The following is a 128,530-nucleotide window of genomic DNA, read 5'->3' on the forward strand; positions in this document are numbered from 1 at the left end:
CAAGATAAGACGCTAGTTCTGCAATTGGCAGAAACACAATCAGGGACTGAAGATTCGGCGATGGCACCAAAGAAACCAAGGGGAGAGATGAGTGGGATCAGCCAGTTCCTCTGCTTGGGACTTACAGGGACGGTGGTAACATGAAGTGTATGGTTTTTATTTGGTCAAAATATCTGTAATGTTATTTTCCTTCTTTAAAAAAATGCGTTGAGCATTTGATCTTGTTTGTTTGTTTGTTCAAAAGATAACAAATTCAAAGATACAGCCATCTCCAGAAACACACTGCGAATTTAAATTAAGCACTCGAATTTGTGACTTATCCTACCTGAACTTCGCTTTTACAACCCACCCCTCCAGGAGGAAAACCGGCCCCACGGCAATTCGGACCCGCTCCTGGGGAGGCACCCGCTCCTGCGAGCGGCAGGAAACGGCCGGAGGTGGCGAGCGGGGCAGAGCAGCCGGTGTCCGAGCGCGCAGCGGAGAGCGGAACCGCGGGACGCCCGCTCGCACCTCGCAGGCCCGGGGCAGCCGGTGCCGCAGCGCTCCGGCCCGGCCGGAGCGGACACCTCACACGGCGCGGAGAGCCCGGCGCTGCTGCTGCTCCGGCTGCTCGCTGCGGAGCGGGGAGCGCCGGTCGGGGGCCGCACTTCCCCGCCTGCAGCTCGGAGAAGCCCGCGGCTCCGGGCTCTCCCGCAGCCGCCGGGCACGGGACGGCCGCAGCGAACCCGCCCGCCCGCGCGGCTGAGCCTGAGCAGCGCCGCGAGGCGCGGCCGGGCCCGACAACCAGCACCCACCAACTTCTTTCCTCGCCCACGGCGCCTGCGCGCGGCCGGCGACGGCGGCACGTGAGCGTGTTGTGGGCACGTGACCTCGCCGCACGGCCCGGCCCCGCCTCCCCCCGGCGCGGCCCCGCCCCCCCGCCGTGCGCGAGCGCGGGACGCGGCGCGGCCTGTGCTGGGCTGGGCCGGGCTGCCCGCCGGTGCCGCCGCCTCCCCGCCGCCCCGCCCCTCGCCGCCGCCTCGCCGGCCATGAGGCCCAGCCGGCGCCCCAGCGCGGCCCCGCGTCGCGGCTGCTGAGCCTCCGCCCTCCCCGCTACCACCATCGCCTTCTCCGCCATCCCCGCCCGGGCGGGGACCCCCCCTGCGCTCCCCTCCCTCCTCACAGCCGCCGCCATGTTGGGCCGGGAGCCGCAGCGGGGCCGCCACTGAGCCCCGGAGCCCGCGAGGCGGAGGAGGAGGCGGAGAAGGAGGCGGAGGAGGAGCCCGGGGCCTGGCCGCCCCGCACAGCCCAGCCGGCCGGCCGCCCAGCCGCAGCCATGGCGGAGCAGACCTACTCCTGGTGAGCCGCGGGCAGGGGCCGGCGCTGCGGGCCGCGCCGGGGGGCGGCTCCGGTGAGGGCCGGGCCGGGCCGGCCGCGGGGGGTGTTCCGGCCCGGCCTCTTTCCGGCCGGCCCGGGGGCCAGCGGGTCCCGAGCGGGAGGGGGGCGCGGGTGCCGGGGGTGTGCGGGCGGGCGGCGCCGCGGCCCTGGCCGCCGTGGGGGCTGGGGCAGAAAGGAGCCGGCGGCCGAGGGGCCGCGGCCGGAGGTGTGAGCGCGGCTGGGGGGGAGGGATTGGGAGAGAGGGACGTCGTGTAGCGAGGGGACGCGGTGGCCGGGCGGTGAGGATCCCCCCGCTGGCAGCCGGGCGGAGGGCATCTCTGTGGGCAGCGCTGTGGCTGCTCATCCTCCGCCCGGTGGCTCCTCGGGGAGGGGGCTCTGCCCGGCCACGGCCGGCGCTCGGCGGGGCTGGTCCGGAGCGGGGACAGCACCTGCGCCCGCCTTCGTGGGGCTGCGGGGATCCCTCTGCCCGGAGCAGGCTGGTGTCAGGGTAGGCTGCTCGGTCAGTGGCATGTGTGTGTGTTTTCACCTGGTGACAATGGGCTTGTTCTGTGTGCAGGAAATAGAATGAGGAGGAAGAGACCAGTTCCTGTGGGAAGACATGAAGTGTGGCAAATGAAAGTAGAGGGCATTTGTTTCTGTGTCCTGACACTGTCTCGGGCCTAGCTGGCAGTGGATTACAGGGACAGGGCTTGGTTTCTTCATATAATTCTGTGTTTTTTGTGTGTTATCGTGGATCACAATGAAAATATCACAGATAATTTACCTGTGCATCAGCTCTATTGACCTGGCTGCTGCAGCAATTTGTGATACTCTTAGTGCATTTTAAAATCCGTTCCAGTGTTACTAACCACAGTTGTTCCTTACATTTTTTGAAGAAAGTCACGATATCCATGTTAAAAATGAGTTAAATCTCAGCTTTTGACCTTGGCGTGTGCTGAATGTGAAGAAGAGATTGAATATACAAAGAATGATCCTATTCTGAATGGTTCTGGAAATCTTTCCCATTGTTTTTTCAGAACTTGGAACCCAGTGGGGATTTCTGTTCTGCCACAGGTTGAGGCTCTGGCAGCCCCTTCTCCCAGCTTCTGTCACTTCTCTGTCAAGAACCAATACACCTAACGGTCGTTTGCTTTTTAGATGTTCTTATTTTGTTTCACGACCTCAGTTCAGGCAGTGATTTGCTCTGCTTTAAAACAACAGCGAAAAGACAACTTCTTTGATTTAAAGTTATTGCAGTAAGTGAATGTTGGTACAGATTTAGACAGTTAAAAGTAGTTCAGTTAAATGTGTCTGGTGACCTGTTGTCTCAGTGTGTTTTAATTACAGGATGAAATTATAAATTCATAAACTACTCCAGGATTTGTCAGCTTTTTAAAAAATACTAAATGGAAAAAATGTGAACTGTACATTATTTTGATCTTTACCTCCCTTGCTTTTTTGAATGCCTGTCTTTACCACAGTGTTCTAAAGAGGCCGGGAGGAGGATTAAAGCTGCTTTAGGTTGCGTATTTTAGGGGAATGAAATTGAGATTTAAGTTGTTCCTTGTTACTTCCTTGATGGATCCCAAGAATGGTAGTTCTTTTGTGCAATATTGAGGTTGTAACAGAACAAAGATTTGAGACATCTCACAACACTGTAATTTTGTGTCTGTATTCACTAATGTGTCCTCATGTTGTTGAGGTTTCTGTCACCTCGCATTTTGACCCGTGGTCAGCGTTGTCTGGAAGCTCCAGAAAGAGCAATATCCAGTTTCAGACTAAGAAGCTCTGTTCTAGAACTTGTGCACTCTTCTCCGTGAGTGCATGTTTAATTACTTACACTTCTAGCAACAATCTTGTGTTTGTTTATTTTTAATTATGGTAATGCAGCTCAACATGAAATTGGCTAGTGCTTTAGTACTTTTAGGAAAAATGCGCATGTTGTCAGCTGAGGAAACCTGTGCTTGTGTACGGAAGAGCTGTACAGAGCCGTGTCCAGCACTGGGTGCAGCTGCACATTTGGGAGCTGGCAGGTCGCGTCCTGTCCGCTTGCTGGACATGGTCCTGGTACCGTGTTGCAGAGGCTGCGTTCTCAAAACGAGCGCTGTCGCGGTTGAGACGGACAAACGACAGAGCGCTCTCCGTGCTCCTCCGTGTGTGTCCAGCTGCTGTGCGGACACCTTGTTTGACGTCTGAAAATACAGTATTTGACATTAAGAAAAATCCTTTCACGTACTTACCTTTCTATAGATGTAAATTGGTTCCTGGCCACAGGAGCGTGTCCCTTTTGTCCAGGAGTGTAAGGCTTGATTATGTGTATTTTTGTGCATAACTATCAACATGTATTGTAGAATGTAGCTTCATAAGATATGATAAAGGTTTCTTTTGCATTTGATTTTTCTTAATTGTCTCAGATGTGCTAGAAATACCATGAAAAAATACACCTGCAAGCTGTGATTCCTGGACATCAGCATTGTCGAACACTTGCTCAAAATGGGGCTTTTTTCAGTGATTGATGTCTCTCTAAATGATGTTTTGAAGAGATGAGAACTAATACTCATTTTGCTATATTTATTGTTTTGTAACTGTAACTCTGAGATTTTAAGATGGGTTTATGTTTTCCTTTTAATTACCAAATGAAATTGATTGCAATTACTTTCTTTCATCAAGACACTATGAGAAGGTACTTATGCTTTTTCTCCCTCCCTTTCATAGATACATCAGTTGTCTTTTTGTCACTATTCTTGTGAGTTATATCTTGTGACAACCTCTCCTCTTTTCCTTCAGTAATGCCCACACCTATAACCATCTGTACTTTTATTTAGCTCTTTTTTAATGTCTTAAATAGTCTTGCTGACCCATTATTTCAGATACAGGTGTGTTATCCCTGAAAGGAAGATCTACTGAGAATTTTGCTGGTAAAACTGGATACTGTTATCCTGGAAAAACTAATTTTAATGTGAAATGTGGGATAAGTGCCAGATGGAAATGCTCTTTCAAAGGATATGCTGCTTTTTAAAGTTTTTGAATACAATGCTTGTCAGTAGTAAATAAATTTTCTTTGTCAAGTACCTGCCATAACAGAAGGAAGTTATGAGAAGTATGTAGTATTCTGCTGTTACTCAAATCTGCAAGCCACGGAAGAAAGTGACGACTGCATCGCAGCGTTGCTCGTGATTTTCTAAATTAAATGAGAGCTGAAATGAATTTTGTGCGAGTGGAATGGATTGGGAGAGGAAAGAGGTGGTGGGATACCCATTTTCCCTTTCCTGTTGGTGCTGCAGCAAGGAAATGGGACTGGGGAGTGACAAGAGCTCCTGCTACAACAGAGCAGGGAATAAATATGGGAAGAACTGTTTGCCCATCACCAGTGTATATGTGTGTGAGTAAGAGGTTAGTAAATACCAAGTGTTTTATCTTTAGACACCAAGATCTTGGGAGTATTACAGCAGATGAATATGGGAGCAGCAGGACCTACATCATGACCGTGAAATACTTGGTCTTTCCTTAATTTCTAGCACCTTGTGGTGAGATTTTTGCGCCGAATCCTATTTAGAGGGCACAGCAGCGTGCATATGTTGTTTATCTTCAGTTAGTAGGTGTCTAGTGTTTTTCAAGGCCTGATGTAACACCCCCTCCCTTTTTACTGTTGCCCAGTCTGGCAATAGAGATTGCTTTGTTCTTTATTTTTTCCCTTTGAATGCACAAAAGATTTTCACAGCTTCCTTCGAAGAGAAGAGAGAAGGAGAAGGAGACTTCTACACCAAAACCAAATATATTTTTAATTATTCCTTTCCCAGAGCATTGTATGAGAGTAACATGGATTGCAATGCATGCGTGTCCTGTCAGGGTGATGATTAGTAGACAGACTGGGAGGGTGAACTAAGAATAAGAAAAGAAGCTGCTATATTGAGTCACTAATCCTACAAACAACTGAACTCCCTCTAAAATGTTTTAATCAGTGGAATGATTCTTGTATTAGCCATCAAATGTTTGATGAGTGAAACGGTGATATATTTAGAAACTTCTCTACGTAATGCAAAGGGTGTGTGGAAATCAAGTCTAACAATGTGTCAGAGCGATCAATAAAGCCCCTGGTCCTGGGAGCATTCAAAGTGGTTGGTGTTAGGAGTCTTTCTAGATTCAGAGTGTTTAAGCATGTAACGTGCTCCTGCCGTGAATCAAAAGACAGTCTTTCCCAGCAGACAGAGGTCGTGCTCTGAAGCCTTGGTTGGCTGGATTGGATGTGTTTGTGGGAGGGCAGTGGGTGAGAGAAGCTGCAGCTTGTTGACAGAACTTGTCAAGTACTAGTAAAATAATTTTTTTGCCTTCAAGTTCTTTTACTTGCTTTGCTCAGTTTAGATTGAGAGACCTTAACTGACTAATTTAGGTGTTTCGAGGACGGGAGGCAGTTTACAACAGAAAAAAAAAACCCAAGTAATTCTCACGAATTTTCAAAGTATTGCACTTTTTCAGTGAAAGATTGCAAAGTGTGTAGGTGAAATCCTGTTGTCTGTACTGTCTAAAATCTTTTGTGAAATCCTGGCATACAAACACGGAGTTTGGCCTTTAATCTTAACATTTTTGAGGAACTGAAATTACCAGCCACATTCCATTTTAACACTTGTTAGAAGCCTCCTGAGGACAAGAATGTCATTGTATGAGTGTGCATGTGTATCTGTCATCGGAAAAGTGACTTACGCTTCAGTAAATTTGAGAATATCAGTTTATAGTAAATATGTTTGTCTTTCAGTACCAGTCTCACTCCCCTTTGTTATCCTCCCTGTAGCTTTTGCTATCAGACTGTATGTCATGTAGGCAGGGACTGGCTGCAGCACTGGCCTGAAAGACAAATAAGGCAAAGAGCATGGGGTTAGTTGAAGTTTACGGTTGCTTGAATGTACGTATATTTAATGACTGATTAGGAAAGGGGAAAAAAAAAATCCTGCTTGAATGCAAAGGCTGTATTCGTTAATATCTTAATAATTCATTAAGAAAAATTTGAAGTGAAGAACATAAACCAGTGTTTTCTTCGTGCTGGTGTGCACAACCTGTTTTCATTAAGGTTTCTGTCCGTTCTGCCTTCAGCCTTTTAGGATATTGTGGCGGCAGCAGCTGCCGATTCCTTGCTTTGTACCCAGTGATCAGAGAACTCAGGATACAGGAGATCGGTTCCATCCCCCAGAATTTCTGACCTTGCATCTCTCACCTTCCAGGGCAGCGCTCTCATCGCCAAACCATGTGCTGTTCAGAGGCTGAGCTTTGTGTGTCCTTTTAATCTGTGTGGTTTCCTATGGAATACTGTAAATATTCGCTGGGCCAGGGAGCAGGCATGCCTTTTTGTGCTAATGATTAAAATACTAATTTGGGATTGGCGTGGACCCGGGTTCCACTTCCTGCTGTGATAAAAACGTTGTTTGGAAGCCCAAAGGGGCCGTAGTCTCTGGGAGCAGCTCAGCCTGCTTTTCTAGAGATGAAAGTTCAGATTCCTGCTAACAGAAGACGGGGGTCGTAGGTGAGCGAGCTGTCAGGTATGTGGATCTGCCATTATCACTGCTTTTTCTTGTGTTTTGTGTCAGGTTTGATGGGCCTGAGAGCATCTTTCTTCTATTGAAGGGTGTGATCTAATAAAGTCATTGCTTATTTTGTGCACTTTGGGATTCTGGTATGAATTAAGCAACCTGATGCGGGTGGAATTTGAGGAATTGTGTCGAGACCATCAGACAGGCCAAATGAATTGGGGATCGTAAAATCCTCTGAAATGAGATGTGTTTTGGTGCATGCCACAGTTTTAAATACTGGATTCAGGTGCTGAAATCTATTGTCACTGAAACGATGCCAAAAAAGTGTGTACTTAGGAGATATTCCTACAATAAGTACTTTGAAATATGTGTCGTGCTTTTTAAAATACAGCAATTCTGATTTCCTAAAATTTGGAGGAAAAGCAGAATGGATTCTGTTGTGTGCGGCGGTTGTTGTTTGGTTTTTTTTTAGTATCTCAGGTATGTTATTTCATTAGTTGGGTTATGTGATGTATGAACATCTCAGTCATAAGCACCACCATCTTTGTTGTCCTTTGATATTTTATGATGACTCAAAGCGTCATAATATACTCTAAAAGCAAATAATTGACACAAGCCATTTAGTCAGTCTAATTTAATTCTGGTGACGTCTGAGTAAGTTTCCAGGAAAAACCAAGGGTGAAACTGGTAGAAAAAAATCATCGTACACATTTCCTTTTTGGTGCCACATTGCTTTAGTGTACCTGATGAAGATTAAAATTTGAAACCGTTTAGCCAGTTACGTGGGTTGAGGTGAAGCACCAGCTACTGTGCTGGCTGAACTGGATCCAGGCAACCAAACTGACTTTGAAAGGTGATGATTTAGTAAGATTAATGGAGCATATGCGGCATTGCAACACTTCCCGATCCCCTTTCTCCCTCTTTAATTCTTGCAAGGATGTTGATGATCCTTTCTCCTACGTGTTTTCCAAGTGGTGTCTGTGCTTGAAATGCAGACTCAGCTCTCACCGTACGTCAGCTGTGGCTTTGTCCCCTAGAACCATCATGATGACATTATCCTGGAACTGATGAATTGTGTAGCTGTTGCGCTGTCGTCTTCATTATTAGATTCGGATGAGTATTTCTTTTTAGGGCCAGGTCTAAGCCTCAGGTCCCAAATTCCCTTGAATAGTCCCCCTATCTGCCTGTCACATTAGGTGACATGGTATAGATGGGGTGTCAGACAGTTGGAAGGTTCTGCTGACCTTCTGAAAAGATAACTGATAACTAATCTATTAAACCAGAACATTTTTTAAACATCCTATGATAACTATTCAGACCAATAAATATATTAAATGTGACAATCCTTATGCTTTGCTTATGTGCAGACAGGGTTAAAGGGTGGAGTGACTTTTTTTCAGGATGTTAGAACATAAATTCTTAAAAATCATCACAGCTGGTGTCCTGAAGTAGAAGAGAGTGCACTATCATTCTCTATTTCACAATCTTGGGCTTAAGGTGCCTCCCTTATTACTGAAGTTGCCCACATAGGATTTGGAGCGATATAATTACACCTTACAGTTTCTATGTGGTGGCATTTTCCCTAACCAGTGGCATCTGAAAGGAAAATGATGCCGTTTGACTCTCATTTCTGCGTTCCTTCTTCCTTCTGAAAGCAGTATTTTCTGCTGTTGTTGGGTTGGGATATTCTTCCTTTAGTTCCTGTAGCTGGCTCATAGGCTTTTGACCCAAGAAGGTGTTTTCCCGTGCAGCTTGGGTATGTCGCTGGAGATTGGGAAATGATTCTCTTCCATTTTTAGGCCTCGGCTGCGTTTGTGCGGGCGGCTCCGCAGCAGAGGTGCTGTGGGGAGACCTGGGGGTTCCACCCTCTGTTCACACAATCTCCAACTTTAAGCATGAGTTGGCAAGCTTACCTGCAGGAATAGGCTCAAATCTAGATTATTCTTCAGTCCAGCTGCTAAAAGGAGAAGAATGTGCTGTGCAGTGTGAAGTTTTAATGCCGAGCCCCCTCCAGTCATCTGGTGTTACCAATCAGTTCTACTCGGTCACTGCTTTTCTGCTCTCTGCTTTCTGTCTCAAAGGCCCAAATTTACTTCTTCGTTCCCGTGGACTCTGTTTTTGGACAGACATATCTTTAAAAAGTTCTTTTGTTCATCTATCAACTAGCCAGAAGAGAACTTCTGCTAAATTTGCCATGATACATAATTTTTAATAACTTTAAAAGTTCGTCAGAAGTTTAGAGAGAACAATAGAAATGTTAGGAGTTGCTGGTGTTCCACCGAATCACGGAAGTTTGGGAATTCTTTGCTTACACTATTTTCTTATGTCAGTAGTACCGCAAATAGCAACTTCATGCTAGAAAAACAAAAGTGCTGTGTGAGGGGGTGCATGGGGCAGCCCCGTTTCAGGTGGTACAAAAAAATCAAGTGGTAGATTGGGTGCACTTGTCCGCAGCAGTGATGCGCAGGGGGGTTCTCTACACGGGTTAAGCCTGTAGCACATGTACATCCTCAGGATTTATTTTGCTTTCAGTAGTTACTTGGATTAATAAATTCAGTTTACTTGAGCTAGCGTAGCTTGGGCAAGAGCGAGCGTTACAAAATGCTGAGCTCTGCGGCAGCGCGGTTAGCGGGACAGAGGTGAACACGGCGGCTGGGTCACGACTGCTCTGCTGCGCTGTTAGTTCTGGTGTGCAGACACCACTTAGCAGTCTGCCATCCCTCCTTCTAGCTAGCTCCAGTGTAAAACTTGATCTAAATTTATGTGGAAACTTTTGAGGTGGGTAGAAATGCAACAATGCATTCTGAATAATCATTATAATTAGGATCAACCAGCTGTTGGTACAGATACATTGGATGTATGAGACCAGAGCTGAATGGTATATTGTTATACAAAGGACTATTTTTACGAGTATAAATTTACCACATTCAAGGCTACAGTTGTGATTTATCTCACTATCATTGGTGTCAGACCCATTTGCCAAGATAAAATAGGTGTAGCATGACTTTGACTTATTTAGTCAATGGGAACCCCATTTCCCAGGTGACTGTTAGCTAAAGGTGAGGTTGGGGAAACAGCAGGAGGCAAACAGAGCTGGATTATATGGATTTCTATAGCGTGTGGTGCAGACTAGCGAGGTACGGCTGTGTCTTGCTTTCTAGGTTTGATGACGCAAGGTCATGCTGGTCCCTCTTAGAAGTCCAGATTGGTCTGTTTGCTGGAGGAAAGATGATGTGCTCTGTGAACTCTTCTTGAGGTGCCTCATCCTAAACCTCCACTTGAATAGCGGCTCTGAGAAGTTATCACAAAAGGGCTAAAAGCTCTCGTGGGGAGTGTTATGATCTCTGCAGGGTTTTGAAGATGAAGAATAGAATCTAATTAAGCTTTATGTTGAAAATAGTTTCAAGAGCTTTTTTTTTTTCTCTCAGAAAAGGAAACTTTAAAGCTAAATAGTGAAGAGCTGGACTTTTTTTTTCCTGCTAACTTGACTACTTCTAAAGCAGATGCAGCTGTAAGCAGTTACAGATGGTACAGAACAGAAAGAACCTCTTTATCATATTTAAGTGCCTTACAAGAACCCCAATGTTAGTTTTCCAGTTAGTTGTCTTTCTCTTTATTATTTTATGTTTTTGCAGATGGAAAATAAAAAAGAACTACCTTAAAGGTAAATCAAAAGATGAAAGAAATCTGCCATAAAACAGAAGTATTTCTCTGCAGGGTGCTGTACTGGAAGAAGTTTCATAAGATTCCTGAAGCACCCTCTCTAAAGAATGTTCCTACTTTTTGTTGTTGTCACAAATGAAGATTTTTAGATATTTGGGCTGGAATTTGTTGAAAAAAAGTCTCAGTCTGTTCTTCTGCTGCATGTTTTTTGCACCTGGAACTGAAGCTGCTGCCTTAAGCCTGACACTCAGCGTATCAGTGTCCCCTGGCCTCTTGCACTCAGGGGTCAGGCCCTGTCCCTCTGTCACAGCACAACTTCTCCCATGTATGTGGTGTGCTTGCCTCTACAGTGGCCACATTTGTTGCTGTCAAGACCTTTTTTCTTGGTTTTGAGTTAGTTTCTTTCTTAAGTGGAGACAGCAAAAACAGGATGTCTGCTTTGATAGGCTGTGTTTTTGCATTTTCATGCCAGCCATATCCCTTCTATTCACTTTGTGCATTTGCTTCAGAATCTCACCAGCCATCATCTGACAACATTATTTTGTCTTGCTAGAGGCTCAGATGATGCAAGCTGCTTAACTCTGGTGAGACAGACTGGCTACTCGCTGGATTTGATTCATACAGGAATGTGCTTTCAGCATTGTCACTCAAGATTCATGGTTTGGTTGGTGCTAAAGCTGTTAACTCATTCTTCTATGCAATTTTTATGAAAATAGTGTTTAATTCTGTCCAGGCATGTTCTGATGAAGTAAATATCATAATCCTGTACTGTGTGGGTAAGTCAACTCATCAGTAGCACTCAGAGCTGCTCTTTCTGTTTGACAAGGTCATATGGATGAATTTGGGTTTGGCTTTTGGCTTGTTGTTGGTAAGGCCTGATTGTTAAATGCTTTGATTAAACTGTTAGTCATTAGTTTTATTTTTTTATCTGACTTATGAATACATTGCAAAAAAGACTTTGGATTTCCAAGCACATAATCAATAACATACTGGCCTAAATGTCAAAGGTATGAGGTGTGGTTTGGTTTTGTTTTTTAAGTCAACGGTAGAGTCAATAAAGATGAGATAACGTCCTCTTTCCTCATTTTAGTGATAAAAACAAACAACCTTTTTCTGATTGGAGAGTCTACTACATTTTGATATCTTAAAACAGAGAGAGAATCAAGATACTCTGCATATTTGGAATTTAAGTATGGGAATTGGTGTGGAAGTTAAATCTAGAAATGAGAAAAAATATGTTTTGCACTGGGGTGGATGTGTTTTGTTTGGGATGCAATGCAGCATTCGGATCAGTATCCTCCAAATCTGAGAGGACTCAGTGTGTTTGTACATTAGGTGTTTGAGTGTTCTTCCATGGGTTTGTCCAGCTGCATTTTTGAATCTATGTAAACTACAAAGTGATGATACTTAGTTGTTGGAAAAGACAGAGATCCTGAGATCTCTAATAGGGTATGTTCCCGAGACCTGTTCTAGGATTTAATTTAATTCTTCCCAGTAGTGCCCGCATATGAACGTTAAGCTTTTCTGTAGTGCCTGTTACCAAAACGCCTGTATCTCACAGATAAACCAGTTGGATGGTTCTGGTGCAAGGCTTCTTGCACTTTCTCAGTCTCTGAACCACTGTAAAGCTTCAACTGGTGCATTTTCTTTATGAGGAGGCAGTGACTTACCAAAGAGAGGCGGTTTGCAGCCTGTTCTGCCATCACGGTTCTGCTCTGCTGGATCAGCTCTACCATTTACAGAAGGAAACCTTGTGAATGTGAATAAACACCTCTTTTACTACTCCAGATAGTTGGAACAGGGTTAGCAGCAGAATATCTGCGCTGCTGGATCTTAATGTGTTGACAAAGTCCAGAGCTGGGCACAGATTTATAGTGATCTGGGACCCTTTACTGTCCTGGGGTGAAACTTTGATGACAGCCTTGGGATGCCTGTGCAAAGCGAGGAGGAGGGCTAGAGTGAGAGCCCGATGCTGAAGGATGGAGCTGGTCACGAGGAAAATAAGTTAAACAGGTGTGTGCACAGAATGCTTTTAGGTAATACTTAGAGAGCAAGTTAGACCGCTCGAGGTGGACTCTCCAGTATAATGTACGTGTTGAGTGAAGCTGTACACGTAGCAGAGAACCAACTTCGTCTTCTGTTTTTGGCTTCTGAATGAGATCAAATATAGCATTGAATAGTAGTATTGCTTTGCGTGCTTGTTAGGAAACCTGCGTATTCTTGTCTGTGTTGCTGCAGATGGAAATACTGCTCTTAATCTGAACTTTTTAATTTTAGTTACCTGACTGTGCCTCCCAGGAGTCAAATTACAGATTTGGTAAGATTTATTGTCTTAAATATTTACGTATTCTCTTTGCTCAGTGTGTTATTTCCTGTCCAAGCAAAGCCGCCAAAACAATTACATATGTATCTTACAGCACTTTACCAGGTGAAATCTGTCATGAGGTTTCCAAGGCCAGACAGCTCTGGTCTCTGGGGCTGCCTGGTTCGCTCTTGGTGCAGCGAACGGGGGGCGCAGAACCCGCGCTGGCTGGGCCCGCAGGACGGTCTGGGCACAGCAGCGTGTGTGGGGCTCTGCCCTTGGCGCTGCCTTTTCTCTTGCAGAATACTGGAAGCTAACGGATGGACAGACATTTCCCTGCATATCCTGAGAGCCCTTTCTTTCTGCCACATAATTAATCTGCTTTCTTCTGTCAGTGCCGTTTTTTAACTGCTTGCTGGCACCATGACAACCATAATATTATGCATATGGTTGAATGATGATAAAAATGGCAGGGATGGTGTACGACTGGCTCAGTTGCATGTTAGATGAACTTAGCCCTGGATCTTCAGAAGATGTTGAATACTGGAGTAGTAGCACTCTAAGAGGAGGAAGATGGAGTTGTTAGTTTTATAGAGTATTTATCTTGAACAACCTATTGGGAAGAAAGCCGTGTCTGGGCTTGGATGGCTGACAGTGTCTGGGACGAGGCTGAATTGTGATACTAAAAGACAGGCTGTGTTTTCTTATGTTAGAGACTCAATTGTCTGGAACCTTGTTCAAACAAATTATTGCTTCAGTTCTGGAAAACACTTATATAGTTTCCTTTCATTATGGTGAAGTGTGAAAATTTGTTATCCCTTGTGACTAATAGTAGCCTTGAATTTACTGTTTATAGTTTAACTGTTGGAAGTTTTTTGTAATGGAATTTTTCCATGCTATTAGGAAGCTTGCTGTTGAACATCCTGTATCTTGGTACTGCATAGGAAATGGATAGCTTTGGATGAATAGAGTTCCAGATCTCCACCGTAATTTATTAATAGGATCTATATGACTAATTTGGAAAGGCTGCAGTGCCACAGTCTTTCAAAATTTAGACCTGTTTGTTGAAGTAAGATAACAGAATCTCCTGACCCCTCTGGACACTGAATAATGGTCTCAATCATCGGAGGAGTTTCAGCTTATCCTCCGTTTCACTGGCTTATTAATTCTTTTGCTGGCAATTTGTGCAAGAGAGAGGAACAAAGGAAATAATTTAAAAGTAGTTGTAGGAATGATGTGACTTCATGGTTTTTAGAAAGTACTGTGTGTTGTCAGGGGAGCGATGTTCCATATTTTTTCTGTGCAAGCTATTCAACACTGGAAAATTAAGCAAGTATTTAGATTTTTTAAGGTTGTGGACACCTCCGCTAAATGCCCAATTAATAGAACTTCATAGCACTTTTATTTTGGAAACAAAATTTGCTTTGTAACTACCAGTGTCTTGGTTATGTCAAGATGTTTTTAGAGATCAATGCTAAGTTGACATTTCTTGATGATGGGGGGTCCTCAGTTAAATTTTTAGCATGTTTGTAACTAAGCTTTTTAAAAAAAAAAAAAATTAATTCTCGTGTTACTAAAGAAACCCCCCTGTTTCTGTTACGTGGCTGAATGGTAATAAAAATCCTGCACAACTCTCTAAAACCATTTGCAATTTTCATAACAAAACTCATTTTTCTAAATCCTTTTGTTACGGTTTAGATGCACCAGAGAGGTACCAGAACCTGCTTTTCTTTGTGCCGTTAGGCAGGTGACCAACCATTCTGGAGTCGGGTCTCTTTCTTCCCAAGAAGCAAGATCCCATCGATGTGAGGTGGGGTGTGTGGGGTTCAAACCCAGTTGGATTCCCGTGGCCGTGTGGTGAGTGCTGCGGTTCCCCAGTTCCTTGGAAGGTGTTGCTCTGGTTTCGATCAGCTACAAAACCTCCTTGCTGCCCAGCCCAGCTGTGCTTTCCCTGCTGGAATGGTAAAACAACTCTCTTCAGTGGAAGATGTGAAGAGAGCAGCTGAGAAATCGTCTACATAACTGTGTTGGTCGGATGTAGGATCCGTGTTGTTGTTTTTGTGACGTTAAGAGAGAATTGGAAGTCTGTGATCTCAGCAGAATTTGATGGCAAGATAATCAGTTACCTGCTTTGCTTATGAAGAAGCAGTTATGTTCTGTAAGCGTAATTTTCACACTAACACATGTTGCATCTCTCTAGTGTAAATGGCAGTTCTGAGCTGGTGGGTGCTCCTGAGCCTGGGTCCTTGGTTCAGGCTGGGATGTGGCCATTAGTCTGACATTTTGTCTAAATAGCAGCTTTGCATTGCATGTGCTCAAGTTGAAAATATTTCGGTTATATCACTTCTTGGACTCGTTACTGTGAAGTACTTGTCTCTTAGAAAACACAAGGGGTGTTACAGATCATTAGTATTAGCAAAAAAAAAAAAAATACAGTGTTGGCTGCTAAAGGACTGTCCTCAAAAAGAAATTCTGTGTAACTAGTCATTACACTTGTCTGTATGGACAGTTAGCTCTGGGCAATTCTGTGATGCTTTTGCTGGCTTATTTGTTTATTCTGACACTTCAGATTGCTTGTTTTGTTTGCTAATTAGAAATATTTCTGCTGTTTCAGAACATCCTCTGTTCTAAGATGCCAGAAACTTGAGCTGTGTTTTGTAGTGTCACTCGACTATTCCAAATGATTGACTCTGGAAGCACTAATTTTAAGTTTAAATTAAATAACCTATATATGCAAACTTTAGGAAGAGCTTCTGTACTTTGGGGCATTCGCTTGGAGTGTGTTTTTTGGGGGTCTGTTGGTTTCGTGTGTTTCTCCTAGCTCCCCGTGAGGAGGATCGCAGCATTCATACAGCTGGCTGTGTTTTGTAAAGGAATTTTTTACTTGCGCAGTAGTCTGAGCTTGGACACAGTAGAGATGCTTGTATTTTTGTTTGACTTCTGCTAATTATGTCTCAGGTGGCGTGTCTGTAGCCAGTGCTTTGTGTTTGAACTTTCAGGGAGATAATCATTCTGTGCTTTGATTATTTCCATATTACCATGGCAAATAATTAATGCTGCTAATTAAAACACTGTTAGAATAGCACACAAAGATGGGCAGGGAGAGCATACTGCCTACTTGTGCTCTCAATCTATCTGTCTTGTAAATGTATTGAGCAGCTATTGCTAAGGTAGCTCAGAATTTACAAATGAAAACACGTAACCTTCTGGTGTATCTACATAAGGGAGAAGGGAAGAGCCACATACTTGGAAGAGCTTTGCTTTGTCTGGTGTATATGGAGGGATGGGGTTAAGAGATACATTGTGCCCTGAATGAGATTTTGTTCCACTAGAGAGAAACACATTCCAAGAGACCCCTCTGTTTAGTACGGAAGCTGTGAACCTGGGAAGGCTGTGGGTTCCCTGAATAACTGATGACTGGCAGTTTCGTGCTTAGAGTTTCTCACCTGGGTCTTGGAAAGCAAAAGGAACCGCCTTTGTAATTGTGAAATGAACGCGCAGCCATTGCAGAGTCTGGGAGGTAGGTAATAAGTCCAGAAGGCTATTTTAGTGTTGGTTGGAGTTCAAACAGGAATTAGGAGGCGTTCGACATCTGGGAAGTATCAACACTGAAGAACACTGGTGGTATGATCTTCATTGTCCACGTCTAATTGTGGAGGCTCCAAAACTAATGATAATTCCGGGGTACGCTGTGAGTGCATATCGCAAGCCAGATTGCTACTTCAGCCTCTTCCTCCTGTTGGAAGTAACAGGAATTCAATTCCATCTTGTCTGAATTGTGGTGGATAATTTGTATACTCTTTCCTGTCTTGAGAAAAATTTATTACTAATTCTTGTTTAATACAAAAAAAGATGAAAATTATCAATATCGCTGATGACATTAGGGTGAAAGATATCTCCATTGTGGTAGTTCATGCTGCACCGTGTCTGCACCTGGTAGTGCTGCCCACAGCGCTACTGCAGGACAACATGAGCTGCCTAGTGTTAAAAGAAAGTGCTTTTCTAGTCTTTCTTAGTAATAAAAGATACTGTTTTCCTTTGCCAAGGACCTGTGTGATTAGATACTTATCTTCCTCCATTCCCAGGGAGCGGACATTGTGGTTCATAGTTTCTGTTTTGTGAAACAAGATTTCATATAGATGATTATGTCTCTGGAATCTATGTCATTCTCCCCCTAAAAGGAACTGATAAGCAAATTATCTTTCAAAAACATGAGAGAAGCCTAGAGCAAAGTCTTTGTCATCACATTCCTGCTCAAATCCAGCATTTGCCTTCCAACGAGTTCCTAATATTTAGTAATGTCTGTGGTTTCCCACGGGTTTTCTTAGGTGGACATAATAAGTGGGAGCTGTTGAAAGAGAAAAGAATGAAGACTGGCTACACCATAAGCTAAATTGGGTGAAAACTATTTTGGGTTGTGTATGTGTTTTGTATGTAGTACTAGTGTCAAACCACGTGTTTTGTACTTTCACAGTAAGCTATTCATCAGAGAAAGAAAATACAAACTACAAAACAAAATGTATATAGATTGAATTCTTACTCATATACACTTCAGAAATGATGGGGTGATTATTCACATTGTCTTAATTTTAAACTCTGAATTTAGGACTGCATAAATACCTGAACTGAATGGAGAGACCAGGGGACAATGCAAACCCTTTGGCTTGTAAATGAGGCGCTTCAGATGCCCGAGGTAGGAAGACTCGAATAACCTCTGTATCCATTTGCTACAACAGCTTTGACCAAACAGCTCAAACAAATTTGTAGAGAGCACAACAGTGTAAAAAGAAAAGGAAACGTTCCCATTCATCTACTGAGGTGTCAGCGAGTCCTAATTGCTGCCTGAAAACTTTGCTCTAACTTGCACAGATGCAATCTCCTGTGTATCACACATACATGTGAGCCCTTGCTGTAAGACATGTGCTCTGTGTGTGCTTAGTATTTTTAGAACTAGTTCATTGTTGAAAATGTGCTTTCCAAGAGTTGTGCTGTTACAGTAATTTCTGGAGAGATTAGAGGAAAATACTTGGACAGGCCAGTGTTAAATCCTGAATAAGGAAAGTTCTCTTCATTATTTCATCCAGAAATCATATCTGTCACTTTTTGTCACTTTCTCACATTAAGATGTTGCCCAAAATTGTTCCTTTTACATAATTATTTGCTTTTTCTTGCACTTCAGATACCTTGATTACAACTCTCTTAAAATACAGGAGATGAAACAGACAGGAAAAATGTCTTAAACTTTGTGCTGGTTTGATTTTAAACCGCTTAATCCTACGCTTTGCTTCCTGTGAAGTGTTAGAAAAGCTTATGCCTTGTCACCAGCCGCTGCTCGTTTCCAGAGGAGCCTAAAGGGAAGGTCTTTAGCGTGTGTCTGTGTGTCCCTGCTGCTTTCCAGACGTGGTGACACGGGACCCGGCTCTGGTTTGCGCTGCATGGGGCAGCTCCCCCAGCCAGGCTCTGGTCCTGCAGCAGCATCGTTCCAGCCCTCGTTTGCTGGGCTTGCAGAAGTCTGGTCTGGCTGATCTGGGATCTCTGGTGTAAATCTCAAGGAGTCACTTGGGTCTTCACTGCTGGAATCTGTGAAGAAGAATATTCAATAGTGATAAATTCCAGAGCTTCTTCCTGTTTCTCATCCAGAGACTTTGGACATTTTCACACACCAGCAGCTCTGCAAAAGTGACAGTTAAATGGCTGTATACTGGTACTTGTGTGCAGACTGAAATCATGCTTGCCAGAGTGTCATGTAGCTTGGGATGAATTTGAGCAGAGATGATTTTTATTATGTTTTTATCTTACTAATATAACGCATAGTGCATGAGTTTGTCCCAGGTAGATGTTACTTATAAATGTCAAGTATTAAAATGACATTTTGAACGTCCAGAAGCAGTAGCACATTTCTTCTTCTGTATTCTGTGCCTTTGTTTTTATAAACTTTTGGAATTCGTGCCTGTGAATGGCATGTATTTAATTTACTTCTCTGTCTCTGTAGTATTCAGTTTGCAGCTTTATGCATGGGTGATGAAGGCTAATCACTTATGCATTGCTTAAGATAATTTTATCTCTTTATATTTCAAAAAGAAAAGATACAGTTGCTCATGCATACAATCTTAACTTAAAAAGTCCCCCAAACACCAAGCAGTAAAAGTGTTTTAAAAACAACTTCAAATTTATGGTAGCTATTATACATCTTTACTGTGCTTTACTTTGTATGCAAAAGTAGTTTTCAAATAAAATATTAAGGATGATTAAGCAGTATTTTTAAATTACCAATTTTACTTTATCACTCTGTACGTTAAAATCTGTATAATGCTGTGAAAGTGAAATAGCATTTAAATATTATTATGACCTCAAAATAGCATATAGTTTTTAGTTACAGGAATCAAAACAGTGAGAAACTGAATGTGAATTATGTCTAAATTTAGCAGGTGGCTTATGTATAATACTTAAACTAACAATCAACAGAAAATGCTATTTGAGTCACCTTTGTCATCTTGCTACATTTTTCAGAGTTTAACTTTCGTTGGGGTTGAGTTTTATGTTCCTCTAGTTCTGATGCGGGTGCTTTTGCCTGGAGACGCTCTGGGATTAAAAGAGCCTTCCAAGGGTCAGCGCTGTTATTTTTAGAGACGTTCAACATCTGGATGTTCACTACAAAACCTTTTCTAGGAATGCATTTTGTTCCTGAGCAAGAAATATCAGCAGAAATATAAAAGCAGTGCAACAGCGTGTGTTCTCTGGCTGCCCAGGGGACTCGGGTATTTTCAGACTGGTCTGCTGCTTAAAGTAACTCTGGGATTACAGAGGTATTGGGAGGATTTACCTCTGTAGTATTTTTGTAGTTGGCTTTGAGACATGGGAATCCAGAGCAGGGATGAAACCGAGAAGTGCCAAATCAGAAAGGACAGAATGGTTCTGGGGGACACAAGAAATAAATTTGTAATGTGTCTAAGACTCCAGGTGTTTGTATTCTGGCTGGAAAAAGTAGATGTTTGATTGAGATAGGTATAAAAATGTTACAGGTACAATGTAGGATTTGGGGAACAAAACTTAGGTTGTACCTAATGGTTTTAAGGCATTCTATATACATTGTATGTGTATGGGGAAGAACCTCAATTAGGTTCTGAAAGTGAAACAAATTAAATATGTTAACTGAAATAACTTTGTAGAAAGTTGGACTTGTGTTCTGTATGAGCCATCTTACACCTTCAATTGTACGGAACACTGCTTTAAAAATGTGCCCTGGCTGCCTAGCTTGAAACATGAATGGCTAGAATAAGTGTCTTACTCAAATATGCTGATGTGTTTTGAAATTCCAAATTTCAGCAATATTGCTGGCTAAAAAATGGCCTTTTCACCTGAAGGGTATTTTTCCCCCTGAGCAGTTTCCAGGTGCTGCTTTGAGAACTGTGACCTTCCCTTTTCATTTTCTAAATACATTTTGAGTATCTTTACCTCGGTGTTTGTTTTTCTCAAGCAGAAAAACTTGAGATTTTCCAGGTTTATTTAGTTATTATACCAGTTTTCTGACATTATTGATATGATTGTAAATATATTTGTGCTGAGAGGCAATTTTTTCAACTAACTGATAACGTAGGTGGTTCATGAACCCCTTGAGGATTTCAAAACCTCTTGTGTTTAGGTATTGAAGAGCTGATGTGTCTCCAGCTCTATGTGAGTTGCTGTAGTAAGGGATTGCTCCTCTCCAGAAACACTGTTGGATTTTATTTGTTTACATGATGACACCGTGAGACTCTTGCTGAGTTCAAAAGACTGTTTAGTTTATTTGAAATGCTTAGGTCCGGTCACTCGCTTCAATTTGTATTTTGTCATTTACTGCATATATTGCATGAAAATGTGAATTGAAACAGGTGTGGAAGGATCAGCATTCAGGCTTCCAGCATGTGAAGGTTCCTGGAATGCCGGGTTCTCTGCCGCAGCCCCGGCAGCAGCTCTGCAAAGCGCGCGGCTTCGTTTGGCAGTGGCTCCCGGGTGCCAGGCGGCTGTTAACTCTGAGCCTGCTGCCACATGGATGTCAAGCCCAGGGGTTCTCTCTTTATCCTGCAAGTGTTGAGCTACTTGGGAAATTATTTTAAGTTAATGTAAAAATTAGAGACTATTGTTTCAGTGGCCTTCAGGATTCATACAGAAGTGTCCGTTTGCATTTTTCAAAGCAATTCTGCTGAAGATGGGGAAAAGAAAAAGTAACCTGACCTGTGTTTACGAGTTTGCCTTTCTGTCCATGTGGTTGGAAGTGTCATGACTTTTAATAACACCTGAAAAATCTGATGTGGCTGCTCCTTGGAGTTCTGTCTGGGTTAGAGTTCTGTTGTTGAAGATACAATCTGACTCTGTTGCAACACTTAATGAATACTTAAGTAAAAGCATTTTTTTAGAAGTGGGTCACTGCTCTGATGTATTCCAGTTTGTCTAGCGTACAATACCCATTAAACGAGTACAACTTGAATTAATGACATGAGATGAATGTCCCAGTAAGAGGGAGATGTGAACAGAAGTTACCGTCTCGGGTCCTTTCACTGTGGCGTCAGTCGTGTCTTTAGGGTGACCACTGCAAATTAATGGGTGACCTGTGAGAGGAGAGAACTTACTTTCCTGTGTAATATTATCTTCATGCCTTTACATAGAAGTTTGCTTTTTAAAACGCACACATTTTGTCTGGTAAAAATGATCTTTTTGGTTTCATTTAGGATTTCTAGCAGCTTTTGAACCTAGTTACCCCGGGCTTGCAGAAGTGTTACAGACTCGCCCTGTGTGTTTTCTGACATGGGGTTTGGTGTGTACGTTTTGATTCTGTGTTTGTAGAAGAAGAATGGTATGTATTGAAATGGCAATATCTGTCTGATAAAAGTAGTTAAATTTGCAAGTGGGTGTAATTTGATACTGGTCAAATATAAATTTCACTCGGTCCTGTACATGATGCCTCATATACTTCAATTTGTCCAAAAGGTTTGTGTGGTGCAATATTGCAGACGTGACAACTGCTGTTAGGAAAGTTTGCTGTTAATAAGCATGGCAGCCTTCAGAGGCTCCATGTGACATGTCTCTAATAATCTGTGTCAACATTATTGTTTCATTAAGCCTCTACTGTTTAGAATGAGTACAAAGGAGCACTAGGACAAGTTCTCCTCCTTTTTCTTGTTTCTCAGGTCTGAAAAGAACATACTGGGTAATACGTTTGGAACGAGTCCATTTGTTTTTTGTGTTGTTTGGGTTTTGGTTTTTCCTCCCTGAAAGCACAATGCGTGGAAGTGGAAGAACTGCCATCTTTTGTGTTGCCACTGGTGTTCACGTGGCTGTGGAGATGCTAATCTGAAAAGGAACTTGGATTTGACGGGGGGCAAAATTGTTCAACTGGATCAGTTTACCATTTGGTGTCGGGAAAGAATGTGAACTCCCCTATTGCTGGTAACACAATTTCAGGTCATTTTGATCTCGTGCTTCCCCCATTCGGTGTTTCCTTTTGCCTTTGTGCCCCCTTCTTCCCTCACTGTGTACTTTTCTAGGCTAAATAAACTCAGTTCTTATCTCTCCTAGGCTTTTCTGCACTCTATACAGATCATTCTGCTCACAGTAAAGCTCAATTCACACTTAAATACCAGTGCCTGCCTTCCCCCAAATAGTCCTCTCCCTTTCCTGTGCTGTATTTATCATATGCTTTTACAAAATAGAATTAAAAAGAAGAGAAGTGGAGAGAACACCTCAGGAAAAATGTGACTGCAGAAGTGTCTATCCAAAACACTAGTATTAGTAGGCTCAGTAGTATGGGAAAATCATAATGCTCATAATGTGAAACCTTAATTGACTTCTGTACTAAACCATATGCAGTTTTAACAAGTTAATTGCATTAGAGTCTGTTTATGATGCATTTAGTGCCATAATAACAATTGAAGCTGAAGCTGTGTTTCCTCGCTCTGTGCTGCCTTGAGTCACTGAGCCTTCGGCATAGGTACCCTGGAAACATGCGGCATTGATTGTAGAGTGTTGTTCTGGTGCTTTATACTCAGAAATTTTCTTGCTGTATTGAACACATGTAGCCTTCTGATTCACTTTTTTCTGTTTTATTTCTGTACTAAGTAAAATTGCCATTCTTTCCCTTTGATTAAGAGACTTTGAGAAGTGTGTCAGGCGCTTGTGGGTGTGAGAATTTTAACCTGAGTTAACAGGAATCACAGAATTGACTGGGTTGGAAAAGACCTCAGAGATCATCAAGTCCAACCCTTGGTCCAACTCCAGCCCACTGACTAGATCATGGCACTAAGTGCCATGTCCAGTCTCAGTTTAAAATCCTCCAGGGACGGTGAGTCCAACACCTCCCTGGGTGATTTTTTTTGCCTGTTGAAAGTTTATCCTTTGTAAAGAAGTTGCCTTGCAATTGCCTTTTAAAAAGCAAAATATGTTGCTGTTTGATTTTTTTTCTTAGAATTATCCTTCTGGTTTTGTGAACAGCGGTGCATTATTCCTCTACAAATGAAGTACTGGAACCATGAAATATTATCGTTACAATATTACAGAAAATCTGGTGTGAGATTTTACTTAAAGCTTTTAATTTTAATTACGCCTTTTTTTTTTTCTTTCAGTGTTTTAAACTCTGCTTGGAAGTAGAACAAATATTATTTTTAGTCAGTGTTTTTACTTCAATGAAGAAATTAAACATTCTGGATTCAACTACTGGTACTTCCTTGACTGACTTGAAGCTCATTTTTCCCCCACTAGCACTTTTTTCTTGTGTTATGCCTTTCAATCATGTTTGTATGATTGGAGAATAGATTGAGTCACCTCAGGTGTTTGACTTGTGTGTGTGTTTTGTCTGCCAGAGTAATCTGATAGTGTTCCAGGGCTCTCAGTCTGCTATGGACCTGAGCAGCTTTTTGCTGTTCTTGAGCTGCAGTCTTGCTAAGTCACCCACTTCTCTAAATTTAGAAGAACCTGAAGTCGGAGTGGCACAGTTTTGCAGCACTCAAAAGCGCTGCTAGTCTAGTATGACCAGTTATATAAGCTTGTTTTGGTGCTCTGGAATATGTGGGAGAGAAGGTTGGGTTTGGAGGGTTGGGGTTTTTGGTTGTGGTTTGTTTTGGTGTTTGTTTTCTCGTTTTTCTGTTTTGTTTTAGTGAAAACAGGTTTTTTTGTGTAAGACACTTTTACAGGACATTGTTTACAAAGGCTGTTCATTGTTTGGCGATAGCTTGCGAAGTCAATATGAATCTCTGAATTGTGAGGCAGAGCTATTTGCTCACCACTGTCTGTCTGGTCCAGAATGAGCAGCAGTGAAGATCAAAACAAATGTTTAATTCCAAATAATGAGCACTCCCACGTTTTATCAGCTCGGACAACTCTTAGTTATGGCTTGGGGTCCCTTGACATGCTGTTGGCTGAAAGTAATGATTTGTGCTGCAGGAGCTGTGTTGACAGTGTTGAGTCATGGTACAAGTTACTCGTCAGCGTTTTCGCTGCTGTGGCTTCAAACCCTGCTCAAACTGCTCTTCCTAAGAGCAAAATACCCACATTGAGCCCACGTGGCGTCTGCCCTGAGTGTCCCGTGGGGCTGTGACCACCTCACTGCACAGCCTGGACGTGGCTTTGCTGCTGAGCGGGGGATGCTGGAGTCAAGCAGACTTGGACCTGTTCTTCAAGTGGTAAATGCATTTTATTGTAAACTGGAAATTGGAGCATCCTTGTCTTTTAGATGTTAGTAGTAGTTGTTGGTGAGCTTTTCTGTTAAGTAGAAAAAGGCTTATGGAGGTCAAAACATAGATGGGAGCCTGAGGTGAAGACTTTGAGGAAGTTTTTATCTTCTCCCTGTAACTAGAGTAAGTGCCATATAATGAAACCCAGCACCAAGCAGTCTTCTGTCTGATGCACAACTGTGCTACCCAGTGATGGAAAACTCTGGGTTGCATATATGACTGGGGTATAAATTGATACCTTGGTAACCCAAAAAGCTTTGAGCTGTCAAAATTGCAGAAGACTTTCCTGCGCAAGGGATAACCACAGACGTTTCCACATGGCCCTTCCTGAAAGCTCAATGTTGTCTGGATCATGATGAGTCTGTCAGCATAAAACTGTGGACAGCATGGTACTCTGTAGACTTGAATTACAGTAACCCCACCCTTGATTTGCCTTTTTTTCTGACGTAAAAAGGGCTATTTTTGGAAAATTCATACAGTTGAAAGTGGTAATTTAGATAGAAGAGCTGTTTCAGCAAAGCTTTGGTGTAGGCTAAATATCGGACTGACCTTTGCAGAGTTCACTGGTCTGTTGAAATATGAAAATTTACATAAAGAAATACGTTTGTGGCTCTGGCAAGAAAGGATTGTGCGTAACAGATCTTGATTTGACCTCCTCTGCCTCCTTCAGTCCTCCTTTTGATTATTTGTGGAAGGTGGAAACAGTTTTCCACATGAGGAAAATCTTCCTATGTGGCCAGTTTTCGTGCTTGCAGCTGAGCTGCAACCTTCTTGCTTTGTCAGATGTCTCATACATATATTTATATATATTTTCACAGTTTACATCTTGTTCTGATGTTCACTGGTCTGAATCCTGCCACAAAAGCATTATATTAATAATTTTTGTTTGGCAATTTACGTGGTACTACAGCAAAACTTGAATCTATCCTCTGCAGTACTCTGGAGTTTTCTATAAATTGATTAACCAGAAGACAATTACAGGCAAGATGATTGCTGTAGAGTTCAGCAAATGAGTTTTACCTCTTTTTCTCATTCCCACAAAACGTTTTTTAACGTGCTCATTGTTTGGCCCTTGCAAATGCTGTGTGGCTCCTTGTACCTCCCTGGACACCCATATGTGTCAGTGCTGCTGAGGTTCATTTGCTGGACAGTCTCGTTATTGGATGGCCCGTGTCCCCAGGTGACACACTGGGGTTGTAAAAGTGTCCGGGTGCTCAAAGGGCTCGTGGGGACAGGTAACTTGATTATAGTTTTGGAGAGACAGCTACTGCTGCATGCTGCAACCATAGAGTTTACTGGTGAAAACAAATCTGGAAGGACTGAAATAGGACCAAATATTATAAAATGTTGTCATAGATTGCAGCGACTACGGTACCTGTGGTCTGTTTTGCAAACCAATTTAATTAAACCAGTGCTAACTTCTGCATAGAAGGTTAGTTTTATTTAATTTAGCTCCAGTAAAGCTTGGATTACAGGGGTATGTATTGCAATGTGCCCAATCGGACCTAACTATAAGCTGCTCCTGAGAGGGCTTTAGTCCCACCTTGTCCTTGGCCACGTGTTGACTCCTTTGGTCTTTGCGTCACGCCTGGTAATTGTGCAACTGCCGGCATGGATAGAACTTCACAGAGATGATGATTGGCCAGGTCAGCTTGCTGGTTTGCTGGGGTGATTTTTGCACCTCTTTCTTTTTCTGCCTGTGAATAAAATAAGTTTTAGTAGCAAAACCCAAGCTAATTGTAATGGCACATGTTTGAAAAAGGAGGTTTTGTTGGCAGAGTTCTGTTAATGCCACCAAGTTTGAAGATGAGCTAACTAAAGGTGGCTAAAATTTACAGTATAGGGCTGGCGTAGTCCCTCTTGCCTCAGACAGGCAAATCCTGGAGTCTTTAGATTTAGTGTCAAGAAGGGGTAAAAGTAATAATTGTTTGAAAAAGGAACCCCAGGGCTGTGCCTTGGCCGAGCAGTTTGCTGGGGCTGGTCTGTAGCAGGATGCCAGAGTTCTGGGACAAATTAGCTGGTCTGAAACTGCTCAGTCAAAATAAACATAACACAAAATATAAAAGTGAGTAAAATATTCATACTGGCAATCTCTGTGTTTGAATATCAAGTGTGTTTTTGCATATATTCTTGTTCAGTTTAACTCATTGAAACGATACCTACTAACTTGTGTTTCACGGGGTTCCATTATTGCAGACATCATTGCACGGATGTTTTGTTCACATTTTCAAAAAATGTTTGTGGTGGTGTATACTTGTGGTACTGTTACAAAATCTACTTCTGGAGAGGACTCCTTGGCTGGTGCTGACATATATTTGGCAGTAAAAGAGTGCCCTGCTTTTCATGACATCTTGGTTTTTTCTTTCTTTGAGAAAGAAAGCAAGAGGGGGAGGTTCCTGGGTATTTTTTTTTTTTGTCTGTTTTAGAGCAAAAACCCAGCCAAAACCAGCTCAACCAACCATTATTTTTGTGTGCAGGTAAAAGGTGAAAATTATACATCCAAGCTCCCATTCAGTCTACAAATGGTTAGTACAAAATAAACAAAGCCTGTATTTTCTGTTGCAGCAATGTCAAAGACATTCCACATGGGTTTGGATATTTATTTTGGTTCTGGCTACTTAATACTCAAACAGGTATGTGTGTCCAGCACAGCTTATTTGAAGATTTAATTTTTGTCCATTAACCACTGATTGCAAATTTTTCTCCCAAGTGTCCTGCTTAATGTGGTTCCAGCAGAGCAGCGGGAGGTCAGGAGCTGAGGACGCTTTGGAGGTAAAAGGGCCGCTGTTGTGCCTTGGCTGGAAATACCGTTCCTTTGGATGGGACGAGTTGTTGGGGTTCAGGCAGGGACTGGGGAGGCGAGTGCTCCCGGCTGAATGGGAGACCTGGAACTATTCAAGTTACTGTAATTCTTAAACACCATGAAACATGTAATTATTTGTTCGGTTGGCTAACAGGCGCTTGAACCAAAAGGGCAGCACAGATAATGTTGTTAACAGAAGATGTTTTCTTGCAAGATTGTCTCTGCAGATGCCTCACTGGCTGTGTTCTTCACTTTCCTCTCACAGGGAGCTCAGAGGGCTGGTTTTGTTTAGCAGTTTAGCTGGGAGCTTGGCGTGTAGTTTTAGGGGGAGAGTTTTAGGAAAGCAGCTTCTGGAAGGGATAGAAGAGGGAATTGGGCTTTTTAGTTGGATGTGTTAAAAAAAAAATACATATTTATATATATATTTCCTATCTAATAGTGTGAAAGTGTTGTTCTGAGCCCTGTGTCTGATAAACAACAGAATTATTCTGTGGTTACAACTTTGAAATTCCTGCCTGAGCCCTAACCAAGTCTGTATAGGAAAATCTGGTTTTAGTGGGACATCTCAAATTACTCTTTCTTTCATTTTAGACTTAAGTTTATTTTCTGATATGTTCCATGTTTCCATAAATTACTCAGGCTTAGCAGACCTTATCTGCTCGTGACAATGAGATGAAATTGTAACCTTACTCTAGAAAAATGAGCTATTCCTTTAACGTAAGTGAAGCCGTAGCAATTTGCTTGTTTTTCCTATGAATCACAGTAAAGAATGGAATAGTGTTGAGATCTGTTTACAGCTGTGGGTGCCATGACTTCATTGCTTAAAATTATACCTTTAACTGTTACACTCAGATTTAACTTTGGTTTGGCAGCGAGCCTAATGGAGGCTCTTAAATGTGTATATATCTTGCGCATGTAAGGCAGTTGAAAGAGGCTTTTTTAGTTATACCCTTGACCTGGAATCCAGTGAAGGAAAAAAGTAGTATTGGTTTTACCTATGGAATCAGTCCCTCGCCAGCCAAAATGAAGCTTTGCGCAACAAGCTGTGATTGATGTTCACGTACATGCACTGCTCCTCGTTCCCGTGCCCCGGGGCTGCGCTCGGGACTCCTCCAGTTCCGTTTGCTCGTCTTAATAAATGATGCTCCAGTGGTAGCTCACAAGTGCCTTGCAACGTAGCGTCAAATAAATTGCTCTTAGCCATAAATTGTCCTGATCGCTGTATTCTCTCATTCTTCTTTTAAGGAATAAAATAGTCAGTATAATGTTTGGAAAATATCAGAGACAAGTAGATTCAAGAAAACACAATCAAAAGAAAATGGAGGTGTGGGGTCATTGCAGCGGTGTGCAGGTGAACACTGGTTTTTGCCTATGCCTGTTAGCTCCAAACCCCGGGGTGGGGCAGGGGAAGTGCGCTGCAAAATATTCTTCAACTTGTCTTGAATTTACCAACTAGTATTTCTTGACTTTCTATAACAAACACTGATGTAATAAACTCATTAAATAGCTTTTTAAATATATGAAACCCTTCGAGGAGGAGGAGGCAGGAACTGTCTTCATCCTTGATTTTGTCACTTAAAACCAGCTTTCCAGCGAAAGTTAGTTGTAGGGGTTTTTTTTGTTAGTTTTGTGTTTGTTTTGTTTGTTTTCCTTCTGGTTCCCTTTGACAGAATGGACTGTCTGCTGAGATGGGACCCTCAGACTGAACGTGTGTGTTTGGCAAGCTCTGAAAATGGATGATGGGTGCTGGGGCAGGGAAGGAGCTGCTCCTCGTCACCCTCCCAGTGCTCATACCTCCCTGCCAGGAGTTTTCTTTGGAAGAGAATGGAAACTGGGACACTGAGATGTTTTGGTGGGCATGGGTCACTTGCCTTGCGAGGAGAGAGTGGACATTTGATAATAAAAGTGATATTTTAAGCGTAGGTGAAGAATATGGTATTGATTGAATTAATAGCCACGGCTTTTAATGTGGGCAGAAGAGTATTTGAAGTTTTGTGTGGTCACTTTTCAAGCAACCACATCTTTCAGAAACTGAAATATGCAAGTGAATTCACGTATGGATCCAGTTAACCCCGGTTGTGTCTGGTATGAAACCTCCCCGTGAGTTTTGAAGGACTTTTTGTATAGGAGAAAAAGTATGGACTAAAACTGTAGTCAGAAAGACTTACATTGGATGTCAAGAAAAGTCTTCTAATTTCACCAGTGAGTGTTATGAACACCAGATGGGTAAACATCTGTCATGACTGATGGTCTTTTCCCAAAGTAAGACTAAATTACAACTCAGCAAACTAAATGATCTCCTCACATTCCTGTCAGTGTGAAGTCTTGTGATTCCATGATAAATGTCTGCAAATTGTAGATTGGGTCCCATTAAACAATGTAAAAGCTCTTCTATTTTAATCCATCCTTACACTAGCCTACCTTTCATAGTTTTATTTTCCTTAATCTTGAAAGCACTTGGATATTCTGATCACTGATAAAGAAAAATACCTGATGAAATGCAGTCTTCTCTCTTCATGTGGACTTTAGTGAAGTTAATTCGTCTACTGCACTTTTCAAGTTGATGATTTATTTGTTACTCTATTGTTTGCACTCTTGTATATGTACAGTAAATGCAGGGAAAGTTTATCTCGCTGCTGTTGGAACAGGTTTTGTATGAGAATGATTCATGTCTGAGGCCTTTAGCGTGCATTGCTATGGAAACTTGGGTGCGCAGGCTTCTCCTTCCTCCCCTGCCAGAGTTTTTCACAATAATTTCTCTTGTACCTGCAGGTTGGGGCGGGGTATTTGCTATGGAGACACTGGGGGGCTGAATTTCTCTGATCATCCATTCACTAGGCTGCTTGTGCAAACAGAAAGAGGTTTTTATTTTAATTACATAAAACTTCTGTGATCTCTGAGGTGATAGTTTTGGGGTACTTAAGCCAATGCTGCTACTGAAAAGTCTTTTCCTCCACATTTGGTTCCTAGTGCTGTCTTTCTCTGGGTCTTTGTTGGACTACGTGAGTTGCAGATATTATTACTCAACACAGAGGGCAAAAAGAAATACCAGGCTCTGCTTAGGGGACTCCTCCTGGTTTGGAAGTACTGTTGAGACTCTTATCAAGAAACTCCTTATCTTGTGATGATAAGGAAGATCCAAACCATAAAAAAGAGTGCTTGTATTGACTGGGTGTTTTTCTTGAGTTGGAAGTGCAAAAGAAATAACAAAACCAGGTGAATTAAGAAGTAAATATGTAATAGGAGAGCAGTAGGGCTAAAAAAGGGGATTTTATAAGAAATTCCTGATCAGTCAGATGGCAGAGACCCTGTAAGGTGAAGATTCACAAAGACAGGTGAGATTGGACCTGCGTTGGTGGGAAAAAGAGCTTGACCTGCAGCTGCTGGTACAGAGAAAAAGAACTTGCAAGTGTCTCCCATGTAACGCCATTACTGTTGTTGTCGCAGCTTCTATTAGCTGGTTACTGTCTTCTCTAGCTGGGAGTGAAGCGGGTCTCTGTTCCCTTGGGAATACAGAAGTTATTCATTTTTCCCAGAGGAGGGAGCGAGCTGCGTGGAGCGCCAGCTGGGGCTGGTGTGCCGTGCTGTGCGCGCTCGCTGGCGGGGACCCGTGGAGGTGGTGCAGTGTCGCCGGGCCGCGCGTCCCCGGCACCGCTCCGTGGGTCCTGGAGCAGCCTGTGCCAGGCCGGGGAGCTCGCTGCCGGGATTGTTGTCTGGACAAAGATTTCACTGTATATCTGTGGGGCTGACACACAGGGTATGTTATGGAACAGTGCTTGCTGTGTCTCTCCTTGGCGTGCCTTAGCAGGCTCTGTCTTGTGAGCACTTGCCCATGAAGCTGTCAGAAATAGATGACTCATGGCTGAGAATTTGCTAAAATTGATCTCAGCCATGTCAAGAGGCAGGTTCAGAGTGAGATCCCGAGTTGTGGAGAAGGTGTTTGGGAAGTTCCCTCTCACTAGCTGGCTGAGAAAAGGAGCTTACAGAGAACAGTAAGCCATCAACGTCTCTGGCTTTATAAAGGACTAATAATCCAGTTATATGCATATGGACTCTGTTGGACTTGGAGAAGGTCATTTAAATTTCAGTTAAAAATATAAATGGGTATGCAGATCATTGTCTGGCATTTTGAAGAATATTAAAAACTTGGAAGTAATCTTACTTATCGATTCTTTCATGTGCTGCTGTCATTTGCTTGTTATCTCTAGTCTAGATTAATGCATTAGAAAGTGTTTCTTTGGGATCAAGGGGCTTTAGTCTCTCAGTGAAGTGTCTGGTGGTTAGTGTTTTAGGAAGCAGTTCTGTTTTCAGTTTTTGTGCAATAACTTATATAATGCAGGGAAATTAGATGTTTGAAAGGCGCAGGAGTTCATTACGATGAGATTCACTTCAGCCTTTTAAACTTATTCTTGACGTTTGCTTTTGGGCTACTTGTGTTGGAAACTTCGGATGGACTCGGGACGCTGCTCGCTCAGCTCCTGCCGTGCAGGTCCTTGTGGACTCGTCGCGCTGTGTGTTTTGTGCCGCTCTTGTTCCAGCTGCCGCAGGGAGAAGGAAAGTGTGACTGCAACGGCCTGGCCCTGTTTGCTGGGGTCTCAGTGAATGTGAGTTGTCCCAGACCATCGTGGTGATACCAACAGTGAGATTTTAGGATATCCTGCTATACGGTCCTGATGCAGAGAACTCAGGAAACATCGCTGGTCGGTGGTTGGTTTATAATTACATTTTTGCACTTTCTTGTGCAGGATGGAAGGACTTCAGTTGCTGTTTGTCCCTGCACAGAGTCAGCAGAAGGCTGTTCTCATCACCCCTGCAGCCCGTCAGCAGGGCTGTGCTCTAATAGATCCTTTTTTGGAAAGGTTTTGCCTGTATTCCATTTTTTTCATTGTAACAAAGCGCCTTCAGTTTTTAATACAAAACTTAATGGACTGTACACAGGGCGGATCCATCATCTGTGCATTATCCTTATTTTATCTGTTTTATAAATCTTCCTAACATTTACAGCCTTGTTTTGACTAATGTTTAGTATTTATGATGAAATGGCTCTTTAATTATCATAGCTTCCAAAGCTGTTATTGAACGATGAATTATATAGAAAACATTCATCTCAAAAGTATTTGCCAATTCATGAAGATACAATTTTATGAACATCAGTTAATGAAGTTCAGTGCATAACCCTGGGCGGGTTTAAATTCCATTCGATCTTTTTGCTTTTCTTCTAAATTTGGAGTTCCTGAAGGTTCTTGTAGTAGATGAATTCCACCATATGAAGTTTCCCTTCGCTCAGGGCTGGGTGAGGAAATGCTTCTCCCTGAAATTTAAGTGAGTAACAGGAGGTAAAACTAACATGCTCATCCTTAAGTAGTTTCTTCTTGGTGTGTGCTTAGCTGTAGTCATTGGCTAAAAATGCTGTGAACTAGACTGTATATAACCTGAACAACATTTGTATATACACTGATTGGAAGTGCTTCCTTACATATTGCTTGTATTTGCAATTCAGTATATTGATCTTTGTGGGTGCTATTAAGACCTCTGTTCCACAGCCTGGGAACTACATGACTGAAATTTAAAAAAATAGAAAAAATAAGGCAGCAAAGCAGCTTAGGATTGTTTTTGTGTTGGTCAGCTTCATGAGCAAATGAGACATCTGTTCTTCACTTTTCCTGTGGGGTAAGGGTGAAGTTCTTTATGGTAATTTACAGAGTAGTTTCCGATTTCTTAAAAGCTTATTCCACAAGTATATAATGTCATTGAAAAGAAGCAGTCTGTTTTTCAATGATGTTTAATATTGAATTTCTATAGAAGAAGATTCACATTTGTGTTTATATATTACCAAAAAAAAGTATTTTAAAGCGTGTGTCTGGTGGTTTGGTAATTTTCTCTAAATTGCTTTTAAATTGGCAATGGGATGAGTGATTCTTTCACTGTCTTGTATCCTTAGTTTATATTTACGTAGTGATATTTAATTTGGAACTATCATGTAATTCAATTATCTTTGTTCCGTCTCCATAGTCTTGCTGAAATTAGACTTTTTCATTGGTTTTCAGAAGAGTTCAGTTATCTTTTTTGTCGGATGAGGTACTGCAGCTCCAGCAGGAGCTGTTGCAGACCCGCTGGGCGCTGTTGTCCCCCCAGCCAGTGGCCCCTGCTTGGAGAACCCCCATGTGCTGGTGCTTTTCTCTTTCGGGGCCCCCACAACTGCAGGCAAGCGGAGATACAGCTTCACAAGTGCCTAGTAAAGGGAATTCTTGTTCCTCTTGACTTGCGAGCTGTTCCTCTTGTTCTTGTTCTTCTCGTTGCTTCATCCTCAAAGTCCCTCGTAAAGGTTTTTCTGGCCTCTAGTCCACATGCCTCTGTCCTGCTGACCAGACCAAAGAAGTTTCAGTGTAAGCTGCAGGACAGGGTTTGGTCTGTCGAGGATAGGAAAAAAATCAGAAATATTAATATATATGTTTCTGTGCTTTAAACACAAAGGTATGTTGTGTCAGTAAATGGCTCTAAGTAAGGCTGGGTTTTAAGTGTCCTGCTGAAATTTCTATTGGGAATCCTGCAAGATGTAACAGGGAGTAATTGCGTGTGGTTTAATAGGTGCATGCTGCAGCTTGTTGGGAGCTTTGGTGGGGTTTTTTTGTTTGTTCGTTGTTTTCCCCTGGAAAACCTTGACTGCCATATTGCAACATAACTATTATCAGTCAAGACATTAGAAGTCTCACAGCAAACACATTAGTGTTACTTAACATGCAAAGTTGCATTAGTTGCAATTGAAGCAATTTTCCTGTGTTTGAGGAACAAAATCTGAATGTGGTTAGTTCAGAACAAATTACCACAGGGATTTTGAATAGGTCTTTGATTATTGTACAGATTTTGCATGGTGGTGTATTGAATATGCAAAGTTAATTTACAAGCTACAGGTTTTATATTCCTAGATAACAGAAGAACTTTAGAAGTAGCTACCATAAAGATTTCTCATCCAAATATCTATTCATGTTATAATAAGAAAAAGAATTAGCAAATGGCGGTGGAAAAATGGACACTCATGATGACTCATCTGCCTTTGTTTCCCTCAATTCCAGGGCATATTCCCTTGTGGATTCCAGTCAAGTGTCTACTTTCCTGATTTCTATTCTCCTCATAGTCTACGGCAGTTTCAGGTAAGATTTTTCTTTAAAGATCTACAGAATTTTTCTTTTTCAGGTAAAAATATGACAAGTGACTGAATACAGTTTATGCTTTTAGTTTCATCATATGTTTGTCAGGCTAATGTAAATGAAATATTTTTTGCTTCTGGAAAGGAAATGAAAAAGGAAGAAAAAGTAGCTAGTTGGGGTTACTGAAAGATGTAATTGTATGTCAAGATACATGCACATATAGTTCTGGAGGTAGTCCTTGAAGACAGTTCTGTAAAATTGTATTTTGGAGGGTCTAAAAGTATTGTCAAGAGAGACAGGGATGTAATGTTAGCGATAGTAGGGTTTTAAATATAAAGTTTCATTGTTGGTTAATTCAGCATCTTGTTTTTCTGATTGCAAATAAGTCTTGTAAAGCAGAGATTCCTGAGTCCCAGTGCTGTTTACTTGAGTGTAACAGCTTACTAGAGAAGTGGGAAACAGAGTCAGTGTTGGATTCCAGCAAAGTGTCTGAGAACTGCTGCAGAGTCAGTTTGAATCTTCAAAAATCAAATTTGCCCCATTTCAGGAGACTTGAGTGCGGTTTAGAGAGAGCCTTGTTGTCCCTTTGGACTTGCGTTGTGTATTGTACAGTTTGCTTTAATGTAGTGGCACCAATGGAATGAGGTTCATACTGACATACTAAAAAAAAAATCACAGCAGGAAAGTATTATTTCTTTGAGACTTAAGTGCAGCCTGTTTTTCTTCCTGTTTCTCAAAGAACATTGCTTTCATTTAACAGGCCCGTGATAAGGGCCGTACACACGCTATGAACTCTCTGAACTGCTGTAGCATTCCTGAAACAGTTGTTAGCCATGGTCATACCCATGATGTAAGTCACAGCTATTAGGATAAGAGGTTTTAAATTGCCAGCATAAGTTAATAAAATCATATGATGAAAGAGCCAATTTTTTATAAGAGCTGTCTTTTGTTGCTAGAGAGTATTAGGTAACAGCACTGCTGGTGGAATTAAAATAGAAGGCTTTAGGAAGACAAAATGTAGAGATACTGAAAATAAAAGGTTGTATTTGAGTAGCAATTGAGAAATGTTTAATTTTTTCTTTAAGTTTTGAGTCAGTCTAGCATATAGTTGAGGGGCTAATTCAATAAACCATTCAAATTTATGCGGTTGCGTAAAAAGGAACTATGCGTCTGGCTGCAATAAGCCATAGCATTTATTAAAACTCAATTGTGAAAACATATGCAACATAAACCAGCAGAAGTGCTTGAGCTTCGATTGCCCGCCCTTCTCAGAGCTCCTTGCTCTTAAAAATGTTCCCCTGCTGTTTGCCGTCCCATTCCTGTGTAGACACGCTCTGTTTCCATCTTGTCCTGTGATTTACACGCAAAGCTGCTCATGGAACAAAGACCGCGAACTTCAGAATGATCCAGCTATTGGATGAGGTAGTGGGATGGTGATGGATACAAACCAACTGAGGAACTGTCCTGTTCTAGTCTACTGCTGTTACGTGCAGCCTGAAGACCCCAAGACACAAGCTATTACAGCCCAAGATAGGGTCCTATAGTTTTAAAATTAATTTCCTATATGTAGATCTTCAGCCGATGTCTGGGCTGAAACCCACAGTTACAGTGGTGACTTGAACTAATTCCCATTCTGTTTGGTCAGCAAGTGAGGTCAAAAGCAATTTTTTTACAGAAAATCGTGACGTGGTGTTAACAAATAGGTCTAAGATCCTATTAAGTTATGTACGACATTCAAGCAAGGTAGTCAGTTGCAAAATGATACTAATCTGGAATTCCTAAAGTAGTAAAATAAAAACTTCTGGCAAAGTGGGTGGATTTTCTTAGAAAAGTGACTTGCCGGAAAGGTGAAAGTTATGGCTTAGGGTGCTCGTTCTCAATGATGTCTTCACCTAGATTGGAGTGCTTTGTCTCAAATGGAGCTGCCCTAAGACAAAAAGAAAACGGCACTTCTTAGTGAACCTTCGTGCTGCAGAAAGTGGTTTGGTTTCTGATTTTCAGGCTGAAAAGAGGCGAATAGATTTATTGTGGCATTGCTGGCAAATGACTTAAACAGAAGTTTAGTAATAGGATCAGAAAGAATTGGGTGTTTGAGTCATTAGGATCAAATCCACGTGCACGATGGGCATAAGCTAATGCAAAAGGTTTCAGGGGAACAAAGGAAAGCCCTACTCCACTGTCCTTATTTATACAAGCAGCATTTGTGCAAAACCAAACAACAAAAAAAGCCCCACAAACCCAAACCTCCAAGATATTCAGAAGAATGTCTAATAGATCATGGGTAAACTCGGCATCCAGAACAACATGTAGTTTATAGAGCTGCGCTCCTGCTTCTCATACTGTGGATGAGTGGGCGTTTGGGTCAGGACTTCTGGCTTCAAGCCCTCTGAACATCTCTCCCATATACATTCTGGCTGTCTCTCAGTCCTGGAACTTTATATACTATATTGTTGACTGCCAGAGGGGCAAGTGTAATCTTTTAAACCGTTACAAGCTGTACACTGGAGTGTGCAAGTATATGTGTTAGTTCTGGGTTTTTAGAGGTGAGCTTGGCTTGAAACAGGTGTTTCCGATGGGTTCTTGCAAGACAGCCACCTATTCTTGTCCAAGTGCTTCTCTGTGATTTAAATATTGGGGTTACTTGGCAGGCAGGTAGCAGCTAAATCTTTTTCTATCCTATCACATACCCAGACATGCTCTCTCAGCTTATGTAAAGCCCGATTTAACCCAGAATCTACCTGTTCAAGTATCTGCTTTTAAACCAAACCAAGAAGCAGGGGATGACACTGGTGTCTTCTGCCTCTAGGCTCTGGGTACCTAAAATACGTGTGTAAATGGGAAATAGTTCAGTGTCCTTATGGTTGGCTTTATGACTTGACATTTACAGAAATCAGGATACGTATTTCAGAATAAAACGTAGGGGCCGTGGAGTTCACGAGCACCTATAGCCACGGCACTGGCAGGGATCAGGGGCTGGACAGACCTCCCTGGATGCTACAAGGGGTGTCTGCACATGTGCATGATGAGCGGGTGTGTGTAAAATACCTGCTGAAGGCGAGATGTTCCTGTCAGAGATGTGAGATTCGGGCGTTCTGATACCATATAAGCAATGAAAATGTTTTTACATGCACTTTGTGCTGTTGCTTCCTCCATTCTTATTCCTACTCCAGATCTTGCATTGGAACTTGTCCTTCAATCTCATAGGAACATTTTAGAAGTGACTGTAGCAATGTTAGAGCACACAATGTATTTTAGGCTCTTTCTCTGTAATACACATTGATATTTGATTGAATTAAACTGTCTCAGGTCAGTAGTTGATTCAGATTGTAATTTTTTGCAATTGAAATCTGGCAATTCTGTGGCAACCCACACTTCTCATAGCCCCAGAGCTGGTAAGATGCGTGACTGTCCTCACTAAGTAGAGCAAGAAGGAATTTCTCAATCTCTTGCATCTGCAAGCGACCCCATGGACACACACTTGCTTTCGTATTTCCTCCATTGCCTCATCAGAATATTCTCCTGCAGGGTTTCCCTGCATTACAGCAGTGGACGTGATCCATAGCTGGATGTGAACGTTCACAATAGCACCGTGCCAGCAGTTTACTCATCCCGTTGGCCTCGGTGTAACCCTGTGGAGCAGCTCCCGGGGGAGGCTGAGCCGGTTGAAACGCGGTGCTGGGAATCCGACCAACCTGACGCGGGAGGACCCAAGGAGAACCAGCTGTGTTGTCTGCTGTCTGGCGGGAGGTGCTGGCTGAGTGTTGCCTTTGGAACCCCAGCAGAAACTGGAACAAGAAAAGCGAATGTTTCTCATCTTGTGATTTCTTTATAGTCCGATAGTTTTGAGTACATCTTGGTTTACAGCGTAATTTTAAACTTTTTTGGAGGGTGTTTTCATGATCACTTCTCAATTTTTTTATTATGTCAGTGATTAACTTGTAGCAGAGGGAAGGGCCAAATCATAAAACAGTTGGAGATTATTCAGAAGTTGCCTTGGATCAGCAGTTGTGTTGCTAAGTAATTTCATAATTTATTCTTACTTTTGATGTAGGGATGTTTATAGATAATATAACGATTGCAGACACTGTTGCAATGAAAGAAAAAGGGCTGAAGTTGTTTCTGAGCAGTAGATCTAATAGTTTATTTCCAGTTTTCTCTGCTGATAGTTCAGCAAATCCCTTAAATTGTGAGTTGCCTGATGCCACTGGGAGAATGGTGGTGTGAAGTTCTCGCTGAACTGCGCTAATTCGAAGGGGAACGAAACGCTGCTCTGAGAAAAGAATCGTCTTGTTTAGCTGAACCTTGGATCAGGTCCTGGAGGGCTGTCAGCCTCCTCCTGGGTTTTTATAGCTTGAGAGGAAAATTACGAGGCTACAGTGCATTAATGGGGAAAAAGCAAGTGTGAATGAAGGATAAAGGCACCTCAAACAAGATGCAGAGCAGAGAGATCTTCGGAAGAACAAGCTAAGAACAGATTAATTTGTTAGAACGTTAGTGTTCTCCATTGCCTCTTTGTATTTTTGGTAACTTTTTATTTGATGGTCCATAATCTGTGTACAAGTGCTGTGTATCTGACGTTAAAACTTCTTCATATGTTGCCTGAGCCCAAAAGCTGCTTTAATTTCCCAGCACTGCTGGGAGCACTTGCAGAGCAGAAGCAGAAGAAACAAACCAGTTTTAGACTGGAAGGGCCTTTTTTAGTTTTACAGAGTGAAACTGCTTGAACACGCTGTGATTGTGATACCATAGACCTGTACGTGCGTGATTGCAGTTGTGTGACTGCAGCACAAAACTGCTGACTTGTGCATTACAGTAGGTACCTGTACATTAAAACAAAATAACTTTGATACCTATAGTACTGTATAGAAGATTATGGTGTATTTTTAACTTGTCTGACAAATTAATGAAATTTATTTACTTTGCATAGTATAATTACTCACAGCTCAACTGGCAAAGGAGTTTAATGCCTCTTGACCTGGCAGTTTTATTGAAATACTTGGTGTCTGATGCTGCTGATGACTTAAGACAGGAGCTGTACGGTGCTTCTGCTGGTCCTCTGTTGTGTACTGGAATCAATAAGTCTGCAGCTATGTCTATAGTATATTGGAATAAATAAATCTATAGCTAAGTCATGATAACATGCGCGTATCAGAATGAGAAACTATGCTGGTAAATTTGATTGCTAATATTTTTATATAAGACAACCTAGAATTTACCAATAGAAATGATTGCTGGCCTAAACAGACATTAAATGAAATTCCTCTGTTGCAGAAAGTTATGCCAAAATTTGTTAGAATATAATTTAGAAGTTGTATCAAAGTCTCTGGCAAAAGGGGTAAAATACAGTGTTATTCTGGATTTTTTTAAAAGTGCATATATCAAAATGAAGCTGATCAATTAGAGCTGAGCTGGGCACATAGGGGAATGTTTTCAGCTCCTACCGATGAATTATGTTGTACCAACTTGTACTATTTACTCAGAGACTCCTCTGGTCGCCTCTTCTGCGTGTATCTAAAATATGTATATGGTTACTTTCTAGGCTTTGCTGCGACCATATTAATTAAGACCTTATGCAAATAAGTGCCTTAGTTGCAGTTTGCTGTTAACACTAGTTCAAACACTAAGGTAACCAGTCTCACTGTTAGAACCTGTGTGATATGGTGCCTCATCCGTAACTATAAGTTTTTGGGTTTTTTGTTAACTTTTCCAGTGTTTATGGTGTTTTTTCAACAACCAGCATTACAGGGCTTTTTCAGGGAGAGGGTGCTGTGGTAGAACGACAATGAGGCCGTGGCTGAGGAGCCCAAATAGGAGTTTAAACTCACCTGCTACGTTGGCTTTGTTTCCTGCAGGTCTCTTAACATGGACTTTGAGAATCAGGACAAAGAGAAAGACAACAGCAGCACAGCCGGGTCCTTCAACGGCAACAGCACCAATAACAGTAAGGGTTGGCTTCGCTCCTTATCTCGCCTTCATCTCTTCTGTGCACTGTGTCTTTGTTTCATCCTTGTGTTTCAGCTGCGTGGGTTGTAGGTTCATGGGGTACAATGTGGGTGTCTTCTCAGCACGTTCCACCTCACCGTGCTCTGTGGTGCTATCTAGTTCATGCCCATGGGAGCTAGATTTAAAACATCAACATTCCAATAACGCATAGAAGTTGCATGCTGCACCATTTGTTAGATTTTACTGGAGAATGAAACTGCTTTACTTTCTAAAAAAACAACACACAGTTACAAGAAAGGGATATAATTTCTTCCTGTCTGGTGTTTATCACTGTGATGTATTAGCCCATCTGTAAGCAAGGGAGAGCTCATGCTAACAGGGCCATAAGGATGATTCAGCTTTATCAACAGACAAATTAAAGTATAGAGTTCACATGGCTTTGGGCAACTCATTTATAATGGACAGCAAAATACGTGTCTGCACACAATCTATTCAGAGTGGGGATTAACATGTCAGCTCCTACGTGGTGACTGTCCCCTCTGTAATCTATAAATAGATTCCAGGCAGCTTGGCCATTTGAGATGCCCTGTTTTGCAGGTAAAAACATGTATGTGAACAGTTAGAATAGAATGTCTTGTACACAATGTGCTGTGAATTCACACTGGAGCTTAACTTATAGCAGTTTATTTGGTATATTCTGAGAACAGGCTCTAGAATGAATCATTTCGGCAAGTTTAGAAGGCAGGAGTAAGATATGTGAGCAGCCCTGTGCACAGAACCATGACTGCTAGAGTCGCTTTGTTTAAAGTAAGAAATATAGCTTAAAAATTATAAAATGAGTAACATACATTATGTGTGTGTGTCTTTTGCACTTTTTTTGCCTTTTTAAAAATATAGACTCTTGGAATTTACATGGTTGTCAGAGCATTGCTTGTGTTGACAGCACAGAGCAAAGAGGTTGCTGTGCTTGGTGATTCAACCGTCGAGGCTTTTGGCATCTGGGAAGTAAGAGAAAGTCTGGGGCTGGGAATGAGGACATTAAGGGGATTAGCTGTCAAAATGATCAGAAATGAAATGAAGAACTTTGACATTTAATACTGCAGGCACTGATTCCCATATGCCAAGGTGGTTTGTAGTATGTCATTGCTGCCTTTTTGTTTTGTTTTTTCCCTTGGGACCTTGAAGGGCATGTGGATAAATTCTCTTAAAGCAGAAAGAATTAGATCTGAGTCACAGATTAGAACGCAGGAATTTCTGTGTCTTTGCACTGTCCTCAGCAAACTATCGATATTTTACTTTACCCCTTTGTACCAGACCTCTGTAGCACAGGAATCCCAAGTGACTGAGTTCTTAATCCTTTTGTTTTAAAATGCTTACATAGCACATGGGGATAGGTGGGCTCTTCAAAGCTTGATCTTCTCAATTTTCTTAGTAATTCTAAAAACTCACGTTAAAATACAGTAAAAAATGCCCTGCCCGTTATTAATATCCCCAGTAGCCGCACTGCGTGGTTGAGGTAGGGGAAATCGTATAAAATACTTCAGTATTGCTGCTTCCAGCTATACAATGTGGGCATGAATTTTGGTTGGGTTTTAGCATAAACGGTGATTATAGTACAGCTGAACTGAGTTGGTAGTTTCATAAACCAGTAAATGACTTGAGTGTTTCTTGAAAACTGCCCTTTGTTGTTAGGCTGGATGTTATCTGGTGATTGCAATCAGCACTCGGGTTTAAGTCCATGGTGGCCGTCACCCAAGTGGAATTTGAAGCTGCGGCACCGTTTGCACGAGCTGAGTCGAACTAACACTGCCTGCAGCTCTGCTGTTGCTCGGGCTCTTCGCCTCCTGCTAAGAGATTAAACCAACCTTCTGTATGCTCTCTTCAACACATTTATGTTGCTCAGTGTAAAATGAAGCAAATATATAATCACTGTATGATTCCTGATCCATAAATAATGTTATTTTTTTAAACTTGTTATTCATCCTATCTATGGCACAAGAAAAAAACTTATGTTTTCTTTCAGCTTTCAGTTCTTGGGTGCTGCAAAGCAGGGCTGTGGCTGCACAGTTCAGCTGCAGCGGTTTGCACGGGCTGCTGTGCCGGGTTACAGTAGTGCCTGGGGGTCCCAGAGTAACCACCTGTTGCAGCGGCTCTGGAACGGAATGCACTGTCAGTGCTCAGCCGTGTGGGTGAGGACAGGTGTGCCTGTGGTAAGAAACAGCCCATGTTCAATGTCACTTTCTTCTGCAGGTATTCAAACCATTGATTCTACCCAGGCGTTGTTCCTGCCAATCGGAGCATCTGTCTCTCTCCTAGTTATGTTCTTCTTCTTTGATTCAGTTCAAGTTGTCTTCACAATATGCACAGCAGGTGACTTAAGTTTTCTTCTCTTTATAAGAATTGGAATAGAACTGAAAGCATTGATACCGTTAAATATTGCTGATAAGAATTAAAAAACATGTCATAGTACATTTCAAAAAAAAACTCATCAGGTTTCACAGTTGTATTTTCATGTCTCTGTAGCTATTAATATAGTGACAAGTATTATTTGAGAAGTATTTTCCACTTAGAGATTTGCTAAACCTACTGAACTATAAATTGCCAGAGTTCTGAAAGACACTGGATGTATTATTTTACATAAAGTTCACTTGTTTATAAATCTGTGCTCAGAACTGTACATGGTATTTCATAATTGAGGTCATTACAGGACCATAGCATAACTCTGCAGATCCTATCCAGAGGTTTCTTTTCCTAGTTTAGTTTTGGTTTTGCTTTGGTGCAGTTTTTCTTTGTTCCAGGGCTATTTCTTGTCTCACTCGTATATTGAGTATTATTCTTCTGCACTGCTTGAATTTAGAACAAAAATGAAATGATTGCCAGCAAATAAATTGCAGTTCCTCTGATCCAGTTTAGTATTATTTATGTTTTGTCATTTAAGTAAATACCAGCACTTTGATTTTTTGGAAAGTTTTGGCCTTTAGGTCTTTTTGCAGTTCTTCAAGAGACCAACTACTGTTCAGGGCAGCAAGTTTCTTCCTACTGCTCCAAATCTGCAGCGGCTTTTAAAAATCATACTCAGTCCACATACTGAGCCTGCGATGATTTTTAAACCCCTAAGTACCTCTCATCCTCTCCTGCTTCATGTATATGCCGCGCAGGCTTTTCCCTCCTGAACGAAATGCTGAGCTGTGTGTCGTCTCCAGCCTCTTCACCAGGACTGATGTTGATGGGTGAAATCTAAATCTCTGCTCTTGACATGGGTCTTGAGACTCCTCCAGTTCTGAAGGCACAGTCCTGTAGAGGTCTGTTGAATGCTGCTTTTAGAACTCCGACCTAGGACACAGATGTTCTTTCTTCTTAACGATTAATTATTACTTCAGATAAATTCTACCATATGCTAGATTTTATGGAAATATATATATACAGACATAAGATATGATGAGAGAAGTTTTGTGACAGAAGACAAGTTTTAATTTGTCAGGCTTATTGGTCCATTTATTTCCAGAATGACCTTGACATTTGTAACTTTGTCACATTTGCAGTTTGTATTTAGACAATATCGTCAGTTGGGGTTGTTGCGGTTTAAGCGGATTGAGTCCATTTGCATTAGTGCACTTGGGTGTCTTTATTCTGGAACCTGTTTTTATGATGCTTTTGTGCTTTTCCTTAATCTTGCATCAGGGGGTGTCATTAAGCACAGGGAACTTTGGTCCGTCTGTCCCCTGGAGCTCAAGTGGTGCTATTTCACATCCTCATTTGGCCAATTTTAGAGGCTGATGTAGGGGAACTTCTAAATTTTAGCTGATGTTTGGTTTCTTAAACCCCCTTAAATCTTCCTCCCACAAAGATTTGCCTTTCAGCGCAGAGTCAGGAGCAAGGGCAGGTCCTGCAAACAGCCCAGGGCCAGGACAGCTGCCGAGCAGAGGGCAGAGCGCAAGACCTGGCGCGTTGCCTGCAGACGGGAGCTAAGCCAAGGGATTGCCGATCTAATCATAGGTGTTGAGGGAAGAGAGAACCTGTCGCTGGAACCCTGACAGTCAGGAATGAGACTGAGAGTGGGCGCTCGTGGGCGCCGTGTGTTGGTGTGATTACATTACATCACATCCTTACACGCTCTGATGAGCCCAGCTTTGGGGCGTTGGCGCTGGGGATGCAGGACAGGCCGAGCAGCGCTGGGGGGAAGGTGTGGGTGAGGAAGGTCCGGGTGAGGAGGGTCTGTCCGGCGGTGGGAGGCGCAGCAGGAGGGGCAGCGGCGGGGGGACCTGCAGCAGCAGGGACGCGGGTTTGCTGTGCAGCGCTGGCTGCCCAGCACCTCTGGAAATGTTCCTAGAGCGTGCAGGGCTGCCACACTCTTCATTCTTTCCCTCCACATTCTGCTTTTCGTCCCCCTCTCTGAAATACTGATAAACTGTGAGTTTCTGTTTGCATACAGACACTTTAAAAACTTTTCAAATGAATTGAACTACTTTTTTTAATCTTCCTCCCGCACGAAGGGGCAGAATCGAGGGCTGCAAAGATGCGGTTTGACCAAACCATTTTCTCCTCTCCAGTTGGCTTAAGCTGTGTACTAAAGGGAACATTTGATACTTCCCCATCGTCTTCATTTGAGACAAGAAAGAAAAAACTCTCTTTTAAAAATGATCAACCACCACCCCAATTTTTTAAGGACTGAATAGAGGACAGCACAAAGATTTGATTTGCAGCATGCAGAAAATGTCGAGTGACTCTTCGTTTCAGCCTGTTCTTGCTGCAGCAGTTTTGGATGTGTCTCCACGTCCTCACTGTTCAGCCTTTCAAACAGTCCTTAGGACAAATTCAGGGCTATTATTGTTTTTTTAAAGTGGAAGGAAAAAATATTATAAATAGCTGCAGTTAGTAAATGCTTTTACAAATGCGTGGGTGGGCTAACTATGCTTCTTAAAAAAGAAAATGTTTATGGAACTAGTCTATTTTAGATATTCATGTATTTTTATTGTCCTGTTTTCAAAAACTTAAAGCATTTTGTATTTTAACAGTTTAAGTTGTCAACTACTGGATATAACTTATCGGAAATTGTGCTGTGTTTCACTAATGAATAAAGGGGTTTGAGTGAGATGGGGGGAAAGTGACTGAGTTAAGTGGAAAAACCCCTTTGTTATGCTGACTTAGTCTGTGTCATATATTGAAGAATTTTAAAAGGATCTCACAACCAGTTTGTAGTAAGTTCTTTCAGTTTTTTTGACTCCCGGAATATTTTAAAACTGTTTTTCTTGCTGACATGCCCATGAATAGCTTCAAGACTTTTTTAAGGTTTGGGGATAGGGCGTTGCGTTCCTTTGAGAGCTTTTATTTTGACTGAAGTTTGAAAGCTTACTAACAATAGCAGCTCTGCAGAAAGCCTTGGAGTCCTTAGCTGCTCTTGCTTTAATGAAATACTGCAGTATATTATAATAGGACATTGTTGCAAGAGCTTTTTCAAATTGGAGAAGCTTGTTTGTGTACTGTAGAAATTAGGTCTGAATGTACTAATATTACCTTTTCTTCTTTTTCTAGTCCTTGCAACAATAGCTTTCGCTTTCCTCCTGCTCCCGATGTGCCAGTACTTAACGCGGCCTTGTTCACCTCAAAACAAGTAAGGACTTGAGAAATCTTTTGCCTCTCTTCTTATATGTTGTATTTATTTATTTTAATGAGAATTCTTGAATGGAGTCTTTGGTTACAAGCGTTACCCTCAGAGCTTCAGGGCTGATGTTGGTGCATATTTTTTGTTCCAACACCATGTTTCCACTTTGAAACCAGGAAACACGATTTCTGCAAGTCACGCAGGCCTGTCAGCCCGGGAACTGTGGTGCCATTGCAGGGGACTGGATTTCCCAGCAGTGATTTTTGAGAAGTTTGGCTTATTTTGGCTGAAGTTTCAGAGTTTGGGATTTGGTATTGGATTCCGATGTTTGTTAACGCTGGACTGTGGATTTTAATGCTGGCTGTTCCAAAGGCTGTAGTTACGCTAATGAAAATCACAGTTGTTAATGTCATGTTTTGAAATGATGTTTTTTTAACCTTGTGACTGGGGTTCATGTTGCAAAAAGCACTATCTTGGATGGTACTAGAAAATAGCATTCATGGTACCGATTTCAAGAGAGGTGCCAGGAGTTACAGGGCTTTTCCCATCTCTCTAGTTGAGGCTTTACACACATTATTTAAATGTGAGGAAAGCTTTTATTTTGTTGCTGTTTTGGTACCTATTTGTGGCAGAGGAACTTCCCTTCAGTTGTTCTTGGCATCTTTCATCAGCAGTCGAGCCTTGTTCCAACAGCATCCATCCTTTAAATGGAAACAAATCTTCTAGCTCACGTTTCCATGTTGTTCCCAGGATTTCCTTTGGCTGCTGCGGGCGTTTCACTGCTGCCGAGTTGCTCTCGTTTTCCCTGTCTGTGATGCTTGTCCTTATCTGGGTCCTAACTGGCCACTGGCTCCTCATGGATGGTGAGTATGTGAATAAAGGGATTTTACTGCTGCTTTGCGCCTGTTCTGTCACATCAGTCACCTGGTGATGAGTGGTGAAATTTGCTAATATTCATGGCTTGCTGAGTTGTAACATTGCGTGGTCGACTCCCTGAGCAGGCACTTTTCAGGGTGGTGTTTGGGACACCTGTTTTTCTGGTTTGTAAAAGTTTCCGAGGAAGTCCCAGAGCACTCATGGAAGACATTCTGCACCCGTGTGGTAGAGGGTGAATCGCCAGTTGTAGTTTAAGATGTGTAGAGATAGTGGTTGTTTATGATCATAGCTTGTGGTTGTTTATGATCATAGCTTGATCTTAACAATCTGGTTAATTTTTGCTGCACATCTTACTGGTTTTTGGTTCAGCTGGTCAAATAATTTGTTGTGAGACAGTTCACAGTAGCTGGTTGTCTTTGATCTCTTTGATGCTTGCCAGTCAGGATGGTGCGATGGGTGAAGCTGGCAGGCATCCATTTGGCTTGAAGGTGTGATGTTTTTTTTACTGAATTCACAGCTTACTGTTCCGAAAGCAGCTTTCCTCCTCCCCTCAGCCTTCCAAATCTCTTATGCTAGCTCTGGCGCTCATTTAATCACATGGTAACTGATTCAGCTCACTAGAATGGCAGCATGCTATTTTTTTGCCAGGCTATTTTTCTGCTGCTGCAGTGAGATGAATTGGATTATTGTGCAGTCAGGTATGTGCTAAATTTGGCAAAAGGTAAGTGGCAGCATGATGGGACGTGAGAGGATGGAGTGGATATGATAGCACAGGGATGAAGAGGGAGCCAGGGGCAGGACCTCTGCTTCTCAGCAGTGTCAGGCAGCTAAATTGGCTTAGGACATCTCATGAAATGGCACCCTGAGGTGGTGATCGCTTGAGGAAAAATAGCTGGGACAATGTTACCTGCCGTTTAAATTGTTTGTTGCAATAGAAAACACACATCACATCAGCTTTCCAGCTCCTCCTAAATGAGATAGCAGCAGCAGAAAGTCCTTAGCACTGGAACCTCTCATGGCACCTCAATTCTTTCTGTTGTCTATAGGCACTGGGATTCATTTATGCTTTTTGCTGCTGTAAAAGTTGCACCTGTTGCATGTTAGGGAATACCTTTGGAAGTACCCAGGCAATAAATGAAAAAGAAGCAGATGTTTGTTCTGTGTTAAGCAGAGTAGCTCACTATGAAATCAGGTGATTTTTGATCTGCAGTAGCTACAAAGCTCAGTCGAGTGCCAAGTGCGAATTTTGGCAAAATCCAAAAAGACTTGTCTACACTGAGATATCCACAGATGCATTTATTTAAAAATAACTATTTTTTGTGAGCACTTCAGCCTGAAATAGTGGACTTTGAGGTAATTAATCTGCAGAGTACTGAACTATGGGCACAGAGCGGTTTCTGGGTTTTATTTCTCTTGGTGGTTGTTTATGATTTACTGAATTGTATTGATACTGTCCAGCTTTGGAGTATTTTACATCATTTCTATTAAGAGAGTTTGTACTATACAGGTAAGCTTCCTGTCCTTTGTTCAAATCTAATTAAATCAATGTTTGTCAGTGACGTCGGACAGGAAGCAGCATTTATTGGTCCTTGTCAGGGCAACAGGCTCTGCAGTTCTAGTCCTTACACTGCTACAAGCAGAATCACATCATCTCCACCTTTACCCTTTGCACCTCTGTAGCTGAGTACTTGAGACTCCAATTAATCTTGTTTGGAGGGAAATGGGGGCAGTAAGAACTGCTCAGTGACATGTGCAACTGGAGCACTTGCTTTAAGCCAGCGCTGCCAGCTCCGGGCGTGCGGCCATCGCGCTCGGCCAGGGATGATCTTCTGTTTCGCTGTCTGCAGAAAGTAAAGCAGATGTGATGTGCTTCACATTGCCTGGGCTGGCAGCTGGGGGCAGAACTGGGGCAGGTGTTCATTCTTAACTGTACACCTGGATTTTTGTGTGTATGGTTTGTTGCTGTGCAGTTGATACTTTCTTTATGAGAGTATTTCTGGTTTAGAGCTGAGTAAAAAGGAAGGGAAATACTTCATGCTAATTTCCAGTGCTTACACAATCAAGGTGTGGCCGATGCTGCCGGGACAGTCTTCATTGCTCAAATACTACAGTTCCCCTGTCTGCACAGTAGTTGGTTGAACTGTTTCTAAAGCCAGGGGCATTTTACAGGATAGAATGAGCACATACTGTCTCCCAGGGTTGTTCTGGCATGGGATGATCGATGTTTAGAGGTCTCGAAATGTGTATTTCTCAGTGCACATTGTCTGATGACAGAATCATCAAGGATGGTCCCTGTCCCCTGGTAGAGCCTGGTTTAAAGCTTTCCTAAACACTGGGCACAGCTGGAGATGTGCAGTGGGAATGCTGGAGATGTCCAGAGTGTCTGTAGCCACAGAGTGAACTGAACAGGCTTGGGTACCACAGGCCCTGCTGCAGCAGGCCAGAGGCAGAGGCTAATTGGTGACATGTGTTCCTGTTCCCCACTCTTTAAAATACACTTTGAGAGCTTGATAGGAACGTGATTAGATGAGAACTTCAGTACCTGTTTCTTTGAAAGGTCAGCCGGTTGCCTGTGGGGAAAGTTGAAACCTATATAATGTGTTGTAAAGCAGCCACAGCATCTCGATGGTTTCATCTGTTCTAGAGACAGCAGCGCAGTGAAGCTGGAAAATATGCTGTATCCAGAGACTAATCACATATGCAAGAATATTCTTAATCCCCAGAATGTCCTTATTCCTTGAGCAGTGCGCTTGCAGGGACTGTGAAGTTAATTTGTTCTGTTAATTGAAGGTTAACTCTGTCAGTTAGTTTTTTCTTATGAACTCCATGAACCCTCTGCCCAGCACTTCTAATGCAGAGCTACACTTTGTGTGGGTATTTAACCTTTTTTCTTTAATTTTTTTTTCTCTCTTTCTCCTTTTTTTTTTAATGATTTGGAGTATATTTTAATGAAGATCTGCCTTATATGGTTTGTTAACACCACCCGTGAGCCTGGATACAGATGAGTTTGTTTCTGGTGTGATCTCTGTCCATTACCATTGGGTCTCCATTCAGGGCAGCCTGTCGGTGCTTTGCTGCCACTTTTGCCCGCATTACTCGGACTTGCTCTCAGGCATTCTTGATTCCCTTCTGTTTTCTAAATTTACCAATATTTCTTAAAGCAGTTGCAAAACTGCATAATTATTAGCATGTGTATTTCATTGTTGTCTAAAGACTTTTTTCCATCTTCTTTCCTACGCAGTATTTGCGTAGGTTGATGGAAGCGCCTTGCACGTGTGCCTGGCTTCGTTTCACTGATAAACACAGTGTGGAAAAACAGATAAAACTTCACACTGGTTAAAATATTTCCACTTTTAGTTAATTATAACCTGGAAATCCTCTCCTAAAGATAGGCTTGCTTGAGCTATTATTAACATTGGCTTTAGAGAAACCTCTTTGATTTCAGACAGCCTATTCCTTGCTATTTGCCAGAGGAAGTCTGTAACTGAAGGCTGTATTGAATTACTGATTGCACCTCTTTTTCTCACTGCTTTGCTCTGTCAAATTCTTTAAGCCTCAATAATTTACTTACATTTTATAGCTAGTTACAGTTATGCAGCATGATTTACGGTACATTTTTATCTGAGTAGAATCATAGAATCATTTAGGTCGGAAGAGACCCTCAGGATCGAGTGTGACCATAACCTGACTGAAGCGCTAACCCATGTCCCTGAGGACCTCCTCTCTGCATCTGTCAAACCCCTCCAGGGTTGGTGACTCACCTTGTCCCATTACCTCCTTAAAACTGGCAGCCCAGTGTTGTGCTAAGCTTGTCAGTTCTCAAAAGATAAGCTGGGTTTGACAAAGTCATTGCTGGGGGGCAGCTGCGCTGGCAGCTGCTTGGTGGCACTTTTGAATCTGTACGGCAGCGTTTCCTTGGTGATTTGATGGAAGAACTCCACCTCTTTCAGGTGAAGGGTAAGCGTAGGGTAGTTTTACAACTGCAGAATTACAGCGTGAGAATTCAAAGGTTAACTTGTAAATTTTGGCCTGGTCAGGTTGTTGCGCTGCTGGGTGTGTATCTAACGAATCCATTCTTCTTGCAGTTTCAGTTGGTCAAAACAGGATTATAGCTTTTGACAAATTCTGCCTCCTGTTAGACAACTCCATTTTCTTTAGGAATGTCTGCATACCTAAGTGAAATCTGGTCCCAACAGCGCTCCATTATTCCTTGTAGATATACTGATACCATAGATGAAAGTTGATTTACTTTTGAAGTTTTTTAATTGCCTCTTTAGAGGTTTGCCTGAAACCGGTTGAAATACACTTGATTGTCAGCTGCGTATCTCCGGTAGCTAAGGCCAGGCTTAAAGAAGCAGGAAAACACAAATATGAATAGTGTGAAGGTAGAGGTTTATGTTTGGGGCACAAGGAGTTTGAAGTTGTCTTGTTGCTTCTGTTTTTAGCTGGGACGTCAGTGTTCTACGGTGGGGAGTCTCTGGGACACAAGACATGAAAACATTTCTTTGTGGTGGGCAGTGGAAGCTGAGCGGACGGGCAGTTGTGCCTGCAGAGCTGTTTCTGCTTCCTTGGGGACACGTTCACGGTTGGCTGCTGAATGTATTTTGCCTTTTCTGAACTCTGGTGAGAGGAATATCACTGTCTAGGAACAGCAGGCAGTCATCTAGTGCACAGGTGGAAACAGAGGCTTCTTTGGGTTGATTTTGGGGGCAGGTAATGGCTTGGGTTTTTTTTTGTTTTGCTATTTTTAATGAACTAATTATGTGTTTGCATTTTGCAGCTCTGGCTATGGGCCTGTGTGTTGCAATGATAGCCTTTGTTCGGCTGCCCAGCCTGAAGGTTTCCTGCTTGCTCCTCTCTGGGTTACTAATTTATGATGTCTTTTGGGTAAGTGTTCTGTTTGGTTTTGCTAAAACTGTTTTTATCCTTTGGCTTTGTAATTGGCCTTGGGCCATTTTTACATGAAATGTATTAGTATGAAGTTGATGAAATCTGGCAAACCCAGAAGATCAGCTTCATTGCTCTATTCTGAGATGTTAAAGTCTGCAGCCGGATGCAGAATGATTTCCTCGCTAATTAGTTGGCAAAAGCGGAAACACGATTAGAATATTTCAACTTTGGCATATTATTTAAAAAAGGAATTGGACCTCAAATTTTGAAAGGCTGGCTGAAGATGAGAACAAGCATTTCTGAGTAAACACAAAGCAGAGTCCGCACATGCCAACCTCTTATTAACAGTGAAAGCCACGGAACAGGAATGCAAAGTGATTCGCAGCCAGTACAGCTGGCATTAAATCGTACCACGCTTTTACTAGAAACCTGACAGAATGTATGTTGTAACAGCGCAGGGAGTTCGGTTTACCTTGCATAACGCCGAGCTGACGGCTCTGGCAGCTGATTCCCTGTACGATGAGCTGCGGCACAAGGGCGTGTTTGAAACACGTTATCGTTCCGTTCGGGAGTGAGCACCGTACCCACCTCTTCAACGCTTTCCAGCCTTCTCTTGTTTTCAGAATCCCGTTATCCGCCTTTGTAGGCCAGACAGATCCTTTGCCAAACATTCTCTATCTATTGATCAATATGTTTATATCAGAAAGTATACTCCAGCTATTTTTGAGGATAAACAGTGTTGAAAACTTTACCTGAATTTTTGAAATACATTTTGCCTTTTATCATATATACAATATGGAAAATTGGGACAATATTCTTTCTTAAGCAAAAATACTTGCAGCTTCTAGTTTCTATATTATCGCAGTTCATAATTTCTGATGATTTCCTTGCTCCGTAGGTCTTTTTTTCTGCCTACATCTTTAACAGCAACGTTATGGTGAAAGTGGCCACACAACCAGCTGATAATCCCCTTGACGTTTTATCCCGGAAACTCCACCTGGGACCAAATGTGGGTAGAGACGTTCCCCGTCTGTCGCTGCCTGGTAAACTTGTATTTCCAAGGTAAAATCAGCAGTCCTTTTACTGTAGTATATATAAGAAAATTTTCCCTCCCTGTACTTTTTAGTAGCACTAATTCTGTTGGAAAATATCAGCTTAGTTCCCTGTTTAGTCACAGCCTCTTCATGATAAAAAGGCTTATAATGAGTAGTGAGGATGGGACACTTTGCATTTGCTGACTCACAGCATGCAGAAATGATCCTAATTAGGTTAAAAGGTGGCTTGTTCAGAACAGGATACGCTTTTTGCCATCTGTGTGAGTTCTGCAGTTTAGTGACTGCTGTTGTGGGATTTAGGACCTAATGCTTAAAAGCAGAAAACCTGAGGTTTATTGTAACCTCAGAATAGTCTTGATTGCTGCATGATCACAAGCGAAGGGAAGGGAGTTAGAAATGGCTGTAAGCAGGGTGCTTAGCGGGCAGTGCTGTGCTGGAGGGAGGTGATTCCACAGCTCCCAGTGCAGCAGTCCTGGGTGTCTCGGGGTCAGAACCAGAGGGGTGTGAGCAGTTAGGCTGTAGATTATGTTGGCGTGTTTGTTCTTGTTTCTTTAGATGTTGGGATGCTGAAATTGCAGACATTAGGAGTTGATTGGCTGCGATGATCAAAGCAAAATAATTTATTTAGTCAACTTTGTGAGAACTTAATTTGGCTTTGTTTTCATGAGAAAGATCTTGGATTTAAGATAACAGGCAATTTTATTTCTTAATCTACTTAGCAATTTGCTCTTTTCTGGGAGTCTGGTGAGACTGTAGTTTTCAATGTGTTTTGTCTGCATGAGACCAAAGATCTTAGAAGTCCACAAATTGAGTTGTTGCCTTGTATTAGAGGTGATCTGTGTACATGGGAATGAAGGTGCAGTGTCTATACATGTCCAACAGTTTGATAAAATGGTCAGCTTGTACCTCCCATCAACGCTTAGAAGAGAGAAGACTGACATAGTGCGTTGATGGATCTGTTTCATTGAGTGAGTTAAGAGCAAAAGCGGCGTAAACAGTACTGGTAGAAATAAACTGGTTTGGAGCAAGATGGCACTACTGTCAAAATGGGTATGTTTAAAACTGAGCTGAGGTGGTGGTGAAATCACCGAGGAGAAAATCTTCAGTCTCCAGCATTTAGCTTCTACCGTATAAAGGTTTGCTACTAAAGAAGGGATGTGCAGAATGAAGCTCAGAACCAAAGTGGAGGAGTCTAGAGCTGGTCACCTTCCCTCCTGGGCATGAACCCAATTTCAGTTGCTCTCCAGTTCCACAGGCAGCCACTTCTCCATGCTGGGGATCGGAGATATTGTGATGCCAGGTCTTCTGCTCTGCTTCGTCCTGCGTTACGATAACTATAAAAAACAAGCCAACAGTGATTCCTGTGGTGCCCCAGGACCAGGGAACATCTCTGGACGTATGCAGAAGGTTTCTTACTTTCACTGCACACTTATTGGATATTTTGTAGGTGAGTAATTAGTTTAATATGGATAGCTGCTTAGTGAGCAGAAGGGAGATTATTGTATTAGGTTTAAAAGATGATGAAAGTAAGTGTAAAGAGGCTTTGAGAGAATGCTTTGGTGATACTCTTTTTAAAATCCTCCTCTCCTTGGGTTTCATTGGCACAGTCTAGGGAGAAAAACCCTTCCAGAGTCTTCTTTTTAAGACTTTTTTTGCTGTATTTTGAGGATGAAAGATTATCAGTGTATTTTTGTTAGCAGCTTTTTATACTTTGTTTTATTAGCACAGAAGGCGTCGTAGCTCATACCTGGGTTGTGGGAAAAATACGGGAGATTCTGGATCGATTATGCTGTGCAGGAGCACAGCTCGTGATTCATCTAGAGAATTAATGTACTTTTGGTATTCTGCTATTTTTTCACTCCTTTGTTTGGTTTAAATCTATTCAGGAAAAGTGAAGCGCAGATAAGTAACTTTTCCACAGCCTTTCTCTTAATATGGTGGGGAAGGGAACCATGTGTGGATGAAAGGACTAGAACACCCATATGTAACCTAAAGATAACTATAGTCACCTTTTTCTTTTACAGGTCTATTAACTGCAACAGTAGCTTCTCGTATTCACCGGGCGGCCCAGCCTGCCCTGCTCTATTTGGTACCATTTACTTTATTGCCGCTCCTCACCATGGCCTATTTAAAGGTAAGCCGGGCTGATCCATTCTCGTCTGGAAGGCGGGTTTGGTGTTCTTGCTCGGAGCACCAGTTCTCCTGAGGATGCCGCGTGTCCTCACTGCTCCTCAGCAGCCCTGGGGTCTCCTGGGGTGAAGGTTCATTTTGGAGCACTGAGAGTTCCTGAAACAGACGATAATTTATGTACATGAAGTACCAGTAATTATAAACAAACCAAATCCTGAAGTGTGAAATGCTGTTTAAATTAAATAAATGAATTCGTCCTTGCCCAACTGCTCATGAAAGGACATGTGTGCAAAGGTCCAGCGGAGACTGGAGAGGCAGATCCTTGTTACCTCTTTCCAGTCACCTGTTCCGAACTGAAATTTTAAAACATAACCTCTCCTGTTACGGGGCTGTTGTTGAAACACTGTGCAGAGCATAAGAAAGGGCAGAATTTTCCACCTGCATAAATATTTCCTTCCCATCAGAAACCCGTTTTAGGTGGATCTGCTGCCCAAATAAGATGTTCTAGCTGGACAGGGAAAGGATTTTTTTTTTTACTGTCTTTATTATAACTTGCAAAACAGGTGAAGAATAGATTTGCTTTAAAACATGCTTGCAATTATACACGCATTTTAAAATCTGAATTCTAAATGGACCTGGTCCTTCTGCTGTTTCCCTGCCCAGGGCGATCTACGTCGCATGTGGTCTGAGCCTTTCCACTCCAAGTCCAGCAGCTCCCGCTTCCTGGAAGTATGATGGAACCGAGAGAAAGTGACCTGAACTTCTGCCTTGGTCCTTTTCACTTTAACTTGTGGCTTTGTCGTCTCCTAAAGCTGGACTGGCTGGTGCTTGGGAAGGTACCAACATGGGACTCATACAGAAGGACTTTGTATTAAAGGAGGAAAAGAAGAGAAAGGCAAAGATCCTGGAGCTCCATGTGACTCCGTGTCTCCCTGCAGATGTGGAATTGGGGACCCTTTGTGCAGCTGCAGCCACTTTCCTCTTTTCCTCGCTCAGACAGATTAGTACCAGACTATTACCTTTGTGAGAGAGGAAGAGACAGACTTGAAACTGAAAACGGCTTGAAGTCGTTCAAAAACTTGTGAACACTAAAAGAAAAACCGGTTAAGCAAACTGAAGCTCCTTCAGAGAACCCTCGGGTACATTGGGACCAGTTTCCTGCTGGACTTGGGTTTTGAAAAGAACTGAGACAGAAGGTCTTCTGTCACAATACTGGGGTTTTTTGATTTATTAAATATTTCCTGTGGTGTGAGGTTACTTATTAAATCCACAGACATTGAGTGACTTCTTGCAGTATCCATAGAAAAATTTGTTGTAACAAGTTACATTTCCACCCAGATGTCATGTTGCAGTGAAAAAGGGCACGATTTTTATACATATATATATACACACATATAGATATATATATGAATAAATACCAAGGAAAACCTGCTAAGATCATGCTATGTAGCAGACGGGGGCTTGCTGTAATTTTTAGCATGTAGAGCAGTTTACTATGGCTTTCTTGTATATGGATCTACAATGAGCTGCTGTTTTCCCCCCTCCTACAACTGAACCTGCAGTTTAAAACCACGTGTAGTGTTTGTACTGATTGTACTCATGGACATTAGGGGATATTTGATTTTGATCAATGTAGCAAACTAGGGAAGAAAAAAGTTCAATCCCAACCCTGTTTGTTTGGGGGGAGGGGGTGTCTATTGGTTTTCTTTCTTTATTTTTTTTAATTAATTTTGTTTTTTACAACCAGCTCCCTTGCAGGTTTTTAGTCGTTCCTTCTCGACCCAGTGCATGTATTATAGCAGCGATTGTCTTTGTGCTTTCTGATCATAGTAATGTATCACTTGTAAATACATTTTTTCTATTTTCTATTTTTTTGTATGTTTTGCATTTCGTTTCATTAGTGTGCTGTATTTTTTCCATGCCCCTGCCCCTTAAAGAAAAAAAAGAAAAAGAAAACTGTCCTTTACTGTTGGCCTGGTTGCAGTTTGTGTGTTGACTGCTTTGGACTTGTAGCCTGGTAAAATCTGCATTTTATTTATTTATTTTTTTTAAACCAGCAGCTTCAGTTCTGTTATTTTATTGACCAAAAGGCTTCCCCGAGGTAACTAGAACTTTTTACCTTTAAAATACTTTGCCAAGCTGGCTTTGGGGAGCTCTCTGAGGGCTCGCGGCTGCCGTTCGTTTGCTAATGCCGATAACTGCCAGTTGACTGGAAGGAAAACGGGAACGTTTGGGAGTGAGTCCGACTGACCAGTGAGGTTATTTAACAGGTAAGGAAGCTCTGGTGAAACCTCTGGTCCTTTCTGCTCTGTCTGGTGTTACAAGAAAAGCCGATTGAGCACAGCAGAAAATTGTGTGCGGCCAGGGGCACGTACTGATGTTAATTAACCTCCTCCTCTCTTCTCAGGCAAGTATTTTTTTATTTCCCCAGTTTATATCTCTCATTTGATGGAAAGCGTTTCCTCTGTCGTGTGCCTGCAATGCTCATCATCAGGTAACTGTCACTTTTTAATGAAGTAAATAGTTTTTAATGAGAAATCTGCTTTTACTGTTCACAGCAGGTGTTGGGTCCCAGACTCCCAGTCAGCTTGGGACAAAAGCAAAGCATCAGTTTTTAACTACAACTACATAACTCAGACTGAAGGTGAATAAAACACTGATGAGAATATTCAGAGAGAGAAAGACGACACTTTTGTTTTCCCCGGAGCTTCCAAGCACTGGAGTAGCATTTCTAGCTCCAGTTTGCTGCTTTATCTTCCATTCCCTCCTGCCTTTGGAATGGTCTTTTCTGTTTTGCAGTGGCATCTTTTAGTCCGTGCCGGGAAAGCACGCCTATGAATGATTTGCTACACTTAAAGAGCGTTCTGGAAAAAGCTTTAGAAGTGCTAACGGACAAATGCTTAATGAGAATTAATTTAGCTTTTCAGAAAGATGTTTGCCTCCCTTTTCAAGCTGTATTTACCTCCTGAACGCTGCGACCTGCTGACTTGCACCAGAGAAGAGCCTGAGCTGTAACTCCCAGCGCCTGTTCCGTGCCCCCGCGCTGAGCTGCCCGCCCGCTGCCCCCGCAGGGGCTCCCACCCCCCAGGTGAGCAAAACCCCGTGTTTGCTGCCCCTCGGGGGTGAAACAGCAGCCGCCGCTGCCAGGAACAGGATTTGGGTGTGTGCAGAGGTTGAGCGTGACTGTTCTAAATACAAAGCTATTGCATTTTCAGAGGGAGGAGCATCCTCCTGGGTTTTTGGAGCAAGTTAAAGCTGTAAAGCTTTGTCGTGCAGCTCTCCTGTCTAGAGCACCCTCAGCATTCAGGGCAATTAAAAACAAATTCCTGCCTCTCTCCTGAGCTGCTGGGCCCTCTCTGCGCAGTTTCTTCAGTCTGGCTGATCACGTGTCTTCTCAGCCTGGGGTTGAAACTGCGCCAGCTGATTTGGGTCCTTTGGATTCCTGGAGGCCATCGAGGGCCCTGGGTGCCCTGTCCCTGTTGGGTCTGGTACGGTGGTTGATGCTTTCTCAGTGTAACATTTTGTTGAACTAAATAAGCTACGTGACACAAAGTCCTGCAGCGAGACCACCAAACCACCTGCCCGCCCTTCTGAAAAGTTGTCTGAAAAAATATGTTAATAATTGTTTCACTAACATAAGCTTTCTGGTAGGAGGGTAAAAGGATACTGACAAAAAAGTGATAGACTATAGCATGTTTATAGCAAAGCTGTCAGGACATGAACCAGAACTGTCATGTACAAACCTGGTAACTGGAGTTGGTTTTCTGCTGTGTCTTTGGCAATAGTCAGCTTAGAAGTTTTACTGTTTGTTTTGAAATTTCCGTGAAATCACACTTAATGTTGCAAACATTACGAGTTCAGAAATGACCTGGTGGTGTCTGGCCAGCCAGTGTGGGTGAAGAGTGTCAGAAACACGCTGCTCGTCCTCTGCAGGGGCCTGTTGGGAGCAACCCGTGCCCAGCCGACCCTGCCGCTTCAATCGTGTGACGTTCAGAAGCCGTTTGTGGAGATGAACGTTTCCTTTCTTGAGTGAAGAAGTAAGTTGTGTTCTGAGAAGGGGAAGAAGTCATTGAGGCAGTTAGGAAATCCAGACTGACAGCTGGGTGGCACCTCCCGCTCAGCACTGACCTTCTTGGAGGGGGAAGTGAAGGCTCCCAAGGATTTGTCTTCTATAAAAGCAGTAAGTGGCATTTGAAATTCATTTTTAGCTAAACAGTAGTAAACTGCATTTTTCATTCGAGTTACAACACTGTCACGTTTTCTTGTCTCTATTCCATTTCTTCTTGTTATTCTTATAGGCACTTTGCTTTTGTATTTCTAAATGTCTTGCAATTTGGGTATTTTTGATGCTTTCCAAGATCTCCAACATAAACAGTATGTGTGACTGTCACAGATCTGTGTGTATAATGAGGTCTCGGTCAAAATTTCCATTCAAAATCAAAATCTGTCTTATTTTTCTTATCGATAACACTGTTAGAAAAGACTAGCAGAGGTGCCTATTCTGATGTGAAGACAATGCTTACAGCAATTTCAGCTGAGGCCTATAACACATTTTATGCACTGCGTAACCTTGGAAGACTGAGATGCTGCTTCTGTTTCTTCACAATGGTGTGAAACTGAGGGGTGAGCCCCGTCCTGCTGTGCTGTGAGCACGGCAGATGCTCCAGAGGGGGACCCAGGCTCCAGGCCTCATTCGTGGTGGGGGACGAGCCGAGGAGGACGTGGCTCAGGTTTGCGCGCCCCAGAAAGAGTTGAGTATTTTTTACCCGTGTGTGTTTGTGACAGCCCAGAACAGCTCATCTCTTCCTTTAGTCTGTTGAGAACTCAATGAAGATACTGAGCTTTATATATGAAATAAAATATATCAAATCTAAGGCGGTGAGGGAGGAAGGTAACTCCTTGTTACTGTAACTGTGTTTCCTAAGAAAGGATTTGAGTTAGGGCTCCCTGCTTCATCCCCAGCAGCTGCCACGTAACCAGTTTCATGCACAGCATTGCTGGGGCAAAGCCCACGGTGCCCTTGAAAAGCGTGGCTGTGGCTTATCTCCTTCCCCAGCTGCCTCTAGTTTATCTATGACCTGATTTTCCCAGCTCGGTGCTCCAACTTTGCAGTGTTGGCTGAGCTTGTAAACTGATAAAATCTTCTGGCTTCACCTGTAACTTGACCCTTTTCTCCAAGGAAGGCTCAGCCCTGCCCACACCAAGCCAGGTGAAGGCTGCCTGAGGTGGCTTTTGGTAACACTTCCCTGCAAAACTTGTTTGGGTTTTGCACTTTCAGCAGTTTACTTCTGCAGCAGCCCTGAGGAGCAGATGCACGTGCATTATAGCCAGAATTCTCTCAGCAGCAGTGAGGATTAAGCTCTTGGTATCTTGCTCTGGGTCAGGCTTTGTGCGTAACTGGTCTGTTTACCTCAAAACAGTGCTGTGAGTAGTGGTGTGTTAAAGGTCATGGAGCCCTCCCTAGACCCATGGCACGACAAGGGACTTGAGAGCCTTTGCACCTTAAAGCATGGGGGTTTTTTTGGTAATAACAAAAAGGAACTCTGATAGAGTATCCGAAGATGTTCCTAGGCCCAGGAACCTGACTGGTAGGCCGTTTCTAGACAAGGGATTTTTGTCCAGCTCCACCCTCTTTGTAACTTGATGATGTGTGATTTGACACGGCCTGCAGCAGAGGCACAGCACTCAGCAAGGTAGTCAAGGATGCAGCTGTTGTACTGAGGCTGCGTGTTATCCAGGTGTTCCCAAAAGCAGGTTCTAATCACAGGCTTCCCCCAAAACCAGTTCATTAGTGCCCCCTCTATTCTGTGGATGGGGTACATCCAGTTTGTAGGTTCTTCAGATGTGTTCTCTGTCAGCTGAGGTGTTCGTCACTATTCCTCCCCTTAGGTCAGGCACAGTGTGCGTACGGGGCAATTTCACTCAGGAGAAGAGAAGCTGCAAACATTTTGCATTGGTAAGGGAAGGAGGCCTGATGATGAAGAGGAGCAGCCTGAAAGCGGATCCGAAAGCAGCAGCCAGAACTCCTTGAAGCAGTGATATGGGCCGAAATCAAGTGAGAAAAGCGTCTCACTCCTAGAAGCCCTCCGTAATTTACAACATGTTCACAGGCACTAGAATGGCTCTCCAGTAGGAATACTGCTGAATGCTCTGCCTGGCTAGTTCTGTTAATCCTTTCGTTTCTTCGCCCCAACAGGCCGTTGCCCTCTAGTGCCCTGCAAAGGAATTATTTCTATTCCTGGGACGACTGCACTAGCAAACACTCACTGCACAGGTTTGTGCTCCTGTGTCTTGTGGCAGGAAGAAAATATTATAAATGAACTCACATTTGCATTAAAAGTAAGTGGGGACCCGTGGTCCTTTAAAATCAGGTTTTATTTGTCTTCTCTGCTCTCTGATGCATAATAGAATCCTGATGGTTTTCTGTCCACACAAATTAAATAACATATCACAGGGAAATAACCATTTACCTCTAGTGTACTCATAATTTGGACAAGGGGCAGACCATACAGGCCCTAGTCTTAATCCTCTCTTCCTGAGCTTAGACCTTTCCTTTTGACTGCTGAATCATCTAGAAGTTAATTTCTTGTCAAAGATAACTGATGGAGGATATGTGCTACTGCTATAGCTTCCTGGTAAGGTTTTCTGTGTCATCTGTTCCTTTCCTCATTGTTGCCCAAAGCTTGTAGCAATTAAAAGGCTACTATTGCCACTTAGATCAGCTACGGCAGTGTAACCTGCAGCCTGGAGCTGGGCACAGGGGTGCTGTCCCTCACTGTCCCTTGGTTATCGAGTACCACATAGTGACAAATCCCTGCAAAACAGGAGAGCTGCTGACTGCACTGACCAGCAAAATCATTTTGCTGCAACTAAACAAAAACAGTGCTCCAGTTTAGGAAAATATCTACACTCTCCTACATGGACAGGGTGCCTCCTCCTTCCTGCACTCACAGCCATCACTTGTAAGCCTAGATACAGCCTTCCGAGCACCAGAGTTTGTCCAAAGAAGAATCAGCACACTTTAACAAGACGGTCAGTTACTCAGTCCTGAGGAAAACTTCCATCATTAGCCTCGTTCACGAGGGCCAAGACTCAATGCTGTTGTGCACCTTTGCGAGGCACTTCAGGGCAGCGTCTTGCTCTCGTTGGCTTCTTCAGCTCCGGTAGGCCTTCAACACCTGACCTGCTATCACCAGTCTTTGGATCTCACTGGTCCCCTCATAGATCTCGGTGATACGAGCGTCACGGTAATGGCGTTCTGCTGGCATCTCTGTCACATAGCCCATCCCACCCAAGATCTGGATGGCCTGAAACAAAGGTAGCACGTTAGAAAGGAAGCAGGGGCAACGAATTAGTTTTCCATGTCCCAGAGCCACTTAAAAAGGAGCTAAGCCTGCTGCAAGTATAACTGGTGGGGGGACACATGGGGATGACTGCAGCCCTTCTGCAGAGAACAAACCGGATTTGAACTGTGGAAGAGCAATACTGATGTCCCAGACAATGAATCACTTCAGAGCTATTTGTTAGTGATCCATGTTCAGCTAAGACACTCTGGAATAATAAATAAATAAATGGAAAATAAATGCAGACACCAGAGGTCCTGTGCTATTTGCTATGTTACAAACTTACCACGGGCGCTGACTGGTGCATCACGCTCCCTCCCACATCGCTTATCCCGCTCAAAACTTTAACACTGCCCTGGACAGCAGCAGGTCGAAGATGACTTCAGTAATACAACTGCTACAGGCCAGCACAAATCCTAGCGCACCAAGACGGCTGTGCTAACCAGCTTCAGCCATATTTTTTTGTTTTAATCTAGTAAATTCCATCCCACCTTCCCCAAGCACCTGTTCTGCAACAACACAAACTCCCTTTCTGCATGCTGTGCAGCAGAGATGTCAAGTGAAGGAGTTACCTGATGAGCAATGGCTGTTGCAGCTTCTGATGCAGCCAGCTTGGCCATCGCTGCTTCCTTTGGGGAAGGAAAAACATCACTGAGGGTGCAGCTCTCACAGTAAAGAACATCTCACTTTTACAAGGAGCTGGAATGCCCACAGACCAGCTGTGGAGAGGTGAGCCTGATCACTGGTGCCAGCTGACAGTGGCCACCCCTCTCCCCTTGGCTAAAACCAGGCCCCGGCCCAGCAGGCTGAGGTTAAACACCTCAGCTCTGGTTGGGCGTGCACTGAACGCAGCGATGCTGAACACAACAATGCTGTACACAGCGTGGTTTTCTGGCCTTGGGCCTGTGCCCAGCACTGTCACTACTAGATAAATATCGTGTTGTAAATACCTTTGTGAAAGGTTTCCCATTGTCTTTCAGCATAGCAGCTCTCCAGGTCAGCAAGCGCGCGCCCTCCAAGGCCACAGCCATATCGGCCAGCTTAAACTGCAACGACAAGCACTGCCTTTGTGCCGGGTGGTGGCCCCTGGAGCACAAGTCTCCCACCCCAAGGCCAGTATTGCTAGAAAAGGGGCGGCTCCATGCCAACAGTTTAACAGTGTCTGAAAACAAGATTTACCGTGTTTATTCCAGACTGTGCAAAGTGCATGAACTTCCCACCAGCACTGTCTGCAGCTGCCCTGGCCACCTGGCTCCTACCTGCACCGCCTGCAGCTTCGTGATGGGCGACCCAAAGGCCATTCTCTTCTCAGCATAATCCACAGCACAGTCCATAGCTGCCTGGGCTATGCCAAGAGCCTGTGAGGCGATACCAATCCTTCCTGCATCCAAAGTTTGCTGCCAGAGACACAAAATACATGCTAAGTCATACTTGACAAAAAATAGTACACTTGCATTTCTGCTCTTGCTGGGGAAGCTCCTCTAGCCTTACCACCCTCTGCTCAGGCCTCCTTGATTAAAAAGATTCCCAGTCATGAAGGACTAGAGAGCTATAAAATGTACTGGGTCGCTGCAGAGAGAAGCCAAGGGTACAAGAGGGAAAGCAGAAACGGGGGGTATTGCTTCTTAGAGCTGGAGAGAAACGGGCAGGTGCAAAAATCAGGGAAACAGCGCAATGAGCTCTGGAAGGGACACAATAGTACAGTTCACCTAGACCCTCTCATGGTGCAGCTGATTTTACTTTAACTGGTTAAAAAAAAAAGCAATCTGGTCAGTTTTCCCCTTTGCCCTCATCATTAGCACAAGCACTGAACCAAGTATTTTTCAAAATGACAAGCAAATCAAGTCAGTAATTCAACTTACCTCAAACACATGCCCATTTTGTCTTTTAACTGCTTCCCTGTCTCACTATGTACAGGAAGAATTTACAGCAAACTCAGTCCTGGGCTGAGTGCCTTAAAAAAAAAGTGATGGTGACTGATGTGTTCTTTTAGTTGTGCACATAATGGAAGGGGCTGGTCTCCAGGGAGCTCAGCCTTTTTCAGAAATTCAGGCCAAAAAATGGTGTTTATCCCCTACCGAGAGAGCAATGACCACTGCCAGGGGAGCGCGTCCCTGCAGGGAACGTGTTGTTCCGCGGCTGCCCGGCTCCTCCTCAGAAGTCACACATGTGCTGTAACTCAGATTCCATTCGCCTTTAGACATTATCCAGCGGCTGCCCTGTGCCACCAGGACAGCTTTCCTCTGCCAGAGTATTTAGGGAAAAAGCCACAAACTGGAGGCATGGGAACATGCGATTACAGCTGGTGGTTGGGAAAAGAGAAAAATTAAAATACGCCAGCCCTGCTGACACAGCACCTCAGCAACTTCAGCATTCTTTCATCTGAGAACCTCTACAGAGTCTACAAAAAAAGCTCTGTCAAAGATCTCTGTTAAATCAGTGATTCATCAAGCTCTATGAATGATTTCTCCCACCTTGGCAAAAGGGGTCAACTGCTTAACGTTACACTGAACAGCTTATGCTAGCAGTTCTCACCAAAGTCATTGCAAGTCTGAAAATGGTTTTGAAGATGGCAAACTTGGGAACTACAGGTTTATGGAAACACAGCTGCAGCCCGATCCACCTCTTACCATGGCGATTTTGAAGCCCATTCCCAGCTGCCCCAGGAGGTTGGCCTTGGGTATCCGACAGTCCTCAAATATCAGGTTGGCGGTGGAAGAGGCTCGGATTCCCAGCTTGTCTTCTTTCTTCCCCAGTGACAGCCCAGGGGTTGGCATGGGAACCAGGAACGCGCTAATGCCCTGCAACAAGACCCAAACTCTTAGGAATGGTGTCAGCTTCCCGCTTACATGGCTGTCAACACGCTTCCTCCAAACAGCTTTCATAGAAGCCACATGTGTAGGTAACCAGGAGAAGGGCGGGGAGAGCTGAGATAGAACAAAGCCAGTGCACATGAGCCCCTCTGCTCAATGCCTGCATGGCTCTAAATAGCTGAGCTTTTCCAAAGTGCTTTTCCTGTACAACTCCTTTATTCCCGCCCTTTTTCCTGACCTGCCCCACTGAACATACCTTGTGTTTCAAGGATTTATCTGTGGTAGCAAACACCACAGTGGCCGAGGCGTCCCAGGCATTGGTGATCCAGGCCTTGGTGCCATTCAGAACCCACTCGTCACCATCCAGGCGTGCCACCGTGGATGCTGCACCCGCGTCACTGCCATTTCCTGAGCGAGGCACCAGCAAATGACACTCAGGCAAAGCAGCGGCAGCCTGGGGTACAAACCCACCCCCGGCCTGCGGCCCCCCCGTCAGCTCACGGCACTTCTTGTAACTGCGGGGGTGTCAGCACTGTCCCTCCTAGAGGGCCCAAACAGGAAGGGGAAAGGTCAATGTGCCTGACATGTGCCCATCTCCAGAGCTCTGCTCCCCGAGGGGATGAAAATTCTCAGCATTGACCACGGGCACAGCCGGTAAAACCTTGGGCTCTGAGACTTCACTTAGAGAGAATTGCTACAAACCACTTTTCTGCAAACTGCTACAATTTAACAGACCCCGAGCCCATCCTAAACCTGACCAATGAAAAAAGCCACCCGACATTCTTTGCAACATGAAGGGTAACAGTCACATCACCTGGTTCACTAAGTGCAAAACAGCCGATTTTATCGCCACTGGTGAAGGGAGCAATCCACTGGTGCTTCTGTTCTTCAGAGCCGAACTTGAGTATTGGCCCTAAATACAGAGACTTTAACAATTAAGAATTGAGTTAGTGCTTCTTGAAGGTACAAGGATTCCAGTAACTCCCTAAAGTCTAAATGCTCTCCAGCACACCAGAACCCACCACAGGAACGGGTCCCATTTCTCCCACACATCCCTCTCCAATAACACCCTGACACCAGCCCTGGTTCCACGCCCGACCCTCACACACAACCTGAGACACTTACATTATTGACACTGACAATGACACCTGTGGACGCGCAGCCCCTGCTGATCTCCTCCACGGCAATGGAATAGGCCAGGTAGTCGAGGCCTGATCCTTTGTAGGCCTCTGGCACATCCATGGCCAGCAGCCCTAAGCCACCCATCTTCTTCACCTGCACGGAGGGAGCAGAGACATAAGATCCTCTGCACCACCAGTGTCCCAGCAAATACATGCAGACACATGGAGACAAAGACAGGTCATAGCAGGGCTACAGACACAGGAAAAGATGTGCACAACTGGTGAAATGGGAATCTGACTGTACAAACCGGTAAGTGTCCCCAGGTCCCGATGACTTCAGCAAGAGCTGTACATAGTCACTGCTGCATAAGACGAGGCTCATGCTTATTTAAATAGCTCTCTTCAGTACTGGGAAGGAGGGAGCCTTCAGAAGGTGAAATAGGGACATACAACCCCACCAGCCTCCCAACAAAGCTTTTCCCCTCACATGTCTCCTTTCAGTTGAAAGCTCTCAATGGGAAATCTATCTGATAAAAATCATTAGAACTTTACCTGTGAGCCTGCTGAGCTTCAGCCTAGGACTGCACAAGGAAAGAATTTTACAGAATGAATGACCTACAGAACAGCTTGCAAGAAGGTGGTTTTTCATTCCCATTAAAGCCAGGTCTTGCTTCACAGAAAACTTAATTGTTGGTTACATTCCAAATTATTCCACCCCAAGCTCCTCAGCTGTACCCCTGGCTTCTTAACCATAAGCTCTTCAGAACACCGACTGCCTCGCTCTAGTTTTTTTGTTAATGTTTGGCAACATACATGAGAAAAAAAAAGCTTTCCTCTGCTTTTATATTTGTCAAGCTTTTGGTGTTGCAGAAATAAGTGTATTACCAGCCTCTGCTTGCTTTAAGGGGAACCAAGAGGAATTTTTAAACAAATATTTTCCCTCTTGTATGGGCACCCAAACCCCTAGTCCTTCACATCAAATCCAGAGGATGAGCAAAAGACAGCAACTAGTTTTATGTATGTTGCTTTATCTCAATAAACACAGTTTACATTTTGAATATGCTTCTACACATTCAAGTGAAAAGACTCAAAATCAAATGTAAAATTCTCAGATAAGAACAGTGAAATAAAGAGGAAAGTATTTTTTCCTTAGACCGTGTATGACTTTCCTTACTCTTTAATCAAAGAGGGGTGTTTGACAAAACCCACGTGCCTCTGACTGTGCTTGCTCGCAGCCTTGTGGCTAACCTAACAGTATGTATTTTTCTGGAGCTTAATATTCATTGCAATGAAACACCTGAATCAGTCTGCTCAACATGGCACGGAACGTACTGCTGAATCTGTACTGCTGAATCTGTACTGCTGAATCTGTACTGCTGAATCTGTACTGCTTTCCACAAAACGAGTCGCAGGTACGACTGGAACTGCAATCTCTTCACAGCCCTAGATGATGACCAACATGCACCTCCTATCTCCTGATCACCATCTGAAATGCACTCAGGTCATCTATGCTGCCTCACTATCAACCATTTTTATGGTTATGTGCAGCCTATAAAAGTATTTAATTGATTTTATAAGTCAGTTGTATTATAGCCCACAGGAAAGTCAGAACTGAAAACTGAGTAGTACTAAAGCCAGATAAACATGAGGTAAAGAGCTCAGAATGTCCTGGGTACATTACAACCTCCACACTCCAAGAGCGCTCCCACAAGCTGGTCTAAGCTTCCATTCGCTGCTAAGCCGGAGCTTCCTGCGCGTTGGGCCGCCGGCGCAGCGCAGAGCCGGCCCGGCCCTCCCGGGGGAGCCGCTCGCACCTGCTCGGCCGGGAAGCGGTGCTCCCTGTCCAGCTGCGCCGCCAGGGGCATCAGCTCCTTCTCCGCGAAGTCCCGGCACGTCTGTCGCAGCATCTGGTGCGTCTCTGGCAGCTCCGCGCTCTGGTACACGGTGTGCAGCCGGCGGAGCCGCCCCAAGGCCAGCGCTGCGAAGGGAAGGAACGAAGCGCCGCTGGCTCCCTTCACGGCCGGGGCAGGGGGCTGAGGCAGGGCTCGTGCCCTCCCACAGGGACACTCTTCCCTCAGCACCGGGACCGCTGGGTGCGGGAGCGCAGCCGGGGCTCGGCTGAAGGGCGGCCGCGCCGCGGCTGAGGGAACCCGCCTCAGGCCCTGAAGGGCACCGGGGCGCCGCCTCCCGCGCAGGCCGCGGTCTCTTCCCACCCGTCTCGTGTGCCCCGCCGCCCCCCGAGCAGCCGCGGAGGAGCGAAGCCGAGTCCCGCGCCCTCACCCCGGGGGGTCCCGCCGCCGCGGGCCAGGAACGCAGCCGCCGCCATCCCGCCGCCTCAGGGAGCGCGAGCACCGCGCACGCGCGAGCAGCTCCCCCTCGCGGCGCAGCCGCGCTGCCCGCGCCCCCCGCTCCGATCCCGCCCCCGCAACCCTCTGGCCACGCCCCCTGCCCGGGTCCCGCCCCCGGTAGCCCTCTGGCCACGCCCCCTGTCCGGGTCCCGCCCCCGGCAGCCCTCTGGCCACGCCCCCGAGGCCGGACAGCGCCTGTGCGAAAACGGGAGTGTTTATTCTATTGCTGGTGACACAATCACGTTCATACAAACACGCGGGCAGCCGGACCCCGAGCCGCCGAGGGAGGGGGCGCCGCCGGCAGCGTGCTGGGACACACACAGGGAGTCCGCCCCGGGACTGAAGGGGCGCGGGCAGCGCGGCTGCTGCCAGGAAGGGCCACGGGAGGAGCGGCCAGAGGGGACAGCAGCCCCAAGGCCACACTGTGAGAGATACAAATACATGTCCTGTAACAGCACCGAGATCCACGCAGGCAGGGGTGGCGGTTGCTGGTGTTCGTTTTTCCCTGTGCTGCAGAGAAGAGGCGATGGCTCTGCCAGGCAGCTGTCCCGCAGCCCCGGCCCCATCACAAAGCTGGGGACACGGCCATGTTCGCACCCCAGGATTACACCCGATACTGGGCCATGCTCTGGGGTAGCACAAGGCTCGGTGGCTTGATGTGACAGGACAGCAGGGCAGAAAGCAAACGGGACATCATGAAACACAGAGCTGAGGAGTTACTACGTTTGGACCTTACTGCTTCACCACCACCTTCCTTGGTCATTTCTCCCTTCTAAACACTTGTTTTATTTATTCTTCCTGGACTCTCAGACAAGCAGAATAAACCTCCTCAAGCAACCTCAAGCTGCTGCTTCTCTGCAGCAAGAGGCATTGAAAATCCTGAGGAAAACACACAAAGGAAGACACTTCCTACCAAAACCAGAGGACAGGGACAGCGGTACCCAGTCCATACGATAAGATGTCCTTCCTTCAACACGGTGCAATACATATTCCTCAATCATTAAAACAGCTGTCCAGGAAGCTTTCTGCCATGGATCCAAAGCAGTTACCTCGAAAATGTGAAAAAGAGGTCCTGGTGCTAAGAGGACAAATACTGAAAAAATTTAGCATGAGTTTGCGGATTTGGTCCCTTGTTTTGTTATTGCAGAACACAGTATGATCCCAACTCTCTTTCCACCTCAGCACACGACCTGAGAGAAGCTGTCTCCACAGAAACCTTTTCCCTCGCTCACACATTAACTGACACTGAAAGTACCTCCCTTGCATTCAGCACCATCCACCTGACAAGGGTGAGACCCCACTGGAATTTCTTCCTAGCTCACCGGCATGAGTAGCTTTGACCCCTCATTAAAGCATCAGAGCACACGATCTGTTAAACTGTGTTGACCAAAGACATCATCCCTGCCCCAAGGAGAAGACACTTCACAGAAAGCACCTAAGAGAAAAGGAACCTTAGGGAAGCAGTCAAAGTGGGGAGAGGAGTTTGGAAATCCCTGACTTTTTAGATTATGATCAGCTTTTTCAGTGCTGGGTTGCCCTCTTGTAGGGACTTCTGCAGCATGCTTTTCGGGCAAAGACCACCTAATTTGACAAAGCAAATAAATTCATCTAGAAACTGAGGCATGTACTGCTGCCTGCACGTCTTCCCATTTTCCTCCAGTTCTTTGTTATTGCTGAATAGCAGATTCATCCACCAATGGGAAAGCAACCGCTTCAATGCTTTTTTCTCATCCCTACTGGCAGGGGTAATGACTAAAGACAGGAATCCACTTTCCTATAAGCATCAAATGCCTCATTTACATTTAGCAGAGCTCTCCTGTCAGTGGCATTCCACAAAGCAGTGGCTAGATGGCACCCACACCCCTACAAATCACACTGGGACGGAGCAGAGCAGCACGCTGGCTGCTGCCAACGGCTCATACAAGTTGGTATTTGGCCGTACAGTAATTTCTGCTGCTCACTCTGGCAACAGTCAGTCTTCCTTTCAAGAACCATTACGCAGTGACATAGAAAACACATGGGAATCATCACACTCATAAGCAAAGCAAGAGGTTGCTTCATACAAAAAAAAAGGATAAAACTAACATTCAAAGGCACCTGGATTTATACTACATAGAAATTCAGCTCGATATGCTAAACTTTCGCAGGGAATAACGAGAAGGCTCTTCAGACACTATCCTGAGCATCTCAGAACACTTGAGGATGAAACATGATTCCAGACAGTTCTGCCTCGTCACACGTAACTACCTGTTCTTCCATGAAAACAAATGTTCCCCACCTCACCGCACAGCATGAGGCCTTCCGAGACAATCACTGCAAGGGGCACCGCAAGCTCCACCTTACAAGCAGCTTTAACTAATTCTCAAATAACTAAACAACATTGCTACGCGCCTTTGGAGACGCTGGAGGGGACTGGTGGTAGCAGAATCCTTCTTCATCTTTCAACCATGCAGACCTTGCTCCTCCGCATTCCCAAGACATTTGTTGTGGTTGCTCATGATTAATGCTCCACCCAGAACAGGTCATTTGTTGTGGTTAATCATAATTAAACATCTTCCCAAGAGCCGGAGATTCTTTGGTGGCTGCCACGCCACTCACTCTCACTGTTCACTCTGATGCCAGCTGATCTTCCACACCAAAGTTAACATCGTTAATCTGCGAGGTGAGGACCGTGGTTTCCTATCGCTGTCTGCATTAACAGGCTCCAGGCTGCGATGCCCACTGCACTGAATCCTGCTAAAATATAAACTACACCGAATCTTACTTAACACAAGTATGCGCCAAGGACTTGGGTTTCAACTGTCTCAAGGAACACATGGAAATAATACTAGCAAACATCTCTCTTCTGGACACAACCCAACTCCCATGTACAAGAGACTCGACTGACCAGCCAAGTGAGGGGACAAAAAACCCACCAGTCTTGAGAGCCAGCAAAACAGGTAGAAAACAGTTTTGTTAGCTGAGCTATTGCATGGTGAGGAGCTGGGGCCCAGCGCGGCTGCCGGGAAGACACGGGTCTGCTTTTCCCACTGCGCGATGCTGCTTCCTATCGCCAGATCCCAAACGCAACCAGGAAACACACCTGCTGCTCTGGCAGTGACTAACTCGGCAGAAGAACTTCCTAAATCATAAATAAACAGCTAAGTAGGCCAAGCAGGGATGGCAGCTCACTTAACAAGAGAACCACGCCAAAACTCCCTCTGTGAGAATCCCACTCCATAACACTGAGTGATCTGACCTGGGAAGCTTTTAGCTACTAATACCTCACCTGAAACAAAGCAAAGGAGCTGGTAACAACACTGTCTCTCCTTCCAGCACCTCTGACAGATCATTTGGGTTTAAAAGGACAGATTGAAGCCCAGGAAACTCTGCTTCCTACGCATTTTTCAAGTGATTTTCCACATTCTCCCCTTTTACTCTAAGCCCCACTATAGTGATGACTCCCCTCCACCCCAGCCGGACTGACAGTGTACTGTCGTTCTAAAAGGCAACAATTCTGCAGCACGAGCCAAAGTTCCTACACAAAGGGAAGCAGGAGAAACGGTAAGCACAGTAAGATTAACTTCAGCTCTAAAGTTGAACCCTGAGCTCCAAAATTCAACAGTTTGTTCACAAAAGCTCAAATAGAAATGCTGTTAGACTGACTCAATGACCAACCTAGATAAGGCCCCTTTTTCCCCCAATCTCGTATCTCTAGTGAAATCTCTGGCAAAACTCAGATGAAGCTGTTCTCAGGGGCAGCTCAGGCCCTGGAGCCAGAAGGAAGATTCCTGCACTGGTTAGAAGCTGAATTAGTCTCTTATTTTATACTTCCCACTGGAGAATATTGGGATGTACCCTAAAAAGCCATGTCAGTCATGCTACAAACTAAACCACTGTGCACTACAGTAATGATCTATGCAACTAAGAAGAGACCTGCTCTACAGGTGTCACTGGCTACTTGAAGGGGGAAATTTCCTAAGAAATAGCTCACCCAAACAACCCGACCTCTTTAAAAAGGGCAGTCACCCAATAGGTGAAACATCAGAAACACTAACGGTGCAGCCCAACTATAAAGGCTGTAACAGCAAGAACTTTCTTACAGTATCTCTGATCCATGATCTAACCCAGGCACCAGAAAGTAACCAGAAATAGTGACTGAGAGGCAGGATATGCTGAGTGTCAGATAAAAAAAGTGTCGCAGGGAGACTCCCTTTACTTTCATGAGCTGTCGTCTTTGCTTCAATGTTTTCAGCCTCACGCAAGGAGAAAAGGTTTGGCAAGAAGTCTTGTTGCACGAGACAGCAACTCCAGTTCTCTTCTGTACATCTGGAACGGTTAACGGCAGCACAGCATCCAGCGGACACAGAATAATTACTGTCCTCCGTTGTAAGCATAGTCGGCCTTGTTGTGCATAATCAACTTGTTGTCCACAAAGTAAAAGCTGTCGGAGCGGGTCTCGTATGGATTTTCAACCATCAGACGGACTGTGAAAGAGAAAGCTCAATTACACTCAAAAGCCTGCCACACTCCACCGGGCAGCACCAAGTCCGAGTAAAAAGGATTCCGCTGGATTTACCAGCCTGATGCTCTGCCCTGCCCACGTAAGAGAAGCAAACTGCTCTGCTGAGCACACTTCTAAAGCTCTGGCCTGCCCCTTCCTATTCTTCTTGTTCACAGCACAAGTGCTGTCAAAAGCAAACAAAGGGGGATGGAGTAATTGCACACAAGACCTCCTTGGAAACCGTCAGAGCCACCACTAGGGCAGAGCAGCAATCACCTCTAACCAGAGAGGCTGCAACCCGCAAATGGCAAAGCAGTGTTGGGGTGCAATCTCTGCACCTCCTCCCACAGCCAGGCGGCCACATAAGGGCCCAGGTGCTCCAGTCCTATCCACCCCCTGACGCCAAACACACCCCGCGCAATGTATATTTGCAGAGATGTTGGTAGCTCAAACACACACCTCTCAAAGAGCCCTAACAAGCAAGTGCTGAAACCAGATGTGTGGCTACCAAGAAGAACCCTTTTTAAGGGTTTTGTTATCTTCTGGGCTACGCTGTTAGGCCCCAGGCTTGTCAGCCCTGAGACTCTGATCAGGTCTTGCAGCCCGTGGCTTGACAACATGGGTTGTCTTAGGCTTTCATTTTCAAAGAAGGAAAATTTGCAGCACAAATCTGTAATTCAGTCAAGATTACACACCGCTTAAACCAGGAACCTGCATCTATTTCTTCCTGTCCTGCCCATCCCAATTACAGCTTCTTCCACAAGCAGAGAGAGGGAGAAAATGAGTGTACGTACACACACAAAGCACAACCCAGTGCGGGAAAGGAGATACTTACTAAGGTCCTCTGACAGCTGAGGGAATTCGTAAATGTGTTCACACGTGTTCCTGCTACTCGGGATGCAGAAGCCAAAATCAAAGTCAAAGTTCTTCAGCAAGCGATCTCGGAAGTAATGTCTCTCAATCATTCGAAAGTTTGATACTGGCTTTTCTCCCACTGTGAATTCCACTCTGTATGCAAAAAGTAGGAAAAAACAGCTAAGACGACAAACTTCTCCTCCTATTGGGAAGAACGGAGCCTTGGATCTGAGGCTACACAAGAATCCAACAGACCATTCCAGAAAGAGAGACTCTGATATTTTTAGTGTAAGATGGGTTCTCTCTAGTCTTTGACACAGCTTCGTTATAAACTGTGAAGTGACACTTTGTAAACATCTTTCTTTGTGACACTTGGTAAACATCCCTTCCAAGAGCTCATACTCACGTTGCACCAACAGTTCGAAGGCGGAGGAATGCTGGGGTGAACTGGTAACGAACAAAGCGGCCTGCACTAGCGTCCAGTTCACTGCTGTCATCTTCGTCCTCTTCATCTTGCTCTAGAAAATGCACCAGCTCAGAGTTATTCTGCTAATAGCAACCACATTAAGGTAATACTGCCTGGCGAGTGTTATCAGAAGCTGGCTATTAGTTAGGTGTTTAATAACTGGTTTGAGAGTTGTACAGGCACTAAGTAATAAAGAAGAGATCTGCTATGACAGCTGGTGCAGCTTTGGTGGCTCTGGAACTGAAACCACCCTCAAGCCCACAGGATATGGCCCCTCACAACTGCCACAGCACATGAAAGAAACTCTGAACCACAATCAGTCAACAAGGGAAGACCTGCAGTTGATAATACTCCCCCATCTCACAAAAATAATTTCACATTTCTATGACAACAAGTTTCTCAGCAGAGAGAAATTCAGTCCTGTGCTTAAAGGAGAGGAATTGAGTCACCGGGACATAACGAAGGACCTCTCTGCTTGGTCTGAATGGGTCTTGCATTGCAACTTCTCAGCTCCCCGAGCCTCCCCAGCCTCCCTGCCATGTAAGATGAGATACCTGAAGCAGAGGGCTTTGCAATTTCAAACAGCACTGTTCCAGTTTCAAGATCCCGGATCTTAAACCTGGTGAAGTCAATATTGTATATGTTGTCCTCAGGTTTGCATAAATAATCTAGAACAGAAAGGAAACATATAGCAGCATTCTAAAACATCTCTGAGCAATTACCAAAGGAAGTTCTTTTTTTGCTAGCTCCATTCCATTAAGATACATACTACTACAAGCTGTTTTGCAGAAGCTTCAGGGACGAAATTGAGGCTTGAAGAAACAAAGGCACACTAGGTGCCAAGTGGCAGAGCAGGAAAGGGATGGGATCGGGACAGAAAAGCAGCGATCAGCGGCCCAGAGGAAAACCGACAAAAAACAAACCCCACCCCAACACCCCCAAACTTTTCTGGAAGTTGTAACAAAGCTGCGGGCAGAACCGCACGGCGCTGCTGCCGCCCCGGCCGCTCGCTCCCCGGCCGCTTCCAGGGACAGCGCAGCGGGCGGCAGCGCCGGGCCGGGCCGCTCCAGCCCCACGGGCCGGGCCGCTCCAGCCCCACCGCCCCCTCCCCGGCCCGGCCCCGCGCCCCGGCCGCGGCCACGGGGGATGAACGGAGCCGCGCGGGCGGTGTCCGCCCGGGACGGCGGGTCCAGCCGGAGCCCCGCCGAGCGCTGCCGGCCCCGGGGGCCGCTCCCCGGCCCGCACTCACTCTCCGTCACCCGGCACAGCCCCAGGACGTGCTCGGGCCGGACGGTCTCCAGCGCCAGCAGGTCGGACTCTGTCCACGGCGGCCGCGGCGCCGCATCGGCCGATCCGCGCCGCCCCCGCAGGCGGCTGAGCGCTCCCCCGCTCCCCGGCGGCGGCTTCTTCTCCGGCCCCGCCGCTGCCGCCGCCCGCGCCTTCGAGCCGCTCATCGCCCCGCCGCCGCCAAGATGGCCGCCGCCGCCCGCCGTAGCTATGGGAGCGCGGGGCGGGGCCGCGGCGGGTCAGGGGCCGCGGGCGCTGCCTGGCAACGGGGGCGGCTCCCCGAGCCGGCGGAGCCCGAGGGGGAAGCGGGGCCGCGTCGCCACCCGCCGCTCGCAGAGCCCCGGGACCGGCACCCAGCGCCGAGCACCCACGTCAGGGGCGTCCTGGGCCCGCGGCGGCAGCGCCTCCTCGCCGGAGAGCGGCCGGACAGCAGCGGGGGGAGAGCAGAGAGTTATCTGAGGAAAGAAACAAAAAAAAGAAACAAAACCACCCCCGCCCGAGCAGCCCCGCTCCTGCTGCACCCCCGGGGAGCCCCCTCGCTGCCCAGGGGACACCTGGGGCTGCGGTTAATTAAATCTCGGTCTGAATCCCGCAGCGCAGCGGGTAATTACAGAGCGGGTGTCCCCGGAGAGCCCGGGTCTGCCCAGGGAGCGGTGGCAAGAGCTGCTCGGGAAGCGCTGTCAGCACGGGGGGGACATGGAGCGCACACCCCGCTGCTGCCCTGGCCTGGGGACACCCCGGTCCCCGGGGAGCGGGGCAGGACGGCGCGCCCCGAGGGCTCCCCCGGGACAGCCAGCCTGGCCGCTGTCACCCCTGCCAACAAAGGGACAGTGGCAGATGTCAGACCAGTGTCCTGAGCCTGGTGGGAGGATCAGGGACGTCCCACCTGGAGTGACTCACAGGAGCATCACACAGAGGAAAAGATGCATTTCTTCCCAAAAATGAGGCAGCCTGCAGTAGGCACTTGGCTGATGAGAGTCACCTCCAGCCCCTCAGGGAACCAGGGCAAGAAACATCTGCACCCTCTGTTCAGCCTCCAGCCAACACCCAACATGCTCAACGTCCGGGAACAGATTTAGAGCAGTGGTTAGTGACGTTCGCTGCTGCTTCTAAGCAGCACACGCCTGCTGCTGCCAACCGAACGCTATTTCAAACAATCCTGCCCACGCCAGCGCTCCCCAAATCCCCCTTGCTGCATCGGGTTTGGTCCCTCCATCCTGTGCCCCAGGAAGGACAGACCAAAGACCCAGGCTGTCTGGAACAGTGGCTGCTCTGCACAGGGCCAATGTCCCTTGTCCCTCAAGAGCAAACACCCCGAGGAGGAAGGTGCTGCTTTCCGCTCCAGCTGCAGCCCCTTCTGACCACCTCTGACGCAGTTTCAAGCTGAAAGCGGGGCAGCTTGCAAAACCCCAGAAGGTAGATTACATCTCTGGTGTTCCCCATCTGAGCAGGAAGCAACAGGGTCCATATCAGCACTTTTAAGAGGATGTTGCACTGTTCAACTTGCACTTAATCGCCCAAAACAACTGGCAAGAGAAGACGAGAGGCAGGCAGGGGCTCTGGGCTGCAGCGGCGGTGGGATGTTAAAGTGCATGTCGGCAGCAGCCCGCAGTCCCCTCCGCGCTGCAGCCTCGGCTTCCCGCATCACCAGCCGTAAAGCACAGGGGGCTCCTCCGCCCCCACCACTAGAAAAGAGGGACCACCTCATCCAAGTGACAATATAATTCTGTTTATTTTCCTTTAACACACTGCTGGTTAAAACTGCCAGACAGTAGATTTCAGAACATTCCCTCAACCAAACGTTCTGGGGAAATTAAAAAATAAAACTGCTACCATGTACCAAAAATAAAATAACCCACCCCTACACCCATCTTTTCCCTCAAACTAGACCCTGCAAAGCCAGTGCAATCAGAAATAGTCATCTGTGCTTTTCACCCAGGGCCTGAGCGTGCTGCAAAGCAAACTAAAAAAAACATCACTGCAAGTTGTTATAACACAAAGCAATGGACAGTAAAATAAAAAAATCCTCCTTAAAAACCTTTTGTACTGGTGACAAGCACAGCTGGAGATCTCTCCCCACGCTGTTCAGCCTTTACAGACAACTTAGACCTGCAGCTTCAAGTAGTTTGTGATGTGTCCTTAACACCAACAGCACAGGTCACTTCCACGCATCCCAACCTACACAGCTGGGCGCTATGGAGCGCCAGGACCATCTGCCAACGCCGAAAGCTGCAATGACAACAGGATGCAAACATCGTGTCACCTGGCCAGCATCTCGCAGTCCTGGTTACTGCTTCCTGGCACAAAGCACAAACCCCGCCTCTGCTCTCATGGTCTGCAGGGCTGCTTCGCCAACCTGGCCGCTTCTGAAGCGGGACAGCCCTGAACACACGGAGCCCCCGTAGAAACCATGAAAAATTCAAGCCTCTACTTGCCAGCAAGTTTCCAGACATCACTTCGCTCCAGCACCCTCTCAGGAACTGTCACACTGTGACAGAACAGCCGTGGCAGCACAGGCAAGCACCACACAGGATTGGGAACAACTCCAGGGCAGAGATTCCACGCTTCCTCGATTCACACTCTCCCCAGTTAAACTGGTTCAAGCTGTACTTTGCCCCTTGCCTTGAAACCTCCATCACCACACAAACTCTTTACCAGAGACCTTTGATGTTTGCAAAAGATTATTCACATTTTCTAATCATCCAGCACTGTTTCTAGGAGAGAGGGAAGCACTTCCGTTTTGTTGATTATTATTATTTTATTTTTTTTAATAAAGCACTTTTTGGGAAAAAAAAAATCAAAACCTATCAATAACCTGCAGTAGCGTCCCGCTGATCAGCCTGGGGACAGTGCTGCCACATCCCTCCCCCTCCCACATCTTCCCCCCCATTCTCCAAAAATAGTATTTAATATACAGCAATAAACTCTGAGCAAGCCAGAGTCCCGGAAGACATGGACCTGCTTTCAGCTCTCCTGTCCAGCCCAGCACCACTTCAATGCGGTTGCTACTGTACTCCTGGGACAAAACCATTTGGATGCAGGCGAAAGGCACGTGCTGCAGCCCCGCTGGGCAGCGCACGACGCAGGGGTGCAAGCACAGGAGGCCTGTTCGTGTAATCACGTCTCTGAACCTTCACAGCTCCAGCCTGGTGCTGCGTTTGTGCCGCTGAGAATACTTGTCTGAGCCTATTTGGGACGAGCCAGTGAAGACAGACTGGTGAAACCAGGCTGACGTTAAAAAAAGCATCCTTGAATTGTATTAGACTTTGGCATTTGTTGTGGAGATGCAGAAGCGCCAGTAGGTAAATTAGCTCAGTGCTGGCCCAGCTCCCATTTCCCTTGGATCCTCAGCAAGGATATTTCCCTCCCGCCACGTAAGTGCAAGAAGCAAACAGATGTCTCCCACACTGGAGCACCAAACAGAGCCTGACACACTTGGTACTTCGCAGCTGCTCAGAATCTCTCTCACATCAAGGGCTTAAGCTGCTTTGCTGGTCCTCTCCCTCCTCCTGCTGTTTTCCATCAAAGACAGGTCTGTTCAGCCCAGGCTTCCCATACCAAGACATTTCCCTGGCGGTTGCAATCCCATTTCAGCTTAAAGAAAGACTAAGGGTCTCTGCCCCCTGTTCAGATGCAAACAGTGCAGAGCAAGCCATTGGTGAGTGAGTTCGGGGGGCAGGTCTCCCCAAGCCACACTCTGCACCCAGAAGCTCCAAGCACCATACAACTACCAGGACCCAGCCATGACTCACTCAGCTCTGAACCACACAGACACGCAGGCACCAGACTGTCTGGAAGTTCTCCATCCTGCCTTCGGGAGATTTCTGGGAGAGACCAGACCTGAAGGAGCTCTTCCAGTTCTTCTATCCCCTGCTAGGCTTTTTTTTCCATTGACCTCAAGGGCTGGTACCAAAGATACTCCCTCACACTTCTCTGTTTCAGCTGTGATCTCTGGAGCTAGCATCCAGGGACAGTGAGACAGCCCCCAGCTGGTCACAAGGGCAGGGAATGCCTGTTCCTTAGGGAAAAAGAAAAAACAACTCAGAAGCTTCTTAAAAAGAAAACAAAAAATTTTAAAAAAGCTTCTTCAAATAGACTTTTATTCAAAGCCTGAGACAAAGGCACCAAAAAGAGAAGGGAATTCATTTGGCTCTCTGCTCACTGCCACCTGGGATAGTCAAAAGAGTCAGAGCTGTTGACTTAATCACACACACAGAGAAGGGGAAGGTGGCCTGGCTTAAAGGTAGGAAAGGAGGGGCTGATGAGGGGTAGTTAAAACAGGCTTTGGAACCACTACCCTGAGGCTGGATCCAGGCCCAAAACATGATTGATGGTGTCATCTCCCCTTTATTAAGTAGAAGCTTTATTAAAATTGCCTTATCCGCCCTTCTCTACACAACTGCTTCACCAATCAAGCCAGGGTCTGTTCTGACCCAGCTCCCCAGGCTGCTGCACAGGGACACGCATGTCATCTGCCTGCTGCTGGCTGGAGGCAACAAAGCACAAACAGGCTTGTCTGTAACCTGGCAGGAGGGGATGGACCAACAAGGAAAACTGCTCATGGCACCATAACAGGGTCAGGAACCTGTCAGCCATCAAGTCTGTAGTGAAAAAAGTGGATGAAAACTGAGCCAAAACAACTAAATTCAAGCCATGAAGGATGAACTATTCCTCCTCATTATTCTTATTCAAATAAGACAAATTCATTTGAACTGAGCAACCGGAACACAACAGCTCGCACCTTGCACAGCGTGGCCTTAGGGGCAGCTGGTGGCACCACAAGGGCGGCCTGGCTGCCAGGAGAGGCAGGGATAAACTATCCTAGAAGCCTCGTCTCCAACTCTTGCACACCTAAACGCACACCCCTTTGCTCATGCTAGGCAAGGTGCAGAGATTACTGGGTGAGCCACTAGAAGCTGAGTGATTCTTTGCTCCAAGGATGCTCAAATAAAATGCAACCTAAAAGGCCTGGAGGAGAACAGCTCCTTACAGAGGGAGAACAGCTCCTTACAGAGAAGCTTGCTTGCAATCCCAGGTTCTTTGCTTAACAAATCAGCACAGTTCATGCTTCTCAAAACTGATAAAGATCTAAATGTCTCTGTGCTCCAGTTAAAGCAATCCCCCAAACACTGGAGAATCTCTGCAGGAACCAAACAAAACAGAGCTCATATTTTATAAGAACTTTGTAAGTACTAGGATTTGAACAGCAGCTAGAAGACGAAGCAGACAACTTAAAGCTTACTGTCTTTTCATCCTAAGTTTTGTTCTTAAGATCAGCTCTCTCTAAAGCCTATCTTCCCCTTCGAGTGTGGCAAGGACCTTCTTGCTTCTCCCAAACTGGCTGTTACCACTTGTGCAATTGGAGAAAAAGTAATTAAGGCCCTAGTGCTTGCTTTTTAGCTCACAGACACAGAATTAGGGTCAGGCCTATAGCAGCGATGCACGCGATCAGAAAGGCAAGGTCGAGCGCCACTGCTGCGCAGAGCGGTGCTTTGACACCTCGTCCAGCTCCTGTTCTGGAGCTTGTGAGCTGGCAGCTCCTATCACTGCTTGAAGGTTAGGAGGAAGCAAAGGCTTCAGCTGCTTGAGCCCTGCAAGAGCAGAAAGGCTGCTCCTCTGCTTTCCTTTCCAGAAAGTAGGGAATTCTGCTGGCCCTTCTCAGCTCAAAGAAAGTCTGAGCCACTGCAGGGGAACAAATCCAATAACAATCGTAGGAAAACTCAGGGTCAGGGAGGAGCACCAGCAAGGAGGACATGGCTCAGTGCAGCTGCTCTGGGTAAAGAGAGGGCACTTCTGAGAGCAACAGCGACAGCATGAGGTAAAGTGTTCTCTAAGCCCAGAGCTCACAAGGACCAAAGCTGACCTGCAAGGGCCCATCCATGCCTGGGCCAGATCCTGCTCTGGCACACGAAACATCTCCCACCAGCCAGAAACACTCAATATGTCAGAGGCCAGGACCAGGGGAAGGTAACTCCTTGGGGCCCACAGCTCTGGGTCAGCAGGTACAGTGCGGACGTTTGCTCTGCTCAGCCTCTGTCAGACAAGCACAGCCTCTGCATGTGGAAACAGAAGCCTCTTGCAGAAATATCCCTGGGGGAAGCAAGTGAGCTTGTCTCCAGTGTTCTGCTCACTTCCAGATCTCTGGAGGCCAGTAAACCACCTTGCTCTACAGTACTGAAATGCTGGACACTTGCGCCTTCACCACAGTGCCTGGATATGCAAACAGCCATGCTAACTGAAGACACCAACCAGCTGCACTGCACTCTCACTGCTGGCAGGCAAGCGTGGTCCCCGCGACAGGGAACAAGAGCTCACTGGGAGCATCTGCGAGGTTGCTCCGCTCTGTCCTACAGCATAGGAGGGGAGCGAACTGTTACAAAGGCCAAGGAACAAGTCCAGAACTTCCTTTCTAGATCATCTGATTCTCAGCCTCTTCCAAAGGAGAGGTCACTTGCTAGAAAAGGCAAAGCAAAGAACTGGGCTTAAAATTAAACCTTCAAAAAGAAAAGGATATTAAAGGAAACAAGAGCCATAATCAATACAGAAAACAAGTGCATCGGATCTGACACTAACAATGTCAGCCTCTCACGGGCTACGGCAGAATCCCTCTGCAATGGATCTAACATTACAATTGTCAAACTAGGAAAGTCTCTCCCAACCGGTGCAGCAAATCAGGCCAGGTAAATCCCTCTGCTCCTGGCGCAGCTTGCACTCTGAGGAGGGAAACGTCTCCGCAGAGGCTGAGCAGCTAGCTGGAGTCTTGGTATCTTTATGCAGGCAAGTACCATACATTGTGTCGCACGCATTCACAGAGACGCTGAGCCAGGCTCCATCCTCCAGTCGTTAGTCACCCAGTGGCACACAACACTTCCACGCTCCTGGACAAAAAGTGTACCCAGGCCTGGTTTTGGGAGCTGCTTCCCTGCTTAAGGAACCATATTCCACCCAGCAAAGGCAGCGATCTTGCAGCACAGGGCTTTCTCTCAATGTGGGACATGGCCCGGGACTGCTGGCATCAGCTTCCAACAGCCCAGCACACAGACAGCCAGGACTCAGCTTACTCTTGGATGCCCCAGGGAGGATCGGAGGCTGCACATGGTGCGAGGGGAAGGCGAGGGCCTCGCTGCTTGCTGGCAGGGGGACGGTAAGCTCCCTTTTACCTGGACCTTCTATTCATTCCAAATGAATCATCTTTTCTTTTTTTTAATCTTTTTTTTTTTTTCCTTAAATTATGAACAATATGGAGAAATTGAAAGCAACCGTGTTTGGTCCAACTCCTTCCCTCCCAGCCCCTTGTCTGATGCTCTGTGGGGCTTGCTCTCACAATCGGCAGAGGCAGAAGAGGGTAGGAATGAAGACACCAAAGGCCACCAATATAGGAAACATGAGGCTGCTGTTGTCCGAGGCATAGGGGTTTGGTGTGCGCGGGCCTGACTGAACCCGGTTCTTATTTGCCTGTTTTTTAACACTGGAGCCATCGTCATATTCATCTTCATCATCATCATCATCTTTTTTCTCCAGACCCGGGTGCGGCTGCAGCTTTGGAACATCTGTTAGACAAGACAAAAGGCAGGATGTAACCAGGGAAATCACCCAAGTCACTCCAATCCCCGCTCCCCGATCCAGCGTGCACAACAGCAACAGGGCACCTGACACCACATCAACCCCACAGCCAGAACATCCCAGGAAACATGAGCATCCTCCCTCACAGATTGCTGCTTCTTAGTCAAAAAATGACGCAGCTTTGTGCACTCTGATGAGTAGGAGGACACTACACACCTATTTCTTTCTGCAACTGCACTCTGTGGGAAAGTGCTGAGAGAGAAGGAATTTTGGCAGAGGTGGGTCAGCAAGAGCTATCTATGATCTCACGGTCTGAGAAGCAACAGGCTGCTCTCCAAGGGGGAAGAGCCTTCTGGCTCAAAAACTGTGCTTACCTTCCACTGTTCCTTGCAGGATGTACAGGGCACAGATTTTTGGATTGTCATAGTAGCCCTAGAGAAAGCAAATTAGGAGTCAGTGCTGCAGCTTTGAGGTAAGAAATATCCTCCCTCGCCTACCATCACCTCTCCCGCCCCAGCACGCAGCTGGGTAAAAAGAGGAAAAGGAAGATCAGGGCTCTGCCCAGCAAAGCTTATTACCTTTACAAACTCAATGTGGAGCTTTCCTGTGAACGTGGAAACCTCTCCCTGGACACTCAGTTTCCCCTTTTTGATACTCATGGGAATGATCTCATCGTGAGCTGTGCTGTGGCCAACTCTGTCAAAAATGTCCAAGTCCTTCACCACCACGTGGCCATTCAAGCGAACATCAAATACCTTCAGGGCGGAAGAAATGACAGTGTGTCAGGACGGATTCAGGCACATGAAGGTTGAAAGGGGAACAGAACAGGAAAGTCTCTGCTTGTCATGCACCCAGGACCAGAAAGCATTGCAGCAAGCGCTGTTCCACCACACATGCTGCACCCCCTTGGGAAGGACTCAGAGCCCAAAAGCAGCCAGGTAAAGACACTGAATAGTTAACATTGCTTTCAAATACCTCAAAACCTGTCTTCAACTTTTAAATAACCCCTATGTCTGCCGTTCAGAACCGAGGACAGCACAATTTTATTCTGGTTTGTTCATACTTTTCTTTCCAGCTACTGAGGACCTGCTCCTGCTACCTCGGGGTGGCTGCGGCACACCACACCCCAGGGAGTTAAGCCATGTCTAACTGACGGCCTGCAGCAGAGCAGAGAAGAGGAAACATGCTGGTGAAGCACACAGGGTTTGAAGGAGATAAAATGTTGAACTGCTAACCGCATCTGTGAATTTACAGTGAAAGTTCTCCTCAGGGCCGTAATGACTCAAACTTCACTCAGCACCTGGGGAATCCCAGCGGAACCACATGAAGGAAGAGGAAGCAAAGTGCCTCAGCCCTTTGGTTTAATCTGAGGCTGCTTTTTGCATCCAGTCTGTAAGGCAGCCCCACCAGTTCTGTTCCCTGAAATACTGCTCTGGTAGGAAGGCAGCACAGTGCTTAAGGAGCAGGGTTGATGGAGCCAAGGGAAAGCCAGACTAAAACACACACCATTTCTCCCCCAGTTCATCACAGGGCCTTGAGTTCTTTGTGCTCCTGCTTCCACATCTATACATGAGGGATTTCAAAAGTGAGCAAGGATTATTCTTCTCTAAAGAGCAATAAAGAGGACAGAAATGAACTCTGGCTTTTGGGATCAGTTTGAACCAGTATCAAGTCTTATTACATTTGTAAAAATTGTTTTGAGTAGGTTATTTAACCCAGATCACTTCTCTGATACTTCCTTTAGCACAGGCATGCCGTCAGGTCAGGAACAAGCGTTCAGGAAAAAGGCAAAACCACTTCTTCTCAAAGCCAGCACAGCCTAAGCAGATCATAAAACTCCAGCGCTAGTTATGTTTAGTTGCGCATGTTTGTTTGAATACTTTGTAATGCAATTTTCCAGGCCAACTGTGTGTCTGGAATGTGGAAGAGAGCTCGAAGTTTCAGAGCCCATGAGAGCTCCAGGAATGAAGTTACCCAATTAGTGCCTTACTTCACTCCTTTCTCCAGCACACAGAACAGCAGAGGCAGCCTGGACATGCACAGTCTCAGCCAGGAGCTTGCATCACAGACACAGGCAAGGAGCTGTTGTTTACCTTCTGTTGAGACTGTGCAAAATAGACCTCTGCAAACTTCAACACCAGCACGTAGTCACCCTCCTCTTTGATGGGAACTTCGTAGCCAAAGGTTTCCTCGTTGTAACGCTCTGTCTGGTACAGAATCTGATCTTCTGCGTTGGACCGCAAGATTGGCAGCTTCATCCCATAGTCAGAAGCTGGGATGCAAGCACAAAACAGTGAGAGGAAGGGTTAATTTCTGAGGCACATGGAAGAGACACTTTATTTACTCCTGAAGCATTTAACTCTCTAAGTGGCACTTAAGCCCTCTTGTCAGACCTGTCTCCCCTCCTTGCTCCAACCAGGAAGAGGCACCACTGGAGCTGAAGCAGAAGTAGCCAAAGCCCCAGAACCTGGGGAAAAACAAGCCTGGGCTTGCTGCAGTCTAAAATACAGTGAACTCACTCGCACCATTTCAGAAAGAAGAGTCTGTTTCGCAAACAGTGGTAAAGGACTTGGCCATTGACTCCTGCTTCAAAGAGGAAAACACCTAGAATATTTTTACAACATTTTCAAATTACAAACTCTGAGTACGAAAACAAAGCAGTCAGGTAGGCCTGACTCAACTCATTTATTCAACATATTTGAATTTAGCAGTCAATGGCACCAGGTTATAGAGACTCATCCTCCTCAAGTGAAAACCTGGGGAATGGCAGATGGGTGAAAAGCATTAGACATCTTACAAAACCCTTTCTTCTCACCACAGCCACACAATACCTGCTGGCTTGAAGACAGGAAGAAGGAAGCAAGAAAGATACATGAGGGTTTCAAGAGCACCAGCAGCTCCATCAGCTGCTGTTCACACAGGCACCCAGCTGAAACAAGTGCTGCCTGCAGGCATCTGAACAGGCCCTTGAGAAGGGCCCAAACATTCCCAAACTGGACAATACCTGAGAAAATAACAGAAGTCCTAAAGTTTGCCTCTTCTCTGTCATTATTTCAGCACCCCTAGAGCACAGATCTTAACCAAGTTGACATTTTATTGTGTCAGGGTTACTGTACAAATGCAAACTGATGCATGCCTCGGGAGCTCAGGTCAAAGTAATAACCCAGCAAAGCAGGGGCAGGAGGGAAAACTGTGGATACCCCCTGCCCACTGGCACGTGGGTCAGGAGAAGCTGATCCAGACCAAGTTCTCTGCTGGCACTTGCCACTTCCACCCCCATTTCCATGGGAACAGACACTACGCTGGCCAAGACAAAGCAAGAACTACTAACCCGGCGCATGCTGCCAAAGGTGGAGCCAATGCAAACGAGCAAGAGGAAATTAATGCCAGTTCTTAGTCTCCTGTTTCACACACAGACCATCTTCTGCTTCTCTTTACCACTCAAACCCGGCAGAAAGGCTGAAGACTCTGAATCACCAGAAACAGAGGGTGAAAAGTTTAACCTGTCCTCCCACATGGGTATTTCTGGCCAGCTACAGATTACAGTGACAGCAAACCAAGGACTCCAGAGAAGTCAGCTCCCTTTGGAGGAAAGCCTGCACAGGAAGAAAGTCCTTTAATAGCCAGGAAGGTAACTGGAGAGGAAGACCCATCACCTGCGTATCTGAGGTCTGTTGACAGAGCTCTGGAAGTGAGCTTGATTTCACAGCGCTGAGGCAGCTCAGCAAGAGGAACAGTACACATTAAGATGCAACTCAACTCTGTTCAGCACCTGGCTATTCTGTAATTGCCATCAGCACATTTTGTCCTTTAGGGCACAGCGTCTGAACTGAGCCTTTAAAAGAAGAAAAGATCTTAATTTGCCCAGAGGCAGTACAGCCCAGCAACACTATCCCCAGGTCGTTTCCTCCCGGTCAGCCACATATTTCTGCTGTAGCCATTACACGCCTATCAACACAGAGAGGAGCCCAGAGTAAACCCAACAATGGTGCAATAAAAAGCCATTGAGGGAACAGCAGCTGAGAGCTCAAAGGGGTAAAGTCTCCTCTGCTGTGCCTGGCACTGCTGGCTGAAGCAGGATGGCTGTAACAGCCTGCTGTTCAGAGGAGACACCACAGGCTTTCCCCAAAAGAAGAACATGTCACAGTGTGCTTGAAAAAGACCCTTTTTTTCGCCTCAACTCAAAAATAAACTGCTCAAGTCCACAAGGACATTCTCCTTCAAGGCACACAAGTGAGAGGTGTGCGAAGGGAAGCTGACCCACAGCGATCGGGGCACGTTCTGTGACTGGGTCGCCAGCTTCCACAGGGTGACAAACACCTGACAAGCTGTACAAATATCTAAACGTGACCTCCCCTGTATGCATTGTACCCAAAAGGCTCACTGCTTGGGATGGTGTTTGCATCGTGTGAGCAACAGCAGTCCCAGCTGTATGGCACAGGGCAGTTCTCACCATCCGACATGGAAACGGGGAAGGTTAGACCTGAAAGTCAGCAGACAGCTTATCTTACCAGCGCTCCGCTACTCACCTAACAGCAGAAGCAGCTCAGCACAGCTAACTTTTCAACATATTTGTGAATCAACTAAGCTTTGGTGCACCAGTCATCAGAAAAAGGCAAAATTCATGCAGCCCGTGCAGTTTCAGGGGAAGCAGGAAAAGGTAACCCAATATAGCAGTTCTCCATCCCACCTTCCCGGTAAACAGAAGCTTTTACTGATTCAGTAGTTAGAGCAGCTGATCATATCCCATCTGCCTCTACTTCTGCTTCTGTCCCAGCCCTGCTCTGGAACACCCTGCCAGGACCAGAGCTCAGCTGCTCAGTGGCACAGACCAGCCAGCTCCATCCCAGCCAGCGATGCTCCCCGCGGGGAGCGGGCATCACCCCGCACCGCGAGGGCCCAGCTGCGCAGAGCGGGCAGAGCGCGTTCTCACTCGGAGCGCTGCAGACCGGGCTTCAAACTGGCAGATCTCGCCGTGGAAACTGGGGTGTTCCAGTGGAAAATGGGACAAGAGGAGCCAGGCGGCTGCATGCGGCCGGTTTGGCAGCCGGAGCGCTCCCCTCGCCTTTCCAGCCGAAATTCCACTCCGGCCCGCGAGGAGCGGCGTCCCCTCCGGCATTACACAACCCGCAGGGCTCATCCCGCCGGTGGGGGTGCAGCCCCGGGCCGGGCCTGGCGGGAGCACCGGCTGGCCGCGGGCTCGGCGGGTGACAAGTGCCGCTGGGGGGCCGGGCCGGAGCTCCCTGCGGGCCCCCGCTGCCCCCCGGCCGCTCCCTCCGCCAGACCGGGCCCGGGCGGCTGAGGAAGAGCAGCCCCCGCCCGGGGGCCTGCCCGGGCCACCGCGGCTCTGCGGGGAGACCCACTGACCCTCGGCGGCGGGACGGCAGCGGCGGGACGCGGGTCCCGGGCTCCCGCTGACACGGCCGGGCCCGGCCGCCCCCGGCGGAGCGGAGCGAGGCTGAGAGCGGCCCCGCCGCCGCCGGCTGCCCGCGCGGCACCGCGTCCCCCCCGCCCTCACCTCGGCCCACGCGGCCCTCGAGCGGGTCCTTGCGGAAGTGGATGCCGTTCACGTCCACATGGGCATCGCCGCCCGCGTTGACGGCCCAGACGACGCTGTCGGCGAGTCCGCCCGCCGCGCCGCGCAGCAGCGGCAGCAGCAGCAGCACCAAGGGCGGCAGCAGCGGCGCCCCGCGCGCCCCGGCGCCCACCATCTCGGGCTCCCGGCGCCGCTCCCGCCGCCCGCCCCTTCCTGCCGCCGCCAGGGGGCAGCCTACCCCGCTGCTGGGGCGGGACGCGCGCAGGCCAATCCGTGCCCCGCAACGCGAATATTAATTTTCTGCCCGCTTGCCATTAGGCGACCGCTGGCCTGTATCTGCATATTCATAACATGCCGGACCAATGGGCGACGGGAGCGGGCGAGCAGGTTTGGTTGAGAGGCGAGGGGACGGCGGCGCGCTGCGGCGGGAGGCGTGTCCGGCGGGAGCGGAGCGGGCCGGCCCGAAGCGGAACGGGGAGTCGGTCCCTGCGAGCCGGGAGTGCCCAGGGCCGGTACCGCCCGCTCGGGAAGGGGAGCGAGGGCAGAACCGGCTCCCCCGGGGAGGAACGGCAGGGAGGAACCAGGCTTCCCAGCGACATCTCTGGAGCGGGGCCGCAGGCCGGCGAGCTCCCCTCAGCGCTGGACGCCTGAGGGAACAGCCCCGCCCCCTCCGTCCCTCCAATCAGGGAGCTCCAGCGCGGCCGGAACGCAAGGCACTGTGGGACGGCGGCGGGAAGCGCGGGCCGTTGGGTTACCGAGGCAACGGGCGGCGCTGCGGCGGCACCGGAGCGGGAGCGGCCCAGGGCTCGGTGCGGGCCGTGAGGGCTCGGTGCGGGCCAGGCACGGCCTCGGCGCTCGGGGAAGCGGCTGGGAGCGGAGCTGGGGGACTGGGAGCCATGGCGCACAGGGAAAGGCAGCTGCCGGGCGGCCGGTGAGGAGCGGGACAGCTGGGTGGCGTGCGACCCCTTCGGCTCGCAACAATCCGCTTGGAAAGTACAACCGGCAATACAAGAGTAAGGTGGGGGGGCTGACCAGCTAACTGTTACATGGCCAGCGACTTTTCTCCCTGTGTTGCATTTTACAGAATGTAAGATCCTGGATTTATTTCTGGAGGGCCTTGGGGAGGGCTGGAGTGAGACATCACAGATAGAGATCGGACAAAACTCACTCACTACACAGCGTGCGGGTGCAAATAAAGTAATGTTTGCCTCTCTGTCTGGTCTTGGTGTTCCTCAAAGCTCCAGACGCCAGCCAAGCCTCGTGTCTGCACTTTGGTCACCAGCTGCATTAGCAGCAACTGCTCCTAAGTCCCAATGACATTTTATTAATTTAGGGCTTCCATAATGCATTTATCTTTATAAATAAAGGCTGAGAGCTGCAGATTGTGAATTAAGTGGGCTTGTTGCTTTTGTAACGTACCTCAGAGGCCTCTTAACAGGACACAGCCTTGGAGCAGTGAAGTCACTGCTGCTGGGAAGAGCAGCTCCTGAAACTGCAAGGTGGCTCAGGAAACCACATGCAGAAAAGTACTGTAAAACACACTTAGCACCTCTCCAGGTTAAGCCACCTCATGCTGGCTCCTGGCAAATCATCTCAGCATTACAGACCCCAGCCCTGGCAGCCTCTGATCAAATCCAGACTAATCTCCCGTATCCCTGCTGTGTTTGTGACCTGTTGGGTGCCCCCCAAGTTCCGTTAGCAAAGGAGTGCAAGCAGCCATGGCCAGAACAATGCTGTCCAGTTGGTGAGGCGGAGGGAGGCCTCTTTAGAGCTCATTTGTACTGATTACAGATGATCCACCCTAATCACTGAAGATTTCTCAGCTTAAACTGTGATGAGCTTGGGTCAGGAGCACAATTTCAAAGCACATAAACGCTCCATGTGTCAGCAGGTTACTGCCACGAGCTGCAAAAGTGAAGTGAGAAGAGGGACGGTGTGAGTCGCCAGTGGGGCTGAGGTTACGACCAGCGATGTCCAGGGGTGCGAATCTTCATATTTCGTGGTGGGGCATTCGCTGCCTCGGTGGGCACAGGGGCCGTGCAGCTGGTGATGGGGGCTCCATCACAAACCCAGCACCAAACTGTTCAACCCACACCAAATGTGCCCACGAGCAGGAATTCAGACATGAAGGGTTTTAGTAACCAACTTTTAGATATGACCCAGACAGATCGCTCAGCTGAAGGGACCTCTTTGGTCCCAGATGTGTACAAAGGCAGCTGGAAACTAACCCAGCTCATCCCCTGCCCTGGGAGTGTCAGCAGGGGCTCTCGGGCTTGTGCCAACCCTGAGGTCCCTGTTAAGTGCTCCCAGGGTTCCTGCACATCTCACAGGGAAATACCATCAACTTGAAAAGAGAGGAGTTTCCTTGGCGGAGTTCCACTCACTGAGCAGAGAGTAAACCCCCCCCCCTCTTTCCCCTCCATCCGAGGACTCAGCCTTTTTAGAGGGCAAGGCACCGAGCATTGCAATAGCTCCTCTGCCTCCCCAGTCACAGCATCCTCTCATAACCAGCCTGGGTGATTATTTCCCAACAGTCAGAAGCACATCATGAAGCAAGACGGATTAACTGAGCTGCAGCAAGTGAGGAGGGACAGTGGCCGTGCCTGTCGGGTGCAGGAGGAGCGCTCACAGCTGTGTCTGCTGTGTCCTACGCTGCCGCCCCTGAATTGTGACTTGTGCCAGCTTGTGCCCCAGATGTCAAAGGCTCTGTATCCTGTTACTAATCCACTGAGCCACCAGTCCCTTGATGCACCTGAATTTACACCAGTAACCTACAAGTGAAAGGCTCAGGGCTTTCTTCTCAATCCTTTGATCTCTCCCTGTGCCCTGGCAGCTGTGCCAAAATGACTCTCAGTATTGCATTGGTCCAGCCTGATCTACAGCCTTGATCAACCACAAGCAGTGAGGGGCACATGTTTTGGGTATCAGCCATTTCCTGCAGGAAAAAAGGGATTGGGATTTGGGATGTCCAAAAAGAGCAGTGGAGATGTGTGGGTCAGAATCAACAAGACATCTAAAGTCAACGTGAGCAGCCCCACTGCCTGGGCCCTCTCCCAGGGCTGTGGGGCTTGGGTGCCCAGAGGGGACTGGCTCTGCCCTGCTGTGTGGAGCTATTTGGAAGCCTCCTTGGTACCCGATTGGAGATGAAAGCAAAAGGATTATCTCTGGAATTAGATTATTTAGATTGGAACTTTAATCTCTGACCCTGTCTGCACAAGAAAATAGTAAAACTCCCTGTGATTATTTGGGGTTTGTTGTGCAAGGAAAACCAGGCTTGCAGCAAGAGCTTCTGCTGGAAGGAAAAAGAAATTAGTGCTTTGGAGACCTGCCCTGTCTGACCTGTTCACTGTTTCATGTAAAGACCTGGCAGAAAAGAGCTACGGATAATTTGGCAGAGACTCAGATTTCCTCAGAAGTAGCTGTGGCTCCAGGACTGCCTCTGCAATGACACAAAGGTGTCCTATTGCCACCCTTCCTCGAGCACCGGTGTCCCTGCGTTTCTTGGGAAGAGAAACAAAGCTCTGCCGTGGCATAAACACCAGGACTAAGTGAAAACGGCAGTAGCTCTCACAGAACATCACCAGCCACTGTGACTCTGCGCTGTGGAGCAGTGCAGCCTCTAGAAATGGGTTTACAATTTTAAATAAATTAAGAGTGTGTCCTGCCATCTGCCGCTGCGGGCAAAGGATGCGGCTGCTGGGTGCAGGACGCAGGGACAAGCGGGCAGAAGCAGCCACAGTGCTTGTCACCACTGACTGTCCGTCGGGCTTGTGCACGCTGGCTTGTGCCCTGGGTCGTCACTGGTCCCCACGGGCTGGCACAGTCACTCGCATAGAGGCAAGCAGCGCAGCTGTCCTGCTCTGCGTGCACACACACACGTCTTCCTCAGCAGGTTCCCCTGTAAGTGAAGCACGTTTGTGTGCCAACACTCCTATGGCAGACACAAGCCTGCACAGGTCTCTCCCTTCCCAGTATTATCCCAAATACATATTATATATAATTTAGCAGGACTCTGGACCCTGTTCAGTTTATCACCCTCCTCTCCTTAGCACAATACAGCTCAGCTGCTGTACCAGTAAACATGGAGATCTGTAAATATCCATTTTCCAATTTCTTGGCTCACACCCACATTTCTAAGACAGGACCAGCTCCATAGATACACACACATAGTTTGCATACACCCACTTGCAAACAAACTCTTCTACTGCTGCCCTCCTGGGTACCTATCTGCACTCCCTGCTTCATGCGCACACACGCAAACCTTTCCCAGTGCACGTCTGTGCAAACACAAGTACACACACACAAATATAAACACGGTTCTTCCATTGCTGGGGTATCGGCCATCACTGCAGCTATGCTGGTTGGCACAGCAACAGGAAAGCAGAAGAGAAAATCCTCCGCTGGGACACGGACTTGCGGAACCTGAGAATTTGAAAGGAAACCTGGGAAGTGAAAGATTTGAGATGGAGGAAGCAGGAAGATATTGGTCCCTAAACTTCCAGTTGGAGTACGAGGGCAACTGAAAGGAAAACAGCTCCCAGTCACGTAAGGAACACACAGCAATGATGATGCCCTTTGAAGCCAAGCAGAAATTCATCCTGACAAGTTGTGACTGAGCTTCTGCATGGAGAAGCGGGACAACTGTAGGTCTGGCAGAGTCGCGAAGGGAGCAGGAGGCTGGGAGCATCTTGGGGAAAGGGAAGGAGGACGAGCATCTGAGGTGTCTGTGAGCAGCTGGCAGGGCCCGGAGGCCGCTGTTGTCACCGCTGCAGCCACGTGCAGCACTTTTGGGAGTGAACAAGCTGGACAGTGGGGCAGTGCTGCACAAGGAGGCTCCTGGCCAACCGCCAGCACCAAGTGTCACAGCTCAGCTCCCGCAGCACAGCCCGTGCTGTGCACACAAAGTTGTGTTTGAAACGGTCTGAAAAGGGGGGGTGGGCTATTGCTGCCTGTCCCCCTCCCACCCAGCTCCCCTCTCTGCCCTTTCTCCCGTTGCTCCTTGCCCCGCTGCCACAGGGGCTCTCACCTTGCAAGCCAGGGGGGTGCAGATGTGGGGACCCTCCACATTGCCCTCACCGAGAGGCACCCCTAGGTCCCTTTGCCATGAGGACGGCAGGAGGGAGGACAGAGCCTGCCACAGGCTCCGGGGCTGGCGGTGCCCCCCCTTCCTGCAGCAGGACTTGCCTCTGCACCCCAGCGCAGACATCGCTGTGCGCATCTGCCACAGCCCTTCTCCCCCCGCCCAGCCACCACCTCTCACAGGGACACCCAGGCTCCACATCAGTTCAGCGTGCATATTTATCGCTTTCCCCCCGCAAGACATGTATTTGAATTTACTCTTGGTAAACATAACCACAGGAGATGCAAATATGTGCCGGGGAAGCATAAATAACTCCACACGGATAGACACACACACACAGACAGCAAACACAGACACGGTTCACCAAGGGAAACCAAGAAGTGCAGAGCACGCCCTGAGGCTGCCACCAGTCCCAATGGCTTTGCTCTCATCCACCAGGCCAAGAGGATTTCTCTTGCTTGTGCTTTGCAGCAGATGGTGGGAGAATAAAGCTGGGGAGGAGGAGTCTAAAGTTGCAAATATCCCATGAAAGCATCATGGCAAGTCCTGGCTCTGCAGTTTCCTGCAATCATCTCCAAGGAATGGTTCCAGTTGTAGGAAGTTGCAAGTCTTTCACAGTGTGAAAGGGTGGAGGGGCATGGGGACCACCATGAGGGAGGAGCAGCAGGTCATCTCGGAATGTCCCAATTGCAGCCAGCCGATAAACCTTCACGTGGGAACATCGGGGCTAAGATGCTCCATCTAGGTCCTCCTCTGCCCTCTCTAAGGTGCTGATTCTTTTTTAGCTGAGAATTGTCTTCAACGGGACATCATGCGAACAAACTCTGCAACGAACAAGAAAAAACAGCCCTGAAGCAGAAGGCACCTGTGGTCCCCAGCCCAGCTCTCACCCTGGGGACAGCACGCAGCCAGGGGCAAACCCCGAGTCCCCGCGCACTGTGCCTGGCCCTGCAGAGCTCACACAAAATGGGCTTTCACCCTTGTGTTAGACAGGGAAATGACCCTGCTAGCGGCTCAGCTCATTGCCTCGGACTCCTTCCCAGCCAGGGCACAGTCCGGTTTGCACAAGCAAGTCCTGTGGGACACTATGGCAAGTGTTGTCTCTCTACTGTAACTTCAGGGAAACTTGATTTACAGTGTTGGGAACACACCCTGATTTCTTAGTAGGTTTGCCACTTCACAGAGACACCAGTGTGGAAAAGTACTAGTGTTTTGGTAGGTACCAGCATTTTTGCAGAGAGAAGTTTATTTTGATGGACTTCTTGTTTTTAAAGATACAGGTTAACTGTAAGGATACCCTGGATCTATTTCGTCACCACCCTGCAGCTCGTGAAGTCAATTACAATTGTTCAAATTGAGTGTAAATGCCACCAAATATAAATGTGTTTTCATTCTGCACTTGAATTGCCCAGGAACTAATAACTCTGCAAAGAGGAGGGCAGTGGAAATTACCCCGTTGACTTCTCCCTTTCCATTGTCATTTGACAACTAGAGCAGTAACTCACAGAGAAAATGATACTGGAATAGCATTTCATGTATTTTAGCTGTCTAACATAATTTAGCTGTGGGAAACAAGGAGAGCTACTGTCATATAATCAGCCAGTGCATTACAACAACTGCAGCTACCAGATACTTTCTAGGGAGACACTTCTAGCTTTCCAACATTTTCAAAGCCCTCAGAAGCTTCAGTAACCCTGGGGACTGAGACTCCTTATCATTTAGGGGACCCAGGAATGCCTCCATGCCAAAAAAATTATGTCAATTTAATTTTAATTCTGTAGTTCCTATGTGTCACCCTTGCTGAATAGGGACATCTGGATTATCACTAGATACACATGCAGTCTGCCATGCTCTCACACCGTCCAGCTCTTATATCTGCCTAGCTGTCTGATATCAACTGCCTCCCTTGCCAGAAACCCTGGGCTCTATTAATACTGCTCCTGCCATGGCTAATGGTCAGGTTAGCAGCATAATCACTCTTATTTTTCCAAGTCCTTCTAGCATGACAAGTGGGAGAAGAAATGAATTATCTCACTTAACGTGACACCTCTAGATCAGATATCTGCAGTCCTGGTGAGCGCATCTGGCACGTGACCGTCTTCTGGCATAAAGGCACAGAAACAAGTTCTCTATAAACCGAGATAACGAGGTGACTCAGAGGAAATGGAAGGTGCAGTGCAATCTCCAAACCAGTCCAGCCTCCTCACAGTTCTTGCAATAGATTTAATAGAAAGCAAAATGCCCCATGAAAAAAAGGTTGGCACAGCATGTGTGCACCAGAACCTGCTTCCCTGTGACAGGGCACGTCTCTGACTATGCTAGAGCTATGGAGACCCAAATGAAATGGAGATGCAGCAAGAAATGATACACAATTGAACACTTCAGCTGGGGAATTTCCTGAGTGGGCCAACGTTCTCCTTTTTCCTCAGCTGACTAGGAAAAAAACCCACGTCTTGTGTGCTTTTTTCTCTGTACTTCCAATACCTGGGCCCCGAGCATGCAAATCTTCCCTTTCACTTCACCTCTGAGCTGAAACTCTGCTCTCACCAGAGCAGATGGACAGGGAGCGTTCATTCCTTCTCACCTTCAAAGTCAACACGCCCGTCTCCATTCAGATCCACGTCCCGGATGATCTCTTCGATGTCCCGATGGCCCACCTGCTGCCCCAGAAGCTTCTTCATGGCTTCCCGCAGCTCACTGGTGCTGATCTCCCCATCACCATTGGTGTCAAACTGCAAGCACATTAAAAACACCAGCAGGGGAAATATGGTGAATGGAAATGGATCTTGCTCTGGGTTGAATTTTGTGTCGTCCTGCTCCTGAGTGCCATGTTTTTCCTGCATTCCTTTTGTGTCCCTCCTCTTCCTCCTTTGTGTGCCTTTTGGATTCAGTCTGGCTTTTCTACTCAGAAACCCCACGTAACTGCTGTGTCTGCACCAGCCTCCCTCTTTCTAGCCTTGAGGGTTCCCTTATCTTAGTGACTTTCTCTGCTGCTCCCTTGCTTCATGCCTGGCTTGGCTCTTTCTCTGCCTTCCACTGTGCTGCTCTCTCCTCCTCCTCCTCTCTGTTCCCCAGTGGGTCTCCTCTCTCCCCTGTCCCCTGCTCACCTCTCTGGGGGCACACGGCAGGGAGCACTCACCTCTCGGAAAGCATCGCGGAGCTCTTTTACACCAATCATGTCTGCGGTTTCTGCCAACAGCTTTGGTCCCATCAGCTCAACAAAATCTTCAAAATCCACATGGCCACCCACTTGGGACAAGATGAAAGATAATGTGTAAGAATTCCATATGTTAGCCAGGCCCAGCACTCACTTTGCACTTCTGTGTGCCCCACAGAGGGCTTGGTTCTCCAGGAAGCAAAGCACAGAAGGTACAGAGCAGTGGAAGGGAAAACAGAAGCAGTTTTACACTGTCTTTGTGCTTTCTGGGCTGTGGGCTAGGCATAAAGAGCCCAAGCTATTCCATCCTAGGCTGCTATGGACTGTCACATCCTTATGGCATCACGTACCAGGTATTAGAGGCTTGATGACTCCAGAGCTTACAGCAACCCTGTGCTGCGCCTGTGCCAAAGGGTAAGGCAAGGGCACAGCACGATGTTCCTGCGTGGCCTGGGCAGTGCCCTGCAGCAGTGGCGGAGTCCTGCTCCATTAGCAGCAGCTAACGTATGTCCGACTGTTTGTTCATCGTGTTAGCTCTTTTTCCTTTTTTATCCCCTACCTGGAAGCTGGCAATAACGCTCTCAAATTCCTAAGCACTCGTGTGCCATGTTTAGCAGCTGATTTTGTGTGTGACTAGTTGTGCATGTCATGACTGCTTTCCTTCCCTTGACCAAGTAATTTGTCCCTTTTACATCATGATGTGTCAGAAATAACATGCACTAATTATCCTTTTTCCCACCTGGCTGTGGGTAACACCCAGCACTGCCAGAGACAAGAGACAAAGAATGATATGATGGTGAAAGACAAGTGGCACAGACACAGTTACAGTGAACGGGACACATTTGTCACATTTCCCGTGACTCCAGCAGATGCCCTGTCTGACAGCACAGCTCACTGGCAGCCCGTCCCCAGGCACACAGCACATCCACGAACACTCGCTGCGGGGTGAACCATCCATCACCGTTCTGACCAAAGCATCTCCATCTCCCCAGGCTCTTTCTTCAGTCTGACACCATCCAGTATCAGCTTCAATATGACAACACCCACAACCTGTGCACCAATGTCTAACTGCCCGCATCAAGGGCAGTTTTATACCTGACAGCACAAGCACGAAGGACAGCCCTTCCACACGCTGTCCCCATGCAGCACAGTCCATGCAGCCCCTCTGATAAGCAAGAAACAAAGGTATCAGACGGTTAGGGACCACAAACAAACAGGAGAGATGAGCAAAAATGAGAACAAAAAATAGAGGGAGGAAAAATCCAAAGGAAAAGAGACAGAGGAGATGGAGAGAGCCAAGGTAACGGAGCAGGGCACAGCAGCAGCAGGGAGGCACAGCTCAGTGGTCGTTACTCACGGTTCATGTTGATCTGCTGGGAGAGCTCTATTAGCTCCATCTCAGTGGGCATGTAGCCCATGGTTCGCATGCAGTTCCCCAGGTCCCTGCAGTTAATAAACCCATCCTTGTCTTTATCAAACTCCTTAAAGGCTTCTCTTAATTCTGTAGGAGTGGATCCAAAAAAGAACAATATTGTCAGTGACAGCCTGAAATACCTTTTCCAAGAAACCTCCCCAGAATCAGCAGCACTTTATGAGGCCACACTCCCTTAGATTCTCCCAGCAGATCTCCCTGCAATGACTGGAGCAACGTTAAGCTCTTCTAGCAGCAGCACTGCTGACCCATTCCTTACAGGAAAGCTTGCTTGGACTGCAAGTGATATGAAACTGCACTCCCTGCAGGAACTGGAAGTGGTAAGTTTTCCCAGTTTTACCCCTACACTATATTATATAGGACTCACTGTAAAGATTAGCAGGTCTAACAGCTTCCCTGGAGCCATAGTGTTGTACCATGCTGGGGTGAACAGCAGTTCCCTGACAGCTAATGTCTCGTTACTTACCCTCCCACCCTGAAGAAGTTGGAATGGGTGCAAATTCCTTCACAGCCAGCACTACTGCAGTTTTACATATCATTTATTTTTGCTGAGGTTGACAGGAATTATTCCAGCAATCGTCTCCCCTGATTTACCCCAAATTATTTTGCCCCATGGGGCCCAACCTGGAAGGGCCGGCCAGCAGGTTTTCACTGGGCAGGGAGAAAGGTGACACAGAAGGAGTGACAAACTTTACCTTCAATTTCTTCTGGACGCAGTTCTCTATCCTGCAAAAAGAGAACATGATACGTTCAAGCTTGCCACAAACATAATTTCAGAATAGCACTCGTTGGTGCAAACAGTTCTGGGACAGGCCAGAAAGTGAGAGAAGAAACAAGAAGGCGATGACATGTTTAATACCATCTACCTAGCAAGGGTTCCCAGCTCTCCTCCCCAGCGGGAGGCACGGCAGCCTGCACGCTCCCCTGTGGAAGCCCCTCTCCATCTCATCTGCTGGACAGGGTGATGACAGGTGCTCTCGTTAGAAGAGACCTCGGCCAGCACAGCCATATGGGTGTTCTCCCCACCTGATGGTACCTTCATGAGGCTCCTACATCATCCCCCATCACCAAACCCTGGGGCAGAGAGCGGCCCTGCGGCAGTTCCCATCTCCTCTAGAGCTCTGAATGTATTTCCTACCGCAGATCCCGCTGAAACAAACAGCTCAAACCAGCTGGAAGCAGCCCCTGTAACCAGCAGGTCTGCACCATCGTCTGCTTGGATCGCTGCTTGATCCCTGTCCTTCTGGCAGGACAGGGACAGCCACAGCCACGAGCTCTACTACAGCCAGCACCCCAGCGTCCTCTCCTATAGTCAGCCCCCACAAAAAGGTAGGAAATTCCCCCTTCCCCCCAGCCTCAACTCCCTGTGCAAGCATTTTGAAACCAGGCATGAAGGCAGATAGACAACATATACATCATCAAGGTCATCTACAAACAAAACAGGAGAAGGATTCACCATGTTCGGGAAACACTGCAACTTCAAACATCCAATCTGAATTTCTTGGAAGAAGGGGAAGGATACACAAGAGTATAGGAAAATTCCAACACTGCACCAGGAAGAAGAGATGCGCACGGAAATGCACTGCTTTCTGCTCCCAACGCCCTTTCTAATTCCTCTCATGGCTCCCAGGCAAATCCAAAACATGAGAATTTGGAAACACAGAAACACGATCTCTTTTGTCGTCTCATTCTCGGCTTTTCCCCTCAACTGTGGGGAGTTCTCCTTGCCTCCCAGGTGTCCTCCAGCCTCACCACGTGTCCCTGGAGACGGTGCCCTTGAGCAGTTTGAGAAGGATGATCCTTTGCTATTTAACCACAGGCTCCTCTGGAAGCTCTAATGGCGGCTGCTCAGAGCACACAGCAAACTAGGACACACACTGGTCTACGTCTGTGCAAAAGTGGGCTGTGCCAGAGCAATGATCAGCTTGCCACTCGTAACCTTCCCAGAGGCATCTCTGTGCTGGATGGAACTGTCGGAGCGCGCTGGCTCTGCCGTTTCATCCTTCACAGACCTGGTATTTTCAAACATGTCATCCCATTTGTTCTGCTTTCATCAACACCAAGTAATAAAACAATTCAAACTCCTTCAACCGGATGCAGGAGGCGTTATTGCCCTCCTGCCTTAGATAAAACAGCAGATGAAAACCACCCGTGATCGGTACCAACACCTTGTGTACCCCATTCCAGAGTTCGCAAACATTAATCCCCGGAGATACACCATGTGCCGACGGCAGCAGATCAGAGGTTTGATTACCACCGCCACGGGGCAAAGGGTGCGGTGACTCACCCGCAGCAACCGCCGTCCTGCGAGAGGGGCTGGGGTAGGACCCGAGCCTTCCTCCAGCACGGCCGTGACGAGACCCTCCTCCCCCTCGCTCAACTGAAGACCTCGCTGGAACCAACATGACTGACACATGTCAGAAATGGGGCTTCAGCGCCGGCTCTGATTTTGCACACCAAGGCATTCGCGTTTGCAGGTCTCTGAGCAAACCTTTGCACATGCAGATTCTACCATCAGAGAGCCACAGACTGCGAATGCAAAAGGAGTGGGAGGGTTTATGTCCCTCCAAAAATCTGACTCGAGGGATAACTGACGTCATGAAGAGGTTTTCTGTTTTAAATTTGAAAGAAGATCCCCTAAAATGATAAAGAAGGAAAATTGCTTGGGAAGAAAAAGGCTGAATCACTCTAAAGCTTTTGGAGAGCATATGGGAAGAGGAATAGAACTGTTCAGTGTTTAGATCCTAGATACGAGCGGAGGTGACCCTCAGAGAGTCCATTATACATAATGGTCTTACCCTCATTTATTTCTGTTCTATGCACAATAAATCCTGTTGGTCGAGGGAGTAAGTAAAGCTGTTTATCAGATGCACTTTATTCTACATCAGGGCAGTTAGAGACATCACTAATCCTGTTTTGGGTTTGGTATTCGGTACAGTGAGTTTCCAGGGCCTCACCAGGATGGATACGGGCCCAGCTGTGAGCCTTCCCTGGGGACCTGCACCCACCTCCTGTGCTGGGCAGCTCTGTGCACGTGTGCTTGTGCGACAGTATTACGGTTTGTGTTTCAGTGAACCGGCCCAAGGAATTTGTGATCACTTAGTGGCTGAAGGTTAGGAAAAACACAAGCTATTTGATCAATAATGACAAATAATGACTCTTTTATTGGGTTGTTGGTTGAAGAAAAGGTTTCAGAGATGAAGATCTACGTGTCTCCTATAGGTGTAGATGACCATCTTAACACAGGAGTAAGACAGAGATTTCTTACAGAAGCAACAAAGCTCTGACACTCAGGTGATTGGGGTGAGCTTTGTTTCACCAGAAGAACAGGGAACGCACTGAGTGAATATCTGACAATGCACATAGTCACCCATATGTATCCATAAAAAGTGTGTTAATAATATGTTTGTGTATGTCTTCAAATTAATGTTATGGTAGGAATCAGATGTTTATGTGCAAAAATATGTTTTACTTCTTGTAAAAATACAATTCTGGGGTGCGTATTTCTGTATATTTACCATGTCCAGGTGTATACACTTCAATTTACAGACAAACACATATTTTATTTTTTTGTATGTAAATGCATACATTAGATGCATATGAACACATAGCTACAAACAGGTGTGACTGGGGATGTATGGATGTAGTTTTCCTACTTGTCTGTGTGTGTAACAGCATTTGGTAGTCTGGCACTATTTGCAAATATGAAGATAGACTGATGTTCTTTGGTTTATTTGGCTGGGATAGCTGCAGTGTCAGGCTGTGTACGATAGTGTATAAGAGGTTGTATTTGGGTGTCTGTGAGGAGGCAAACACATGCCTATCTCTGCTGGTACTCATGGGCTCACTATGAGCTGACAGGAACAGTATCAAATATGAGCATCTCTATGGGACAGCTTGTTCCCAATACGGATGCCCTGATTTGCATTCAAGTGGCTATTTAGGCCTTAAATGCTAATCTGAGCCTCTGGGACTGAGATGTGGATGTGTTGCTGGAGTAACAACTTTGAACACTTGGACTCCTGAGTCCATATGATCATATTAAGTCCTGAAGTCATAAGTCCTTCTCCTGAGTCCATATGATTATGCCTACTTGACTGTAGGCTTGGCTCTACCTTCCACAGCTGCACTTTTAGAATCCTCCTTTCTCGGTGTTTAGGCATGGGGATACCTCTGCACATCCTTTGGGTCAGACATATGCCTGTGATTGTATTTGCACTCGGAGCTGGAGCTGGGATGCTCGAGACCCAGGGCTGGGGCTGCAGAGCTCCACGCAGACGGAGCGTGCGGGCAGCCCTGCATCCCTGGCTCGCATCCACGCGGCTTTGTGCGCGTCTTGCCCGGCTGGGTGTGACTTACGTACAGGCAGCCTGTTTTCTGCGAAGCCCTTCCTCAGGAAGATGCAGGCTGGCCCCAGCAGGTTGTGCATGACGGCGCAGTTCTGGGCCAGCACCATGAGCGGGCCCTGGTACTCGCAAGCCGACGACCCCTCTTCGCTCGTCTGGACAGCCTTATAGCACGTCTTCTCGTCATGACGGATCTTCCCAGCCAACCAGCAGCAAGCAAACAACACAACAGAGGATGTTACCTCCCCGTCTCGCCCAGCCGTTCCTCTGAAGTTTTACTGAACCGCCTCGCAGACACATTATTGCTAAATCTCCTTCATCTGGTCCACGCTGTGTCCCCCCCACCAGTCTATTAGGATTTGTACAGAAGCAGTAAGTCCAGGAGTTCACTTTCAAAAGCTGATAGAAGTACAACCAACCAAGAGAATTTTGCTTTGAAACCACATCAAACTCTCAGCACTGCTCACACCTACCCAGACACAGCCCAAAGGAACACGCTGCCACTGCCAGCCCCAGGGTTAACGATGCCTTGAATGAGCTGCAAAGGGCCAGGGCAGCCCAGCCCCGCAGCCAGTGCCAGAGCCACGCTGCTGGCAGAGCCGTCCGGGCCGGGGCATCCCTGGGGACCGGCAGCGCCCGCACGCAGACCTTGCGTAAGGCTCCGTGTTACATTCCAGCAACGCAGCATCACACACCTTGTAATGTTATTAGAAGGCCGTTTGCAGCATCGCGTGGCTCTGCCAACTGCCGGCTCACACTCCCTGTGCCAGTCCTAATTAGTGACATCCTCAGGGTCTCAGGCAGTCACTGCGCTGGCCTCTGCTAATCACCGACAGTCCCAAAGTGGAGATCAGGCACGGGCACAACATTTTTGTCTGTTTGCATTTGCACATTTTCCCAAGTGCACACATCCTGCTAAGCTGGGGCTCCAGAAGAGAATCCAGCACTGGATTTTATAAGGAGGCACTGCTTTCCTTTTATAGAAATGCATTTCCCTGGCTCTGCAAAAACCCTCTTATCCTGATATTCCCATGCAGCTATAAAAAGCCAGCACAACCCACAGGACCCTTGGTTTTATAGAATAAACATTAATCATACATCAGATTCCTCTTCAGGAATGATTCTACTTTTACAGCCAGTGTTCCCAGGGGTGATCAGAGCAGCTCTGTCAATTGTCATTGTCTCTATTAACCCTTTCCTTAAAGCCTGAGGTGCTTTTTCAGGCTAAAAGACTAGATACACACACATGCCTCATTCACACTTGTCCGAGTCTATTACATCTACTTGCTGTGTCTGCCACATGCTATTATATTGCACACATGGTTTGTAGTTCGCATTTTTGTACACAGTCTTACACCAATCTGCTCATGTATAATGTCATGCGAATATCAAGAATCAAAACAAAAACAACTCAAAAAGTAAGCCATGGAGAAAGAAAATGATGCAGCAGAAAAGCACTTTCGTTGCAGTCACGGATGAGGAAGAAATCTGCCTCTGATTAAATCTGACACATAGGACACTTGTCCTTAAAAACCTGAAAGATGAGCATCCGTCCACAAATGGCATATTACTAGCTCAGCTAAATGTCAAGACATCTGTGTTGAACTGCACAGCTTCGTGATATCAATGCAATGTATTTTCAAAATTACCAGCTTTGTTTCCTGGCACATTTTTCAGTTTAATACATCAAATAATATGAATCACTTAAAATAGCCCACATCACTTCTGTGTTTAATTCCAGTGAAGCCACGTGAAAGATCGAAGTCTCCACAACTCCTAATCCTTGTTTGCTGACGCTTCCAGTCAACTGAGTTTATTACCAGCCCACGGAGCAGCACCACACAATGGTCATCCCATCGTTTTCCTGTGTGGCCAGAGATTGCCAGTTTGATGAAAGAGTTGCCAAGAGCCACCAAAGATCCTGACCAGACGACCTGACGCAGTGCCAGGACAAGGTGCACGGCTTAGCAAGAACCCGACAGGGCATCCCTGCCCCGCTCTGCCGCTGCAGGAAGGATTTATGGCAGTCGGTGTTCCCTCTGCCAGCAGCCCGCCAGGTTTCTCCTACAACTACCTCTACAAGTTCCATCCACCATGTTCCTCCTACATCCCAGCAGAGCTGGAAGGGAGCTGTGACATGGGGATGGGGCAAAGCCCCATCAGCCACCCATTACAGGGCAAAACAGCAACGTGCACGACAAGGAAGATGCCAGGCCAGGATTGGGGAGCTCAGGCTTTCCCTCTCCCTTCCCTGAGCACAGGACCACTGCTCCTCCTGGCTCAATCCTGCCCGTGGCTGGGTCAGACCAGCAGAGTGCGGAGAAGGAAGAGACCGGGCTGATGTAGAGATGGCTGCAGGGATGGTGAAGGGTGGCAAAGCAAGGGACCTGGATGCCGAAGCTTTCTCCTTTTTACACAGCAGAAGCACAACAGGATTCAGCTCATTTTCCTGCCTGCGTGTCAAAGGGACTTTGCAGAGCAGCAAGCGCAGAGGGACAGGCAGCCCGGCTGGCGCTGGGATCACCACGGGGACACTGTGACGGTGGGGAAGTGAAGCTGCCAACAACAGACGTGAAGACAAAGCCTGAGCATTGCGACCAAAACAGGCAAGGTACCCCCTGTCAGCCAGTCCCAGACCAAGCCAGCCACTGCCTGGGAGTGACTCCCAAATTTTAGGTTGAAATCATGTATTCAAGAGACCTGTCTGTCACCCAAGAGCAGCTTTGACACAGGTTGTCTACAGTCCCTCCTCTTTATGGTTTCAGCAAAATGAGTTTGCCCAAGGTAAACTCTGAGAAAAAAGACAGGGATCATAAAACAGCCAAGTGAAGCTGTGCAATGTTAAGACTGATCTGCGAAGTCTCCACTATAATCTTGTGTGTCATGATCAAAAGAAAGGCAGAGCCCCAGGATCTGTCAGGATGAGGGTCTGAGGCCTTAACTCATAGCTAGCTGGAGCAACATCTGAGAAACTCTCTAATTCAGCTTTGCAACTTTCTCTCTTTAGTACTGCCATCCCAGGCCTTCTAACTAGGCACAAAGTGCATTATTTGAAGCAGCTTTTAGGAATGAAAGCATAAATTACCTAAAAGACTGGTGACACAGAGCTTTTAAGTTCTTGAACCCATTTTGATTCAAGCAGCCTGGCCGCACGTCAGACTTTAATTGCAAACGCCTCGATGACGTTGAGCACAGCTGCAGCCAACTCCTTTTATTGCAAGTTAGAGGCGACCTACAAGCAACCAAGTTGTTTTTTCATGTGTGCAACATTTGGGTAAACCACAACTGCTTCTGCCTCTCCGTAAAGGTCACCCTGACCTAGGGACTGCTCCCAGCACTGCCCAGCTCTTGGCGATGAGCTCCCTCCTCGTGTAGCCCAGCTCCCCCGCAGCAGCACTGTGCCATTACTGGCTTTGTTCACAGCAGCCAAGATAACAAGAAAACTGTGTTTCTACATAGAAGAGGCAAATCTTGGCCCAGAAGAAACTGCCTGCTAAGGAGGTCCTCACCCCAACAGCTCCTTTCCAGAGGAGCTTTCCTGCGTGGAGCATCCTGATGGCATTTCACTGTCAGCAAGGTCTCCACAGAGGTAGTTCCTCATTGCAATACTGGGTGCTTAGCATAACTTCTTCATCTATGAGGAGTGAATTGCATGGCTTTTTGCTGAGTTATTAGATTTGCAGCAATGCTAAGTGAGAACGGTGCGGCTGGCAGGTACACGGTGCTGCAAGGCCTTCCTCCGCCAAACAAGGAATATTTCTGGGGCACATCATTCCCATTTCCATCTAGTTCCTAACAGCTGCATTGTTCCTGAATCTAATTCCTCCTGGGATCACTGTAAAACCTCAGCACTGAGCAGGCTGCGGGTTGAAGCCCAACAGATGCACGTGGCAGCTCGCAGACGAAGTCCAGCTGGGCCCAAGCATGTGAGCACATGGGCCATGCTGACGTGCGACACGATGCACGGACACACAGCCAGGGCCCAGCGTGTCCGCTCACACACAGAGGCATGGTAAACAGCTCACAGAGAAAACATGCTTCTGTACCCAAACACAGATGGACAAAACCAGATGTGTGCATACGCAAGTATGGATGTACATAAAAACACGCGCGTGCCTACATACAGACTGATGTGAGGATGTCCATTGGCAGGTATACATGCACATAGCACCATACAAGCGGGGATATATGTGTGACACACACAAATTCCCCCCCGTACACTCACAACAAGCATTGAACGCCTGCTCACGCACCTCGGGATGTGCATGTAGGGACGTAAACAGCCAAGGACACACACATACTTCAGATGGGCTCATGAGGTGTGCATATTCTTACACACCAACAGGAATATGTACAGACACACGCCCGTTCACATGTACATGAATATACATCCCTACAGAAACAACACACAACTAGACTCGTGCAGACACTTCTCGACTGAAGCACGTGTGCGCACACACAAACTCACACACATGCACAAACTCACACACATACACGTACAGTAAGATGCTCGTACAAAAAATGTGTGCCGGCATGTTGTGCACATCGACAAGCACAGCCTTGCACGTACCCAGAGCACAGCTGTACACACACACACTGCAGGACACAAGCCGATCCGTCTGTGTGCACGCACACACGTTTATTTACACACATGCTGTGGCACCCAGTGTCCCGGGCTGTAACGGCTGCACTTGCATGAGCAGCTCTTACAAAAAAAGGCTGGCGAAGAGAGCTGAACCCTCCGTATACCTCTCTGCGTCTCTCCCACCTCCCGTTCCCATCTACCCACGACGTCACCCATCCCAAGAAGCAGGGCTGGAAATGCACTTTGATTCAGGGAACATACCTTTTTTGAGAGGTTTCTCAGTGGAGACTTCACACAGTTGCCCATAATATGTTGAGTCTGCCTTTCCGGTGGACTTGGTTATAAAGGAACCGAAGCAATTGATCCCATTAAAGGTATTCCTTGGGAGCAAAGCAAGAAAGGCAGCGCCAGGCAAATCCAAACAGCTACTGGCTGCTGGGGCTTCCCTCTTCAGGGAGCTTTTTCTCTCTCTGCCTCTCTCTCTCCGTGCTTTTACTTTATGTTCACTTTCTTGAAGAGATGAAGCAGGAAGGAGAGGGAGGGGAGAGAAACAGACAGAAAGAGAGGGAGAGAGAGGGAGAGAGAGTGAGAAGGGGAGAGAGAGGGAGGCGGCTGTATAATCTACATCAGATTAATGTTCAAATCCCTCCCACCCCCCTCAATCTGCAGGCAAGATTGTTTCACTCATGGGAGAGGGCTGATTCAGGGAGAATTAAAACGGAGAGGCACCGTATCAAGAAGTGATTTCAGTGATGAGTTCGGTGAATCCAGCTAGTTTGGGTGCGCGCAGCCTCTGAACATCGCAGCCCTGCCCACCCCCCTTCTCTCCACTTTCGGCTTTTCAATCACCGGAGAGCGAGGCTGGGCAGAAGGCAATCCACTTAGGGGCTTGGAGTGGAGTCCGGAGCTCGCTTCAGAGCAGAAATGGACCATTTATCTGTGTGGGACCTGTTTCAGCCTATAAATACCAGCAAACCTAGAAGTCCCTCACTCTTTTCCTGCCACGGTGGAAGCAAGCCTGGACAGAGCAGTCCAGGGACAAAACAATACTCTCAGCCCCAGGATAGGAAATTTTAACCACAAGGGAGAGACCTTGAGCCAGTCCTGTGGTCAGGTTTTTCCAGCTTTCTGCAAGAAGTCAACTGGTGGTTTACCTGCACAGGTCTGCCAAAGATGGGCTCACACCTGCATGCTAAATCTGAATGGCCCCAGTCCGTGTAATGTGAAGCAAAGAATTTGGACCACCAAAGTGAATCCATCCATTCCATTGCGAAGAAGCCAAGTCCTGGAATAAATAAGGGGCTCCTACACCTAGAGCCTAGTGTGTAACAGAATAATCTCTGAAAGAAAAGGGATGAGTCCCCAGTACACTGTCTTCTGATCTCAGGCTAAGCATAAGAGCATTCAGTCTGAAAAGAGATGCATTATGATTTATGAATTCGAATTTAAACTCATAAGAAACTCACCATCACACCCAGGCAACAGATCTGAACAGGATAGTGAATGCACCCTTAGCTACGAAGCCACCATGGCTGCAGCTCCACAGTGATAAGAAGCCATGGCATGATGAGCTACCTCCTTCAAGAGCTGCAAAAACTAAGGTGACACTGATCCTACACTGTGTCTATGCACAGTCTGGTTGGACACTCAGGTGTTCGACTGAAAGACTTCACAACTTTCTTTGTGAGTGTGGCTCCACACAAAATGCTCTACAAGGACCTAACCCCTGGGCTGAGCACTTGCACCACTTGCTTTTTGTGCAGGAGCCAAGGCAGCTCTAGGGCTGCAGGACAGAGAAGAGTGAACTATCAATATCACAACAAAGCAGGAATTTCTCTGCTTCCACCATGATGGTGCTGTGACTAATTAGGTATGGTTGCAAGGTGAATCAACAGTTGCTTTAGAGTTTAGAGGCCCTTCACTGCATGGCCTGGGAAGGAGCTGCACAAAGGTCCACAGGCCCTCCAAAGCAAGAAGGTGCAGTGGCAGACACCAGGAGACACCCCTTGTACCCAGGGCAGACCTGAGAGAGGGACAGAGGGGATGGGGACGCTCTGGTCTGGAAGATCTCTATAGCAGAGCCCACCCAAGGTGGGCTGGGAAATGAAACTGTTCCTGAGCTGGGCCAGTCACCTGCTGTCACAGTTTGAAGACCCCTGAGCCAGCCATTCCTTGGGGCTGTGCCAGCCCTGGGCCTCGCAGCAGGGGACTTCGTGGGAAGATGCTGAAAATCCCAGCTCCTCTCAAAGCTGCCATCTTCAGCTTTATTTCTTTCCCCTCTTAAAGCAGCTAACAGGAGGCTGATCTACCCTCAGCCAAAGTGCCGGTCGTTAATAATGTCCCCTGTCAGCTGGAGCCATTCCCCAGGCTCCTTGTTTATTGACAAAGTGCTTGTCTCCCTTGAGCAGAAGCTGCCACACAGCGAGCGAGGCGCCGGGGCTCCTTCCCGAGAAAAACGACTCCAATTCCAGAGCAGAGAGGAGAGAGAATCGCCTCCCTGCTGCTAATGAATCTCCCCTGACAGGCAGCGTGGAGGCCAGGAATGCCCTGCAATTGAGAAGTGTCCCTGTCCCCCGCATCCTCCCAAAGAGAGGGAGCAGGGCAAGGGAGTCAAGCGTCTCCTGCCAGGAGGATCCATCACAGCCCCCCGACTGCCACAGGACAGCTTTGGAAGACAGTCGATGAGCACGTCTTACAGGGCTTAAAAGCATCTCAACAGAACTTGAGATGGTCACTCTCTAAATATTAGGTTGTACCAGAGCACGTGGAGCCAGCCACCATGGCACGCTGCCGCGTCTGCCGGCTCTGCTGCTTTTCTTCCCTGCAGCTGCAGCTGTAGGAAATGTGCAGGGCAGCGTGAGAGGGCTCAGATCTGCTGCCAGGCTTGGCAGGGAGCTCCCCATCATGAGGGGATGAGGTGCTGGGAGCCCGCCTGCACCAGGTTTGCAGCACAGTCACAGACCCTCGACTCTGCAAGAACTCTGGCAGAGCTGCAAGGGGCCCAAGAGTCGTGATCGTAAACAATTTTCTTATCTCCTTATTTGCCCTGAATCTCCTAAGAGCAATTGGACAGCATGTCGCAATCTAGCAGACAGGCCCTGCTGACCCCTGAGGAGGAAAACTGGGATCTCATTCCCATCACCATCACAGGCAGCTTAGAGATAGGCAGGACAGTGGAGGTGACAGAAAGGTCATTGGAAGCTTAGGTCAGAAGGAAAGTATTTTCTCCCTTCCTCCAACTGAGGCTGCTGTAAGAGAACAGGATGCTGAGACTAAGTGTGTCAAAACCATTTGTGTGTAGGTGCTGATCTGTGGGTATGCCTATATCTGGGGTAGTCAGTGTGCGTGTGGGAGGGCTGCACATGCATGTATACTGGTTTTCCCACACTGTTCTTTGTGGCAATCACACTGTTCTTTTAAGGTCTGAGGCTCTGTTGTAAACTTTAAAAATCAGCAGGAACTTTGTGAAACGCGAGCCTTGCCTATGTGCCCGCATCCCTTCCTCTCCTGAGGTCCAAGGTGGAGAGCAGAGACCTCAGTGGATGCGGTTTGGCGCAGAGCGAGGTCTCAGCTCACGGGAAAGAAGCATTTGGCACATGAGCACAGGGCAGGGAGGAGGCTGGGTGACTTGGCGTTGAACAGGGAGTGATTTAGGTGGTTTTAATATGTCTGGATTCTTTAAAAAGCAGCAGCGCTGAGCTTTGGGCAGGCACCATTGGCAGAAATGCTCATTCCATAGGAAAATGTTGGATCCCGCCATAGCTAATCATTGGTACCTGCCAGACACTTTATCCACTGGCAGCAAATATCCAACAGCCACAACAGAAAGAACAGAAGTCAATCCAAAACTTGGGTTTGCTTATCAGACTGTAGCTTTGCTTTGTAAAGATTTCCAGTGGAAGTGTGGATTTGTACAGGGGGATTGCTCAGGTGCCAGGCCTGTTTCAGTGCAGCACCTTTAACCTGCTGGAATATACATCATATATATCTATATATATCAGATGGTTGTTCTCAACACAACAGAAACACTGCAACAGGGCAATGTCAGTAGGCAGGGAGTTAACCACTGAAGGGAGTACATAGTAAAGCAGGGAAAACTAATTCCTAGCATCTTTTCACCGAAGTCCATAGGTTTACTTAACAGCCCATTGCATGCTTCAGAGATTAAGTATTTTAAAAAACATCACCTTATTTAATTTATCCTGACAGGATAAGAATTTTGGTCTATTTTTTTCCCACCACAGAATGGAGAGTGCACATATTGATTGGTAGCTTTCAGCTGCTCCCAACTACCCTTTAGCTGGTAGTTATAGATGTGTATTTTACAAGAAACAACCCAGCGCTGTTTACTGGATGACCTCACATGAGCCTTAGCATTTGGAATTGTTAACATCCTCCCACTGCCAGTGCTGTCGAGGGCCTCGCTTCAAAGCTCCTGACCGCTGGAACACGCACTGGCACTCCGAACTTCTGCGGCTGGCTTCCCTCTCTTCTTCTGCATCAAGCTCTTTAGTGCTTTTGCTACACATCAAGTTGCATCTTCTAACCTCGAATGAACCTTGGATGGTTCCATATTGCCTCATATTCCACCTCAAGGGGAGGCACCAGCAGGTAGTGGCGGTTGCAGTCCAGATCCTCATCCAGGGGAGGAATATTTCTGCGGAGAGTTTGGGAACGAACTTTGCTGTCAGCTGTTCCAGGAAGAAAGTGTTGCTGACTCATGCTGTGCATAATATTCTCTTCCATTAGAGCAATTGGATCATATTCAATCACAAACAACACAAAGGTTATTAAAAAGACCAAGGATATTTTCCATTCCTCTCAAGGTAACAAAGCCTGGACTGACAACTTCTGTTTACAACAGCTTTGTCTGTAATTAGCTAGCTTTATTCTGCGTTAGATGAAAAGTGATGGGAATGTGCCATCTCCTGACATCTTCCATGCAGATCTGGGCCATGTATTTTGCAGCAGCCCCACTTCCAAGTCCCTGCGCAGGAGATGTGCTGGCCAGAGCACACCGTGTTGTGGATATTTTCTGCTTTCAAGATCATCAATAGGCTACAAAAAGACAAGTACAAGCTTGACAGCCCAGAAGCTGCTGTCACATTTTGCCGTGTATACGCAGTAAAAAGGTGGTTTAAAACAAACCTTACCTGGTCCCTTCCCTTTGCTCAGGGATATTATGATTGTGAATCACTCTCTGTCCATCTGGGACTACTGCAAAAGAAGCTAGTTCTGCCCTGATTCCCTCGCCTCTTTCAAAGTAAAAGGGACAAGGGGTCAGTACTTGGCTGGCACACTGAGGTGCTACAGAAAGCAGAAGCCTGGGAACCAAAACTAACCAAGTGCTCCAAACCAACCCTGCAGCATTACGTGGGATACACCACCACAAAACGGAGGTCTACCTCCCTTCTATTTTGAGTAAGGATGCGGCAGCACCTTCAGATGGATCGTGCTCTGTATCCCAGTATGAGATCTCCAGATATATCTCAACACAGCTGGCTACAAACCACCTAAACCCTTTTTTACGTCATTTCAGCAGAATGCAGGGGGCTTGCTGGCTGTTTTCTACTTCCTGCCTTCAGCCGTTATGACATGATGCTTCACAATGTGACACAGTTGCCTGTTTCCTTCCAAGAGCAGAGAATGCATTTAATCTGTGTGGGATGAAGCAATGCTATGTATTCTTTCCCAAAAATGGTTCCAAGGTGCAAAGTACGCTAGGGCAGGATGGGTGGAAGAAATATTAGGATATTGCTAGTGACTTAATTCCTAGATGGTATTGAGTTAATGGGCTTATGCTGGTGGAGAAAGCTACTAAAAAACTGAGTATGACCATGCAAGCTACAACAGCTCTTTGTCTTTATTTCTAAGCGGGGCATTCAATTGCAACCGGATGATTATTCAAGTTCATGGGCACTGCTGTTGCTCTCCGAGGTCACAGGAATGTCGGAGGATTATTGAAAGGGAGCCCAAAGTTAGCTAAGTTAGCTAGGTGTCTTTTACTGGATGCATCACTGCTTGTTGTTGGAAATCAATACCAGTCACGGAGTCATCAGGGAAAAACAGTTACTGAAGCTGCCACGCTACACAGAACCACAGCTAATTCACCTGCAGCCCAGCCGCCACCTCTAAAGCTGAACTCTTCCCTGGCACCTTGTTCAAACCCAGCATTGCATGAAACAAGAACCAAGGTGGTACAGGTTGATGGAATGCAGAGTGGACTAATTTAAATTATGATTAATTTATTATTGAAAGATTTTCTTCTCTCAAAAGATAAGCTGAATCTAACCAGAAGGTTTGTGTATTTCAGTGCATTAGATCATGCTGCTGTATATTTCATGAACAGAATATATAATGAATGTTCTTTTAGCTTGGTTTTATTTTTATGTCTTTCTATATCCTTTTAAAACAGATTTGTTTAAAAAGTAAATTGATGACAAAGATTAATGTTTGCTGGTAGACCCTCTGCAGGCAGGAAGCTTATCCATTGCCCCTCAGTGATTCTGTACGTCTGGCTCCCATCCCTCAGGCTTTTTACAAGCAATAAATGTGATAAATTTTTCTCCAAGCGGAGCAAGGGGTGAGCTGAGTGCGTGCGCCCAAGTGCAACAATGTTTGTCTGTGTATGTGTCTGTTCCATATTGAAAACACGTGAGACGTACCTTGGAAGGTATGACGGATGTCAGCAAGCAGGATTGTACATGTATGCTGATCGATTTTAAGCACAGGAATGCATACACATGTACAGATATGGTTGCATAGCCACAGAGAAGTCTTGGCAGAGGCTGCACGTGTACAGGCTGTGTGTATACAGACAAGAGTTTATTCGAAGGCTCTTGGTGTCAGGCTACATGCATGGACATGGGCTGTGCCAACACATGCAGGGATGGAAGCACGACGGCCGTACCAGCCCCACACAGGTACTCAGACCGCTGTGAATACAAGCCTGGCCATCAGTCAGACACTCTGACCCGCTCTCGCCCACATCACGGGGACCAGGGGCCTCTCCCTGGGTCTGACACAGTCACCGGACGGCCCGGGGGCCGGGCAGAGGCCAAGCCCCGGTGGCACGGGCAGGCCCGGGGTGCTCAGGGTGCGCTGGGTCTGTGCCAAGCTGGGTCTGAGCAGAGCCGAGCCGAGTCTGAGCTGAGCCGGGTCTGAGTCGACCCAGTCTGAACTGAGCCGGGTCTGAGTCAACCCGGTCTGAGCCGAGCCAGGTCTGAGTCGACCCTGTCTGAGCCGAGCCGGGTCTGAGCTGAGCCGGGTCTGAGTCGACCCGGTCTGAGCCGAGCCGGGTCTGAACTGAGCCGGGTCTGAGTCGACCCGGTCTGAGCTGAGCCGGGTCTGAACTGAGCCGGGTCTGAGTCGACCCGGTCTGAGCCAAGCCGGGTCTGAACTGAGCCAGGTCTGAGCAGAGCTGGGTCTGAACTGAGCCGGGTCTGAGTCGACCCGGTCTGAGCCGAGCCGGGTCTGAACTGAGCCGGGTCTGAGCCGACCCGGGCGGGCTCCGGGAAGGCGCCGCGGGCCCGCGCAGCGCCGCTCGCAGCAGGGGGCGCCCCGGGGCCACCGAGCGCCGCGGGACGGGGCTGGAGCCGCGGGAGCTTCGGAGGGAGCCGCTGCTGCCCCGGGCAGTCCCGCGGGAGGGTCCCCGCGCTGGAGAGCAGCGCTGTGCGCGGCCGCCCGAGCGGGACCCCGGGAGCCCCGCGGGAGCGGCGCGGCTGCAGCTCGGGGCGCACCGCCGGCCGCGGGAGCGGCCTCTGCAGCCCGGGGACAGCGTTCCCGCTCTGCGCCCTTCGAGGACACTTTAGGGGCCGGAAAACGCCTTCAGAGGTGCCGTAAAATAAATAAATAGCTAGATAAATAAATAAATAAATAAATAAATAAGAGAAAAAGCCGGGGGAGAATACGGTGTTTCTTTCATTTTTTGTCCCTCCCCACCTGTGCACCCACACCCTGTAGCAGCAAGGTCAAGCTATGTAATGGGATCAGCATCACTGCGGCAGTTGGTCATTTTGAGGCTGAAGTCTGCTCACCCCAATTGACTGTGCCGATTTAACACAGTAAATGAGTAGCTGTTGGAGCCTGTCTTCAGCTGCCACCAGCCCCGATACACCGCTGCTTCACCTGCCTTACAGCACCGCAATCCAGCACCTGTAGACCCAGACCTTTCACTCTCACCTTCACCAACACACAGCGCTACACCAGAAGGTTTCTGTTGCTGGTGTCACTGCGCCAGCACAGCCCAACGCCCTGCAGCCTCCCTCGCTAATACATGGGGGCCACTGAAAACTTCCATCACTGAACCATTAGCCGCTCTCCCTCGGCTGGCAGAGCTCCAAGCATGGTCCTGATGCAGCGACTGCTCCTGGGCAAAAGTCCCGTTAGAATCAGCTGAATCCGAAGCCATTGGAGGGAAAAAGGTCATCCTGCGGACAAGGACACCGGAAGGGTGAGAGGCTGGACAAGGTGATTTTTCCTTACCCACTCCCAGCTTGTTTAGAGGACACTGACACCTGCTTCACATACAGGCAGCCCAGGGACACATTTTGCCCCAAAACAGGGCTGCTTCTGTCATCCTGGTTTGCTGTAAGGTCCCTTGTGACCTGTTAAGATGAACTAAAACCCATAAGTAAAGGAAGATGGAGCAGGAGAAGAAAAGGAAAATGTTACAGGAAACGCAGAAAGATTCCTTCCCTATTTGAATTGTAATGTGAATGCTGGCATTAAAGCAGGAATGGAAGACAGCGCAGATAGCAGAAGCTTTTAACTCCCTGTACAAACAGAAATACAAAAGCCCCTTTGGCCACAGTGCTAACAGCAGAAGCCTGTAAATATTTAATGATTCCCTATGGCATTGTTTGACCCCTCTGATCCCCGTGCTACCAGAGGCAATTGACAGAAAACTGTTGGGGAATCACATCGCTGAAAAATTTAACAGTCAGGCAGGGTGTGAAAGCTAAACGGCTCTGAAAACGGTCAGGTCTCACATGGTAGGATCGCTTGCAAATTAATATTGCATAGCTAAGGCCTGGAAAAAGCTCTTCTTAAAGGTGCCACCTAGGCCAACACTGTGGCACGGGAGGAATGAAGTGATGAGACCCAGCGGGTTTCTGTGCCGCAGCACCCGCGCAGCGCTGCACCGTGAGCCCCGTGCCAAGCTGCTGCTGCATCACCTGCTGCCACTAAACTGTTGCATGGTGGTCCCTGCTGCCACCGCACTGCTGTCCCAGTCTCTGTGCCGCTGTTGCCACTGTTCTCACATTAATAAACCGTGTCCTGCTGCCCGGCTGCCCCCTTCCCGCCATCCCAGCTGCCGAGGGATCACTGCTCCTCTGCTGTCACGGACGCACGACTTCTCAATACCACACTGTTGCTAAATTGTGTCCTGTAGCCATGCTATAGGCACTATAGGACTACCATGCTATACTGCTCTGATAGCATGCTCTTTTTTACTCCACGACACCACTTCACCACTTAGACACTCCAACTCTATCCCACTACCAGGCCAAAATTTTATGAAACACCCTCCCCACACTCCCTTTTCTCGCCACTTTCCCGCTTCACTGCGCTATCACACAAGCGTCCCTTGCCAGCTACACCCGTGAATCACTGCACTGCTCTCACACCCTGCACCGGGCTCCTGCCGCTGCAGGGCCACTTTAAAACAGCGCTGCCCCGCTGCCACATGCGTCTGTAACCAGCCCGTACTCACACTGCACTTGTCACCAGGTAAGTCGGTGGCGATGCCCTCCTGCTAACTCACAGCCGGGCTTCCAACAGCGAGGCACGGTGGGAGCATCGCACTCGCTGCCTTCTGATACAATGGGACGGTGCTGTCAGATCAGCACAGCCCTTTGCTAATATCACACCAGAAGTAATCACTGCTGTATAGAATAGCTCCGGTCTGGAATATTGTATTACTACATCATTAGACTGCTAAACTCTTCTGTCAGGCTACAACACTACACAATTATCACACCCGTGCACTGCCAAACTCCTACCGCATGGCACCAGTATCACATCTCTGTTCTGCCACGGGATTGCGTTACACACCAGCGCTGTCAGTGCAGTGTTCTCCAGGCTCTGGGTGCTGTGCGGCACTGCTGCTAACCCACTGTAAACTCCACAGAGTGCTCTTCTGCAGCTGCCTCGCCGATCCAGTGTGCAAACATGTCATTAGATGAAGATGACATCCTGGCTTATTCTAATACATCATTACACTACCCTACATTTGTTAATTCGTGTGCCACTCAATCACAAAATGGTAAAATGCCCTAAAAGTGTATTATTGCTTTATTATATTAGAACATCACTGCACCAATATAGCGTGATCCTAATTAATAAAATATCACTGCATCCTGTATCCTGGCAGTATCTTAGCATTCTCCTGGAGTACACACCCACGGTGCACTATATTCCTGTGCTGGTTATATAAACACGGCACTTCTGCCTTCACTCTGTCTTTTTTTGTGCACAGCTACAAATCTGTCTCCCTCAGACACAACCCTGTAGTCCTGGGCTGCTCTTTTTTGCTATTACTGCAATAATGACATCCTCTGTGAAGTCATCCCTGCAATCTTTTCTGCGTATCTGATTGTACCACTGTGGTGTCTGCATCTGTGGCCAGATCACTGCACCACCGGGGAACAGCGGGGTGATCCACATCTGGGGATGGGGTGAGGTGTACTGGTGCCAATGGAGCACGGTGCTCTGCTGCTGCAGATACGCATCACTGTGCTCCTCTCCTCCTATGTACTGCAAAATTACCGTTTTAACTGTTTCACCGTGGGCTGTGTGGGCTGGAGAGAAGTTCTTGTATCAAATAAATTCTCTGCTGAGCTGTTGCTCTCTTCTGATTACATTGTGGAGCAAACTGGTGTTACAGCCCTTCACTGCAATCCTGGACACCTCTGTACCTGTGACCCTGCCTCAGCCCAGGCTGCAGCTCAGGCTCCTGCAGGTTTAAGCCCTCGCCTGTCTCAAAACATTACCCACATTTTTACACAATGCTTAACATTTGTTTCTTCACTCACAGAAACAAAATTTCCATCATCCAGTTCCATGACAGAATTTCCACAGTTCTTATCTTTGGGCCTTTATTCATCCCAGGATTTTGATATCACTACAAAACAATCTTCACATCTCTCTTCCTGTAACCAGCTCTTTGCATTTCCCACATTATAATTCCCCTTCTTGTATCCACAAATCCCCTGCACAGCCTTACTACATCCCACTCCTAAAAGCCAGTCCTAAAATCTCCATTAGTCATTCTCTCATAGTTGCTTCAAACAAAGCAAATGAGAGATGAATACAGAGAGAAATGGGAATAAATAATATTATGCTCTAAAAGAAAGATGTTGGCATTTGTTTATAAGCACTGGTGCAATGTACCCAGTGAAACGATGAAAACTAGAGTTGTATGTGTCTCTTTTCTGTCAAGGGCATTGTTCAGCATCACAATTCAATTCTGCTAAGTTTACAGCTTTCAAAAGTGTCTTATGAGACTAGAAGGCAAGCGGCAGGGCAGGTAAAATAAAGATGCCATTTAGGTAAGGGCTGAGTTCCAAACCAAAGAGGTTTCTGTGAGCTGGAGCCCTGGCATGGATCTGTTTGTATTTCTGATGCTTTGGGGACACGCAGCTCCACAGGCTTAAAATCTGTTCTCAGCTACATCTTCACTTTCCTCAAAACTACAGGTACAGCACAAGACAGAGCTGAGCCCATGGATTTCAAAGCCTGGTGCTGGAATATTGCTTTTCGTAACCTGGTTGAGCACCAAGTCGCTCACTGGGCCCTTCCTTATTGCTACTACAAAATTTCAATCTAGACTTTTGGCACACCGCTGGCACAGAGAGGGTAACACTCGCTCTGAGTTAAACTCAATCACAACATTCATAAATAACAGACTGTCAGTGAGGATATAGAACTGCTGAGGAGAACAGATGTGGTTTGATTTTTCTCTGGAGGAGTCAAGTTGAACAGCAGACAACACTAGATCAAACAGATACAGGTCTATCTTCTCCCTCCACCCAGTTACAAAAATTCTTCTTATTCTCTCCATAATCTTAATTTGAATGGGCACCCTGAAAAGCCTCCAAAACTCGCTTAAAACAAAAACAAACAAACAAAAAGACCCAACAACAACAAACCCCACAAATTATAATTCTGGTTTAATCGATCACTTCCAGGGCTGGAACTTAGCCGCCCAGGCTGCTGGCTTATACCTATAATCGTGCTTCTGGGAGATTGCAGTTACATTAATCTTCCTGGAGATTACACCTCCCAGTAACATCCCTAAATGGCTCTAAAAGAAAATTTCGAGCCAGTCTCCCTCTGCCTTTTCATTTTTAGAGGGTAGCCCTGTTGGGTAATTTCACTACCAGAAGCAGCTAAAAGCGACAGCTTTGTACCGAAAGAGCTTGCAAACACCGAAAGCATCTGTTCCATCCTAACATAGTGACTGGGAAGGCTTCGGAATTGGGTCAGGATTTTTTTTGTCGTCCTCCCCACTACCTTCTCCCGACAGCTTCTGCCATCAGAAATGATTCATATGCTGATTGTACAGAAATGTACCATAAGGAGATGTAAACAAATACAGCAAAGCAAGGCGGGGAGCCAGAGAGATAGAATCTAATAAATAAATACGTTTTTAAAATCTGCTTCTCTCTCACCCTCAGCAGGCAGAGCCACAACTTCCCCCGGCGACAGAAAAAGCACCGGCACGTCCCCCGCCAGCACCACCGAGAGCGCCCGGCCGGGCGGGCGGGGGCTCCGACCCGCGCCCCCTCCCCGGCGCCGAGCCCTCCTCGGTACCGGCGCCGAGCCCTCCTCGGTACCGGCCCCGAGCGCCCCGGCGGTGCCGCAGCGCCGGGAGAAGTTGTGCAGGGCGGGCAGGCAGCAGTGCATCCACAGCCCGGGGCGCGGGGGCTCCGCAACCGGGAGCCGAAGGTCCGTGAGCGGGCAGGAGGAGGGGGCGCGAAGGGCGGGCAGGGAGGGAGGGAGGGAGGGGGTGAGAGGCGCTTCGCCCCTTACCTGGCCGAAGACCGAGCTGAGCATGGGGTGCAGCTGGTGGAAGAGGGGGTCCGCTTCCACCGACCGATCGCTGCCGCTGGACTTGGTGGAGTACTTGCTGCTGGATTTGGACAGAGGTGAAGCGCCTTCCGAGAGCCTCAGGGACTCTCTGCTGGACATCTGCCTGTGACTGTAGAAAAAGTCCTCCTCTGCCTCCTCCCCATCCCTGTCTGAGAGCTGATGCTGGTCCTGGGGGTGACCGTGGCTGGCGTGCGGCGGGAGGTGGTGGTGCCTGGATGTCCGCACCGGTTCCTTGCCGCTGCCTCTCCTTGGACCTCCTTCCGCCGGCTCCGGCTGGCTCTCCCCCCATCCATGTGACAGCTTCCCCGCGCCCCTCGCTCCGTCCTCCCGGGCGCCCGGGTGGCAAAGCGGCCTGCGGGCACTGGGCTCCCCGGGGAGCGGCTCCTGGCTCTGCTCCCTCCCCGCCTGCCCGCCTTGTCCTTTGCCGTCCCGGGCGCGGCTGCCGCGGGGCTGTGCTCCCGCCGCCCTCCGGCTCCCCGCCGCCTTCAGCAGCGAAGTGCGGGACTCGCTCTTCGCCATAGAGGAGCCGCTCATCGCGGGGCTGCTAGAGCCGCATCCCCGGCCGGGCGGAGCGCTGCCGCTGCGGGCAGGGCTGCGGCGCGCCGCTCACGGCATGTCCTGCGGAGACCCGCTTAAATCCCGCACCGCGGCCCATGTGACAGCGCAGACAAAGGCCGCGGAAGGGGCGCTCCGGCGGGGGCTGGCGAGCACCGTCCCCCCCCGCAGGGGCTCCCCCCGCGCCGCCGCCGCCTCTCCAGGTGAGCCGGGGCCTCCCCCCGCCGGGGGCCGGCTCAGGCCGGGGCGCGCCGAGAGCCGAAGCGGCGCCGCCGAGGGGGTGCGGGCGGCGGCGGGCGGCGCTCCCGCAGCGCGGCGGGCGGGCAGGGCCCGGCGGCCCCGGGCCCGGCGAGGAGGGGAGGGGGACCGCAGGGCCGCAGCCCCTGGCGGGTCGAGCCGCGGGAGCATCGCCCCCGGCGGCGGCGCGGACGGGAAGGGCGGGGGCGGCATCCCGAGGGCGCGGGGGGGAGGCCTGACCGCCGGGGGTCCCGCATCTCCCAGGGAAGGAGCTTCGTGCCTCCGAGGAGCAGCCCTGCCCCGTGGGGTGACCCTCTGCCCCCACGCGTGTCCCTCGGATGGTGCCTCCACTCCCGCACCAGGAATTCGTGTTCTGCGGGGACCGGGGCCCACCTGTGTGCTCGGCTGGGTGCTCAACCTACCGAACGGGACCACGGTGGATACTGGCTGTATAGGTCAGCACCTATGGCTCTTACGGTTATAACAGAGGGGATTCAAAGCCTTGATCCAAATCCCACGTTTCCCAAAGTTCACGAGAGGAGGCTGGGTGCTCACCCTGGCCTGTCTGACGTAGCCCACAGGAGAAGTTTTGATCCAGCCTTTGAGGTGGACATGCAGGCTTCGTTAGGACACATCATAACAGGATATAAAACTGAAGGAGCTTATAACTAAGAAGCCGATTACTTAACATCTTTGTAATCAAACCCAGGTAATGAAGTGGCAACAGCTGGTTCAATAATGATGTTCTGTTTAAAAACAGTAAAAGATAATGGTGTCAAATCAGACATATATTCCCAGTAAGGAAAGAACCTGGTTCCTTCTTGCTCATATTCAGACAGTGATTGTGCCTCACTGCCAGACTTGGATACCTCAGCAGTTTATGTACCCAGAAAGATGAAGGTGTGATTATCGCATAATAAGCTTACTCATGCTAGCTCTGCTCTTGCTGGCACATGCACAGCAGTTACTATGCTGTGATGACACAGTCTTCTCTGCAACAACCCAAGTGCAACTACTCTGCAGCGGTGTCCCGTTGCAGCCCGTGCTGCTGTGCCCCCATTGCTATGGTCACACATGCCAGCCCAGGCAAAGCTGCCAGAAAAATTCTGCTGCGGCCCTGGCTTGGTGTGCTCTGACCCCTCGGCTGCGCTACCAGCACCAGATGCGCAGTAGCCATGTGCAGTTCCTGTACAAGGTGCCCTCCATCCATCCTCAGGATGGCAGAGAGGAGAGGCTGGTCCCTCTGCCCCCTTCCTGCTTTGGACACTTGGCAGCAGCTGTTGTGGTGGCTAAATGGGCTGTTGAAGGGGTTTGTGGTGGGGACATTTGTCAAGCAACAGTTTCCCATTCGTACCTTCAGTGTAATTTTGGCTCCTAATTATAGTCAGGGTACCTTTTGTTGTTTTGTTTTGGTTGTGGTTTGTTTTTTGTTTGTTTGTTTTGGGAGAACAGGCTGGCCCTGTTGGATAGCAGCCATGCAGAACCGCTGCTCATGGCTGGATGAACACAAGCCCTGACTTTCCCTACTGCAGCTGCATTGCTGGAGAGGTGGCTGCTGCAGGGGCTCTTCTACCAGGCAGCTCAGAGGCAGCAGGAGGCTGAAGTGTACATTTCTCAATACCTCTCTGTCCCAGGGAAGTTAATTCCATCAGGATGTAATGTTGCTTCTAGAGAAGTTGCCATTTCTGGAGTTGCAGCTGGTGCTGACGAAGCATCGCTGTGAAGGAGTTCGCACAGATAAAAATTCCTGTCTAGCCTGACTAACGCTGCCCTCGCTCTCCTTGGGGTCTTTTGAGCTATTCCTGAGGACTGCAGTGACACTGCTGGCTACAGGTGGGCTGTCGCTCCTTGCCTCGATTGACTGAGCACTGCAGAATTTGGAGCAGATGTCTCATTAGTGAGAAGGGACTCACTAGTGCAGTTGTGATTCATCACTTTGGAGAGCACTTCAGGGATCAGGGCAAGAAACAGCTTGACTAACAGAGGCAATAACAATGCAGGCAGGGGCCATGTTACAGAACCAAGCAACGAAACAGCAGCAGCAGCTGAAAATACTATGAAATGGGACAGAGTGAGAGCACAAACCAGAAACCTGGCTGTCCACGACACCTGTATTTGGGTTTCAGCTGTGAACAAACTCGGGCTGTTCGGAGAATCTGGAGTGCATCCTCCTCAAAAATTCATTTTGAAGGTTCTTCATCTATCTCTTTTTCTAGACAAATCAATCTTGGGATCACAGTGGCTGTGTAGCATCCACTGCATACTAAAGAGCTAGCTACTCTGGAGCCAAACGCCGGGGAACAACAGCGCCCGGCTGTAGAGAGACTCACATAATTCCAGCACGGCTGAGCAGCGATATGCGCGGGGACATCTCTCCAGAGAGAGCGTGGCTCCTCTTCCATCTGGCAGCACAAAAGAGGACAGGCCTGAATCCTCAAGACATGAAGATTACATTATGTAATGTGCATGCTCACGGCTTCTGGAGACAGAGCTAAGTAAAAACTACCCGTGTGATTCAGAGGCCAAGCCAGAGGGGAGCTGCGCGTCCCTCCCCAGACCTGCCGGGTTCTGGAGCGAGTGAATAGCCTGGGGGTGACAGCCTGGGGGAAGGTGGATCCAATTCCATCGTGCAATGACAAATACGGCACTGCCTGTAAGTGCGAAATCCTGTGTTTCCTTCCTATCAAAAAGCATGCACGTTAGCAAATGTGTGACTGTTTTTGGGGAAGGAGTTTAGTCGATTCTTTTTGGCTTCACTTGTACAGAGAAAAATTTTGAAAAAATTGAGAATACTGTTCAAACAAACAGGGGCTGCATTGGCTGCCCTCAATGCAGAAGAGTGTATTTTAATTTCAGTTAAAGACTGCGGCCTAGCAAAGGAGTTTGAGAGTGAAATGAGTGAGAACTGCCCATGGAAAAAAGTCTCCATGAAGCTGTTGACAGGAAGGCACAAACAGTCTGTGATGATTTGCAGCAGTTCTCTTGGTACTAGTTTCTTAGTATTTATTATTTCTGTCACCTGCATTTGCAAAAACATCATCGTCTATGGTAAGTATGATATCATACGAACAATTTGCCAAAGCACTGTAAAATCTAAGCTGGACAGGGCTGAGAGTCAGGATACTCATCAGGAATCCATCCTGTAACAGAAGATGAACTGTCTAGCTCTCATTTATGGCCTTTCCTTTCCCTTTACTATCTCTCCATCTCTTTTAAATGGTTTCAGAAACATGCCATGTTTCAATAGTCATAAAGGTGCCAAGTATCGGTCTTCCAGCACGTTGTATTTGGACAGGCATGTGTCTGCCGCCAGAGGAAGCAAAAGAATTGACAGCTGGAGATTTTGTTCGCTTGACGACTTGGTATTGCTCTTTAGGTTTTACTCCACGGGAGAGGAATAATCCCGACAGCATTACAAAGGCATTATTGTTCTGGCTGTAATCCCCATGTTCAAATCCACCCTGGTTACTTGCATCCTGATTGCAAATGGAGAGCTTCCCTTTTGGATTTGCCAGGACAAGACGGGCAGATGGATTGGAAGTCGCTGTTTTCTACAGTCAAATGGCATCGAAGTGGGGAAAGGCCCCAGTGTGATCCTGGAATAACTTATGGGAATGGGAAAAGAGGACGAAGCGCAATGGAACAGAAATAGCACTCCATAAGAGGAATGGATGAACTACAGGAAGAACACAGTTGGAGGAAAGCAAGATAACACAGAGATAAAGGGACATGCAAGTGGGTAGGGATAAAGGTGAAGCTCCCTATACATTGTAATAAAAAACCACAGAGCTCACCAGCAGGCCAGGCCATGCCGATGGAGCTTGCAGTGGGAAAAGCATGTAAGAGCAATCATCAGCGTGTGTTGAGGAAGAAGAGGGGACGGTTCCCAAAGTGAAGCGACGAACCTTTTCACAGCAATATTCCATGAGGGCACAAACCTTGGCTTGACTCCGCAGCTCCACATTGTTGCACGTGAGAGGCCTGTCAGAGCAGGAAACCACACTTCACATGGAGATGATGCCCCAAACCTTTCTTCACTCGTTAAACCAAATAACATGAAAGAAGATGCAATGGAAGCTCTGGTGCTCAGCGGCACAGATATGGCTGAGCTTCCCGAGCTAATGTGTGTGGCCTAACTTTAGTCAACTAATGAGAAGAGACCCAACCATCCCTACTCCAGGTGTCTACCAAAACAAAATAGTTTTCCTGGAATTAGTCCTCACCCTACTTCCTTCTCCCATGCACTTTTTGAGTCTCTGTCTTCCAGTTCACATGGCTGGAATGCAATTAATTAAGCTGATACAGCTGGCTCAGCTTTGCAGTTTTAGTGCCCACAGCTGGCAAATGCCACCTCTTTCGTATCAGACATCTCTTGCCAAACTACAACTAACATCACAGTCACATCTATGTAGAGAACACTGCAGTGCAAGGGGAGCTGAACCACGAGGCAGGCAGGTAGCACATTGAAGTAGAGATCCCAGTACAGGTTCTAGGAAAAAACATACTCTGAAAATCACTGAAGCAAAACTGGTGCTTGTCTCCATTTGGCGCAGCCTCAGTGCATAAAACGATAATGCGCCAAAGAGTAAATAGCACAGGAATGCTCAATTGCTTGGCTTGTCTTTGGCTTATGTTGAAAGCAGCATTTAATATAGGAAGGAAAAATTAAATCACTTTATAATTTTCCACTTTCAGATGACCTGAGCTCTCCTAGATAAGAGCAAAGCTTTTTACGAGCCCATGCAGACGTTTTACAGTCACAATAAACTATGTGTGTGATGGAGTCATCTCTTTCTGAAACATGATCTGGACCACAGGATTATGGCTGCTTTTCACTGAGACAGGTGGACTCTTCAGCTGCATTAAAAAGGATCCCTGATTATCAGGTAAAAAGCCTGCAATTCTTTTTCTGACTAGGAACATTTAATCTTTGCCAGTTTAAAAAAAAAAAAAAATAAATAAAAGGTTATTGATCAACTGACTAAATAATTAGTTTCAGGGAATGGGCAGGAAAAAGAGTAGCACTGAAGGCCAGATACTCGTGGTCTGGTTGGCAGCAGTTCGGGGACAAGCTGAATGAATTGCTCTTGCTTGCTCTTTGCCTGGCAGCCTGATCTCTGGCCAGTCTCCTGGCAAAGAAAACCTCTTGGGTTTATTTTGGGAGAGGACTCTTTCCACTGGGAAGGGTATTAAGGCGTCCAAAGATTATTGTACATCAGTCCTCATATTTTATTCTGCCACTATTGATGCACCTGGGAAATCAGAATAGAATTAGCTGCTGCTTTTCATCCTTTGACCCTTTCACTACCACCACCTAAAATGTGAGCTACCGTCATGTGACAACTCAGTTACACAACATAAACTCGGTTATACAACAAACAGCCAAGAGTATGAAATAGCTACTGTGAGTTCAAATTCATTTGGGATCGGCTGGAGTGAATCACTTATTATCTCCAGGGCAGCTGTTCACTCTCCATAGAGCTGCTCCCTCCCAAATATTTTACGTAGAGGACACAGATATTGGTATATAATGTGCACAGTTCTGGTAGAAAACAGCTCTGGGGAGACACGGGGTTTGGCACAGCTGGCTTGGAACCAGGAAGGACTCTGCATGAGTTGCAAAACATGGTCAGGTCTCTCATGGCAGCCAGTAGGCCCTTTCAGATGAAAAATTACAGCCCTGGTACTGAGACGAGAGAAGAGGATCAGGATGCGCGGCCAGCAGATGAAGGACACCTTGTTTCAGTAGGACACCTTGTTTCAGCTGCTCAAAGCTCCTGTGCAAGCTGCTGAGCCAGCAGAGGGAGGAAGGGGCAAGATGCTGCTGCCGGTGCCATTGACACCAGAAACTAAACTAAAACACTGAGGATTCGTAATCTTGGAGATCTGATTTTTTTTTTTTTTCCTGCAAGAATTTAATAAAAGCTCTCATGTCCTGAACAAATTGCAGCTTAGGTAGTTACATTGTGCCTAAATTATGCTTTGATTTCAGATAAAGTCATTTGTCAATAACACAAATAAGTTAGTTGCAAAACGCTTTTTATGCCTCATTTCAGAGGGGTGCTGCATTTTGGTAGCTGGTGTGACAACATCTCATTAGGACAATTATCAAGTTATATTGAATAATGTAGGTTTTTAGTAATTTCCAACAAATCCTGTTAAACAACTAGAGAAGCATTTCCGTTTCGTACTTATTAAAGGATCAAATTAACCCATACAGAATGGGCACTTTGTCTCTGCAGATTTCAGGCAGGCAGCGCACACTGGTCTATAAGCAGGGAGCTGGGTGTCCAAATGAGAGTCAATGACCACTGTGACTGCCTGGGCTTTTATTTGAATTTCTGAATGCTAAATCCTGACATCTGCCCCCCCGGCAAAACGTACTGACAGGATTTGAGCTTTTTGCACCACGCCGTGGTTACTTCCCATGGGAAGTGCAGAGTAACGCCTGTTTTCCAAAGGGGTTCTCAGCTCTTTGGATTTAATTCCTGTCCACGTTCAAAGTAGAAAAGTTGCAACTTCTAAAAATCATTTAATGCAACATGTTCAGAAGCTGGAGAAAACAGAAATCTTCTGCTTCTGGATTATTTATAAATGCAAACTGCAGACATGCGCCGGTATGTTCTTTATCTTTTGAAGTGGGATTTAAGGAGAGGTTCATATTCGCTCTCTGAAGCTCAAGTTCACATCTCTTCTTTATCTGCTTATTAATAACATCAAACTCTATTAAAAGTGTTTGTTTCATGCATTAGTTCACCAGGAAAGCTCTCTGTTTACTCTTTGGGCTTTGTTCAGTCCGAGCAATCTATGTGTGAGCTGAATCAATCTCCTGAAGAAAATCTCCTTAAGACAAGTAAACGTGAAGGTTCATATTTTAAACGTGCCAGTTTGTTAGTTTAAAGTCTTTACTGAAATATATAAACGTTGGGAAAAAACTGGCAACTGCCCGAAATAGCTGAAGGAGTATAAGAGGAAAAGGGATGATCATCCACAATGAATTGAAATCGTAAGAGCCATACTTCATTAATGCTGATTACGGATTAGCAAAAATGCTTCTCCTTTCTTCCTTTTCAGTGACTTCCTGGGATGTTCACAGTGAGGAAACAAGTAGTTCCCAGTTTCCAAGTGCTCTCATCTGTTTACCCAGCTCAAGAAAAGCTAATGCGTAGTAGAATCTTATCAGCGTTGGCACTTTATGAAATACCTTAGTTCTCTCCATTTCCTATAGTTTCT

General features: G+C 46.9%; 4 protein-coding genes across 6 annotated transcripts; 1 reads left to right on the top strand and 3 right to left on the bottom strand.

The window, feature by feature from the left end:
• The first annotated feature begins 951 nt into the window (after nucleotides 1–951).
• SPPL3 (signal peptide peptidase like 3) lies at nucleotides 952–56,961 on the top strand. The gene is made up of 11 exons (XM_082066015.1): nucleotides 952–1,338; nucleotides 34,425–34,502; nucleotides 40,352–40,440; nucleotides 42,693–42,812; nucleotides 45,975–46,053; nucleotides 46,795–46,907; nucleotides 51,701–51,807; nucleotides 52,709–52,872; nucleotides 54,113–54,312; nucleotides 54,890–54,999; nucleotides 55,659–56,961. Exons 1-11 carry the CDS (start codon nucleotides 1,316–1,318, stop codon nucleotides 55,728–55,730), a joined length of 1,155 nt encoding a protein of 384 aa, XP_081922141.1. The 5' UTR covers nucleotides 952–1,315; the 3' UTR covers nucleotides 55,731–56,961.
• A 4,373-nt stretch (nucleotides 56,962–61,334) lies between these two features.
• ACADS (acyl-CoA dehydrogenase short chain) lies at nucleotides 61,335–75,921 on the bottom strand. Of its 2 annotated transcripts, XM_082066014.1 has the most exons (13): nucleotides 75,674–75,921; nucleotides 74,979–75,092; nucleotides 74,365–74,476; nucleotides 73,939–74,111; nucleotides 68,087–68,250; nucleotides 66,277–66,426; nucleotides 65,966–66,077; nucleotides 65,408–65,559; nucleotides 64,969–65,139; nucleotides 63,598–63,735; nucleotides 63,289–63,384; nucleotides 62,911–62,967; nucleotides 61,335–62,302 (listed from the first exon to the last, which is right to left on the bottom strand). In XM_082066014.1, the coding sequence occupies exons 1-13, from the start codon at nucleotides 75,876–75,878 to the stop codon at nucleotides 62,150–62,152; spliced, it is 1,797 nt and encodes a 598-aa protein (XP_081922140.1). In that variant the 5' UTR covers nucleotides 75,879–75,921; the 3' UTR covers nucleotides 61,335–62,149. The 2 variants fall into 2 exon arrangements, with proteins under 2 accessions (XP_081922140.1, XP_081922139.1); XM_082066013.1 differs by lacking the exons at nucleotides 73,939–74,111; nucleotides 74,365–74,476; nucleotides 74,979–75,092; nucleotides 75,674–75,921 and adding an exon at nucleotides 68,553–68,680.
• A 6,977-nt stretch (nucleotides 75,922–82,898) lies between these two features.
• MLEC (malectin) lies at nucleotides 82,899–89,044 on the bottom strand. The gene is made up of 5 exons (XM_082066320.1): nucleotides 88,793–89,044; nucleotides 85,368–85,546; nucleotides 83,853–84,029; nucleotides 83,649–83,706; nucleotides 82,899–83,261 (listed from the first exon to the last, which is right to left on the bottom strand). The coding sequence occupies exons 1-5, from the start codon at nucleotides 88,983–88,985 to the stop codon at nucleotides 83,032–83,034; spliced, it is 837 nt and encodes a 278-aa protein (XP_081922446.1). The 5' UTR covers nucleotides 88,986–89,044; the 3' UTR covers nucleotides 82,899–83,031.
• Nucleotides 89,045–94,549: 5,505 nt separating this feature from the next.
• CABP1 (calcium binding protein 1) lies at nucleotides 94,550–107,716 on the bottom strand (the record flags this gene model as incomplete). Of its 2 annotated transcripts, XM_082066153.1 has the most annotated exons (7): nucleotides 94,550–94,714; nucleotides 96,475–96,622; nucleotides 97,030–97,139; nucleotides 98,405–98,548; nucleotides 99,175–99,205; nucleotides 102,843–103,019; nucleotides 107,672–107,716. In XM_082066153.1, the coding sequence occupies 7 exons, from the start codon at nucleotides 107,714–107,716 to the stop codon at nucleotides 94,689–94,691; spliced, it is 681 nt and encodes a 226-aa protein (XP_081922279.1). In that variant the 3' UTR covers nucleotides 94,550–94,688. The 2 variants fall into 2 exon arrangements, with proteins under 2 accessions (XP_081922279.1, XP_081922280.1); XM_082066154.1 differs by lacking the exon at nucleotides 102,843–103,019.
• Nucleotides 107,717–128,530: the final 20,814 nt, after the last annotated feature.

The sequence above is a fragment of the Streptopelia decaocto genome (genome assembly GCF_964273445.1).
Source record: "Streptopelia decaocto genome assembly, chromosome: 15".
In the NCBI taxonomy this organism is placed as follows: Eukaryota; Metazoa; Chordata; class Aves; order Columbiformes; family Columbidae; genus Streptopelia; species Streptopelia decaocto.

Coding starts and splice junctions, on each gene's coding strand:
- SPPL3 (XM_082066015.1), top strand. CDS start 1,316: ATGGCGGAGCAGACCTACTCCTG. Junction 1,339..34,424: donor GCGGAGCAGACCTACTCCTG/GTGAGCCGCGGG, acceptor CCTCAATTCCAG/GGCATATTCCCTTGTGGATT. Junction 42,813..45,974: donor CTTCACAATATGCACAGCAG/GTGACTTAAGTT, acceptor TTCTTTTTCTAG/TCCTTGCAACAATAGCTTTC.
- ACADS (XM_082066014.1), bottom strand. CDS start 75,878: ATGAGCGGCTCGAAGGCGCGGGCGGCGGCAGCGGCGGGGCCGGAGAAG. Junction 65,140..65,407: donor ATAAATCCTTGAAACACAAG/GTATGTTCAGTG, acceptor GTCTTGTTGCAG/GGCATTAGCGCGTTCCTGGT. Junction 62,303..62,910: donor CAACAGCCATTGCTCATCAG/GTAACTCCTTCA, acceptor CCTTTGTTTCAG/GCCATCCAGATCTTGGGTGG.
- MLEC (XM_082066320.1), bottom strand. CDS start 88,985: ATGGTGGGCGCCGGGGCGCGCGGGGCGCCGCTGCTGCCGCCCTTGGTG. Junction 84,030..85,367: donor TTGCACAGTCTCAACAGAAG/GTAAACAACAGC, acceptor TCCGCCCTGAAG/GTATTTGATGTTCGCTTGAA. Junction 83,262..83,648: donor CCTGCAAGGAACAGTGGAAG/GTAAGCACAGTT, acceptor CTTGTCTAACAG/ATGTTCCAAAGCTGCAGCCG.